Source organism: Podarcis raffonei, chromosome 6 (genome assembly GCF_027172205.1).
Source record: "Podarcis raffonei isolate rPodRaf1 chromosome 6, rPodRaf1.pri, whole genome shotgun sequence".
Classification (NCBI taxonomy): Eukaryota; Metazoa; Chordata; class Lepidosauria; order Squamata; family Lacertidae; genus Podarcis; species Podarcis raffonei.
Genome location: NC_070607.1, coordinates 81,196,023 through 81,317,918, shown reverse-complemented (window position 1 = coordinate 81,317,918; position 121,896 = coordinate 81,196,023). Strand labels below are relative to the sequence as shown.

Below are 121,896 nucleotides of genomic sequence, written 5' to 3'. Positions count from 1 at the left end.
TAAAGGAGCTCTAAGAATTATTTTAAACTCTTCTTGTTCCATTTTGTACAGAAAGCGTATTCTTTTCACATGGCAGGTCTAGAGTGAAGTTGCATTTTACATTCCAAATTATGATACCGATGCTTAAGAACACTGGTCCTTTCCAAAACAATTTTGCAAATGCTAGTGGATATATTTTGGTTGTATTTTCCTTCCCCTCTCCCTAAAGGACAGGGAGAAAGAGAGAAAGAGAAAGTGTGTGTGAGAGAGAGATATGGGATGGTGCTATGCAATGGGGATAATAAGGAGTGCGACAGAAGACTTGCGTTTGGTGTTGGTGGTGAGTGGGAGATTTTGTCTTAAAGGAAGAAGAAAAGAGTAGCGTTTGACCTGCTGGGATGCCCTGAGCAACAGCAGATGCCCGTTACAACTGCGCTGAAAGCAAGAATCTATTTAAGATAAAATCTATCCATGTTACCTGCACTGCCAGAAAACCCCACACTTCAGGGTGAAATTCAACTTGCAGGGGCATGTATTATGTAATCTCCATTCATTTACTGGGGCTCCTGAGCTGCAGCCAATTTAAGCAACAGAACTTACAAAAAAGTGGTTTTTAGAGAGTCCTCAGTCTTGAAAAGGCATGCAGTAAAGAGTTCTCCCCTCTCAAATAAAAATAAAAATAAAAAGTTGTACATTCTTCAGGGGTGTGTGCATGTGTAGGTGATTTAAGGAACCCAATAGTGGTGATTTAAGGAACCCAATCATGTATTTGGTTACAAACACTTGGAGAATACAAGCAATTTTTCACTTGCTTCCCCCCCCCTGAAAAACAACAACCAAAAGAACGAAAACTGGCTTTAAAAGACTTCTAAAAAACAATGTTCTTGTAAACTCTTATTATTCCATTTTAAAAAATAAGGAAAACATAATGAAAGGAAAAGAAAACCCCACAAGACTTATTTGGCATATTCTCTGCTTACTCCTGAATATCTTAAGGCCCTGAGATTAGAATATTATGTTCTTGGGACCATAGGGCTAATATTAAACCCTAGTGCATCAATTTTCTCTTTAAGCCCTAACCAAAGTTCCAGCATCTAAAACTTTAAGATATACTTCCACTGGGGCAAAGGCTTGGATGCCCCCCCGCTTTAGCTTTCTTTTATTGTAACAAAGTTAAAACGCCGGCGAAGATACTGGCGTTCTCGATACCATCGCTGGCATGTCTATCAATGGAAACATACCCTGTAGCAGAGGTATGCTCCTGCGGTCAGAACAGTGAACATGCAAATGTTGACCAGAAATGGTTTCCAAGTTGACATCATGTTCTCATCGTCTTCTTCTTCCGACTTGACCATCTCTTCACTCTGTGGCGAGGCATCGACAGTTCTCTTCCTAAGCTCAGTGTCTTGACTAGTGCTGAGGAACAAGAGAAAGCGTATACATTCAACATTTGTTTTTATTTGATTTTTCAAAGGTCTTAACAAACTGACTTCACATCTATTTTTCTTTGTGACTTCCCGCCCTGATGTTTTCCATCCTTATCCTTAATTGCTGCGTTCTACTTGTTCCTAAACCCCCTAACTCCATCTTGTCTCCCGCCCCCTGCCGCCGCTCATATCTCAAATCCTGCTCGTGATTTCTTATCACTAAGATACTTCGATAGTGTAAAAGAAAAAAAGGCCTCTGGTTCTCCATAGTACAGCCTAGGACCCTCGTACCTACGGGACTGCCTCTCCTGGTATGTCCCATGGAGGATCTTACGGTCTTCAAATAAAAACATCTTGGAGATCCCGGGCCACAGGGAGGTTAGACTGGCCTCGACCAGAGCCAGGGCTTTTTCGGCCGTGGCCCCACTCTGGTGGAACGCTCTGTCACAAGAGAATAGGGCCCTGCGGGACTTGACATCTTTCTGCAGGGCCTGCAAGACTGAGCTGTTCCAACAGGCCTTTGGCCAAGGCACAGTCTGACTCCCTTTCTCCTTCTGTAGTCCTCATAGAACTCTGGCTCAATGGTTGCCATTAATTTGATTCTGAATTGATTCTAGAATGTATTTTTATTAATTGACTGCGATTTTATGTGCACTGTGCTATTTTTACCTGTTGTTAGCCGCTGTGAGCCTGGCTTTGGCCGGGGAGGGCGGGATACAAATTTATTATTATTATTATTATTATTATTATTATTATTATTAGTTCATCATTTTGATCTCTTGGTTTTACAGTCAATTTTGCCATTTCAGCTATTTCGCCATTTATTTTAAAGCTATTCTTCTTTGGTTGGAATCTTTTCCTCTTTCCATTTTGGCGCATATAAGGTTCTGGCTGAGGCTGCAGCATATCATAGAATCATAGAACCATAGAGTTGGAAGAGACCACAAGGGCCATCGAGTCCAACCCCCTGCCAAGCAGGAAATATAAATATATAAAAAGCTTCTTTGAACCTCCGTCCCAGGAAGAGCGTATCCATTCAAAACCATCAGGAGCCACATCCAACATTGCAGCTTTGCTGGCTCCCATGTCGGGGCAGAGTTTCCTCTTCTGTCTCCTCCAGCCACTAGCACACCCTCAACATCAGTTCTGAAGGGTTGGGACTTGGGAGACCCCCCTGGGGCATATTTATTTGGGGTGGGGGGAGACCCACAGGAGGAGAGGAAGCAGAAGTCCAGTTTTGCTACCAGACTCCTTCCGGCACAGCACAGGCTACAACTCAAGAGTTCCTTGCCCCCTGAGAAAAGGAACTGCAAAAGTGTTTTGCAGATGCTTATTTTGTGGAAGGCTGATCGCCGAAAAATTGATGCTTTTGAATTATGGTGTTGGAGGAGACTCTTGGAGAGTCCCATGGACTGCAAGAAGATCAAACCTCTCCATTTTTAAGGAAATCAGCCATGAGTGCTCACTGGAAGGACAGATCGTAAAGATGCGGCTCCAATACTTTGGTCTCCTCATGAGAAGAGAAGACTCCCTGGAAAAGACCCTGATGTTGGGAAAGAGAAGGGGACGACAGAGATGGTTGGATAGTGTTCTCCAAGCTACCAGAATGAGTTTGACCAAAGTGCGGGAGGCAGTGGAAGACAGGAGTGCCTGATGTGCTCTGGTCCATGGGGTCACGAAGAGTCGGACACGACTAAATGACTAAACAACAACATTTTGTGGAGGAGAGCAATGGGACAGGAAAGGAGCATCAATGCTTCGGGCATGGTGGAAAGCGACGGAGCCAGGTTTTATATATCACAAAACTGCAGAGTTGGGTTATTGAGTCCAACACTCCCTGCAACGCAGGAATCTTTGGGCCAATGTGGGGCTCGGACTGAGTTATTGGGAGATGGGAACAAATTGAGCACTGAGAGAAAAAAGAGGACCGAGAGAATAATATGAATGTACTTGTAGCTACTGCTACAAAACTGGCAAAAATGGGAGGTTGCTTTTCAGCACACCTGCAGGGGAACTTGAAGCGGGTTAAATAGGTTTTGGCTCAGTTCTAGATAAAAATGGCCAAGTCAGACTCCAGTATTGCTGAACCAGGAAAAGGAAATCTCCTGACATTATTGCACATGGAGCAGTGGTGACACCTAGTGTTCAAGTGGTGCATTTTCCCTCTCTCTCCCAGCTTTTGATAACTTTTGCTGGCTGTTTCTAGAGTTTTTCATTTCAGCTGTCTGGAATGACAGGTGAGCAAGCCACTTACTGAAAAGATAAAAACTCAGATTTTAAGCTTCTTCTAGGAAAAACTTCGACCATCTCTTAATTCTTTTTAAACCGTCTGATATTTCGCAACAGCCTTTAAGCTATATTTTGGTTAGATCCATAATTAAGTCGAAACAATTTTCTTTCTCTAAAAAAATGGAAGTTGGGTTCCACCCCGACAATGTTTTAGTTCCAATGGAAATACTTCAGTCCTACTGAGAAATGGGGAATTTGCTAAATAAGTGACCTCATTCATTCTTATCTAGTGCAAAGACTTAAAAGGCTCTTTAGCAGAAGCAGACTGCAGACAAACCACCTTGTGCCCCTGCAACGTCTTATTTGAACTGACCTAGTTTCTCAAGAAATTCCGAACGTTTATGCTTTTCAGAAGATTTTGAAAGCATGCAAAATCAGTGCAGCTGCTTTCAGAACTACCCCCTTTTGCTTCTTTTAATAAATTCACAAAACGATTACACTATAAAGAATACTTCCTGCTATATTTAAGTAACAAAGCTCAGCTGTATCTTTGGTTTACTAAGAAGCCTGTGTACAGCTTGGAAATGACCACATTTCATTCTCCACCACAAATTATTTTACTTGTTTATTCTAGAGACAGATTCCCCTCTCTCCTGGCAATTTTTTCTTCCTTATAGTAGAGGAGCAAGGAGTTAAGAGGAGTAAGGAAAAAAATACATCAAAAGGGAACTTCCTCAAATGCTTTTGTTCCTTTCCCCTCAATCTCTGCCTCTCCATCCCTACTTTCTACACGAACGGATAAAATGTTATCGGGTCCTCGCTCTGCTTTAGTAAAAACACTGGGGAACAAAAGAGACAGGCGGCTTGCTGGCTGCAAGGCTGATGGCAATCTGATGCAAGTGTTACCCCAAAGAAATCCTGGCCAACATTACCTCTCCATGTCTAGATGTTCAGAGGGGTGATCTCTGCCATCAGGAACCTTCGCCACCAGAGCGCTCACGGCACACGCGACTTCCTCCTCCGTCACCCGATGTTTTGAAGAATTTTCCATGTGGTCGTGCACCCTTCCGTTATTCATTTCTGAGGTTCGTTTGGGTGGTCTTGGGGGTGGGGGAATATGTTCCGGCGGGGGGTCCAAGTCTTCTTTAGAGAGTTCTTTCCATTGCTCCTTCAACAGAAGCAGGAGACTCATTAAACCTTCTTAAAAAAACGGCAAGGAAAATGAACAAACACGCTTTTTCTGTACATGCCCAGGATGCACCATTAAGGTGTTCCCATTTTTAAAAAAGAAATGTTACTGTGCAGTTTGTTGTACCTATTGTCAGTGGGAAAATCTGAAGTGCAGGAGCTCATCCTGACAGCCCCTATAGCCATGAGATTGTGCATTCCCTTAGGCTCCTAGCTAGACCAAAGACAAAATAACAAGATTTACTATTCCTTGTGATGTAACTGTACAGTGGTACCTCTGGTTGCGAACGGGATCCGTTCCGGAGGCCCGTTCGCAACATGAAAAGCCCGCAACCTGAAGCGCCGTATCTGCGCAGCTGTACGGTGTGACACGTGACCCGGAAGTGTCTTCAGACAGTGCTGGCTCCCGGCCTCTTAAGTGAGATGAGCACGCAACCCCAGAGTCGGACACGACTGGCCCGTATGGGCAGGGGTACCTTTACCTTTACGGTGTGATTTGGCGATTGTGTGCATGTGCGAAGCGCGATTTAGTGCTATTGCGCATGCGCGAGCAGCAAAACCCGGAAGTAACCCTTTCCGGTACTTCCGTGTTGCTGCGGGACACAACCTGAAAAAACGTAACATGAAGCAAACATAACATGAGGTATGACAGTAATCCTTTGCGCAGTCACCTGGGAGTAAACTCCACGGAACTCAGTGGTACTTACTTTTGACTTGGCTGCATAGGTTCAAGTTGTGAAACGCATTGGAAGGGCACAATTCAGCTGACCAGTCCCAACAGAGGAATGTCTGCATCATCATCATTTTATTATTTACCGTATTTTTCGCTCCATAAGACGCACTTCCCCTCCTAAAAAGTAAGGGGAAATGTGTGTGCGTCTTATGGAGTGAATGCAGGGGGGAGGCAGGCAGGAAAAGCCCCCAAGAGCCACACACAAGCTCCGCGCGGCTCTTGCGGGCTTTTCCCCCAGGAGGGAGAAGGGACTGACGCGGGCAGTCAGTCCCTTCTCCCTCCTCGTAGAAAAGCCCGCAGGAGTCGCGCGCTCCTTAAAGGGTGCACGGCTCCTGTGGGCTTCTGTGGGAGGTGGGGATATTGCCATAGCCGCAGTCGGCCTCTCCCGGCTGGAGAGGTTGTGCACGGTTAAAGAGAAAGCCAAGGCAGCCAAGATTTTTTTTCTTGATTTCCCCCTCTAAAAACTAGGTGCGTCTTATGGTCCGGTGCGCCTTATGGAGCGAAAAATACGGTATATCCTGCCCATCTGACTGGGTTGCCCCAGCCACTAAAGGCAGCTTCCAGCAAAGATTTCTGCTTGCACTCTGGGGGGCTTCCCTCCGGCCCACCCCCTTCCACTCCCTGAAAATGGGTTTTGGGTGAGTGTGTCAGGAGAGCTCCCAGAATAGCACAATGGAGGGGGAAATAGGTCCAGCTGTCAAGTAGCAACGCTTGCACAGACAGAACGATGTTGAACAAAATGTACTCCGAGTCACTTTGAAACACCTCACTGGAAACAATTCATAAATGGAAATACTGATAATAATATTCAAGGACCCCATCAAAAGAGGGGGAGGGATCTAGCCTCTGCTTAATTCCCTTCCTCATTCTCTGACTTCCTCTTTGCAGTCTTGTTATCACCTCATTCCCTTTCCGGAGCAAGGAGAGTTCACCAACCATCCGGGTGCTTGGGCACACGAAACCATCACCCTGCTCTGAATTTTTCTTTTCTTCCCAGAGCTGCAGTCCCCCCTCAACTATTCCACCGCCTATTCAAATAACGTGTAAGTGACAATGGCATGATGCGTCTTAAGCAACAACCCTCAGCTCCGCGGATACCCTGGTCTTGCTAGAGTCTTCACATCTACAAGAGATAGGAAGACATGGGTTGGATAATGAACTACAGTACTGCAATGCCAGGGCAGAACCTGCTATTCCCCAGAACTGTAAAGCAGTAAGAATCACCTATTGCAATGGCAACAACACATGCCAACATCCTATAACCTGGTTTATACACAAGTGTGTGTGTGTGTGTCTGTGTAAGTATATATGTGTGTCAAAGGTGCATTTGTGAACCACTTTGTTTTAGCACATCTGATTGCCACTCGATTCTATGCACTGCTGTTCCATAAAAATCTTGGCCCATTCACACACAGCTTTAAAAAAATGAAGACAACCTATGCCAGTCAAATTCTGCTACTGCTGCTCACCTGCACAGATGAGTCTCCCATAATGAATTTTGATCCTTCTAGAACAGCCAAATATGAGAAGCGAAGCTGGTCTGCAGTCTGTATAAGCCCCATGCGGTATTTTCTCATTTCTAAAAGAACCTGCTTAATGTCGACGGAAGAAGGGTCTTTTCTTTTGTCCATCTAAACAGAGAAAGGTGAAATTCAGATCGTTTTTTGAATTACCTCCGAAGCAACAGTACAGCTTCTCATTTGTGGAATATCTGGAAGACGTCTTTATCAAGGTTGCAGTCCTAACCCACGTCTACTCAGGCCTTACAGAATGATGCCCAATGAAAATTCACCAGATCCAGTATTTTTTAAGAGCCCCAGACAACAAGCTATTATTGGGCCCTCCCCCTTCATCTCACTAAAACTGGTGACCCCAACAATATGACTTGTCGAAGACACAGATATTTTGACACTGAACTTAAGTAAACTCCCATGAATGCAATGGGCATTCATAAGATTTTGTTGAGAGGCTGTTCTCTGCACATTTATTCAAAAGCAGCAGGACTCATTTCCAACACATGCTTAGGACTGGAATGCCAGAGGAAGGAGAACAGAAATGGGATTCTCCCCAGCTTCTCCAGCTGCAGTGCCAAGGATCATGTCAACAAGGATCATGTCAACATACTCAAAAATCATGGCGATAAATGTGAAAATTAAGGCAACAAGTTTTCAGAATGAAGTGGATAGAACATAGCGTTTTCGTAGTTTTCCTGTCAAAAGCACATTTACTGAAACTAGACACAGCAAGGGTGTGGAAAGAGAGGGTGTTACCAACTGGCTAACCGAAGGCAGGCCTCACTGAAAGCTAGGCTTGATTTTAAACTTTGAAGTGGAAATAGATTACTCTAGGATGGGAGTTGTCTGTAGGAATTTCTCTCCCCCCAAAACCCTTTTCTTTTTCAGGGTGAAGATTCAGAAGTATCAGGTTCTCCTATGTATGGGCCTCTATACCATGCCACAGTTTAACTGTGCACTGGTGGTACTGAGAGGTGTGCGCCGGTTCCTCCATGACATAAAGTTCAGTGCCAGCCCAGCACAAGTCTGAAACGGAATTAGGTTAGAGCGGAATACAGACAGATGTCCCACACAGTCACTGCTACAAAGGGTTTGCCAAAGTTTATGAAGCCTATTTCGCTCCGCTCTGCTTAGCATCATAGACTTGTGGAGTTGAAAGGCACTAAACAAAATGGCAGCCAACACTCCCTTCCACCTTACAAGCAAACTTATCTTACCAAAAGGAGACAAGTGTCAACCAAGCAGAAAGTTCCTGATCTTCCAATCCCTGCACTGCAGTGTACTACAATGGGTCCATGTTCGGGGCTCAGTGACCCCGACTCTCTCACTTTGACCAGGAAGTTGAGGAACGAAGCTGGAGACTCGGGGACTCCAAAGTCAGGCCACGTTGTATAATGAAAGTGCAGGATTTCTCGAGTTTCATGTGTCTGCAAAAGCCAAAAAATCATTTTCACCCAAGGTTTCAAGAAAATGAAAGTACGCAGTGATACTCGTTATGGCCTGCAACAACGCTTCAGTGATTAGGAAACTGACATTCAGTTTATTTTCATATTTCTTCTAAAAAAAAAAAATTACACGTGCATGGAACATAACACCCGATAACTCCCCACACCTGCCCTGGCCAAACTTCAGAAAGTTGATTTCAAGGCTGCATTTGAACAGGCATTGACTTCATGAGGTGCCACAAAAATTTTACTCAAGTGTAAAAAGATTCACAGAGTATCTCAAATTCCACTGTAGGGACACTGCAATTCATGATATTCTAGGGCAAGGCTGTGGATTCTCCAGCCCAGGGGCCTCATCACACTGGCTAGGCCTCAAATCTGGCATGCGAGACCATTTTGGCCAGGCCAAGTCCACCTGCCCTGTGGGACAGGTAAAGATGCAGTTTCCTGCTGAAAGTGGGCTTTGCAGGCACTGCTGATGATCAGCACTTGCAAAGCCCTCTTCGATTTCAAACCGCACAGGCAAAGGAAAATTCATCAACAGATGTCATGGTGCCATTAGGTGATTGGGGATTGCGGTCTAGCTCACCTGTCAAAATCGTTGCGGGAAAGAGATGAACCTCAGTGTCACTTCCAACTCTACAATTCTATGGTTTTGTGCACTTGGGTACCAAAGCATCTCTTCTGCTGGCTGGGAACTGTTCCCCATATCTGCTCTAAGATCCTATATGATTATTACATGGTAGCTGTTTACTACTAGAACCGCTAAACAGGGTTTGCCTCTTGATTCAAATGCAGCCTGATTCTGCGGTTTGCCATCAGCTATTGGCACAAGATCTAGGAGAAAGTTCATGGGAACCTGCTCAGTTGAAGGAGAGTTTGCAAAGCCCCGTGCAAAGCGATCCACGAGGCCTGGATATCACTTGATCCTTTGCAAGACAGCTTTTTTTTACATGGCAAGGGACTTGGCAAAAGGGTCTGACTGAGACCCTTGGAAAACGCTATCTTGTTGAGTGTTTTCCAAGGGTCTCAGCAAGACTCAGCTATCAGCTGATTGTTGGGTCCCTTGCAAAGCGTTTTGCAAAACCCATGCTGGCGAAAAAGGCTCACCAAGCATAACTGTGTCAGGTGCGGGAGGTAGAAATCTGCCCCACTAGACCAATACAGTCCTCCACACTTGTTCTAGGAAGTACTTTACTATGGGACATGACCTAATTGCTCTTCTCATTAAAAAAGCTAAAAAAAGAGAAATGGGGAAATATGGAAAACATACTGCTTTCCCCACTTCTATTTCCACACAACTGCCAAGAATGTAGAGACAGGAAACTCTGAGAATTCCTGCGGTGTTTCTAGCCCCCATGGCTGCAAAGATGTTTGAAGGTACGATGGCAAAAAAAACCCCTGATGTCCTTATCTGTGTTTAATGTGCTGCCCATACCTAGGAACTAGAATCCGAAGAGCCAGTGCAGCAACTTCTCAAATGTTAGAACAAAATACCTTCAATGCAACAGAGATTCTGCTACATCAGCATTAAGCAGATCTTGAAGCTCTCGCAAAGAGTTGTCAAGTATCCATCTTCTTAATGCAGGGGACTAATATAGCAAAATACGGTTTGTAAAAAGTGTGTGTATGTGTGAGAGAGAAATAGTTAATGCTGAGCTTCCCCATACTTACTGTGAGGTTTTCCAATTCTAACTGTCGTACTGTATAGTAGGATTTTATATCTTCTGATATCAAGGTTAACGTCAAGTTTGTATCCTCAAAGAGCATCACTTTCTCCTCTTTTTGCGGCCAGTACTGTGCACATTTTATCTAGAGGGGGAAAATAAGCAAGACTCGTGTTCAAGCTGCTTAACAAGGAGTCGCAAGCATTATTTACAAATCATCAGCATGCATGGCACTTATAGACAGCCCCTTCGCATTATCTGTGTACATGTGGCACACAGACGTAGTTTACTGAATATCTAAAAGCAGACTTGCAGAAATGAAAAGGGGGGGGCTGTCGTTTCCCACAGGCTTCCAGTCAATAAGAAGAGGAAGGAAATTGCACAGGGAAGGACTTGAGCAAAGAGGCGAGTCTTTAAAATCAGTGGTTGTGAACCTGTGTTTGGCTTCCGCCGTAACTGACTACTGGTCATTCTGGCTGTGGCTGATGGGAAGTCGACACCTGGAAGGTCACAGGACCCCTAACCCTCCTTTAAATGCTCCTTGAAGGTGCCGGATGAAGCATGGGTGATGCTGGAAGAGATCACTTGCAGTGCGCATCAGTTTTGGGGTTGGAAGTGTGCCAGTGGTGTAGCACATGAGTTTGCATGCAGGTCTCAGTTTGGCACTGAAAGGTGGCAGGATGTGGAAAGACCTTTGCCTTGGATACCGGCTGGAGTGGAGTGTACTCTAGATAGGCCGCAGCTTCCAGCTTCCAGTGCCTGTGTGTGTTCATCCACCCCTAAGAATTTACGCTGAAAGTCTCAACCGCTAACAACAGGAGAAACCCCTGTGATTACCCCTTAAACCACGGAAACCACTGAGCGAACAAAACATATTTTCAAGTGCCACGGACTGGCGCTAGGCACTGGGTTTCTGGAACTGATCTGGGATTACAGAACATGGCAGCTAGGGAAAACCTCATTCGGGCAAAACTGACAACTGCAACGAGCCAACAAAATTGCCTTAACGATTTATGGGACTCTATTCAGGAGAACAGCTAGAAGTATACATGCACACAACTGTAGCTTTTAATTAGGAATCAAGAGACGCAGATGCAATTGAGCTGTTCAGTTCAGTTCAACCCCTTTCTCCCAAATCCCAATCTTATGAGATCATTTTGATGCCATATGGGATAGTTTAAAGGTTACAGCGGTTTGTTCTCACTGAAAATGGAGTCTGGGCATTTCAATTACCTAAGTTCTTGACTGATCATAGTAATTTTCTCAATAATAATTTCCCAGGAAATCCAAGATTTGCATCGCTAGAATGTTTATATGCCATGAAGCTGATGGTGTCCAGTGGTTGAGACAACTATCAAACCTACAATTGTAGACACCAAGAACTTGGGTTCATGGAGAACGCTGTCCTGCAGAATTCAATACATCTTCAATGACATTTGACGAGGGAAATGTTTACTGTTCTTTGATTTTTAGTGTTCCATTTTCAGTGCTTTTTCTACCATATGACAAAGAGATGGATAATTATGCTATTTAATTACTGATCAAAAATAGTCCAACATAGGATGGTAATACTGGAGACCTTTTATAGAACGGAAACTGGTACAATCCACTAGGGAGTATTACACAAAAGAAGTGTTTGAGGCAATAGTTTACCAACCCACAAAATGTTTTATCCAGAGGGGGGAAAATGAAGGAATTCTGTGTTGGATAGCGCATCATAGAAGGCACCAACGTCTTTTTCCATTTAACTCCTGAACAATACGACTTGGTTGGAGACAGAAAGAATTTTTAATCTTCTACAAATTTATTTTTAATCGCAGCTTGCAAGAGAATCTGCTCCATGTAACATTTTTTTTTTGCACTAAATGGTTTGGCAAATAATGTTTTTGCCAAGTTCCCATTGAGTATCCCCCCTCAACCGTTTGTCGAGAAGCATTAGCAGCCTTCCCTCAGGGGATCTCAATAATTCTGTGCTTTGTTCAAGCTTACTGGCAGTGGAGAAAGAATGAGTGGGGGGTGAGTGGGAGAGGAAGGAATGGTTGAGTCTGTGGTTACTGTACTTCTCGTTTTAGATTTGTTTCACTACGCATATTACTGGGGAACTGGAAACCTCCACTCAACAAGACAGTGATTACTGCAGACGACTTCTCCATAAATCTTTCCTACATCCTATAAGGAATACAATTCGCTCTTCACTCCAAGGACTTTTGAAAAACGCCTGTGAGGTTATTTATGGCAAGTGGTTGACTGACTGTTGTTTGGAAAGAGAAGCATGGGCAGGCGAGCTTGGCTATTCAAGGCCAGAGACTTGAAGGAAGACAAGAGAGCTTGTTACACAGGAATAGTCAACGTGGTGCCATTCAGATGTTCTTGAACTCCAACTCACATCATCCCAGAGGCTGATAGGAGTTGGAGTCTCCAACAACAATCTGGAAGGCACCATGTTGACAACTCCTTTCATCACACGTTACTTAACAGTTGGGTGAGCTTCACAAATGAAATGAGAGGCATGGATGATGGCTCAGCTGTCAATCTCTCTCGCACACAGGCCATGTGGCACATGGGACACCCATGTGTTCACCACTTTAACTTAAAGGGAATGATTTGGATGTCTGCAATGATAAATTCAGAAGTCAACTAACCAGCTCCATGAACCATTTCCAGATTAACCTGTGTAAGTGATGGAGCCACTGCCTGTTTTTTTGCCTAAGGTGGGGAACCTCAAACCCAGGGGCTGAATGCTCCCCAGTCTTCTCTTATCTAATCCTCAGGTTCTCTGCAGCCACCTCAGATGCTTTTGCTCGAATGGGGATGTGTCCTTGAACTGCCCTTGAATAGTACCTCTTGCATGCATGGATGGTTGTTGGACAACTGCATTTGGGGGTAGGGGTGGTTGCACATGGCCACGTGAAGAGTTACATCCATTGTACTGTCCACTTTTGTCTTTGGCCCCGAAATGCGGTTCCTGGGACGTTCCCCACGAAGTAAGACGGTCCTTGGGGTTAGAACAGTACCCCACCTCTGCCCTAAGGTAAACCTAGGTATGAATTTCCTAACTATTTAAAGGTAAAGGGACCCCTGACCATTAGGTCCAGTCGCAGACGACTCTGGGATTGCAGTGCTCATCTCGCTTTATTGGCCTAGGGAGCCAGCTTTCAGGTCATGTGGCCAGTATGACTAAGCCGCTTCTGGCGAACCAGAGCAGCGCACGGAAACGCCGTTTACCTTCCCGCTGGAGCGGTACCTATTTATTTACTTGCACTTTGACGTGCTTTTGAACTGCTAGGTTGGCAGGAGCAGGGACCAAGCAACAGGAGCTCACCCCGTTGTGGGGATTCTAACTGCCGACCTTCTGATCTGTAAGCCCTAGACTCTGTGGTTTAGACCACAGAGCCACCTGCGTCCCTTCCTAACTACTTATAAAAGTGATTTATTCATCAGTGAGTGCACCATCTGCTTTACAGCACCCACACACAGGGCTGTTTGTGATGCGACCCAAAAATGCATTATGCAAAAACCCCGAAGCAAGAAAAATATGCATATCAAATGTGCTTACTAAAGCATTTGAAGAGCTTTCAAAAACACACACACACAGCAGCAGTATGGTTTCGGGAGTAGTAAGAGAATGTGAAGACCAGAGGGGGAGCAGGAGGAGAAGAAAGTAAAAGGAAAACAGCGAGGAAAGGGGGTATCATTGTAGCTATGGCAGCCACAGAAGTCCCTGGATTGCCTGAGAACCACATGGACACTGGCTTGGGTTCCACAACAGAATGAAGGACATACACAACTGAAAACAAGTAAAATGGTGGCATAGTGTGGTTCTTCTTTGGACATGTGCAAAGGGTTGAAAAAGCAACAGCAATGTCAGCTGAAAGTTTAGGTTACTAAAAGGTCTGATCTGGAGGGCTTCTAACAGCTAGGAGCTGACACAGCTGTTATTTGCTGTACTAAGTTTTCAAGATGTTCAATTTTCAGTATGAAAGTTGCTGTTTTAAAGGGTACAAAAATGTCTCCAAAGTCTCCCTGCTTTAAACACTTACATGCATTTTTTCATACCTGTTTGCAGTCATCAGTCATCAATACACGGCTGCTTCAGAGCCACTTTTAAAATCCTGAACGGACTTCCTCACTGTGTGATCCCAGCCATTCAGGGATCACATGGTGAAAGCAATTATATCACTGACCCTGGTTAACTACATGATGAGGGCTCTGCTGATGCACAAAAACACCTGAATTGAAAATAGTAATAACTGAGGAATGTCCCAAGAATTTTTCACACCTTTCCACATGGCCCCACAATAAAGGAATCACCAAAAAATTGGGATACGGAATAAAAAGTCCATGCAACTCATTCTCCTGGTGAAGCTCAGTGATAGCTTCTGTACTTGACACTGGCTACCACATCTTTATGAACTAACTTGGGACTGAGAGAGAAATGAAATACAAATAAATAAAAATGCTCAGCCCCTTCATTACACCCAAATGCCGATACTGCAAAGGAGCAAAGTAAAAAAGTTCATTGCACTGGGTTGCAGGCTGGTCATATATTGCACTCATAGTGCACAATTGGTTCTGAACATAATAGATTCCATTATATTTCTACGTTGTCTAACCAATACTTATTTTTCTTCACTTCTGGCACGTGCATTATTGCTTTCCCCCCCTACAGGACCATTTTCATCAGGTTTTTAAACTGCGCATGCACCATGTGCTCAGGATCCCAAAACAAACATTGTGTGTGTGTGTGTGTGTGTGTGTGTGTGTGATTTCGTTACTTACTGATCCCTTTTCCATCACTCTGTTAAGCATGACAACGCCACGGCTTTTCTGTTCCCAAATCATCTCCCAAAAGTGACCACAAGTATTTGGCAGAGGCCCCTGCAAAGATACAAAGCCTTAATGTGGTACAAGTTCAGAGAACAGCAGCCTAGCAACAATTCTCTATTTCTAAACCCAAAACGGGGAGTGGCTCCTCTTTTCAGATACATAAAATGTGAAGTTTTAAGTGATTTCCACCCCCCTTCATATTGTGAAGTTGCCAAATACTAATCTTTAAGGATGCAGAACTTGAAAGTTTTATAGACAGAGAACCATGTCCTTATTTCATTGTTTGCTAGATAGGAATGGTAAAGAACAGTTCTAAGAAAGCTTGTTGAGAAAAAAATGAAAATGCCACTCCGCATGATAAATTTAAGACGTTTGTTCAATCAATGGAACTTGCAATTCACAGAAACGAGAGACAATAAAAGCCAACTGCTAGGAAATTCAGCCATCTTTATCATTTCATGAAAAGTCTTGGCATAGCATTGACACGCAAGGTCAGGAAGAGTTTACTATTCCTGCTAGATGTTTACCCGATCCACTTTCAAAGTAACCTCTCTTCTAGGTCAAAGGTTCTTCCTTTCCCACCAGTCCCTCACATATCAACCCATGAGGTCCAATGTATTAAAATGTATCTACAAAAGACTTACTAAGGATATTCGGCTGGCCAAAATGGGAACCCTGCACTCACCAAGCTTGCAAGTGCAGCGAACTAGCCCCTTGGAAAAGAAAGTGACTGATGGCCAAGTGGCTAAAAGTCAATTCCATTAGCCCACAACTGGCATTTAATATCACCCGAATGCATGCTATATCCTGTTGCTATTCAAGTAACTAATCCAGAATAGATATTGCTAGGAATTGGGAGCAATTACCCAGTCTATCCAAGTTTAGGATGTCAGGAACAAAGGCTTCCTAGTCCCTTAACTTCTGATTAGCTGCACATGGGTACATGCTTGAGCCTTATGTCCAGTGGTACCTCTGGTTGCAAACGGGATCCATTCCGGAGCCCCGTTAGAAACCTGAGCAGAACGCAACCCGTGTCTGCGGGTCGCGATTCGCTGCTTCTGCGCATGCGCGTGATGTCATTTTGAGAGTCTGCGCATGGTACTTCCGGGTCGCCGCGGGATGCAACCTGAAAACGCTTAACCTGAAGCAAATGCAGCACGAGGTATGACTGTATTACAAAGCTTATGGGGAGATGCTCAGAGCAAACGAAGGGCTGCTTCACCACTATGAATGTGATTACACCAAATTTAACTTCTCATCCTTGCATTTCCTCTGTCTCATGTACATCTTTGTCCACCCACAGCGTTTTGCCTCTGATGTACCCTCAACAATGCATCCTTGAACCCAGACTCTGACTTGTACCCTTGAGCAGATGTTGCCTGTTTACTTGACTCCGCAATACTGTATTCGCCCCGGCTCAATAGGGAGACTGGTTGCTCAGGAGCAGTTTATGCAAATATTTGTTAAATTTAGATGTCACTTTGCCACCTCATTTACTAAAGAAACCACACTTGAATATTGTGTTTGTTGGATAACCGCTTTGGTACAACCCAGGGCCGGATTTAGGTTTGATGAGGCCCTAAGCTACTGAAGGTAATGGGGCCCTTTATATGTCCAGTTGTTCTTTGTCAACAACAAATTCTCACTGTTTTTTGTGTTGAATATATGCTATATGGTAATTTATGGATCTAATAGTATCTAAAGCCATTTGCCACTGTTGCTGCATGTAGGTTTTATTTTATTTGTTTTTTATCTTATATTTTGGAAATGTACATCCAATTTTTTCCCCTTTACATTTTTTGGGGCCCCCCAAGAGAGTGGGGTCCCAAGCTATACCTTGTTTAGCTTATACGTAAATCCGGCACTGGTACAAGACCTTGAGCCTTGTAGGTCTCATTTCACATGATTGTTTTTCTATATGGGTGAGACTTTGCTCTCAATTTTCCATGCTGTGGAGTAGGGTGAATGCACCCTATGTAATATAATCATTATTTAGGACACCTACACATGGAAGAAAAGGGATGCGGGTGGCGCTGTGGGTTAAACCACAGAGCCTAGGGCTTGCCGATCGGAAGGTTGGCTGTTCGAATCCCTGCGACGGGGTGAGCTCCCATTGCTAGGTCCCTGCTCCTGCCAACCTAGCAGTTCGAAAGCACGTCAAAGTGCAAGTAGATAAACAGGTACCGCTCCAGCGGGAAGGTAAACGGCGTTTCTGTGCGCTGCTCTGGTTTGCCAGAAGCGGCTTAGTTATGCTCGCCACATGATCCAGAAAGCTGTCTGTGAACAAACGCCTTTACCTTTACCTATGGAAAGCCCAAAGTAAATTGAAAAGACATTCTCGGTGCACAACACAGGCACCTGGAGACTTGATACTTTACTGATTCTGTCAGATCAGCCACATTATCATCACTATTCATGGAGTATGCATAGTGTTAGAAACTGAGATATGAAAGCCAGGAGCTAAATGGTACCTCAGACCTAGGTTATGGGTGTAACAACGGAATGTATAGGTGCACTTTTTTTATAACAAGAATAAAAAGCTGAAAATGAAGGAACTGCAGCTAAAATCTTGTGTTCATTTTTCACATGGTCTAGTCCTTCCCCTACCTGCCCCCCTAATATTCTTATGAGGGTCTCTTCTCCAGTCTTCAGAGAGTAGCTGGAAGTGGAGAGGCAGGAAAAGGTCCTCCTTTCCTTCTACTCTGTGGTTTTAAATTGAAATCTTGGGTGCAGTACTGCACCCAGAGCTCCCTGTCGCAAAATGCGCCTAGAACAATGGGAGTTTCGAACATTTAGTGTGCATTATTAATTTGTGTAATTTTTGAATAGAGGTTACTTTTCCTTACAGATGTTCCTAGTCGACTGCCACCACCCTTTGCTTTAATAAGATTTAAAGCTAAAGAAAGGCTCTTCAAGTTGTCCATAGGGACTTCCTCGAGTCATCATTGGCGTTTCGCATGACTCCTCATACAAAACTGAGACAAACAGACACGAGAAACCAAGACGGATCGGGCCCAAACAAATCAATGGAAAAGGCTCGGAGTAATTTAAAGTGCCTGGGCCAATGAGAGAGGGAGGAGGCAGAGTGAAGATTCTATCAAAGGAAACAGCTTCAGAAAGAGAAAAGGACACGACTGATCACAAAACCGACCATCAACAGGAAGGGGACTGGGTGCACAGCTTCCTGCACTCTGCTCTGGGGGAGCAAATGATCCTGGTTCAGTAACAACAAAGACATAAAGCTGGGAGGAGCCAAGGAGGGATGCAAAGCTCTGCTGGAAATTACTCATGCCTCCTCTCTAAGGAGGTCTATTTTTGAGAGTCAAAGAAGAAGAAGAAGAAGAGAAGCTCCATGGCCTTTTACATGCTAGGAGGAGGGAGGACTTGACTAGGCAGCATCAAAGTTACTTAGATCACAAAAGCATGGATATACTATGCGGTAAGAGATGCTGAAGGAGCAATCCCTTGTTTAACTTGAATGGATTTCAGAATGCTTAAATCATATTTTGCAATTCATAATTCTGGGCATACAAATGACAAAAAGAAAAATCCTTTGTGTAAAAGAATTTATATGCTTTTTTCATTCTTATTCCATGTAATGAAGCCGTGTAATACAAACAGAAGCAGGCCTTATAAACACATTCTTCCAAAGGGGCTCCCAGGTCTTTGGAAGTCATATTTCATGACAGTAAGTACTTCAGGGTCCAGCATTATCAAAACATTGGCAGGCCCTCTTTTCTAGATTGTCACTCTATTGACTTTCCCCAGTTCTCATATGTGAAGAAAGCAATTCTTCACACGATGCATAGTTACACTATAGAACAGGCATGGGCAAACTTGGCCCTCCAGATGTTTTGGGACTACAATTCCCATCATCCCTGACCACTGGTCCTGTTAGCTAGGGATGATGGGAGCTGTAGTCCCAAAATACCCGGAGGACTGCGTCTGCCTATGCCTACTATAGAAGAGGCAGGGGTGGCCATCAACTCTTGATGGCTTTAAAATAGGATTAGATTAATTCATGAAGGAAACGGCTATCTATGGCAAACTTCTATTTTGGGCATTTCTACAGCAGTGAAATGTTGCACAACAGGGAAAACGAATGCCTTTAACCAATTCTCTCTCATGCCACACATGAGCTATGCATTTATAAGATTCAAAGACCGAATGAGAGGTAGGGAAGACTATGAAATGGGTTCTCCATCCTTCCTCCTCTCTCAAGCACTTACCTGTGTGAGGATGTAGCTCCTGTTTGCCTCTTCCACTTTTATCAAACTGGCATTGATATAGTCATTATCATCCTGCTGCAGCTTAATTCGACTGTGGTCAACTGTAGAATGCACAGTAAGAAAACCACTGTGTTATTCATTTTATGTGAAGAAGCTTATTCAAAAAGAAGGGCTAACATCTTTCAATTCAAAATAATGAAGTATGGGACAGCACCCATTATATACGATTCTCAAGAACTCTTCTGAAAAGAGTGTGTGACTGATGCTTAATAAGATGTGTTACTAACAACAACTTCGTTTGCACGTCATGTTAACCCCTAGTTAAAATAAGCTATGGTTTAATGTGAACAAGCATAGGCTCATGCTGGTGTACACTGCTGATATTGTGGGTGCTTTGACCTTTCCCACTCCTGCTGTGCTGGAGGGGAGACAAGCCACAGTTTGACTTGTAACATGCAAACCTGGGCTTGAGGTAAGAATAAACCTTGGCTTCAGCTTGTGGTTTGTTTGGAGAAACAAACCATGAATCCAGCTTGGGATGTAACAAGAAGCCAGACTACAACTTGTCTACTTTCTGGTATAGTTCATACTGATGAAATCATGGGCGTCCATGATTTCATCAGAATGAACCAGCATGCTGATCAGACACATAAAACCATAGTTCACTTTAACTATGGTCTAATGTGGTGTGCAAGCTGGATTAAAAGAGATGTTATGTTCGCATTTTCACTTTCAATCAAAATAGATATAAGTAGACCTATACCAGGCTGAAGTTGTATGCTTATGTCACATATTTTCAGAAGAGATCGGAATATCAATAATTCCAAAACATAATCCTTCACCTACACTGTTGCGTATCTTTTATTCAATTAATGTTTCACCCAGCTATTATCAATAGTCAAACCACTTTGACAGTATCTGCACTTCGTTTCAAAAGATCTGAAGTTTGCTCTATTTAGCCTACCCAGATATAGAAGAATCCCTACATTTTACAGGAAAACCAAACTGACTGGAAGCCGTTTCATCTAAAACAAACAAAAATCAATGGTGGTTACCACAAAAAGAACCCCTAAAACTGATCAGTAAGCAAAATTATGTGCAACATTATAGCTTCTATTGAGTTTTCCTGGAAGACTCAGCTGATTTTTAGTCTATTAAGTGATGGTAGAGATTTTCCAGTACATGGCGATACCGTATCTTCAACATTAATGTAGATAGGAGATCTGTGACTGAATGCACATGACTTTTTTTTAAAAAATCCTCATGAGATGCAGGTGGTCATTATGACACACTTGGGAATTGAACAGCTAGAAAAGTTCACCACAGCTTGTTTGAGAGCCAGTGCAGTCAACGTGGAGACAATCCTGGATTTGAACCAGGGAGACTTAATTGCAAATCCCCACTCATCCACCTCTTAGCCAAACAGGCCTCATAGGATTGTTGCAATGATAAATTGAGATAACTCAATGCACATGGTCCTGAGCTTTCTGGAGAAGAGGTGGGTAACAAATGGAATTCACTGCTACGAATTGTGGCAACAGCCACTAGCTTAGATGGCTCTAAAGCCAATTAGACAAATTCACGTAGGACAAGGCTATTCATGGTTACATGGTACAGCCAGGTCTAGATGCAAGATTCCTCTTAAGATCAGTTGGTGGGGTAGAAAAGCAAGATGGTGCTTCTGTATGCGTCCAGTGCTTGTGGGCATCCTGCAGGCACTGGTTAGTTACTCTGTGAAACAGAATGCTGGACGAGAAGGCAAAGCGTTTTTACGTGATTAAACAGGAAACCACCCAGCTTTTAAACTAGACATTAAAAATGAAAGAGACTGAGCAACGGCAGTTCTTCTCTTAACTTCTAAAAAGCCAAGTGTCTGTGCTCATTGCTTGTCTCGGAACCCAAACCCACCAGTCCATTCTGGAAGCCCTTGCTTAGTGCATGGAAACAGGCTGAGCTTACTCAACGAGGAAAAGAAAACACAACCTTCACAAGCTCACAGACACTTCTCTTTCACCACTGCAGACATTCCAGGACGAAGGTCTGATACTGGAAAATGCCATTCCAAGGTTGAACCCTTGCAAAGTTTATCACCGGATGTAGAGAATGCTGGGGGGGGGGGGAGATGAGCAAGGTGGACATACTGCAAGTTCTCTACAGCTTTGGGACAAACTGGACTCCATCTCTGCTTGCCCCAGCTGCGAATTTCTCTGCTTTGCATGTCTGTGCCCAATTACAATGCTGGAGGACCAGCGGTAATATTTTGGTATATTATCAAAATAGCACAGAGCAACCTATTTTGAATTTGTTATTTAAAGCAACAGCAGGGTGTTGTTGTTTTAAAGTTGCACGCACATTGGAAACAATACAGTTTTACCTTGAATTGTTTGGCATTGCATCTGCACTACTCCACCCTTTTGTAAAGACTCCTTGAACGTATTGAGAGGGATACAGTACTTACATGGGCTGACATCTCTGTATCTGTTGCGATTTTTGTTTCTGGGAAGTTTGGCCACTTTACATGGAAAGTCACTGGCTTCATGCCTTATGTCCTAGAAGGAAATAAATTAAGAAATTTAGCTGTGCTGTAAATCTACATGGCGGTCTCAGTTCGTTCACTGTACATTATTATTATTATTATTATTATTATTATTATTATTATTATTGCTTTCTTTTGGTTGGTTCAGGAATAAAAAACACTGAAAGCTGATGGCTTATCACAGTGCTTGATTCTGTTTTGTGGAGTCTGCAAAGAAACCATTAAAACCATTGTTTCCAGTTTTTAGTTTGAATCACCCAAGGAGAATCCTTGCCATGTTCAATCTTACATTAGAGGCTGAGCAATATATATATATATATATATATATATATATATATATATATATACACACATACATACATACGACGTCACCGAAAAATGATTTTGCACAGTAAGGATTTTAGGATAGAGACCATGTTATTTGCCAGATTTCATTTGTGTGACATACAGGAGAAAGCACAATTTCACTTCCAGACCACGATTACCAGTAGTGGGTCTTGTATTACTTGCAAAATAAGTAGATAGGCAAGGATATCTCTGCCAGAACACATTTGTCCTTTGGTATCCTACATGCCACCATTTCGTAAATACGTATTAATAGCGAAGGGCTGCACATGTCTGGTTAAGATAAGAACCCAAGTTTTCTTGAGTCATCAGCGCCACGGGCTGGAGCCATAGATTTCAAAAGAATCCTTTGTATGTAGTGTGTTCTGTGCACCAAGTCAGCAGTATAGTTTAGAAGCAACGAACTTGAAAGATTTTTCTGCTGCCTTATTATAAAACCAAACCAGTCTGAAATTGGATTCCACTATGTAGAAATGAAGTGTGGATTAAAAATATTAAGTAAATCAACCATTTTTAAAAAATGACAGGGACTTGGTATAGGAATCACACAGCATTAGAAAAATACAGAAGACCTGGTATAGATTCAGAAACTGAAATGCAAATTGCTGGGTTTTAACCTGAAGCAGTATGAAAAAGCAAGCTGGAACAAGAAAACTTAAGAAGTTCCAGGAGAGGGATCTTCCTTGCATATGCAAAATGAACAGTAAAGCTCAGCTTAAATGGTCATCCAAGAAAATTAAACAAATTTGGCTGGGCCAAATGCATCATTTTTGACTAGGCTTGGAGCGAAGCCATTTTTTATATTTATTTTGTTAACTAAATAAATATAAGACTTACATGAACACCATGCAAGTTCACTTTGTTTTTTGTACTCAATTTAGACATAATAGAGAGTTAGTGCCAGATCCTAGTGATTTTTTTCCCCAGGCACACACACACACACACACCCCACTGGCAGAATATACACAGTTCTGCCAAGTACTAAACCTGCAAGTGGCCTCGTAAACCCTCTTACATTCCAAGTGTATTCTGACTTTTTATAACATTTCCCAGCACACGGTAGAATAAGTCCTCCAGTGTTAGAACTATTGCTGAACTAAAGAGACTACGGTGTAATTGCTTCTGAAGAAACTTTCCTTGGGCCCAGAAGATGTGAACAGATGTCCAATGAAGGCTAACATTCCCTTCCTGGATGCAGAGTAGCCAGTCAACTTCTAGACTTTCTAGATTTATTTTTGGAAGAAAAACTCCTTTGTCCACTCCTATAGATGACATGGGGTGTACAACACTGTTGATGCCCCTGGACCTCTTTGTGGCTTTTTATGCCATCAGCTATAGTATGTTTTTAGAGAGGCTGATCATGTTGGGTCTTGGTGGATCCTGCATTTCGGCTGCTCCACTCATACTTGGATGTCTGACTCAAGAAGATGGCATTTCCTCAACATTTATACTCTGGGATCCCACAGCACTCTACAGTCGTACCTTGAAAGCCAAACGCCTTGGCACTCGTACGTTTTGGCTCCTGAACTTTTTTAAAAAACAGGGTAGCCTATAAATACTGCAAAATGAAACAAAAACCAGAGCATGGAATTTCCAATTCCCCAGCCATAACGAACGCCTATGGAGCCACACCTGTCTTTGCCCCCAACCACAATAGTCTACTTCTGCATCAACTTCTGCAATAAAACACTTCATCTTGGTACTGTTGGTACAGATGCTTTGAGAGGTGAAACTACTGCTGTTCCTCTTGAGAAGGACATCTAGCTACACCCTTTGTGACAGGCAGGGGAACCAAAACCGTACGTTGAGTTTTCTGTTCTTATGAGACGTCTCAATGGCACTGAGCTCATTAAGCAAAGTTCTAGTCACAAGTGGCCAACTTCTGCACCCTTGGGGAACTGGAAACATCCCCCCCCCACGTGGTAAGACTGAAAGAAAGCCCGTGCATGTACTCTGACATCAGTGAAAGGGGAGGAGGCTGTGGAATGAATGTGTTTTCCGAGAGATCTCAAGAGACAGATTGGCATCAACTCACTTCCTTCCAAGAATGAGCATGACCGACATTTATACAGAGCGTGCAGGATGATTCATTGCTTCTTCTAGATACACTTTCACTGTGATAAAAAACCCAAAACCTTCTTGATTCAAGTATGGAGAAAGCCCTGCTCCAGGTGCCCCCATCAGGTGAAATAAGGCGGGTGGTCACTACAGAAAATGCCATCTTGGTGCAGGTACCAACCTGGCTGTGGAATTCCCTCCCCAGAGATTCTTGCCTGGTACCTTCTTTATGGTTGTCCTGGAACCTGGCAAAGACTCTCTTTTTCTCCCAACAACATCTGGAGGGCAACCACATTGCCTACCCATTTGAACTGCATTTTATCATTTATATGTCTTGCTCAGAAGACAAGGTTAAGACTGTGGTGGCCTAGTGGTTATAGTGCCAGGCTAGGACCCAGGAGAGAGGGGGCACATTCTAGTAGTGGGTATGGCGAGAGACAGAAATATGTGTAGCAATAGGCACAAATATTAGCTCTGTACAGTGGACACACACCTGCACACACTTAACCTCCATCCAGAGAAGCAAGATGTATTATAGCCCGAAAAGAAAATGGTGAGGATTGTGGCCTGGGAAGAGACAGTGTTGCTGAGGAGTGAGGGTGGCCTATAGGGAGAGTCCTGAAAGCCAGATTGAGAAGGGTATTCTCTCTCTCTCTCCCTCTCCCTCTCCCTCTCCCTCTCTCTCTCTCTCTCTCTCTGTGTGTGTGTGTGTGTACGTGTACACATTTGGCTCCCAGTCTGAGATTCCCCACTCCTGTTGTGCAGTATATCAAGGACAAAACTTACACTAGAGCAATAATAATAACACTAAATACGACAACAGGATTTGGGTTACTGTGGTGCAAATGTTTTAGTGCAGAGTGTAGACACTTGTTCACTGTCCGATATCCCTCCCTGTTTAGAATACTTCTTCAGCCCTACTGTAAAAGTTGCAGTGGTCAAACATCACAGAATCGTGCTGTTAAGAGAGATCTGAGATAAGCAGACACTGATGTAACTAAATGCAGATGACGTGAAGAGAACAAAAATAGAGCTAAGGGCTCGCTGAAGTGGCAAACTTTTGTCTGGGTAGTACCACTCCCAAGTCTTCAGGTGGGAGGGGTCTCACATGATTGAGTGCTCCTTCATAGAGGAATGAATATATATATACACTGGGTATACATAATCAATAATAACATATTCAAATCAACCATACGTACAATTCTATATACCTTAACACTCCTCCCTCCACAAGGTTTATTTAACTTTTAACATTTTAATTGCCCCAAATTGTTCAAACCTGACCAAATAATTCAGTATCTTCTCAAACCAATCCTCTTCCTTCTCATTGACCTTAAAAAGGTAAAGGGACACCTGACCACTAAGTCTAGTCGTGACCGACTCTGGGGTTGCTCGCTTTATTGGCTGAGGGAGCCGCCGTTTGTCCGCAGACAGCTTCTGGGTCATGTGGCCAGCATGACCAAGCTGCTTCTGGCAAACCAGAGCAGTGCACGGAAACACTGTTTACCTTCCCATCGGAGCGATACCTATTTATCTACTTGCACTTTGATGTGCTTTCGAACTGCTAGGTTGGCAGGAGGAGGGACCGACCAACGGGAGCTCACCCCGTCACGGGGATTCGAACCGCCAACCTTCTGATCGGCAAGTCCTAGGCTCTGTGGTTTAACCCACAGCGCCACCCGCGTCCCTCATTGACCTTAAACCCTTTCATTTTATGTATCTTCACAGTTAGATATTTTAAGATTATAATATTTTTCCGTTTTCCCCTCCATTGGTTCAATGGGAGAGGAATATATACATCTATATCTATCTATCTATCTATCTATCTATCTATCTATCTATCATCTCAGTCACGTTGAAAACTGGATGCCAGGGGAAACCTAGCCTAGTTCCGCCCCCCGCAGATGGATTTTTCATTTTGATTTCCGTACAGAGGAGCACTGAAACGCTACAAGCCCCCACTTGCAACCTGAAGCAGCCCAGACGCAGGTTCACCACTTACTCCCACTGGAAACAGCCCCATCATTCCAAGAAATAGGTGGCATTTCGAGTAAACCCCAAGTAGAAAGAAGAAGAAGAAGAAAACCTCGAGAGGAAGAACCTCACCAACACAAGATTTCCAATGTTAAATACTTAATGTGCTTTAAGCATGAGTCACAATAATCTCATGTGCTTGAATCGTTCAGGGGGAAAAACAGACATGGCAGCAAAGTGCAGCTTGTGAATGGGGGGGGGGAAGGAGGTGACAGATCACTATCCCCCACCTTTCCAGAAAATCTCAACTGAATAGCTTCCCGTTTCTTTCATGAATAAGAAGCCTGATTAAAGCTGCACGAGGGTGAAGATTCATCCCTGGTCTACATGAACCTAAGGGGAACAGGCACGGCTTTGTCTTGCTAGAGTCGCTATACCAAATCCTCATCAAATGATTAGGTATTGTACAAAGTATATTGGTGCTAAAATGGGATGCTCTGTATGGAAACTGCTCCTCCCACGGCGCCCTGCGGTGCTCACTTCCATCTCCTCTGTTCTTTTGCATTAGGCCACTGAAAGGATTGCTGTATTTTTCGCTCTGTAAGATGCACCTGACCATAAGACGCACATAGTTTTTAGACGAAACAGTGGATGTATTATTTTTGTGGTTCATGCTGTGGCCACACACATGTGATTTGACAGTCAGTTTGGGGTAGCCCAATGCAAAAATCCTGAGGATCCATGTGGATCCGTGCTTTGTAACCACGTTTTTGCACCATTGCTGCCCCACGAAACAGTGGGTGCGTGATTTTTTGGTGCAGGCTAGAGCCATGGACATGCTATGTGATATGATGATGAATTTGGGGTGACCCAATGCAAAAATCCTGAGGATCCACGTGCTTTTACTTCCCCCCTCCCAGGCAGCCTCCTTTATCATTACTGTTCCTTATCTCCCTCCCGATCGCTTGCTGATCAGCTGATCAGTGGCTTTGTTTCAACACCCCCTTCCCTTTTTCTAAAAAAAAAAGCATGATCTGCTTTTCGCCCCAGGCAATTCGGCTCCAGGGACCACACATCCACTTTGTAAGACGCACAGACATTTCCCCTTACTTTTTAGGAGGGAAAAAGTGCGTCTTATGGAGCAAAAAATACGGTATGTGGAAGATGAGCAGACTCAGTCGTTTGCATCTATCAGAATCTGGGAGATTCAGTGTTCAAATCCCCACTGGGCCATGAAGCTGGATGGTTGACCCTGGGGCCAGTCCGTCTCTCAGTCCAAACTACCTCACAGGGTTGTCGTGAGGGTGAAATGGAGGGGAGTGGGGAGGACCACACACGCCCCGTTGAGCTCCTGGGGGAAATGGTGGGATATAAATGTCTTTTCTATTTATGGAGGAGACTTAAAAGTAGTCTTTAGAAGTATAAACACCTCTCCAAATATGATAAACATAATCAAAGCGTTTTGAGTGAAAACATTTAAACACAGTTACCAAGATTCATGATTAAACCCCCCCAGAAAGAACAATAAATCTATTTCATTTCAAGCCAACCATCCTCATTGTAAGATCTAAAACCCTAACCTACAACCAGTGCAAACAACACACAGGAACGAAAATGTCCACCTACACTCTTTAATTAATAGCAGACTGATATAAAAACTTATTCAGGGCCCCCCCGCCCGAGATGAAATCGGTGAGTGAGCTAATTGTACCTCTCAGAAAAGGGAGTTCCTTAGATATGGGGACACCACCGAAAAGACTCTGCCTCTTGTGCCTGCCATACTAATCAGCCATATTGGAAGGCACACAAACAGGGACCCTGTAGTGTTTTGGTAGCCATGGCCTCCTGTATAAAAGGGAACACTAATTGTAAATGAACTCCAACAAGATGTAATTCTTGACAGTTTGGGTTTTATAAAATGATTATATTTCTCTGGCAGTTGAGGTGGCAATGCTCCTGGATCCAGCAATGATGTTAGAGCCTTTATTTTATTTTATTTTGTTGGCCAGACACCCTTTTTATTAAGTCCATCTGATCATGAGACGCCAACTATTTCCAGACCACAGGATTGACAATATCCTATACCTATATAGGTATAGATATATTGAGAGCCAGTGTGGTGCAGTGGTTAAGAGCGGTAGTCTTGTAATCTGGGGAACCGGGTTCGTGTCTCCACTCCTGCACATGCAGCTGCTGGGTGACCTTGGGCCAGTCACACTTCTTTGAAGTCTCTCAGCCCCACTCACCTCACAGTGTGTTTGTTGTGGGGGAGGAAGGGAAAGGTGATTGTTAGCCGCTTTGAGACTCCTGAAGGGGAGTGAAAGGCGGGATATCAAATCCAAACTCTTCTTCTTCTCTTCTATATAGCTGTAAAGATTGTCTATTTCATTCATGCAGAGCTGACCATGAATGCTCGTGCATTATTAACACAGCCACCCACCTCCTGGCAGGGCGAGGGGCGGGGAGGTGAAAAAGAGGGAAGCAGTATACAGCATCATCATTGACTGGAGCGGACACAAGTAGGTGCTCAAAACTTGCAAGGTGGCCGAGAGAAGCAACTGCAACACCAAAGTAAAGAGGTGAGTGCCAGGACTCTCTGCACCATGGGTAGGCAAACTAAGACTCAGGGGCCGGATCCGGCCCAATCCCCTTCTAAATCTGGCCTGCGGACGGTCCGGGAATCAGCGTGATTTTACATGAGTAGAATGTGTCCTTTTATTTAAAATGCACCTCTGGGTTATTTGTGGGGCAAAGGAATTCGTTCTTCCCCCCAAAAAAATATAGTCTGGCCCCCCACAAGGTCTGAGGGACAGTGGGCCGGCCCCCTGCTGAAAAAGTTTGTTGACCCCTGCTCTGCACCAACGCAGCAATTTTGCAGGATTGCAGCACTCAGGCAACGTTATCCATGGGCTGCATGTTGCAGAGTTCTTTAAAACTGAAAAGAGACCTTTGTTTCTAACTCATTGTGGAATTTAAATCCCTTTAAAATAAAAAGCTCTGCAGAGGAAAAGTAGAAACAATGTTGCTTGCTAATTAAACTAGATCTGTGAAAGAATATACAGTGGTACTTCGGGTTAAGTACTTAATTCGTTCCAGAGGTCCGTTCTAATGGGGCCTCCAGCTGCTGCCGCACCGCTGGAGCACGATTTCTGTTCTCATCCTGAAGAAAAGTTCTTAACCTGAAGCACTATTTCTGGGTTAGCGGAGTTGGTAACCTGAAGCGTATGTAACCTGAAGCGTATGTAACCTGAAGCGTATGTAACCCGAGGTACCACTGTACAGAACAAGGAAAGCCATTATTTGGAATATTCTGCTACAGCTTTGTTGCACCTTCTACTTGGGAACAAATATTTCCCAATATGAAGCTATCTTTAAAAGTTTTCTTTATACAAAAAAGCCCAGTTTGCATACAACACTAAGTCATGATGAGCAAACCCAGTCCTGCAGATTAACCATGGTTTGCTTTCTGCCAACAGACCACAACTTGAGGCCACCTTTTGCTGTTAGCTTATGAACCATGACTTGGTTTTCTGTCCAAACAGAAAGCCTTGCTTGGCAAGGCAACCCTAGGCGCTACATGACTGGAAAGCAAATGAAGCTTTGCAGAAACAAGCCATGGCTTGTCTTTGGGATAACTAATGGTTTGTCGGACAAACCATGGTTTGGTGCTAACTGTTAATGCAGGCAGTACCAGCCACTCATATTAGCGGAGCTGTCAAAGGTTTCACATTTATGCTGGCTGACTATGTTGTCACAAACTTTTTGCCTCAACGTGGCAAAGGGAGAGGACATCAATCATAAACCACCGGAAGGTAGTGAAGTCAAGCTTATTTCATGTACACCTTTTCTGCAATTACTGCACTCAAAGTGGGGTTGCAACAGATAACAGATGTTGCAACTTAATGATTCCGTTCATTACAAAAACTGATAAATCAAAAGCAAAGGCAAGTATCAACACAGCACTTAATTCAAAATAATCCATTGTACTAAAATTACTGAGACTAACTGTGACACAAAGTCACAATTCATTTAACCAATCTAGCAAAAAACCTGAACAAACTCAGCAGCAACAAAAATATAAATGAATTAAGGTACTGAAATGGCAGCAATAAGGGCACATATTCAGGTAAAATTACTATCTAAAGTGGTGAAATTGCAGCCAGGGGAGGGGAGGGGGGCCTGAAATCACACAATAACCTTTAACCCCAGTAAGTAGTCAGAATGAAATAATTATTTGGCAAGCAGGAGACGGAGCTAACTCTTCCTTTGCACACCAACAAACATCCACGCAAACACATGATTAGCAAGACTGCCGATCAGATAAAGTTTTGTGTGAAGTTCTTAGGAGAGAAAGAGATAAACTCTTACAATGAACAATGGATACCGAGAGTTTTGATTCTTGCAATTATTTTATCACACTGCTTCGCATTTGCTTGACTACACAGCTCTACTTGCTAACATGGCAGGGAAAGTAAACAAGCAACTGTGACCTTACCCCTACAACCGCACCCTTGCAATGTGGTATTCCTAGAAAGCCCCTTGCTGCTTCAAGTCCTAGAGAAGTAATTTGACGCACGCATGTGAATTAATGTGAGCAGCCATTCAGGGACCACATTCAGCAGGCCTAAGTGCTGAAACACACAAGCCTCAGTATGCAAACTAGGTAGAACCATTAAATCATGTCAGCACTTGGAAAGAGGTTAATGCAGAAGCCTTTGCTCCTTTCCTAGTCATCACACCATGTTGAAACCGGAGAAGTCACTGCTCCTCCTCAAGTCTGCCATCTTTGCCAGCTTATGACGGTAAGGGCACACAGACGGGCTGTCAGCACCCCTGCCCTTCTTATTGTGAAATGGCCCAGTGCTGGGAACTTTCCAAAGCCACATGAGCATTGCCTGGAAGCTTTGCAAATCTTATTTTAGGCAGCTTCAGGAAGCTGGAGATAAGGTGCATACGACTGCCGAGTTTTAATAAAATAATACGGCGTTACAAGCATCCTGTTCGTTTGAAATGGTAATATACTGTTCTTCATTGCCCAACTTTTGGGATGCAAACAAAAGATACTTCAATCAATCAATCAATCAATCAATCAATCAGATTTCAAATATTCTGACCAACCCTTGTAAATGCAAGTTAATGCACACAATAAACAAGCCCAGGCAAAGGAACCATTCCAAACATTTGTGTGAATATGCAATTCAACTGTCTTCTGTAATACACAGGACTGTATCTCTGAATAAGATACTACTAGTTTTAGTCATACAGGAGTTTCGTAGCTTGCTCTAGTGGTGTAGAGCTTGCTGTTTTAAATATGTTTTATTGCTTTTATGGTATGGTGTTACAGCGGACGCTCAGGTTGTGAATGTGATCCATGCGGGATGCACGTTTGCAACCCGCAGCATCCGCAACCCGCGGCAGCGTGTCTGCGCATGCACGGGTTGCGATTCGGTGCTTCTGCGCATGCGCGACTGCCGAAACCTGGAAGTAACCAGTTCCGGTACTTCTGGGTTTCGGCGGTCCGCAACCCGGAAAAACGCAACCTGAAGCGTCTGTAACCCGAGGCATGACTGTACTGGTATTTTTATGGTTGCACCCCATATTGGGATCATTATGATGAAGAGCAGCCTACACGTTATTTCAGATAAATAAACTAAAATGTGCCTACTCGGCTTGTTAGTGGCATTATTCCCACAAGTAGCATATGTTCTTTCGGCTGACATGGAAGACTGCCCCCAAATACCAAGGTAATCACAACAGATTCTCTACTGCGCAAACACAGAGAAACAAAAGGACACAAAAGCTGGTCAGAGCACAGAGACATGAAGTAATCAGCTAGAACAAAAGCTATCGTGCTTCCTAATTCCGGCTGCAAGCTGAAGAGAAGAAATCTACCCCAGCAAACAATGCCCATTGTTCAACGAAAAGCCCATGCTTCGCTTGGTCCCTGGCATCTTCAGCTTGAAAGGATCTCATGTGAAGGGGCTGAGAGAGAGACCTTGGAGATCAAGACAAATAGTAATGGCAATATGAACTGGCTCTGTGCAACATACACTGTGAGGTAGGTTAGGATGAGAGGCAGTGAATGGTGGCTGAGTGGGGATATGAACCCTGATCTTCATGGTGGCTGAGTGGGGATTTGAACCCTGATCTCCTAGGGCCTAGTCTAAAACTCTAACCACTACACCACCACTCCCTTTTCCAACGCAGACTTAGAATCAAACCATGCACAGCAATAATCATGCAACTTGCTGGGATAGCTCAGTTGGTAGAGCATGAGATTCTGAAGCCTAGGGCCATAGGTTTGAGCCCCACCTTGCGCACAAGTTTCCTGCATTGCAGGGGGTTGGACTAAATGACCCTTGGGTTCCCTTTCCAACTCTACAATTCTATGATTCTATGACTGGCCATGGTGTGTTTATTTAAACACACACAGCAGTAGTGGGAATGGGCTCTATCACGGCCCACCTGCCGCTGCAGTTACTAATTATGTAATTATTGTCCTATTTGTTCTGACCCTCAGGAACAAAAGATAACCCAGTTTAGTGTGGAGGGACATATCTGGGCTTCCTCTAGAGGGGTTACTAGATTAATGAAATGCAAGTTTTCTGTATAACAGAAAGGTGTGGGATTTTTTTGGGAGGGGGAGATCCCTATGTCAAATCTGTGTGGGGCGGTGGATGCTAACTGAAGTTTAGTTCTGTTCTCTTAGGAAAGCTCACCACAGTTGCCTCTAAGTTAAGAGTTAAGAAAAGTTGATAGGTGAATGGAAGAGAGAATATTAGCTTGCTCAAGTTGGTTTACAGATCTCTAAACATGTTCACTGCTACACTTTAACCAAATTTCGCCCAATGAATCATCATCTACAACGGCGCATACCACTGCGATTAGCTATGAACGAATGCCACAAAATAATCAAAACACGATCCACCATTAGGTGTTTGTTGTCTACCATGGTAATACGTACAATTCAAATGACAGAAAAGGCATCTAAATGTGTGAATTGCTCCCAGACCCAAACCACCCTGACAACAGCTATTATTTCTGTTCAGGGGCGCCATTACAAAAACTCCTCAATGTGCATTTGTTGGTAAAGGGCCAGGGCTTTATTTAAACAGAAACACATACCGTATTTTTGGCTCTATAAGACTCACTTTTCCCCTCCTAATAAGTAAGGGGAAATGTGTGTGCGTCTTATGGAGCGAATGCAGGCTGCGCAGCTATCACAGTAGCCAGAACAGCAAGAGGGATTGCTGCTTTCACTGCGCAGCTGTTCTTGCTGTTCTGGCTTCTGAGATTCAGAATATGTTTTTTCTTGTTTTCCTCCTCCAAAAACTAGGTGCGTCTTGTGGTCTGGTGCGTCTTATAGAGCGAAAAATACGGTATATTCTGGCTCATTCGGCTTTACGTGTACCTTTTTGAAAACACAAAACGGTTCGGATCTTACATCTTTTGTTACGACAACCTTACATTTCAAGGGATTTCTCAACTTCAGCTGAATGGGGAAGGGTAAGGACGGCGGTGGTCTTGAAAGAACAAGAACGAACGCTTCGTTAGGACATTCCAAAATACCCAGGGGTGATGAAAGAAAAGTGAAGAAACAACATCTGACGCTCAACCCCACCAGTCCTTCTAAGCGCTTACAAGTCAGATGTGAGCAGACAGGAAGAGCGGCAGAGGGGGGAAACTGGCAACACTAAGTCCATGTTTGGACAATCAACTCTTGGCTTAACCAGTGAGAGATTAACAAACTCTCTTGCACATTCATGCAGCTGCTTCTGCTATTCTGTTGGATCAGGCCACTGCCCCATCGAGTCCAGCATCCTGTTCTCAGAGAGGCTAACCAGATGCCTGTGGAAAAGCCCAGCTCAACAGCACTCTCCGCTCCCATTGGGTCGCAGCAACTAGGATTGAGAAGCCTTACTCCTCCGACTATGGGCTTACCCTTCGCCCAAGCAGAGAAACAGCATTGTAGCCAGTGTCTGGAATTAGCCAGGCACCAGGAGTATTTTTGTACCTGGCTATCGGCCACTTGTGACCCGGTAAAGATGCCTGAGTGCCAGAATAGCACCATCTGGAGGTACATGCCTGGGGAATCCTTGGACCTTGACTGTTTTCGCACCCCAAAACAACAACAACAAACCTATGGTTACGTGAAACATACTCAATCAACACACAAGAGAAAAATAACTACCAAACTTTTAGAAGACACCTGAAGGCAGCACTATTTAGGGAAGCTTTTAATGTTTAACAGGTTATTGTATTTTAGTGTTTTGTTGGAAGCCGCCCAGAGTGGCTGGGGAAACACAGCAAGATGGGCGGGGTATAAATAATAAATAATAATAGTAATAATAATAATAATAATTACAAGACCTAACTGGCTGTACTTTTGAATAAATAAGGTATACTATTCATTGTATCAAGTTGTAGATTTCAACAGAAGTCTCATAAAGTTCAACGAAAAAAGCAGAAGACCCAGTGGATCAGTTCATTCTCTAGTCAGTTCATGCATAAGGTCCATACACGTATAAGTGTCTATTCCACCTGTCTATTCATAAGAGTCCAATAAGCCACATGAAGGGTTGCTACAGTTCCACAGAATCCTTTCAAAGAGTCTTAAGACAAGGATTTCTGGAATATTAGCCTTGTTTCGCCATCCTAGGCTTCATCAGTAGAACAGGCATATGTAATAGGATAGTGGATCTTATAGCATAGTAGTGGTTGACTGTTTTCACACCCCGGCAACAAATCCTGTAGAGTTCTATCTGTTATATTTTATCCGCACAACCAGAATGGATTTCAGGAACCATAAAGTCGTAGGGGGAAAGTAGGGGGCTGCCTGGCCCCCCAAATGCCTATGCATTCTGTTCTGGCGACTGTAACCCTGGTTTAAGGAGTCATTTGGTGCCTAGCTTATATATCTGAGCTTCTAACACTGCCATCAGTCCCAGACAGCATGGGCCAATGGAATTGATGGAAGTTGAAGTCCAACAACATATGGAAAACCACAAATTGCTCATCTCTGCCTTGTAACATTCCTGAGTTTACACAATCAGATTATTTGCACCATTCTCCAATTATGAGGGAGGGGGAACTGTCACTGAACAATGTGCTTGTTAGAATCTATTTTGTGCAAGTTTCACTTGTCTGTATTTAATTAATTCCCATTAAAACCCTTTCCTTTTAAAAACAGAGAGGGCTTTTTCTTAAATAAAAAAAAATGCTAACACACCCCATTGATTTTTATCTGCCTTAACTCCACACCCCAGCCCTTCCCCAGAACAGAACTCAGAAAGTATGCGATGGAGGTGGAGAGGAGAACACAGGATATCTCTAAGTCAATGTAACTAAAATTCCCAAGTCACTCACACAAAAAGGACCAAAATATTTTTTTGCAAATGAAAACTGCATGTGTTGCTATTTGCAACATCAAGCAGAAACCCGTGCCAGAAAAAAACAAACTATCAGCTCATTATAGCATCAAGATTAAATAACTAATTCAACTATTCAGTTCAGCTCCAGATAGACTAATGAAGTCCAGAACCAGAGCTGAAACTGCCTGTTCAAATTTATGTCTATACGGTTGCAGCCCAGCTCTAGCGTGTATCTGAGAACCTCTGGCTCCATTTGGCTCCTCAAGTCTCAGGAAATATATCCTCAGGCAAGTCTGCCTGAATTCAGATAGCCTCAGGCAAGTCTGCACAAGTTCAACTTTTGAGACTGAAGAGCCAGGGAAAGGGGAGGCGAAACCAGTGTGGCTGAAATATAGCCTATGGTACGAAGGTGAACATCACATCTGTTTGCTGGGAGCGGCCACTGAGACCACATAACACCGGTCTTGACAGATCTACATTGGCTCTCAGTACGTTTCCGAGCACAATTCAAAGTGTTGGTGCTGACCTTTAAAGCCCTAAATGGCCTTGGTCCTGTATACCTGAAGGAGTGTCTCCACCCCCATCGTTCAGCCCGGACACTGAGGTCCAGCACCGAGGGCCTTCTGGCGGCTCCCTCACTGCGAGAAGCCAAGTTACAGGGAACCAGGCAGAGGGCCTTCTTGGTAGTGGCGCCCTCCCTGTGGAACGCCCACCCACCAGATGTCAAAGAGAACAACAACTACCAGACTTTTAGAAGACATCTGAAGGCAGCCCTGTTTAGGGAAGCTTTTAATGTTTGATGTATTACAGTATTTTAATATTTTTTTTGGAAGCCGCCCAGAGTGGCTGGGGAAGCCCGGCCCGATGGGCGGGGTATAAATAATAAATTATTATTATTATTGTTCTGCTCGCTTTGGCATCTGGCCTCCAACCCCATCCCGGCTGACAGCATGTGGCCCCTGGAAAGCTGCCCATGAGAAAATGTGGCCCTCTGGGTGAGGAGGGTCCCCCTCCCCTGGTTTAAGGGTTTCTCCTTCCAGAATCAAGTCGCCTACACACAATATATTTAAAGCATATGGTTTCCCCTAAAGAATACCGGGAACAGTAGTTTTAAAGGTTGCTGGGAATTATAGCTCTTGGAGTAGCAAACTACGGTTCCTAGGATACTTTGGGAGAAGTGACACAACCTAAATATATGGTGTCGATGTGACATAGGTCTAAAGCAGGGTTTCCCAAACTTGGGGCTTCACTGGGGGGTTTTTAGACTACAACTCCCATCATCCCTAGCTAAATGGTCAGGGATGATGGGAATTGTAGTCCAAAAACAGCTGGAGACCCAAGTTTCGGAAACCCTGCTCTAGAGCTATGTCACATCCACACTTGGGTCTCCAGCTGTTTTTGGACTGCAATTCCCATCATCCCTGACCACTTGTCCAGCTAGCTTGGGATGATGGGAGTTGTAGTCTAAAAAAAACACAGGTGAAGATCCAAGTTTGGGAAAACCTGCTCTAGAGTTTCTCCTTCTCCACTAACAAATTCCTAGGAGGCAGCAGTGTTATTCTGCTGCAGAAAACGTAACCACAGATAGTATTATGACGCCTTCAGGACTAATAGACTTAAAGACTAATCCTATGGCGATATCCGCTGGGATGAGCAGCTTAGGATCTCTGCAGATCTCTGGTTCAGCTGGCTGATTAAGTGCCCTATGCCAGCTCAGTCAAGGTTTTGGTTTTTTTGTTTGTTTTTAATTAGTTTTTATTAAACATTTTCTTGTGAAACAACAACAAAACCAAAGAAAAGTACATATAGTGTGTCCACTTTCAATCCGTTTACATTCGGCATGAAACACTGTGGTCATAGACATTATGTGGTGGGGGAGAAGAGAGATTGGGGGGGGGGAGAAAACAATCCTTTGTTCCATTGCACAGTGTTTGTGCTGGGCTTTTGTGTCAGCGTCAGGCAGGTGTGTGTGTGTGTGTGTGTGTGTGTGTGTGTGTATATATATATATATATATATATATATATATATATATATGTGTGTGTGTGTGTGTGTATATATAGGGGGCACTGAGAGAGACTAGGGGACCCAGAGCTTGGTTGGTTGTTCGGTTGGTTGCACTGTGGTTTCTCTGTGTGCAGGGTGTGTATGTTGTTGAGTCAGATAAACATACAGTGGTACCTCGGGTTAAGTACTTAATTCATTCTGGAGGTCCGTTCTTAACCTGAAACTGTTCTTAACCTGAAGCACCACTTTAGCTAATGGGGTCTCCCACTGCCGCCGCGCCGCTGGAGCACGATTTCTGTTTTCATCCTGAAGCAAAGTTCTTAACCCGAGGTACTATTTCTGGGTTAGCGGAGTCTGTAACCCGAAGCGTATGTAACCCGAGGTACCACTGTATTGATTTGTATGCTGGTTGGGTTTCTTTTTTTGGAGGGGGGGTCCTCCTTTGCTCAGTCAAAGTTAAGCCGGCACAAATTCTCTGTACTGGCTCAGCTGACACTCGCGGTGCCAAGAGTGGGGCAAGTTCTCCAAAAGCGGTATTACGGGGGCAGGACTAAGGGTGAGATTTAGGCTGAATCCTAAACCCATCTAGCTCAGTCATGTGAGCTGGCAACCCAGCACTGGACACCATTTTTAAGGCTTGCTTTCCCACTGCCAGGGCTTAGGCAGAGCAGCAACCCCACTGCTGAACAGGGGGTGGATCTGGTGTAAATTTACACTAGCTTAACTTACACCGGGTTGCTCTACGCCGGGGGTTGGACTAGATGACCCTTGGGATCCCTTCCAACTCTTGTGATTCTATGACAGCGTCTTGCGAATAGGATTGCTCACTAAGTGCAGATAACGGTACTATAGAATCTAGAAGGGAACGAGAGTCAAGTTCCCAAAAACTGATGCAGATTCTTGCATTCCGTTCTATGCACACGATTATATATGCAGATAAACTGAAAGCCGAGAGGAAAGAAGTATCCAAGGATTCTGAAAGTTGGCTACGTCCTAATAAGAAAAGCTTGATTTTAAAAATGTATAAAACTGCTGTCCAAGAAAGAACACAGCATTTGACAGGGGAGTGGGAGGGGTAATAAAAGAGAGGGATAACAAGGAATTGCTTCAACATTTTATTTATGCAATTTGTGCCATAAAAGCTATTAAAATTTCTGGATGCAGAGATCTGTAGCCGTTTTAGACTTGCATACCTACAAATAATCATTCTCTTGTGACACACACTGTACACTTGCACGGTGCTAAAAACCCTTCCAATACAAAGCCATATGCAACAGTTTCAGCGGACAACTGCGGCAGAACACTGAAGAAAATCCACTGACTATTTTTTAAAAAAAATATATTTTATTTTATTATTATTTTAGTAACAATAAAAGCTTCCCATTGCATCCCAATGAAGTCAACAATTTGGTAATGCACCGAAGGCATCAATAGGAAAGAACAGAGGCATGTTTCCATAGAACTTTTGGGTTATATTACATGACTGTTAATATAGGTCTTGTGTGGTCAGGTATAATTCGGCCACATAATTGTATTTATAACTCCACTCTTAAGCTGAGAAGCCTTACAGACTTGCCCTAAGGCTTACAATCCAAGAGACACAGCACAATATGAAAAAAGGAGGAGGAGGAGGAATGAGGGCAAACAAGGAAACTCATGAACCAATTGTTAAAAGTTAAAGTCACTGTACGGATGGAAACAGCTTCGTAAGAGGAAGAGCCAAAACAGTCAAACCATTATCAGGACTGGAAGGGAGCAATGGAGGCAGGGGGAGAGAAACACCATGTATTTGATGCTGTGACTGGTTAATTTCAAGTGGTTGCCATCATGTTATTAAAGAAGGAAATCAGAATATTTACACACAAACACAATTTTCTGGCAAGTATCTAGTATTAGCATCCTAATCAAAGCCAACATGGGTAGCCTGTGTGGCCTATGACCTTAAACATGCTTCTTGGCATGCGCAGAGGCAGAATATAACAGTAGTACTTTAGCTCAATGCAGCTTTTTCCACAATCACCATTAAGGTCACAGCTCAGGGGTAGAGCCCATGCTTTGTCTGCAGAAGAACAAAGCTTTAACCCTTAGCATTGCTAGGTAGGGCTGGAGAAAACTCCTCTCTGAAATCTGCCTCTCACTGTAGGTACCGTATTTTTTGCACCATGACACTCACTTTTTTCCTCCTAGAAAGTAAGGGGAAATGTCTGTGAGTGTTATGGAGCGAATGCCTGCGGGTGGCGGGGGGGATCTGCTGCAGTTGTGAGCAGAGGATCCATGGTTCCCCTTCCTTCCCTCCTCCGTGGCTCGCTTTGAAACAGGAAAGTGGGAGAAGAGCCGCTGAGTGGGGAGGAGAGAGGGACAGAGAGCCTGCTTGCTTTAAAGGAGCCAAGTGGGAGAGGAGAGGAGTAACTTACACAAGTGTAAGCGGCTCCTGTCCGGTTGGCTCCTTTAAAGCAAGCAGGCTCTCTGTCCCTCTCTCCTCCCCACTCAGCTCGCTAAATAGCAGCAAAGTTTTTCAGCGAGCCGGGGAGGAGGGAGAGAAGCAGAGCCTGCTTGCTTTAAAGGAGCAAAGCGGGAGAGGAGAGGAGCCTTCTCCTCTTATACCCCTCTTCTGCATTATTAACAGCATCCTTCTCCACCCACCCCACGCATGTTCCTTGTCCCTTGAGTGCTTTTCCTTCCCTCCCCACTTAAAACGTGGTTACAAAGCATGGATCCACATGGATCCTCAGGATTTTTGCACTGGGTCACCCCAAATTCACCATCAGATCACATGTTTGTGGCCACAGCATGAACCACAAAAATCATACATCCACTGTTTCATTTAGAATATTTTTTTTCTTGTTTTCCTCCTCTAAAAACTATGTGCGTGTTATGGCTGGGTGCGTGTTATAGAGCGAAAAATATGGTAATTCTAAACTTCATTTAGCTTGTACCTTTGAGCTGGAATTATTTGAAGCACTGCTGAAGTTTTCAGACAACTACTCTGAGCAGCATCATGAAATGCGGGGCACGTCAAACGGAGATTAATGTATGTCTGTAGAAGCGAAGGCAGCTGGACTGCAACTGTCTATTAACAAAGGAGTCTGTGAAACTGTTAAGATGAGAGCAGGACAATTGTCTCTTTCACAGATCATATTCTTCCACACGCCAGTATAAGCTTCTGCAACGAAGAGTATCTGAGTACGAGGAATGCTGCCTGTTTCGCACCAAGAACAGCTGACGCTTTTCATACTTATCGCTGGACAGATGAAATATATATAGATCAAATGAAAACTAAAGTTCACTAAATCATATTTCTGTAACGAAAACACTCCAGGCAGTGCATAATAACTGCAAAAGCAAAATAAAACAGGCAGCTAGCTGGAGGGGTACAGCCCTCATGTCACCTATTGGGCTAATTTTAATTTTACCCAAGTAAATAAAAACACTGTAAGGTGCACAAGTAAGGTCTGAGAAGCTCAACATCAAAAAAATCAAGGTCATGGCCACTGGGCCCATCACCTCCTGGCAAACAGAAGGGGATGAAATGGAGGCAGTGAGAGATTTTACTTTCTTGGGCTCCATGATCACGGCAGATGGTGACAGCAGTCATGAAATTAAAAGACGCCTGCTTCTTGGAAGAAAAGCAATGACAAACCTAGACAGCATCTTTAAAAGCAGATACATCACCTTGCCAACAAAGGTCCGTATAGTTAAAGCTATGGTTTTCCCAGTAGTGATGTATGGAAGTGAGAGCTGGACCATCAAGAAGGCTGATCACCGAAGAATTGATGCTTTTGAATTATGGTGCTGGAGGAGACTCTTGAGAGTCCCATGGACTGCAAGAAGATCAAACCTATCCATTCTGAAGGAAATCAGCCCTGAGTGCTCACTGGAAGGACAGATCCTGAAGCTAAGGCTCCAATACTTTGGCCACCTCATGAGAAGAGAAGACTCCCTGGAAAAGACCCTGATGTTGGGAAAGATTGAGGGCATAAGGAGAAGGGGACGACATGGTTGGACGGTGTTCTCGAGGCTACCAGCATGAGTTTGACCAAGCTGCGGGAGGCAGTGGAGGACAAGGGTGCCTGGCATGCTCTGATCCATGGGGTCACAAAGAGTCGGACATGACTAAACAACAACAAGGTGCACAAGTAATGGAGTGTCCATCAAACCAGTCTTCCTTCAGAAGCCATTCCAGAAAAAGAGCAGCACCAAGAAAGTCCTAATCAGCTGGCAGAAAACCCTTCACAGGAACAAGGAGAAAAGAGCTTCCATGCTGCAAGAGATTAATGCACTTATTATTCAATGGAGTACGACCTCCTCTCAAACAGCATGCCCTTGGAAGCAAGCTCCCTTCAGTTCAGTAGAACTAGCTTCCCATCGTGCATGTTCAGGGTGCCCCTTTTCTTCTCCAGCCTCTGAGAAGAATTATATTTCCTTTTGCATGTTTTCACCATAAACCTTTATGCCTCAGCGGCTGTGGTCTCTGCTCATGCCTAATTCATACACTTGCTGTCAAAAACCCTGTATATAAAAAAAATAACGACGTGCTATAAATTTACCAATAACAGGCACGCTACTTAAGTGACTTTGCAACATCTGGACAGGCTAGGAAATAATCCGCAAGGCTGGAGCAGAGAGTTTCGTAAGGATACACTAGCACCACACTCTACTAAGTGTGGCCTCAACATGCCAGTCAGGAGATGGGGAACCTCCAGGTCACAGAATAAATAAGGCCTACCAGGAGCCCTATTTTGGCCTGTGAGGATGCCAGGCATGGCACAGGTAAAGGTGCAGATCAAAATGGATAACCAAGGTCCTTGAAGTGTTCTTCTGGAAGCAGGAGTTGCACCCAGTCTCTTCATTTGACACCAGGCGCAACTCAGGTTCAACTCAGGCACTCTCAGGCGGGGCCAATCCTGCTGAAAGTGAGGTCCGCAGTACTCACTGATTCAGCCCCAGTTGCAAAATCCTGATGGGGGCTGGAACGCCCAAGGGGAGCCAATTCCTGCAGAAAGGAGGGCTTCCAATTGGCGTACCAAGAGCAATCCCTGCCTTCACAGTCACAGGGTGGCAAAGTACGAAAATAATCTGATATTAGATTACTGTGGGAAGCCCTGAACATTTGCCAGACGTGATCTGCAGAAGTTGGGTCAGATCCTTATCTGGCTTGCCAGATCCAGCCCTGCCCCACCCCCATCCCTTTGGTTACCATTACGGGTTTGCAATATGAACTGTAACTGCAACCCACACATTCCCAAGTGACAAAACTCAGATTTCTCTCCATTGATTTATTCTAACCGGAATAGCCCATCAGGGACAATCAGGGGGAATTTAACCCACAAAACATCTGCACAAAAGCTCATGCGACAGAGAACTACCACTGTTATTTGGATGCAAGGTGTGTGTGTGGGGGAAGCATCTTGTTTACACAGCACATTTGTGGCAGAAACAAACCACGATAACGTCTAGCAAGATGTTGTTGTTCCCCTGTTGTATTCATAATGTTATGTTCAAACCTCCTATAGGTCTGCAGGTTTGTCTGTGTTCATCAACATTATATCAACACTGTGGGTAATCATTGCTATCAACAACACTTAAGAGTATTCAAAGCATTTTGCATAAATTATCTTGTTATAAGCCTTGCAATAACCCTCAACAGTAGATCAGTATCACCTCCACACGGCAGATGCAAGCAGTCTGTAGCAAGCTGAGTGCTCTGAGTACATGTTTGCATGCTGTAAAAATGAGAATCCCATTGATCCCAAATCCTCTTTCCATCTCTACATAAGCATGAACGATTTTTCTTTGTTCATGTTTTAATGATTACTACGGGTGGCATTTGAGGCATTGAAATCAATGTACTTAAGTTATTCATGACTCTACCAATCCACAGTTTAACAAGTTGTGAAGAGAAGGAGGAGAAAAAGCAGGTGCTTGATAAAGCCTTGTCACTGACTGTACAAAAACAAAATTTAAAAAGTGCAAATCTGGTCACATTGTTAAAAGCTGCAAGGTTCATCGCTTAACCGTCCGTTAAGAGTTTGGGTGTAATCTTCGACACCTCCCTTTCCATGGAGGCGCAGATTGCAGCTATAACAAAGGCGGCATTTTTCCATCTCCGCCAAGCTAAGCAGTTGGCTCCTTACCTCTCTCGCCCTGACCTAGCCACTGTGATCCACGCGACGGTCACCTCCAGACTGGATTATTGTAACTCGCTCTACGTGGGGCTGCCCTTAAGACTGACCCAGAAACTCCAGTGGGTGCAGAATGCTGCAGCGAGACTCCTTACGGGGTCTTCGCTGCGAGATCACATTCATCCGGTGCTATATCAACTGCACTGGCTCCCGGTGGAGTACAGGATCAGGTTTAAGGTGCTGGTTTTAACCTTTAAAGCCCTATACGGCCTAGGACCCTCGTACCTACGGGACCGCCTCTCCTGGTATGCCCCACAGAGAAACTTACGGTCTTCAAATAAAAATATCTTGAAGGTCCCAGGCCACAGAGAAGTTAGGCTGGCCTCAACTAGAGCCAGGGCTTTTTCGGCTGTGGCTCCGACCTGGTGGAACACTCTGTCACAAGAGACTAGGGCCCTGCGGGACTTGACATCTTTCCGCAGGGCCTGCAAGACAGAGCTGTTCCGCCAGGCCTTTGGCCAGGGCACAGCCTGACTCCCTCCCTCGGCAATCTTCGCGGAGCTCTGGCCCAATAGTGGACAGTGGCTTGAATTTAATTAATTTTATAATGAATGATTTTAGAGTGTTGTTTGTGTTGTACTTTTGTATTGTTTTATTGTTGTTAGCCGCCCTGAGCCCAGCTTCGGCTGGGGAGGGCGGGATATAAATAAAATTTTTTATTATTATTATTATTATTATTATTATTATTATTATTATTATTAAAAGAATCAAGATTCACAAAATAAATTAAGGCTGAACTTCATAATTGATTTCCAGCAGAAAACCAATAGAATAAGAGGCACTGAATCACGTTTGTTCTTGTAAATAAATCTGGAAACCTCAGAACAGAGTGACAGGTGGTAAGTTCAGGCTCCAGTTTTGTATGTATGCTTACCTGAGATCAATGGGGCTTACTTCTGAGTAAACTTGCACAGGACTAAAGCTGTTATCACAACAGCTTGCAGAGGGCACTTGCGATTGCCATAGCAAACACAACAAGCTGTCTTATGACACCTTGAAGATTTAACAGATACCTCTGAGGAGTAGAAAGCTATTTTTTTCAGATGGAACTGATGAGAAGTAGATTCGAGTCTACAAAAACTTGTGTTGCAATGCACGTGCTACGTCTAAGGTGTCACAAGGCTTTTGTTGTGAACAGCATAAACCAGGCATAGGCAGACTCAGCCCTCAAGATGTTTTGGGACTACAACTCCCATCACCCCTGACCACTGGTCCTGTTATCTAGGGATGATGGGAGTTGTAGTCCCAAAACATCTGGAGGGTCGAGTTTGCCTATGCCTGGCATAAACTAACACAAGCATATGGTGCGCTTCTGGATTGCACAGTCAAGAGAAACAGTTTTTCAGTCATTCTTTCCCCCTTCATAAACAGTTTTACATATTCAGGGGTTGCTGATATGGCACCCACCGGTCTCAGTAGGCCTTGAAGTACCACCTACAACACCCATGAGAGGTATCAGTAAGCATACAGTACCATCAAACACTCACAATGCCTCAGAGTCTGTTGCTCTGTTCAGTTCCTCTGCAATGGCTTGGCCTCTCTTGCATTGAACACACATCCTAAGACATGCCCACATTTACTTGGATGCCAGGACTGGACACCAATCCTTTTTTCTGATCTGCACGTGAGAGAGGTGCAAAGATCTTCTCTCTGTGAGCAATCCTAGTGGTGGCTGAGATGTGCCTTTCCTCCCACTGATATGAGGGGGGGTTACAGTGCTTGCACCAGTTTGCAGGCCTTCTCTCTCCTCCCCTACCCCGCCACTCTTGCAGCAGCCATTTTGTGTCAGGCCACGCGTCCCACGGCAGCCATTTTGTGCCAGTGCTGACAGTGTGCTCCTCTCAAGATTCCAGATGTGCTCACCAGCACAGAACCTTTAGTGACCCCCTGATGTATGTGACCACCTACGGTACAGCATCTAGGGTAGAGCAAAAAAAGTGTGGCGCTTCGTTAGTCACCGATTTGAAGATTTTTCATTTCTCTTGATCTCGTGAGGAATTATATATCGTTAAATTTTCCACCTTCCCTGTAGAGATTAGGCATTTGGGGTAGCTTGGTTTGTGAAGGTTCAATTAGCATGTTCTTTATTTCCCTTTTATAGCAACATACTGTGATGGGAGTGCACAGCTGCTGATCATTCAGAAATGTTCTGAAACCTTACTGCACTCCTCCAGCTTCGTTCTTCCTTTCAAAGCTATGAACTTATTTAGGGTACAACATTCTGTTCTTTCTGGAAAGTTAATAGAACTAGCTCTCCAGTTTTTTGTTCAAAAAATATCTTTGAAGATCTTTAAATGATCACTTTCCCAAATGATGGAAACGGTCCCATTAATCCAATAATGTCCAGCTTATTAGAGGGGGTGAGCTCTTCATAGAAGATCTGTATCGCTGTACAACTTAGAAACATGGGTATTGTAAGCAAAAAAGAAGGGCACAGAACACAGGAAACCACCTTACGCAGAGTCAGGCCATTAGTCCATCCAGCTCAGTAAAGTCTACACTGACTGGAAGTGGCTCACTATAGTTTCAAGCAAAGTACTCTCCTTGCCGTACCTGGATATGTTGGGGACTGATCTTGAAACCTTCTACATGCAAAGCAGATCTCTAGCACTGAGCTATAGCGTTTCTGCAGACAGACTAAGGACATGCTTCTGGGTCACGGTGCAATTCTGTAGAGCCTGGTCAAAAAATCCAGGGCGTGAAGCTTGGGTTACAGTAATGCATTCTATTTAGGGCTGCTCTTGAGAACTGAATGGGAACTTGAGATAGTCCAAAATGTGACCGCTCAATTACTGGAGTAGATCATCCAGTCGAAACCATATTTCAACAGTTCTCGGGGGCTTGTACTGGCTGCCAGCTTGTTTCTAGTTATTGTGAATGACCTACAAAGCCATGAAAGTCATGTGACCTAAACACTTGGGAGTGCCTCTCCCTACACAGTCCTGCCCATATGCTACTATCTGATGGTGAGGCTCTTCTCAGTGTCCCACCAGGGTTTTCTACAGTGATATACATAACAGGGCCTTCTCTGTAGTGGCACCCCAATTAGGGAAATCTCTAATGTCCGAAATCTGGCCGGTACCTACTATGGTACCCAGCTAAAAACCTGATTTCTCAAGCTTTCGACTGTTCAGCTGAAGCCTTTAGATATTATGAAGTTTATGATTGTTTCAATTTTACATCAGTGCCATCTGTTTCTTTTGCAAATGGATTATGCATAATATATACTTTTATTATTCTGTGTCCTAAAATCTTAGGATAAAGGGCAGGCTCTAATTATTTTAAATAAATGAAAATTAATTTCTGACAGGTGTCCCATACAGAGTGACAGCCCTATTAAGAGTTCTCTAGGGCATTTATGAAGGGGACGGCAACTAGTCAGAAACAGAATGCGGCCAGTTTTGTACATCTGCTCTTGATACCACCAGAGCTCCTGTGGCAGGCTCACTTTTCACTGTGTGAAGAACAAGAGCCAGGAATTGGATGGTACCTGAAGAATAGGATGAGCTGGTCATACCTGCGGGCTGAGAGTTAGCCATCATTGTATTAACCCCCACAAGCACATTATACTAAGGTGCTCAAGAAAGTTTAAAAAATGCTAGCTGCATTTAGGAGCTTCTCATGTAATATTTGCCTTTACTATTATCAACACTCACTTTGTTGGGCATTAAGGTGCCACAGTTGTAGTTTTGGGTTATGTGCTCTTTGCATAACCAGTAAATTTCAAGCTAGCCTACATATTAAACTTGGCCTGCTTAGCCTTTCCTCCTTTTGGAATTGCAATTTACAGCTGCTTAAAGTTAAATCAAGCCAGGGGAAAGAATACAAGATGAAGCACAAAAATAATAAAAGATGAGGCAGCTTCCCTGTTTCAAATCTTCACGCATTTTTGCCATCCCATCCCTCTGTAGCCACGAGGAATAAACTGATTTTAAAAAGAGAGTTCACTGTATGAATGAAACAGTTCCAGGTAACACACGTTGCCCACGTTAACAGAATATATAGGAGGACTTCTGGTTCTAAAGTGGGCCTGAGGAACCTGCTGTGAAGCTCTTCAAAGGTTGTTAGTTGCCAGGATTAAAAATACACCCCCCCCAAAAGTTTTAAACAGCTGAAGACCCTTGAGACTCCAGCCACTAGAGACTGCCAAAACCAGGCTGGAAAAGAGAGAGCTCGATTTTGGGCCAAAGCAAGACTGCCAAGGAGCATCACTTCACTTCCCCCATCAAATTTGGATGTGGCAGAATGGCTCTATATAGATGTTCAAAAGCTTCCCAATTGAACAGGCATGTTCCTTCCTTAGCTTGTAACTGCAAGTCGTATGCCAAGTATAGAGAGTTTCCACGGATGAATATTTCCATCAAACTCATTCACCAGTGCTTTAAAGGAAACGGGCAGCTTCAATGCTCTTTTAACAAGTGGCAGATGTAACACGGACCTTCGAATACCATGCAAAGAGGAGAAACCAAAACTGAAGTGTCCAAAGGCATTCAGATACGTCAAGTCCACAGGAGTCCTATGTTCTTCTGCCTTGAAAATTGTGCTCTTTGAAAGCATGTAAACTTAGAATTAGATAATTGCACTGTTTCGCTGCTTTTCCAAGGCAAACAGCAAACAGCTCACACTTTTACACTGGAGAATTTGCTTTGAGTTCAGAAAACCTCAAATGAAATTTGTTTGTGGGATGTGTGATCTTCCACCTACGGCCTATAAAGTTCATTTGGCTTTTAAACAACAAGTAGCAATGCCACGTAAAAGCCAAAATCTGAAGATATTTCACTCAAGCACAACCTACACAAGAAATACATCAACCCAACCTTCAAAAAAGTACTTCCAGACCTTTATAAAACCAAAGCAAAAAGCAGATCTCTAGTGTTTGGACAGCTTGCATTCAGTAAGGGAACATTCAGAGTTTTGAGTTGGAACGGCACCACATAAATGCAAACCCATTTGGTATTGAGATCACTGCAGAAACCTTTCAAACCAAAACAAGAGAGCTTTGTCCAATTGCATTATTCTCCCAGCTACAATACTATATGTATAAATATTGGGGTGGGAGGTGAGGAAGGAGAAGGGAATTACAAGAAGGAAATGCTGATAGCAACTTTGACAGATAGATTGCATGACAGGCAAACGTTTTTGGCTAAATTCCAATCCATGTGCAAACATTCAACTGCCACATCCACGCCCCAGGCAATTTCTTTGCCCTCCCTAGCCCAAGGCTATGCGAAACATTTTCCTTCAACCTCCCTTCTCTCCATGGCCATCAAACCTTATTGCTGCTGGTGTTCCTCTTTCCCCCAAGAGATATTTCCCTTTGTTTTCTCAAAGGAAAAATGGAATTCAATTCATGCACACAGGGTCCATCACTAACAGCAGTAGCAGCCACAGCCACCTGCCAGGACTATAAACAAAATGGTGCCCTGCATAGGTCTTCATTTATGCTGTGGTTTACTGGGGAGACGGACGGGACTGAGATCTGTTTTCAGTAATGAGGAGACCATTTGCAACACGTCAAGCATGATGGACAATATACAAATGTAATAAATAATGATGATGACTGTCAAGCATGGCTTCCCCGGCAGATCCTTCTTTTTAGAAATTAAAAAATGACCATACCTATTTGTCAGCACAAAGCGCAGAGAATCGAGGCCTGGGTTCGCAAAAATCTACCCTAAGTTTTCCTCCCAACCTTTCCTCACCCACCCACGCCAATTCTTTGCCATCGCCACCCCAGGACAATTCTCCATTCTTTGCTTCCAAAATCAGGGCTACACTGTGCCAGGGCTCCATCCAGGAATCTGTTTTTAATCTCAGGGCCCCAATGGACATCTTCCCCCACCCGGATCCACATGCCCCCACCTTCCTCCCAGACCGCGTGCTGTCTCCTTACTCCACCCCCGTCAAGAGCGATGCTGTTCCTGCCCAGGTTTCACTGACACAAGTGCATTACAATGCGAGCGACAATGAGGCTTCTGTAGTTTGGAAATCCGGTTTTAGGCATATAGCATCAGCCCCAGTTGGAAGTCGTGAGAACAAGACACAAGGTCAAAACCTGAGGAATGCAGTGAGTGGGCTAGAGCTAGTGGAAACACAGGAAGCACATAAACAATTCGTGAATGATTTAGGAACAGGGATTTGGAAGAATGAGCCAAGTGTCCTTGCAGAGGTGTGAGCAAGCCCTACCTCGTTTGATCATCTGCCAGAGCACTGCCTGGGAAAGAGCAATTTTTTGCAAACGAAATCCCATCCCTCCCCTGTCTCCTTCATTTTTGGGAAGGATTCACTGAGGAAGTTTGAAAACTCTTATAATTGGGTGGTAATGGAATGGCGGGAGTGGGGAAGAGTGAAGAGGTAGCTTGCCAGGTTTTAGGTACCAGTATGCAGAGAGGCAAAGGGACACGGGTCTTGCCTAGGACTTGTTGATCAGAAGGTCAGCGGTTCAAATCCCCGCGACGGGGTGAGCTCCCGTTGCTCAGTCCCAGCTCCTGCCAACCTAGCAGTTCGAAAGCATGTCAAAGTGCAAGTAGATAAATAGGTATCGCTCCGGCGGGAAGGTAAATGGCATTTCCATGCGCTACTCTGGTTCACCAGAAGCGGCTTAGTCATGCTGGCCACATGACCCGGAAGCTCCCTCGGCCAATAAAGCGAGATGAGCGCCGCAACCCCAGAGTTGCTCACGACTGGACCTAATGGTCAGGGGTCCCTTTACCTTTTATGCAGAGGCAAGAGCCAATTGGGAAATTAACAGCCTTCCAGAACAGGGGAGATCCATCTCAGGTGCTATCAAGGGTGAAACATCAACACAGACAACAATTCAAACCCTGGCTAGCAGAGTCAGCGACAGGCAAGAAGTAACATCATTCTGTATCAAGGAGCACAGTTTATGGGAAATTGAGAGCCTGGCTGCAGGTCAAAATCCTATGTCCCCGTTATGCTGGCTGCTGCACCACAAGGACTTAAAACATTGCTAGAGCAATGTTTTGGAAACCAAGAGCAGAGTCAAAAGGGAACAGCTGCCAATACAACAACTTGCCAACACCAACCAACACTCCCACAGTGTCACCAGAAACCACAGTGCACTGAGAAACCACACCCCCATGGGCCACCACACACCCTTCCCTCCCCCTCTATCCCAAACATCACATCCAGGGACCCTAGAGACCGTATGGAGCGCTGTATCTCAGTGAAAAAGCACAGGCTTAGGCTTTGTGACATCCCAAGTTCAATCTGGGTAGATTGCCAGAAAAAAGGGAAGGAAAGACAGACCCACAGAACGTGATAGCCAGAGCCAAGGTCATAGGGAAGATGCAGGTTCTCAGTATTGATGGGGTAAGATGGTAGAAAATCTACTGGTCCACCATGAAGCCATCCAGGATGAGTAACATGGACCAAGGACAAGGTCATGGAGAAGATGGAGACTCTCAACCCTGATGGGGTTTGTTGGTAGAAAACCCACTGCCCTATCATGAAGCCATCCAGGATGAATAACTAAGAGTAGTTTTGAGAACAGACACACAGATGAAATAGTCACAACTTTTATTGAGCAGCATCCGTTGCCAAAGGAGTTCTGAAGTCAACTCAGATGAGCAGGGCTGCCCACTCTTTGGTTTATGCAGACCTGCTGTGCCTTCGAAACCCACAGAAAATCAGCAGGGGACAGCTGTTTCCATTATCCACATCACGCTGTCTGTCCAGCATCCTGGAAAGGCACAGGAGCCCTGCTTGATGGAAAAGGTGGCAATCCCAAAGAAGAATAGCTGGCTTCCCTCCTGCTAAATGCTGTTGTTGTTTTAGGCCTCTCAGGCATCTGCATGGCTCGGGGAATGGGATGGTAGGAAAACACTTTGCCTTGATGCATGTTAAATGGTTGCCTGAGGGGAGATGAGACAGATATGGGGAGATAATGAGAAGCAGCTGCAGCAAATAAGACAACTAAATGTTTATTGTGGATTGGTGAGAAAGTGTGTTATTATTCAGGAGCCATTCCACTGCCAGTTGACTAGTTTTGCATCTTCCAAGTGCAAATCATTAGCCCCTGACATCTATGCCTGGGGGTTCACTATGGGGAGATAATGTAGTCATCATAACAATACCCACCTATCCAACGCAGAGTACTGCACTAGAACATTGCATGCAGCTTAACACTTGCCCTGTTCCATGTGCTTCAGCTCATAACCTGTAAAGAAAAACAAGTCCTGAATTATACCATCAATGATTGGAGTTCTCCCAACAAAGGTGGTTATGCCTTCATTGGTGTATTGTAGGATCGTGCATACATTTGGGAGTTTAGGGCCCCAAGAAACTCTTTCTGTATAGTGTACACACCCATTCATAAACAACCCCACCCACCATTACGCCAGCTCATACCATTACCCCAAACTACATGGGGTCTTGCGGCGGGGGGAGACCCTTTGTGACCTAGGAGTAAAGACAGATGGCCTCTCTGTTTGCTTACCCTTTGTGCATGCCTTGTCCTTGAAGACCCAGTTTCAATCGTGGAGTTGAGGTTCTGGTTGGCATTTGCCCCAAGGCAAGGTATCTGTAAGGGTTCTGAGAAGATAACATTACTCACTTGTTCTTTCCTCTCCCTGGCTGCTGGGTACACAAACAACTAAATGCTGCTTCTGCACCATCTGTGCGTTCTCTAGGCATGGGAACAAAGGGATATGGCCTTGTGTCGCACAACTCGATATATGCAATCCGGGATCCTAGAACTGCACCCAACTAAGTCACTGAATGGAGTAGAATGATTTTTATTTGTGAAGTGGGACCTCCCTTCCCTCTGTGCACCCCTTGCACTCCCCCCAAATTTGCTCAGAGGAGGTCATGACTTAGTTGGATGCAACCCCTTGCCTCCATGCGTGTCAATGGGAGCAGTTGTTTTGGGCACTATATTTACTTGTTGGAAGCATTTGAACTTGCATACGCACTCTTCTGCAAAGATAATGTCCTGGAAGTGCAACTAGCCAATGGACAACCACCCGATTCCAAGTAAACTCTCACTTCTGCCTCAACAAGTTCCAAACTCCACTCGGCCTTCCTCATACCCCTTACTTTTGCAATGTACCATCAGTGCATGGCTTCCTCCAGCGATAGGTACTGCCAGCATAATGGACTGATATTTCTTATGTATATAGGAAGAACAGGGAAATCCTACTCAAAGGAGTCTGCCTTCTGCAATATTGTCAAAAGACAGGGTGGTGGCCAACACAATAACTGAGATCCACAAGCCAGCACTTATGCTATTTTTATTCATGCTTTTTAATAGCTGGTTGCTGATTTATGTAGAATGATAGCTCTTTGGCTTTAAACTATACCCAAAGCCCCGTGTTCGTTGAGCTTTACTGTTTTATGACGCTGTTATAGTTTTAATTTCCAGTTTTGCAATCCACTTTCAGAATGCAGACAGAAAAGTCTGCTCTAAAAGGTATAAACAAAAAGGATAAAGATTTTAATTTTCGATAGAGAAGAAGAGTGCTTATTTATTTCAATGTAATTTTAGCCAGAAGAAACAGCTCATAAAGGAGAAAATGTGTAAAATGTTCATGCCTCGGTATCAGCTAATGGAAGCCAGACATGTTTCATTATGCACGTCCTATAAATTTGTTTATCTATACTAGTGCTTTCAGACAATGTTGACTTCCGAAGTTCACTGCTTCATTCGACAAAAATGTTATTCAGGAGAACCGCAGGCTTAAACTTGTCTGACCAAAACTGTATCTAGATGGGACCATTTCTTTTGTATACAATTCGTTGTTGTTTTCAGGCCAAGAGAAGATGTTCTGTATATATAGACTTAAAACTAAGACACTAAACTGTAGAGCTAAATTAATAATAAATAGTAATGCACATATTGGATAGTGTTTTCGAGGTTACCAGCATGAATTTGACCAAACTGCGGGAGGTAGTGGAGGACAGAGGTGCCTGGCGTGCTCTGGTCCATGGGGTCACGAAGAGTCGGACACGACTAAACGACTAAACAACAACAACAACAACAATGCACATATAGCATATTCCTTTATTTTGTATCATCATCATCATCATCATCATGATGGCACCGTGTATTGACAGCACAATTTACCATATTTTCCTTAATCAAAGACAGACTGCAAGACTATGATTGGACTGCACACTTAAATGTCTCAAGATTATTATTTTTAAAGCAATGTTCTGCAGCCTCTGCCACATTAATCTGAGAGTTTCTTTTTGCCAATATTTTCCCCTCTCCTGGACAATACCCCTTGGACAGATCTGTAGTGAGCCTTGGATTCACATGTTCCATCTCTCCACGATGACTGGGAAAGGAATGAGCAAGTCCAAGGAAGCTTCCTAATATTTATCTAGGTATAATCCTGGTTAGGAAAAGACACCGGGCAGATCCATCATTCCAAAAGATACTGAAACAGTAATGTCCTCAAAGGTATGTGGATACGAAGGGTAGACGTAAACCCAATATAAAAGGAACTATCAGAACACCAGCACAGAGCTGGTGATTCCCAAAAAATAAGTTATAGAGTAGTAGCTGCAAAGCCAAACATTCACCTTAAAACTATTTAAATTATTAAAGGGAGGGATTAATAACCCAACTAATTTCAGAGTTTCATGAAGAATCAGACCTATGGTCTCCAGCTGAAGAGGAAACTTGGCTATTAGCAACTCTAGCTTGCAATTTGTTGTGTTAATTATTGTTGCCAGTTTATTATTGCTGTCCGAGTGATTAAATGGTTGTGTCCTTCAACTGAGCAGAACAGTTGCAAAACACTTTGTGTCACCCCAAAATTTATTTGTCTTCAGTAGCTGCCCAGAGTGGCTGGGGCAACCCAGTCAGGTGAGCAGGGTATGAGAAATAAATTATCAGTCTTTTCAAGAAAATCGTGTAGGAAAGCTGTATGCTTACATTTACATTTTCCTGACCATTAAAAGTTAAACAGGATTATTTGACATTGTGGCTTTACTCCAAATCAACAAATAAAAGGATGTCTGGGAATCAGAACTGGGAAGTACTGCATTTCCTTTTAAGTTCTCTTTTTGGCAAGAAGAAGAACCGAAAAATGATCTATCGTTCCAGTAAAGAGTGTTCTTTACTGACCTTATATCAGGATCCAAAGTTTCTATTCTAAGCCTAGAGAGAGCAATCCTGTTTCTGCTATGGGGTGTCAATATTACTTTGAATGAAGGTAAAGGTACCCCTGCCCGTACGGGCCAGTCTTGACAGACTCTGGGGTTGTGCGCCCATCTCACTCAAGAGGCCGGGGGCCAGCGCTGTCCGGAGACACTTCTGGGTCACGTGGCCAGCGTGACAAAGCTGCATCTGGCGAGCCAGCGCAGCACACGGAAACGCCGTTTACCTTCCCGCCAGTAAGCGGTCCCTATTTATCTACTTGCACCCGGAGGTGCTTTCGAACTGCTAGGTTGGCAGGCGCTGGGACCGAGCAGCGGGAGCGCACCCCGCCATGGGGATTCGAACCGCCGACCTTTCGATCGGCAAGCCCTAGGCGCTGAGGCTTTTACCCACAGCGCCACCCGCGTCCCGTTTGAATGAAGGTACAGACATTTAAAATGTAGTGGAAACAATCTGAATGCACACTGCCCTGGTCCGTACACAATGTTAAACCAAGATATATCATCAAGTCTCTGTGAGGCCAAGCAAAGTCTTGAGCTTCAGTGCTCCTCCAGTCAAGAGTAACAAACCACGGTTCGGTTTTACTTTCCCCAATTTCTGACTTGTTGCAGATGAATCAGGAACTGTGGTTTGAAACTAACTCATTGGTTAAACAAACTAGCTTCATAACTCAACGAGTCTATTTCAAATAATGATTCCTGGCTTGCACATACAGACCTTGTTTGTAGGACACAGTAAACCACTGTTAATGGTTTGCTGTGATTGTGCCTTTCTGACCAATAAACTATGGGCTGCACATTAAAAAAGAAGATACAGGAATACTTTTAAAACATCAACAAAAGTTTATTTTTAAAGCTTTTAGTTCATACATTAAGGACGTCTTCGTGCAGAATACATATAATGTAACAAAGCATAGTGTAATATAATCATTTCTAATTACCTAAGCATCCAATATTAATTACACCTAAGTGTAACCTCTTGTAGATGTAATCTTAGCTATACTTTCAAGCTCTTAGCATGCAATTCATTTGAAATTCATGTACTTATCTCCAGATTATATTTCTCTTTCACAGACTCAATGAAATATTCACCCTATATTTAAAATATTTATCCTAAGTTTTAAAATAAGTTTTGCATCTATTGTAAACTCTGTTTTGTTTTTTAATGTTTTGCAACTGAAAATATGCTCAGGTTAATGAAAGAGGGAGAAGCATTCTCGTTTTCGCAAAGCTAGAACATTTCTCATAAGCGTTCTGCAGAAAACAGAACTTGGATAGCTTTTTAGTTTGAGAAATTCAATGAGCCCTGGACTTGGATCTGGCTACTAACAATTTACCTGACCTTTGACAAATAGACAGGGATCTGTTTCACATGATTGTTGGCAATGATGAGGAGATAGAGGAAGTGTATTCCTGGAAACATGAAAATTTTGCCTGCCTTGTAAATGTGTAAATGGGTTACTGACGAACACAAACAAATGGTAAGAGACTTAGTTCAGTGGTAGAACATCTGCTTTGCATGCAGAAGATCCCAGGATCCCAGTATCTCCAGGTAAGGCTACACTAGACCCTGGCTGAAAACTGGGAGAGCTGCTGCTAGTCAATGTACACAACACAGATCTAGATGGAACAATGGCCTGACTACCTAAGTCTTAGGCAATTTCCGAGGCATGAGCTGCTCCTATACTATTTTTCCATAGCAGGTAGGAATACAGCAAAACCAAATGGAGACACAAGCCCCTCATTTGGCAGGATAAGAATGGATGGGAGGTGACCTGCTCTTGATGGGGATTGCCCTCGATGGGGATTGCCCAAGGAAACAGCTTGGAAACTTTACTGTCACTTGAGGCTCAGGTGGTCTCAGTGGTGACTTCCATCAGTTTTGGCTGGTGGTCTTCCATCAGTTTGGGCTGGTGGTCCAGTTGCAGCCCTATCTGGGCAGGGATAGCCTAACTTGTTTTGAACTAAGTGTCTAAGTGTCTCAGGATCACAATACCTCAAGGACTGCCTCTCCCCATATGAACCAACCCAGACCCCGTGATCATCACCTGAGGTCCTTTTTTGTGCGCCCCTTCCGCGAGAGGTCCGGAGGGTGGCAACACAACAACGGGCCTTTTCTGTGGTGGCTCCCTGTTTGTGGCATGCTCTCCCCAGGGAGGCTTACCTGAGGCCTTTGTTGAATCTCCTTAGGGGCCAGGCAAAAACATTTGTTGTGGGGGAGGAAGGGAAAGGAGAATGTTAGCCGCTTTGAGACTCCTTAAAGGGAGTGAAAGGCGGGATATCAAATCCAAACTCTTCTTCTTCTTCTTCTTATCCCAGGCCTTTGGCCAATTAAAGAATCTATGGCCTTTTAAATTGAGTGTGGCGTGTGGGGGTTATTGTTTTGCTAGCCATTGTGTATTTTGGTGCTTTTATACTGTAAACTGCCCTGTGATCCTCAAGTGTAGGGTGGTATATAAATTTAATATAAATAAATAAATTTGAAAGGGTCTGTGCCAACACTTGTTTGGCTTCATTTTCACCGCATTTTCGTTTCCACCAAAGGCTTTGTGCAGCTGAGATTCCTGTAGCACACAAATTTGAATAATCCAATAATAAAACCAGAGTCACACAAAACGGGAAAAGGGTAGGGACTGAGCCATTGGCACATATTTCATTGTTCCCGTGTCAGAGAGTAAGTCTCCTTTGGTGGCATGCTGAGGACAGACAGCGTTTGTGCCATGAAAACTTGAACTGGGACACAATGTTCAAAGTGCATCTCAGTTTACAACATGATGTTTCTCTCTTGTTTTTTTTTTTTTTTTTTGAAGAAACCAAACTATATCTCACTTTTTGTATAAACCACTTGAAGCTTCATGCAAGTAAGGGCTAGTGCCCCCATTGTCTAAGAGGTTCTTTTTCCACCTAGAAAGCTTAAATCTCCGATTAGCAGAAAACCAAGATATGGAAGAACATTTAAATCAATAATTTCACCCCCGTGCATTCTGAAATGGTGCAAAAACATTAGCACCTTCCGCATTTGTACAAGTTCTCTTGATTGCTTTGCCACAGCAGTAGTCCAAAGTACGTATCCATCTTCCTTCTATATAAAGTTATGTTCCACAGAGGAAGTACCAAAATCTACAAGTCAGAAAATTGCAGGAACTTCTAAGAATGAAGCTGTGATCTCTAAACCTCATTTTTCAAAGCTAGGTCAATGTTTCAAGTCTCAATTTGAGGGTGAGGTTACAAAGCACACACATTTATTTGTATAATACAGTTTTCTACTGACTGTATTCTGAAGCAGTCTTTCTAAAATACATTGGCCTTGCTTGCATGTCACAGTAAACTCTGCAGGGACCTATCCTGGCCATGTTGTTTCCCCCTGAGTTCCTCAAGCAGTAATCTGTAGCCAAGGTTTATTCTTGGTTTGTACATCATGGTTTGGGCATAACACTAAGTCAGGGATCATGGTATGTGGGAAGGAGTCAAACACGCCGAAGTACACTATGGTAAACTATAGTTTACTGTGAAATGCAGACTGGACCATCGGCCGTATGATGAGTTTAAATTTGATGCATACGTAGCAACTCATACAAATTAGGGGGCGGGAATCATACAAATACACCCCAATCTTCCTCTGAGGCAAATATGTAGTCGATGGAAGGGGTGAGGAAACTCAACAAGTATGGCTTACATCACAGTTAGCAAACCACAAACCTGTATATACATTTACTTCCCACTGCCAGGTATGTGGAAGGGGAGGTGTGAAATGGCCTTGCATGGTAATGAAAAATCTCAGTCTGCACACCCCTCAAAGCAACTTCAGCAAAATTGCAGCCAAAGAGTTTTATTTAGGGGTAGGTAAGTTGCAAGTTGGGACGCGGGTGGTGCCGTGGGTTAAACCACAGAGCCTAGGGCTTGCTGATCAGAAGGCTGGAGGTTTGAATCCCCATCACGAGGTGAGCTCCCGTTGCTCGGTCCCTGCTCCTGCCAACCTAGCAGTTCGAAAGCATGTCAAGTGCAAGTAGATAAAAAGGTACCGCTCCGAAGGGAAGGTAAACGGCGTTTCCGTGCGCTGCTCTGGTTCGCCAGAAGTGGCTTAGTCATGCTGGCCACATGACCTGGAAGCTGTAGGCCGGCTCCCTTGGCCAATAAAGCGAGATGAGCGCCACAACCCCAGAGTCGTCCGCGACTGGACCTAATGGTCAGGGGTCCCTTTACCTTTAAAGTTGCAAGTTACCCAAGGCCTGAAAGATTCAATGAGGGCTAGAGACAAGTTTGAGAGAAAAAATGCCTTATATGCACATGAACACATTGTCCAACTCAGATAAGAATGACTGCTTACTTAAAGGTGCTATTTATTCTGGATCTCGGTTGCAGATTTCTTACCCAGATGATTCAGAGAGACACCATGTATGTTTTATTAAACTTGCTCCTTGCTTCACAGAAGCATAGTGCGATTCTAGCCTGTTCTCTCCGATGCACATTGCAATCTGCACAATCACACACTGTACTTTTCTCAAATGAGTTATCAGAATAGATCTAAATGGTTCTAAGAAAAACTTTTCTTTTCTTTGGAAGGGAACAAAAGCCGCACAATGGAGTGCTCATTTTTTAAATCTTCAAAACCAGTTTAAGAATCTCAGGTAGCAAATGGCACCAAGAAAAAGTCAGATATGATTAACGAATGATGAGGACTGAATATATCTTATACTGAAGTTAAAAAAAGAGACCTAGAGATTCAGGAAAATAAATGTAAAAGTGCTAGCATATCTGTGAAAAACGTTATACCCAAAAAATGGGGGGGGGGGGAGAGAAAGAAGAACCAGTAGAATTTTAAAAATAGTACAGAGAAGGGGGAATGCAAAAATGTTATAGCCCAGAAATAACAATCTGCTCTTCTGGAGGAGGCGTGGATGGGATAAGTGTCCCTCTGCTTAATTTTTGAGGGGAGTACTGCTGGCTGGGCATAGCTTCCAACCCAATCTTCAAGAAGGAGGAAGATAATCACATTATTAGAGGTAATAAGAAGCACTGCCTACAATTCCAACCCTTTTCAGTTTAAGGTTCGAAAGACAGCTTATGCAGCACGGGCATGCCATGAGAAATAAGGAATTTGTTACTAGGTCCAAAATTCACTTCTCACGAAGCATGCTTGCAAGACTGAAGGTTTTCCAAGGGCTAATTCAGACAAGGCCACCTACCATTAAATCTTCAAGTATTCTTGTTTTTTCCCCCATGGATTCGCCTGCTGCATACTGACTTACAGAGCGAAAATTTGTGCTGCAAAAGCACAAATCTGAAATCCTGGAGAGCCACGGCTAGTCAGTGCAATGATAGAAAGCAGTTTCCTATCATTTACACCCTTTATCTTTGCTGCACAAGCGGCAGAAGAGCAGGCACAGCGATAATCCAAGCAAGTGAGAATCCTTTCAGTTTAGTGACCAAGCAAAGCCATTCCTTCACTGGCGGCCTTGGTGTGTCTTGCAGTAATGCACTGCTGCTGTATCATTTACACCAGGGTTTCCCAAACTTGGGTCTCCAGCTGTTTTTGGACTACAACTCCCATCATCCCTTGCTAGCGGGATGTGTGGTCAGGAATGATGGGAACTGTACAAAAACAGCTGGAGACCCAAGTTTAGGAAACCCTGATTTACACCAATGTGTTAAAGGCTCAAGAACGTTAGGACAAACTGGACCAAAATTCAGAGCGTGCCCCCTCCCCCTTTTCCCCATACTAAGAAAATTAAGACTTGTGGGCAAAACAAGTTAGACAACCCGCAGTTGGTAGGCTTGTGAAATGAGAGTGTGTTTGTTTGCAGAGCTCCAATCCTGTTTGCAGAGCCAAGTACAAGCAACTAGCAAGGACTTGCATCTCTAAATATAGAAGAATCCTCTTTGGAAGATCACACAACTCCCATGACATTCCTCCCTGCAGATTTCACCCTCCAGACCATGTCGACACACCTTTACCACTGTACCCTGCAACTAAGCTTGTTCCCTCCTCGTAATTCACTTTTCATCTGCATGTACCATTATCACTTACTAAATCCCAAAGAATGATTGAAAGATTACCTCAAATCCCTGTTGGCCCTGAAACTTGAGAACACATCTAACCACCAGCATGAAGATTTAATAACCCGGGTGGATAAAGTGAACCGTCCACCTTTCCAACTGCAAAATTGTTAGTCTAGTAGAAGGAAGCAAGTCTACAAGCCTAGGAGGAGAGTATAAAGGCAAACAGAAATATAATTTACATCAATTTATACTTGAAAAGCATGCCGGAGAAACCACTTGCCAAGGTAAGAGGGAAATGCATGGTACGTATATTCATATAGTAAACAGGACTTTTTTTTGATCTTGTAGAATATAGTTTTCATAGTTTTAAGGGAAGGGTAAAGATGCTACTGTTTTGGTAGACACCCCTAGGTCTATTCAATCAGCTAAATACAAAAAAACCTGGCATCTATAGGTGACCCAAACCCAATTTAAAAAGCAAGTTGATATGTGACCACATAACACCATGAAAATATCGTGGCCTCCCACCATACAGGGGACGTAGATACTCATGTGTTCTCACCAGGGCGAGTGTGTGCTGATGGAAGGTGCTCCATGCCACCTGAGCCTCAAGCAATAGCCATGGATCTAGAAGAAGCCCCCAAGCTATGTCCACGCTCCTTCGGAGAGTGTGCAACCCCATCAAGAGCAGGCCATCTCTCTTCCATCCAGTCTAGGAACTGTTCACTAATAACACCTCAGTCTTATCTGGATTGAGCTTCAGCTTGTCGGTTCTCATCCAGTCCACTACCAAGCCAAGACCAGCACATCCATTGCCTCACCTGTAGATGTCAAGGAGAAGCAGGGCTGTGTGTCACCAGCATATTGCTGACAATGTACAGTGCTACCTCAGGTTAAGAACTTAATTTGTTCTGGAGGTCCGTTCTTAACCTGAAACTGTTCTTAACCTGAAGCACCCTTTAGCTAATGGGGCCTCCTGCTGCCCCTGCTGCACGATTTCTGTTCTCATCCTGAAGCAAAGTTCTTAACCCGAGGTAATATTTTTGGGTTTGCGGAGTCTGTAACCTGAAGTGTCTGTAGCCTGAGGTACCACTGTACTCCAATTTGTCAGATGACCCCACTCAGCGGTTTCATGTAGATGTTAACCAGCACAGGGATAAAATCGAACCCCGAGGAACCCCAACCATATATACTCATCCCTCCTCACAGACAAACACTGCTTTTCTCCCACCCCACTCCTTTATTTACCTGTCTTCTGTGGTCACCTCCTGCTCTGAACTCACTTTTCACTGAGCTGTAAAGCCAGGAGGTTGCAGCCAGCTGAATTCTACTCAGAGTAGGACCCACTGAAATTCATAAACCTCAGTTAGTCGTGTCCATTAACTTCAATGGGTCTACTTTGAGTATGACTTGCACTGGGTAGAACCCAAGTGTGTGTGTACGTACACACATGCACATGTCACAAATACAGTGGAATAGAGGCCTTTCAGCAGCGACGCCTGTTCCTTTGACAGAAAACAGGAAGCCAAAAGTCTCTTCTTCAAAGATTCATTTCTAAAATAGATTGCTCATCTTCTACCTCCACCCACAAAAAGGTCATGCTGTTTTTGATGCCTTGGCCTGCAGCTATGGAACTCTACCATGAAGTACAGTCAGGGAGGTTGGGGTTGAAGAATGTTTCTCACATATAGTGTAATTATGCTGTAAACTTGTGTCTTGACCACAGCTCTTCAGCTTTGCAGTTCCTGCTTAAAGTATGGCATGTCCATTAGCTGAGACCCCTATTAATACTGGTGCATCTTGTAAGACCTTGCCTCCCAAATTCCATGTGCTTCTTTCTGTTTGAATGTGGTTTGAACTTGTTGCATCGTTGTTATCTATATAATAGACAGCCCACATTCTTATTCTTACTTTTCAAAAAATATTATTTCTATTGCTGCCCCAAATAGAACATGGGCAGCTCACAAAGCAAAAATTCAGACTACAATGAACATGCACAACTGCTAATATTTAGATAGTTAATACTCAGCATGTCTGTTAGCAACTGTTGAATCCCTCCACTCCCAAATAACGGAACAGATCGCACTTGCCATTTTGGTTTTCCTCCTGACTTTTGAATCCATAGTTCTTTATGTTTCTGACACCGACACATTTAATGCATCACATCAGCAATCGGAGCCAATATAAGACAATGGCTTGTTTCTCTCGCTACTTGAGGACCACAACCCAGGGCCACAACACCCTCAGTGGAGAATTAGGTTACTCTTCCTCCCTTACTTAACCTCTGGAAAGAGAAACCTTTAATCTCCACGGCTATTTGAGCACCTCGGGATCAAAAAATGTCTCTCCTTCGTCTCATAGTGGCTGCAAAGCCGACAGCAGGAGCAGGAGCTGACTCAGCTGATACAGAAACAAGAACGGAAACAGCAGCACAACACCCATGTTACAGATGAAAGGGGCGAGACAGCTGCTGCACACGGCATGCTTTTTCCAGCTCAGCGGATCAGAGGAGCTTACTGGCTAGTCACTTGGCTTCCAACCCGCTTTAAAAAAAGTTCTTCTTCAAGAAGCGATGCTGACGTACGAAGGAGGAGGTGGGGCAACGTAAACAGCGAGAAACCCTCAAAATGGTGGGTCAGAAAAGACTCAATAACATGGGAAGAAGGAAGCAAACTGAACGGTCAAGGTAACGCTTGCTAGGAAATGCTGACTAGCACAGAAGGAGGAATACAGCCTGTATATATGAGGATACATGAATGTTACTGGTATCCAGGCTGCCAATAAAGCCAGCAGCAAAATTTACATCAGATCGGAATGGTCTGGAGACACAAGCCAAATGGTTTGGTTTTTTCACTCCGGTATCTCAACAGCCACTGTTTGAAAAGTTATCTGGCTGGTGACAACAAACTTCTGAACTATTCTTCACTCGAAAGAAGAACAGGCAAACTTCTCAACATCTGCATATCCTCGCTTCCTTTCACCCCCCACTTCTCTCCCCTCTCGTCCTGAAAAATGAAAAGGGGACCTTCAGAAATAAATCTGAAATGGTTCACAAAGAGACTGCTTACATGCATTTCCTGTCCGCTTGCATAAGAAACAGGAATGTCATGGTACCGTAAGTGTATGCTAATAAGCCAATTTGAAATCCTGGAATAAACACTATTATTATTTTTTTTAAGCACCCTCAGCTTGCCCTGTTCCACAAACCTCTCACCTGGTTTTAAAAATATATATTGACATCTTGTGACATGCCATGTGGAACTGTCATTATATTGCACCATGCTAGCTTTTCTTTAGAATTGCAAACAGGAAGGTCTGTGCTTGAAATAATTCTTAAAAGCCAAATAATTTTTTTCCTGATGCTGATGAAAGGAGAGAGCTTAATGAATGATGACAAGCTTGCATTAATATATGCATTTTCTGTTTATGTGACCAATGCAACACAATACAAAAGAAATGGATTAAATACCTATTCAGGGCCAGCTAATGCTATAGTCTGAGCAATCTAATTACATTAAACAGATATATGGGCTTTTAGACTGGAGTGATTAATACGGAAATAAGCTGATGAATCAATTTGGAAGTTTTTACTCATTCCAGTGCCAACACATTTGCCAGTCTAGCCAGCTGAAAGAGGAAAATGCATATTTGTGCACATATTGTTGAGATATTAAGCCCCTCGGCCATGATTTGCCAATCTGGTTCTTAGTGTGAACTCCCCAATCCAAACCACATCATGCTCAACTGTATTCCAATACCAGTGTCCGAAACTCACCTTGTTCTAGGTGCGTTTTGCAACAGGGAATTTCATTAATGTGAGCAGTTTCTGAGCTCTGCGCCTAAGATTTCAGATTAAAACTGCTGAGTAGAAGGAAAAGATGACCTTTTTCTGCCTCCCCACTTCTAGCTACTCTCTGAAGACTAGAGAAGAATACTATTATTATTAAGAATATTAGGGGGGCGGGCAGGTGAAGTACGGCCTTGTTTTTTAGCAGTCTTCAGATGAGGACTAGACCATGTGAAAAATGAACATCAGATTTTAGCTACAGTTCATTCATTTTCAGCTTTGTATTCTTGTTATTAAAAAAGCATCCCTAGACGCTCCATTGCGGCACCTCTGACCTAGGTTGAAGGTGCCATTTAGCTCCTAGCTTTCATATCTCGGTTTCTAATACTGGCCAATACATAAGCAAAGGACTCCCAAATAGCCTCCGGGATGAACAGCAACAGAAACTTCTGCAGAGTACTCTGTAAGCTCTAAGAAACAGGGAAAGGGCTCAGCCCCACTCCTCAATGTGGACAGTAGGAGCCTTTCCTTTTAGTCGCATCAGCTAATAGCTCCAATCCTTAAGCCAAGACACCAGAAACTTATGCCTAAGCACAGATCAGTGGAGAAAGACAGAGTCAGACGGTCAGCAGTGACCCTTCATCTCCTCCTCAACTGAAATAATCAGTTGCTAACCAGGTGCTTCTTATTACTTTCTGTTCCAATATGCCTGCCAAGCTCCAGTCCTAGGCCAAGAGAAAAATAGCTTTAGCTCCTTGTGCTGCACTGCCCCACACTTGCATTGCACAGCAACACCTAGGGAGCGTTTACACATAATCATCAACACAGCACAAAAGATTAAAGCGTTCCAGACAAAAATCTAGTAATGCCAGTAAGATGTGTTGCTAAGACCAGGTAACATTCCGAAAGCCCATGTCAAATAAAAGAACTCACTTGGCACTAAGCCTTGGAAACTGAATCCCAAATATGGGGCAGCATTACCTAGTACAGGAGTAACTAAGGTGGTGACCTCTGAAGGCTGTGGACTACAATTCCCACGAGCCCAGGCAATCATGGCCAATGAACATTGCTGATGGGAGTTTAGTCCAACCACCCTGGAGCAGGGGACCAACTCTCATCCGCCCTGACCATTGCCCATGCTAGCTGGGGTCGATGCAAGTTTTAGTTCAAGGTCTGAAGGGCACCTGATAATTCAGTTTAGGTCCCAGTCTCATGACACAATGGCCGGATGAAGCTGATCATCAACAGATCAGTGCCAAGTGCCCTTTCCAGCATACTGAATTGCTCCTTAGCATTGTGGAGAATGAAATTAGTTGGGCAACGGCTGGAGCTCAAATGACACAGAACTTACTGTGAAGATGATGAAACGAAGAGCACACAGGCATGCCTACCACACAGGAGTGAGGACTGCATTGACCATGTTCATCCTGAAGGATGCCCTTAGCCGAGAAAGGGACAGGGTGTGTGCAATCTTTCTGCTCTTAGTCAATCCGTCACTTCTAAATACTGTTTTACAGTCCTTAAAAGTAAGAAGAACAGTGACTTATATCTCACAAGGTTCAGAGGGGTAGCCATGTAAGCCACTTGCAGCAAACACCATAAGGTGACTTGGGGCATCCTGAACACCAATTAATTGTACATATTAAAATTCTTCAAGGTGCCGGACAAGACGAGTCGCTGTGTCTGCTGCAACAAACCAACATGGCAACCCCTCTGGAAATTGTTAGTTGCCAAGATGGCGCTGTTAGCCTCACTTTGAAAGATGAGGGAAGCACAGCCCTGATTCAGAGGCAGGGACACAGATCATGGGGTCCAGCTTACTCAGCAATGTCCAAGATGACTGGCATTAGCTCTCCACGATTTCAAGGAGGGGACATTCCCAGCTCTGCATGGAGATGTGGGGATCAAACCTGTGGCCTTCTGCAAACAAAGGAAGTGCTCAACCATTGAGCTCTTTGCAATGTGGGTGAAGAGCAGACATTTTCACTTCTCCTAGCATGAACTGTGCTTGCCAACAAGGCAACTGGCCACTACATTCCCCCCACCCCACCCCAAAGGCAAGAACAGATTTATTCAGCACTGGTTTCATCTTCTAATCTCGGTAAGTGATTTCCACCCCCTCCTTGCAAACGTTTAGGCTAATTACTCGGCATTCCTGTAAGTGATGGATGACATTATACTGCACTTCTCATCATTTATATGAAGAGTGGGTGCAAAGTATTTGAAAAATAATCAAGTTTTTTTCTCTTTTCTTTTATACAATCAAGTAAAGCAGAATGTTTTTCAGAACCAGCATGAAGGAGGAGGTGCCAGGAGGTTTTTTAAAGCAGGCGTTGGGCATGTATGCTTCTCAGTGACTGAAATGCACCAAATGAATATTTTAACGAAAAAATGTTTTAGCTTAAACGACATTGGGCAGAAAATGGGTTTCCAGACCAAATGATATTTGCTTCGTTTGCTCATGAGGAGTCATAAACTCGCTGGATAGCCGTGTGCAAGTTCATTCCCTCTCTCATCTACATCCGTCATGAGAGCAGTCTAAGCATAGTAAGCAATGCAGAAAGCACACATACACATATAAAGACTGCACAGCTGTACCTTGTGTAGTACATCGCGAAAGGATATATATAATTATATATTATTTGCACTGAAGTACTTATCAATTTCAAGCTCCAAGGCAAGTGTGTTCCCATAATTTTACCTCCAACACAATAGTTATGCCACCTTTATATGCACAGTTCACTGAAAGTTCTTTTGCAAAGCCAGTTCGAAGTCACCAGAGCAAAGGAGGACGGGCGCTTAATATGGTTCTACCACAAGTTCAGTGCAATATTCGGCTTCATTAACATTACTCATAAGTGCTTTATGTATTGCTTGTTTTCAGATTGCTGTAGTAAAGTTCACTAGCCGTGATGATGCAGTAATACTTTGATAGACTTGCAGGGGAAATAAATTAGAGGAAATCATTAATGTATTTTCCCCTGCAATACTAGCAAAATATGACTTTAATTTTTTTCCCATGCAAGAGATTAAGCATCACTAAGCTTCTGCATCGTAATTTATGTTATAATCTCCATAAAGTAATTACTGGTTATAATCTCCATTTCAGATGTATGGGAATTAAGACGGTAAGGCCACCAATTCTGTAAACCTCCACAGGTCCACTCTAAAACAAGAAGTAAGCCACATGAACTAATTTCTGCCTATAACCCAGAGTTACGTTTATTAATAATAATTATTATTACTGTTATTATTATTCTATATCACCCTTCACACGAAGATCACAGGGTAGTTTACAATATAAAAACACAAAAATGCGTAACATTTTTATAATATATTTATACATTTATGTATAATATAATTGTACATTTTATAATAACAAACAGGAGCAATACCTTCCTCCTCCTCCCCCCCATTTAAAAGTCCACAAATTATTTAATTAGCTAAAGGCCTGGGAGAAGAGGAACGTTTTTGCCTGGCGCCTAACAATATGTAGCAAAGGCACGAGGAGAGCATTCCACAAGTGGGGAACCCTTCCACCAAAAACAAAGAAATCAGCATAGGGGCAAATTAAGAAGCACAAATGAGTAGGAAATATTAACTGCAAGTCTACTAAGCTAACATGCGATCAGGTTCACATACCATTTTAAAGCACAGTTGAATTTAAGTATGGTTTAAAGGTAAACACACAGTATGGTGGCACACAAGGCTAAAAGAACAGCCCAATCCTGCTAAACTATGGTTTTGCTCTCCAAACAAACCATAAGTTGTAACAAAGCTTTGATGTTGGATTACCACTTGTCATTTGTTCATGGGAAACCAAACAATGACCTCTAAGAATCATAGAGTTGAAAGGGACCTGGAGGGTCATCTAGTTCAGGCTTCCTCAACCTTGGCCCTCCAGCTGTTTTTGGCCTACAACTCCCATGATCCCTAGCTAGCAGGACCAGTGGTCAGGGATGATGGGAATTGTACTCTCAAATCATCTGGAGGGCCGAGGTTGAGGAAGCCTGATCTAGTTCAACCCCCTGCAATGCATTACAGTGGTACCTCTGGTTACATACCTAATTTGTTCCGGAGGTCCGTTCTTAACCTGAAATTGTTCTTAACCTGAAGCACCACTTTAGCTAATAGGGCCTCCTGCTGCTGCTGCGCTGCCAGAGCATGATTTCTGTTTTCACCCTGAAGCAAAGTTCTTAACCCAAGGCAGTATTTCTGGGTTAGCGGAGTCTGTAACCTGAACGTATGTAACCTGAAGCATATGTAACCTGAGGTACCACTGTATATCATATTTGGATGAAATGGCCAAGGCAAACCATGGCTTGGCTCTCGGAGGTGCAGCAGCAGGCAAGGAGCAAGATATTAGTCCTGTGCGCTAGCAACACTGCACATCCACCTTTAAAACAAAGCTATGCTTTAAAATAAAGCTATAGCTTTAAAACAAAACTATGCTTTTCTTGGGAGAAAAGCGATGACAAACCTAGACAGCATATTAAAAAGCAGAGACATCACCTTGCCAACAAAGATCCGTATAGTTAAAGCTATGGTTTTCCCAGTAGTGATCTATGGAAGTGAGAGCTGGACCATAAAGAAGGCTGAAGAATTGATGCTTTTGAATTATGGTGCTGGAGGAGACTCTTGAGAGTCCCATGGACTGCAAGAAGATCAAACCTATCCATTCTGAAGGAAATCAGCCCTGAGTGCTCACTGGAAGGACAGATCCTGAAGCTGAGGCTCCAATACTTTGGCCACCTCATGAGAAGACTCCCTGGAAAAGACCCTGATGTTGGGAAAGATGGAGGGCACAAGGAGAAGGGGACGACAGAGGACGAGATAGTTGGACAGTGTTCTCGAAGCTACTAACATGAGTTTGACCAAACTGCGGGAGGCAGTGGAAGACAGGAGTGCCTGGAGTGCTCTGGTCCATGGGGTCACAAAGAGTCAGACACAACTAAACAACATGCTTGATTGTGGTTCACAGCAATAGGTACACCAAAGCAAGGAGGAAAAAGCATAGAAAACCAAACTGGACAATTACCTGCAACCTCTCAATATTTCTTTACCAGCTTTTCAAACCATTTACAGCAATATAGCTTTGTGCATCTTTAAATAGGGGTAGGAGCCGGGATCAGTTTTCCTTATTTTTATACGCATTAGAGTGCACCTGTTGTATATATCCTACCTCTAAATCCTCGTGTATTTTAATCACGGCCACAAATGCTGGACAACTGTTTTGAAGCAGAAGGGCTGGTGAGACAAAGCATAGCTCAAGAGAAGTGAAGGGCTTTACATAGCCATGGCTGCTTATACAGAGTGCTGGGCAGAGGAGGGGATCAAAATCCTGTGTTGGCACTCCACGTGTGCCCAGAGAATAATAATTATGCCAAGATGTACAGATTACGCACATTAAAGACAGTCTACATATATTAAGCAAAAAATAAACAGAATAAAAATACATGGGTGTATTTTTTTTTTAAAAAAGGAAAGAATGGAGATTAATAAATAGATCAATCGGTCAAAAGGAGGTTGAATACTCTTGGAGCATATTCTTCCCTAATATATAATTTCTCCTATAAAGTAAGCATTATAAATCAGTATGATTTACCTCTAATGCATATATTAAAACAATACGAGCAGGAGCAGAGCCCTAGGACTGCAATTTCTTTTAAACTGTTCTTAATACTGCATTTTTAAATTGCTGTAAGGATGGGTACGAAACTGACCATATAACAACAAAAACAGCAACACAACTAGAACAGTTGCAAAATACCTAACATATACCTGAGATCTGAAATCAACATATTAAAAAAATAATCATCAAGAAGCAACAGGTTTTTACCACGTTCGGTAAAGAAGATCCACTTTATTATAAACTTAACCTGTCATCACCTCCCCCTCACTATCTCTCTCTCTCACTCATTCTAATGCGATGTATTCCTTTGGCAAATTATCACATTTTCTCCTATCCACCCTTTTACAAATGGCAATGGTTTAATCTCCCCCCACCCCACTTTTTTTTTGGCCAGCAAAACGCTTGCTGTTATGACCACACACGAAACTAATTCTTTATGCTACACGTTTAACGGAGCCATCTATAAAATTCAACAGAAAAAATACCAGATCCTGTGGGGTCTCATATTCTATAACCGGTGTGATAATTTATACACCCTTTTTAGTCTCAGAACAACAATATGGCCTAGTCCGAGAGTGTGTGACTGGTCCAGTCTTACGCCAAGAGCTTTGTAGCTTTGTTTACAAAGCTATTGTACTACCAACCTTAACTATATGCTTGTGAAACATGGACCACTTACAAACGCCATCTCCAACTCCTCGAAAGATTCCATCAATGGTGTCTCCGAAAATTTTTACACATCCCTTGGGAAGACAGGCGAACTAGTATCAGTGTATTGGAAGAAGCAAAGGTCACCAGTGTTGAAGCAATGATTCTTCAACATCAGCTTCATTGGACTGGTCATGCTGTGCGGATGTCTGATGATTGTCTTCCAAAGCAACTACTCTATTCTGAACTTAAAAATGGAAAGCGTAATGCCAATGGATGACAAGAGAGGTTTAAAGATGCTCTCAAGGCAAATCTTTTAAAATGTAGTATAAATACTGACAAATGGGAAACACTGGCCTGTGAGCACTCCAGTTGGAGAACAGCCTTTACCAAAGGTGTCATCGGCTTTGAAGACACTCAGACTCAGGACGCAAGGGAGAAATGTGCTAAGAGGAAGGCACGCTTGGCAAATCCACACTGTGATCAACTCCTGCCCAGAAATCAATGTCCCCACTGTGGAAGGATGTGTGGATCCAAAATTGGCCTCCACAGTCACTTATGGACTCATTGTTAAAACCGTGTTTATAGAAGACAATCTTACTTGGCTACGAGTGATCGCCAAAGAAAAAGACGACCCCAAGAGCGTCAAAGGTGCAAGGGGATTTGAACAGACTTATTCCTGCTCCAGTCCAATGTATTCTGTCCATGGTGTTACCCTGGCTGCTGATCAAAGACAAGGGCAGCCTGTTCAGACAGACCGCTGCTGTCTGAGATGTTATTAGATATTACCCACATACCGTATTTTTCGTCCCATAGGACGCTCCGTCCCATAGGACGCACCTAGTTTTTTTGGGGGGAAATAAAGGAAATTTCCCCCCCTTTATTCCCCCCCCCCCAAAAGCAGGTCGGAGAAACCGAACCAGGTCGAGGAACAGCGGGATGGCGGCGCTGCGCCTCCCTGCTGTCCCCCGAGCTTGTGGGGCTGGCCGATGTCTGCCCAGCGCGAGGGGCGCTCTGATTCAGGGTGCCCCGCCCGCCGGGCGGCAGGCTGCTATCCGCAGCGTGGGGAGCCCTGCGGGGAACTCCTGCAGGGCTCCCCACGCTGCGGATGTATGCCCGGCGCGAGGGGTGCTCTGCTTCAGGGTGCCCCGCGCGCTGGGCGGCAGGCTGCTATCCGCAGCGTGGGGAGCCCTGCGGGGAACTCCTGCAGGGCTCCCCACGCTGCGGATGTGTTCCCGAAGCGCCGGGCGCCCTGAAAGCAGAGCGCCCGACGCTCCGAGAAGCAGGCTGCTATCCGCAGCCTAGACATCCCTGCGGGACCTCCCACAGGGCTGCCTAGGCTGCGGATGTCTTCCTGAAGCCTGGAGAGTGAGAGGGGTCGGTGCGCACCGACCCCTCTCGCTCTCCAAGCTTCAGCGGAAGCCTGCATTCGCCCCATAGGACGCACCCAGATTTCCCCTTCATTTTTGGAGGGGAAAAAGTGTGTCCTATAGGGCAAAAAGTACGGTACATGCAGACCCATCTTGGAAGCCTTCAGATCTATTACTTGCTTTTGAAAACAAATAAATAAAACCGGAGATTTCTAAACTGATTGGCACTCAGATATCTTTCAGGCCATTATGTTCCTTCCCCTGCATGCTCCATTCAGTACACGAAGCCTTGCTCTAGATTCCTTGGTTGTTGGCTGCAAAGTAGAGAACCCACCACAGGGATATGCCTGGCAGGCAAGATCCTTCAAGCACTGTGTGCTTTTAAGATGCTTGGAAGCAAAGCCGGCTATTCAAGAAGGCTTTAGCCGAGTACTTGCCCTTTTTGTGCTATGTTCATGCCGTTCTCCTTGTAAGCTAATTGGCTGGTTCACATGCAACAGTAAACCACAGTGTAGTGCCACATGGACAAGTCCCAAGCACTCGCCCTCCCTGCATGGCCAGAAGGAAGATGACATCTGTGGAGTTTGCCTTTGGTTTCAAAGAACCTTGGCTTAACATTACATGAGAAACAGGAATCCTGGTTTAAAACAACAGTCGCGGTACAAGCAAACATCAACCCATGGCTTATAAAACTGGCTTGTTTAAGTCTTCCTCCAGTGGGACAAGGGAGGACACGAGGACAAAGCTTTGCTCAGGGCCATCCATGTAGCTCTAAGCTGAGCCAGGGATTACAGTGCCATGGGCACAGTGGCACTCTTGAGGACCTCCCTTGGTGCCTACAAAGCCCCTGGCCTGGATCTACCAATGCCCAATCACTGTCTCTTTGCCATGAGGTGGCAAGGGTAGTTATACTGATCCCCTTTACAAAGCATAAAGAGCTGACGGGGAAGTTGGAAGAGGTACACTCTCTCTCACTTCCTCTTTCATCTCTATGTGCTTTTCAGATTGTACCTAAGCAGCTGAACAGAAAGTGGAGCAGATGAATGGGAAAGAGGTAGTGATCTGGGACACCAGTGGAAGGAAAATGGAAAAGATGTGCTTACATATCAGATTTCATAAAATGGCTCCTCTGGAAATTGTATAATTCACCCCCCCCCCAAAAAAAAAGAACCATAAAATCACACACCACCTCTGTCTCCATTGACTGTAAAGACTCATGGATTCTCTTCAGTGCAGCCATGGAACAAAAGTGTGCATCTGAGGCATGGATTGTTATGGGTAGTCAAATTTCATAAACTTTTTTTTTTTGTAACAAGGGCACCCCCTTAAAACTGCCATCAAATCACAGGTTACCTCTATGTCCACATATATATTCTGCAAGTCAAACAGCCAATAAATAATTTCAGGATGCTGAGTTTTGTCCTCATGTGATTCTGTGCTTGCTGGCAAACAGAGAGAACACATACAGCTCTGAAAGTAGTCACCTTCTGGTTGGCACTTAAATTATTATTTTTTTAAAAAAAATATTTATTGAGATTTTACAAAAACATAGGTTTGGAAAATACAAAGAAAAACATAGTAAAAGAAAGAGGTAAAAAAATAAAATAAAAAAGACAACCAAAAACATCATATAAAATAAAAAATAAAAATAAAAATACAAAAAAGACAGATGAATAAAAAAGAATTAAAAACAAATCCATTTTTTATAACTTTAAGTTCATTAGCTTGTTTCCTTGACCTCCTCACACCTCCCCTTTTTGTATTCCCAGTTAAAGTAATCAAGTCAGCAAATACTTACCCTCTTTCATTTATCTTAACTCTATATCTTAACATATTGTACCTCTATATTTTCATCCTTTATCAATTCATTTTTGCATATTCTCATAACTTTGTTGCTAAATGCCACTTATTTCCAATCCAACATCATTTTTAACATTCATTAATTTTACAGTGTTTCTGAAGATAGCCTTTAAATTTCTTCCAGTCTTCTTCCACCAACTCTTCTCCCAGGTCTCGGATTCTGCCAGTCATTTCCGCTAGTTCCATACAGGTTGGCACTTAAATTATTGTCCCATTTGTATCTTACTTGGAACACCTAAAGTTAGTTTTGAAATCTCAAACCATTTCAGCCTAGGTGCTGTGTCCATCACAGCCCTTTGTGACAACTCTAAGCCACCTAATACCGCACAAGATAGCAACAGATTATCACCAACAACATTTAGTCATGTGAATGATCCTCATTCCATTCACAGCGTACAATCTAACCACAGGCAGCTATTAATGCCCTATGAAGGGGTAACCTGTTTCAACAGACGGTAATCACAGTTACACGGTAGTTTTGCTTCTGTAAGAAGTTACCTCCGCTGGCAATATGCTAGCAGAAGTATTGGTTATGCATAGCTTGGGATATTCCTGGGTTCAGGAGCAGTTTTTGTTAAAGGGTAGTTTCTCTGCCTTTCAGGCCTACTGCAGAAAACAGAACCAATACACAACATATAATAACCGACTGATCACAGAAAAGGGTGGCAAGTCCATGAATGAGATGAGTTTTACAATTGAGCAGTAAGTGAAAAGAATAGGCTGTAAGAACAAAAACTTCGCTCCACCCTCTCCTAAGTCCAGTCCAAGATTAACAATAGTAAAAGGAAGGCTTCTGATAATTCTTCCTGCCATATCTTTGGTGGGACAGCAACAAAACAAGTCTCTGTGCATATCAAACCAGGCACTAAATCAAGGTGACAACAGCCAGCAACTTTCAGCTTATCCAGTGCCAAAACAGTGAGCCCCAGATAAAATCAAAACACATGCATAGATGACACTGGGAAACATCCTCCTCCCAATCTGGTAAAAACATGGTCAATGGTGGGAATTGTAGTCCATCATCTAGGTTGGAGACCCCAACCCTCAAGTGTCTGTTCTGTTGTACTAGCTGGTTGATCCTAGCTGGTAAAGCTGTCACTTGTTTCCTTAAGAAACAGACTAATTTTTGTCATCCCAAAAGAACTGACTGAAGTACTGGGTTAATTTCCGTTTTCCACATTTTGTAATATTTAGGAACAAATTTGCATGTGGCATTTTAGTCTGGAGAGGATGAGTCACCCGAGCTTTGAAAATGATGAGTTCATTTTAAAAGTAAGAACCCATTAAAATTAACACACTGGAAAAGTTGCAGACAGATTAGAGGGTTGGCTTTCAAAATTAATAGGTCCCAAACCACCTCCTCCTCCTCCTCCACTAGATTTTTACAAAGATTTCGAGATGCAAGTTTCCAAAGAACATGGTCTGTAAAATGCTGGCTTCCAGCTGAAAAATATATCCATCCCAGCGCCCAACGCTCTAGGCAAGTAGAAAATTGTGACCACGAGAAAGAAGATTACAGTAGTACAATTTGTAGGCCTTTAATCTTCTGCTGAATCCAACCTTATTTTCAAAAAAGCCCAATTTCTACCATTACAGAACTTTCTGTGCCTGAATAACTCGTGTAGATTAGGATGGCGTGCCCAAACTATATCCACAGAAGTAACGTTATGCTCTCTGACGCTGCTGTAGAGTTCACTATCAGAGTTTTGGATGTTTCTTACAAACTGTTTAGGATTTGATTATACCAGAGACCAATATTACTTAACTGAAAACCTCATGGCATTTCAAATAAAATAAAATGCTGTTTTAATTCAACATTAGCTTAAAGGCATGAGGCCTTAGAAGTGCTCAAGATTTTAAGAGACCAAACTCTACAGAAGAGTATTGCAGGTTGAATGTAGACCACAAGCTGCTCCCTTGCATCTATTTTCAATTCTTAGGAACTTCAGTAATATTAATTGCTACTTTAGCAGGAAATTCTCTTCAGATACCACCCTCTTGCTTATAAAGAAATTGCCAAAACTTGCTTCCCTTGGCTGCCAGCTATTGCTCAATATCCTTCACATTGAGAGTAAATACGCCAGAGATATCCATGTACTAAATGACATGTTCTGAAAGGCACACCATTAGCTTTGTCAGAAAGATTATCACCTACTTAGAAGCAGTGTTAGAAACTGAGATATTAAAGCTAGGAGCTGAATGGCACTTTAAACCTAGGTTATGGGTGCAACAACAGAATGTCTAGGCGCACTTTTTTATAACAAGAATACAAAGCTGAAAATGAATGAACTGCAGTTAAAATCTTATGTTCATTTTTCACATGGTCTAGTCCAGGGGGAGGCAACCTAAGGCCTGTAGGCCGGATGCAGCCCAATTGCCTTCTCAATCCGGCCCGCAGATGGTCCAGGAATCAGCATGTTTTTACATGAGTAGAATGTGTCCTTTTATTTAAAATGCATCTCTGGGTTATTTGTGGGGCATAGGAATTCATTCATTCCCCCCCCCCCCAAAAAAAAATACAGTCTGGCCCACAACATGCTCTGAGGGACGGTGGACTAGCCCACGGCTGAAAAAGGTTGCTGACCCCTGGTCTAGTCCTTCCCCTGCCCACCCCCCTAATATTCTTAAGAGGGTCTCTTCTCCAGTCTTCAGAGAGTAGCTGGAAGTGGGGAGGCAGAAAAAGGCCCTCCTTTCCTTCCAATCTGCAGTTTTAATCTGAAATCTTAGGCACAGTACTGTGTCCAGAGCTCAGAAACTGCTCACACTAATGAAATCCCCTGTCGCAAAATGCACCTAGAACAACAGGAGTTTCAAACACTGCTTAGAATATGGTTACCAGATTTTTTTCAATGAATCCGGGGACCCTTTTTTTTTTTTTTTGAGAAGCTGAGTAGCAACAGGGAGTCAGTAGTGGGGATGGTGAGGCAAAAAACCCTGGGCCCAAGCACACATGCATATTGTAGAAAGGTGCAAAGCCCTTCTTTCGCACCCTGTGAAGCATAAATGCACAGAGTTTTTAAAAAACTGGGCAACGGCATGTCGCCCACCCGTGACTCCTGAGCCTACCCCCTTTGTTTTGACGGATCGGGGGTGGCTCGGGAGTCATGGGCAGGCGGCCATTGCCCAGGAGGGGTCAGCCTGTTAGTGCAGTTGGCTCTGGCTGGCTTCAGGAGATGCTCGCTGCTGTGGCGCAGGAAAAATGGCAGGCGTCATGGCAGCGAGCAGTGCTACCAGGCTGGTTCTGGGCTGCTGAGGCTGCTGCTGCCACGTTTCCCGGGGACAGATTTGCAAATCTGGGGAAATTCCGGGGATGGAATTTGTCCGGGGACAGATTTGCAAATCCGGGGACTGTCCCCGGGAATGTCTGGTAACCCTAGCTTCAAAGTACCCTTTAATCTGGCTTTTGCCATTGTCACTAAACTGGGCCTGGCCACCATGCTGCTCAGGAGATATTAATGGACTACAAGTTCCACCAAGTTCAGGTGGCATTGTCAATGGCCAGGGATGGTGCTAGTTGTAGTGCAACAACATCTAGCTGGTGCCACGCAGGCCACCCCTGCTCTTTCTCTGATACACAGTGTAAGCCTTGGCATGCTTGTTTGCATGAAAGTCCCACAGCTTTCAATGGGCTTACAGCTTGGTTTAGCATTGCAGCTGGCTGTTTCTTTCAGCCTGCGAGCTACTTATGCCACAATTATATGAACATAAAGACACCTTGCTGAATCAGGCCAGTGGTCCACCTCATCCAGTAACCTGTTCTCACAGTAGCCAACCAGAGGCCTGTGGGAAACCAACAACCAAGATGTAAGAGAAAAAGGACTCTGCCTTGCAGTTTCCAGCAACTGGTATTCAGAAACATTACTGCCTCCAACTTAGAAGGAAGCACAATAGCCTCCCTCGTGGCTAGTAGCCATGAATGGTCTCATTCCCCATGTTAACATCACCCCATATCCTAAAGTCTAGTTCTCTCATCAGGTGATAAATATGCGTCTAGACTGCGCCACTTAAGGAGGAGACTCAAGACCAAAGTAGATGTGGCAATAATTGCATGGGTGCAATTAACTTGCATGTTTTTTTGCTACACATGTAGCAGCCTCAGGGGATCCTCCGACAGATCCAGATCACAGAGGCTGGGAGAGAAGAGTTGTAACCCTTTTCCACGAAGTTCCTCTTTGCTTAAGAAGAGAGAAACCTCCCTTGGTGCCAGTGCAGGCTTCTTCCCTGGTGTAAATAGAAGCCATTGATTGAATGATTGATTGATTGATTTTATACACCACCCTATACCCAGAGGTCTCAAGATAAAATCAAAATATAAAACCACAAAATACATAATCACAATAAAAACAGCAACCCAATAACCCCCCCATTAGGGGCACCTTTCGTTGGGGTCACAGGAAACGGTAAGATTAAACTCTTATTATTATTTTTATTATTTAAAAATTTAAATCCCACTTTTCCTCCCAAGGGCAGCTCCTTAGCACCATCCTCTGCACTCATGGTGCTTCACAGACTCCTATTTATGTTTTGTTTTAAACATGCACATTTCTAGCATTCATGCAGTTAAATCACAGAGACTTCAGTCCAAACGTAAGATAGCATTCAATTAAAGTGTGTCTCAACATACGAAGCGGAGATGGATAACCTGAGCCCAATGGCCATGGTTGATAAACACTGTCGTCCCACCACATGTGGAATTCAGCGAATTCATCAAGCCCTGGCCCAAAGTCCAAAGTACACCTGAAGTCCGTTCGACCACATCAGGTCTGGTCTGTGCATACAGCAGAATGAGATGGGTTTGGTTTTCGTATGATGGAATTCTCCCCCATAGGAATTCTCAAACACAGAAAACTGGATGTCAAAGAGGGTGGTTTTAGCATCATTCTCTCTACACATCATTCTCTTTATGCGTAGAATTTCCTCTCCCCAAAGGTAGGTATTTGCACGGGGAAATGCTCATCTGCACTCTGAAGGGATACGACCAAGATGTAAGTTTACTGCCTCATCAGCTGCTTCCCAGAACGAGACCACTGTTGCTTCAAGAAAAGTAGCGAGCTATTTTGAGTATTTTCTGAGACATTGGTACAGGCTGGAAAACAGATTGGATTCTTTGCCTTTGTCCTGGGCATCCTTCCCAAACTCTTATGCCCTGAAGAATTTGTGGCAAACCATCTGGCACAAAAATGCCAAAGTACTTTGAGTGAGAACCCTGTGTCATATTCATTCATGTCAGATTGTGTAATATATGAACAGGGAACTGATATTTTATTCTTTCTCAGAAAGAAATGTCTCCCCTCTCCCTTTGGTTTCTCTCTCTCTCTTTCTTTCTTTCTTTCTGTTCCTTCTCAAAATGCTCACATTTCATTGTTTAATATGGATTATCACTGCTATTGGTCAAATGTACTTCACCCCATGGGAACAGGGAGAAGATACAACCTCAAAAATTATAAGTGATGCCAGAAATAACATGAAGAGGGGTATAAATACAGCCAAGTTAATAAAAGTATGTATTATTATATGATACTGCATGAAACATTCTCATTTCTGCCAGAAGGCTCACCTCTAGGCTGGAGTTACATGTCAGAGACTGATTATCCCCAACGTGTTTTAAGGATCAGCTCCTTCTATGTGTTCCTTCTATGTGCATTATAGTGTTGCTTTGCTTTTCCCCCCAAACAAAAAGTGTGACAGGTAAGTACATGGCTTTTCAGTTTTATTATGCAATGACTTCCCAGAAAAACCCATCAAGCTCTTTAAATTCAGGGATGGTCCTTTAAAAAAAACAAAACCCCACACCAAAAAATTGGAATTTTTTCCAATGCCCTAAATAGCAATTAGGCTCCGATTGGTATTAGTCCACTAAAACAAGTATGTTGTGTTAATTTTTCATGCAACATAAATCCATCAAAAGGTTTTTTCCCCCATTAGCCAAAAGTAGTTGAACTGAAATATTTGATTAGGGAGGAAAAATCAATAAAGCACATTCAATAAATCACGGAAGCTGCCTACTTGCAATTTTTCCTGGTTTCTCCCTCCTGTTGAAGCCCCTACTCAACATCCCAGACTCTTCCAGTGCCACCCAAGCTATACATATACATAAATATATATATAGCCAGACACTTCCATAGATTATTACAGCTGGCCTTTAGTGCTGGCATGAAAATAGTCGCTCAGCTAGTAACTTTTGGCAAATCAGCACAACCACCAGGCAGAAAAGCTTCTGGAAGAGGAACAGATTGTGCTGTAATTTATCTGCATGCAAGAATTTGTTTTCACACAGGTATGCATGGGAAGTAAACATTTGTGTAAGCTTGACATGTCTGTGGACTTACTTGCTAGTGTTCAGCACACATTTACTTTTATGTAAAGCCACAGATGTGGTGTACATAGACCACCATTTCACTGCACAACTCAAGGCAAGGCCTAGAACTCCACCATAGGCAGCTGTTCAACAATGATTTTAATTCTTCCTAGACCTTGGGATTGTAGTGATTAGTTATTTCCAATGGAGGAGCGCAAAAGGATAATCAGAAAATGTAACACTCAACATATAGTCTGGAGTTTAATGCATACTACATGCTTCTAAAGACAGCATACTCTTTTATTAAAAGTTCATGTATAATAAATAATAATAATAATAAACAACTTTTATTTGTATCCCGCCCTCCCCGGCAGAGACCGGGCTCAGGGCGGCTAAGATCAAATATAAACATTGATATAAAATCAAACAATAATTAAATAACCTCTTAAAAACAAATCAGGATAGAATTAAAATCTGAATTAGATGGCTTTCTGCAGGATTTGGGTTGGGAGCAGTAAATGCTCATCAGGTCCACTGTGTACACTGATTTATATGATCCTGTGAGAATGCTGGGAGGCCTCTTTCGTACTAGTTCTTATACCAAAGGGGAAGGGGAGTCAGGCTGAGCCCTGACCAAAGGCCTCTAAAGGCACTCTAAAGGCAAGTAGCCTATAAAACCGCCTATAAAACTATAAATTGTTTTATTCCAGTCTTATGACCAAGGTAAGGAAAGACGTAACAACCCCAGGCCCCTTGAGCCCCACATAAATATTGGATAACGAGTTTACCGCAGGCAGGGACCATTTCAAAGGCATCTGATATGGGGGAACAGGGCAGTGGGGGGAATGGGGTGTTTGCAGGCTGTTTTCAATGATGTTTCAAATATATACAATTCCACTTAAACACACAGTGCCGTGAAAGGTAACTCCTGGGTAAATTGGGAGTTGCCTGTACTACATTATTAATATTGATTTAGTGCCAGCCTGGGTTCGAAATGAGCAGGATGCCAGGCACATTTTACGCCTAAAGATTCTCCATTTGCGAGCACCTCCCGAAGTCTGGGTGCCATTTTTCCCCCGTGGCTGGCACTCAAGGATTACTGAAATGTATGTGCTTTGAAGCCTCAAAGTACCGTGTTGGCCCGAATATAAGCCGCACCCGAATATAAGCCGCACCTTTAAAATTGGGGAGCGGGGGGAGAAAAAAACAGAATACCCGGATATAAGCTGCTCCATTCCTCGCTGCTCCTGGCTGCACACTGGGCGGGGTGGGGGGAGCCGCGCTGCGTTGCCCCTTCTTTGCTCTCTCCCTTCCCAGCCTTGGGGGAGAGGACTGGGGAATACGCGTGGGGCAGTCGCCGCTTTGCCACGCTCCTGGCGCTGTTTGCCCTGTGCTCCTGGCTGCATACTGTAATGTCGCGAATATAAGCCACACTTTAACTTTTCACAGTCAGAATTGGGGGGGGGGAGGGAGGGAGGCTTATATACAGTATATGTTAAGGATCGACAATATGTTTCACAATAAAGAGTTGAGGGTTTTGAAAACTGAAGCACGGTGCCAATATTTTTATTGTAAATACCAAATTAAACATGTATTTACAATTTCTGCTAAAAATGTGACATTAACACTGCGTCACTTATGTGAATTGCGTATTAGTTTGTGCTGATCGAAATAATAAATAAAAAGTGTTGCCCCCCCCAAAATGGCGACTAGACGTTCTGTTTTGGCACCCACAATCCAGGTCCCAGAAACCATTTGGCTCCTATCCCAGTTTCTAACACTCGGACTGCCCGCAGCAAACTGGATTCTAAACCCAAAAGCAACTGATGAAGCTGTTTCTCAGACAAAGGACCTGCGGCTCTCCCAATGTTTTGGATTCCAGTTCCAGTGCCAACCAGAATGGCCAAAAGTCAGGGAGGACGGGAGTTGATGGCTACGCTCTACCTCCACGACTGGAGGCAGTATGTCTCTGAATACCAGCTGCTGGGAGCCATAAGAGGGAAGACTGCTGCTGCGCTCATGTTCACTTGCAGACTTCCGATAGGGATGCTAGAATGGATGGGACACTGGCTTGATCTAGCAGCCTGTGGAGGGCCACAGGTGCTTTGTTCCTGCCTTCTAGGATGAACAGTATCTTATTCCAACAGCATCTTTTTCCAAGGTTAGCTGCGAACCTTATTGCTAAACCAGAAGTGGAGAGGAAGGAGTACAGTGATTCCTCTGGTTGCAGACAGGATCCGTTCCGGAGCTCCAGTCGGATACTGAGGTTTCTGCAAGTGGAGGGACCACTTCTGCGCATGCGGCCGGAGAGCGCTTCTGCGCATGCGGCGAAACCCGGAAAAATACTTCCAGGTTTGCCTCGTACGTATCCCGAAGGATACGTAACCGGAGATGAACGTAAGTAGAGGTACCACTGTACAGCTGTGGGGCAAGGTGCCATCCCACTGATTTGTAATTTGCTTCTGCCACATGGACTATACCACAGGTCTGTTTGTTTTATGGGTGTTACACACACACCTGGAAGCCCACCTAGAAGCCCCCAAAGGCCAGCAGCACAGAGATGAAGCGAATGCATTTGGCCAGGTAAGAAATAGTGAAGGGAAGACCACTGTGGCAAAGGTTGTTTTGCGGGTGCGGGGAGGACAGATGAACATGCGACTGAGGAAAGTCTTTGAAAACGAAGGAGTTTATTGAGAACAATTTACTGCAAAGGCAAGCTGGCTTGATAAAAGAACGTGGCAATGATCCCACATGCAGCATGTACCTTTGTGTCAAAACTGAGCAACCCACCCACATTTCCACTGAAGGACTTGGTGAACCTAAATATTTCAAACTGCTGTGAAGTTTGCTGGTTTATTCAGGAACTGGATGACTCTGTGTAAGACTGAAGCGGGGGTGGGATGGGGGAGGTTAGGCAGTTCAGCTTCATGGTCTATTCAGTACCTGACAGCTCTACTGACCCCAGCACAGGTGAGAATTTAAGTGTTCTTCAGTGACAAGTGCACTAGAGAAAACATTTAGACGCATTTCTCCAAGGCCAAAAGATGCCAGTGTTTATTTCTGACCTGAACTGAACTTGAAGCTGCGATCGTGGAACAAGTGTAGACATTTTTCTAAGAATTAGCAGTTAAGTTTTGCAGCACTCTCTTAAATGTGCCTACTGTGCTTTTAGCAGCAAAGTGCTCACAAATGCTGTGAAGTGCTACCACATTAAGGAGTGATTTTATGCAAAGCACATGGTGTAAGACTAGAGAGAGAGTGGAGCAGCCACCTTGACCTAATTTCCTTACTTTGGCTGACATAATTTACCATCCAAGTGATACTATACAACAAAGCTACGAGGAAAGGACAAAATTAGATTAAAGCAAGAGTAAAAGCTACACTGGTCTAATGCATTTTGCAAAGTCCTTTCTGAGTGTTGTCCCTTCACGGTATCTTCTGTTCCAAGGACATTTGGGTGGGGGGGTAACAAAATTCTCACTTTCATAACACACTGAAGAACATAAATGCCACAAGAAGAATCACGGAATTGTAGAATTGAAAGGGACACCCCAAGGATCATCTAGCCCAACCCCCTGCAATGCAGGAAAAAGAGCAACCCCCTACCCCAAGGCATGCACAAACCTAAACCAATTGTGTATCCCAATCCTACTTGCAGCTAGGTGTGTTGAAACCGGCTGAAATCAATGGGCTTAACTCTGCAAAGGCCTACAGTCTTGATTTCTAGTTCAGTGGTGCAAACATCATTGCTCACCTTCCAAGTTATGCAAAATATTTCCCTCAATCCTTCATAACATAACCGGAAGGAAAGGAATTGATTTTGCAACCTTTCCATTCTCCAAAAGCCCCAGGGCAAGGTATAAATACATTCACCTCCCCTGCAAAGGAGTAGTAGCAAAGCCCAATCTCTCATATTGATTTAGCCTGGCAGCATATGAACTAAAACCCCATCAATATCCATTAAAACACATCTTACAAACGCCATGCCAAAACAGATGCTCATTAAAGAATTGGGGAGAAAGCCCTCCTCTCAACCACACCATTGATTCACCCCAAACCCCGAGGCAGCAAAATATTTGTACAAGTATTTGTGCACGGTTATTAAAAGATATACGATCATTTTTTATAATAATGACAACTGATTTCAGTGACTATTCTTGCCTGCTACTTCCTACCTAATGCAACTTACTCGAGGAGAGAATTGTTCCAAAAAACTTGTTAAATATATGAGCATGACTCCAATCTTCAGACCACTGTTATGCAATAGTGTTAGGGAACATTTTCAAAATTAAAGTCAGCATTATAAAGACTGACCAAAAAAAGGATTAAAAAAACCAGTTTCAAGCTAATACATACACATGTATCACAAAATATCCACACACAAAAAGATATTCAGGTTTTTCAGGTTCCAGGTAGGCTACCCTTATTAGTACAGGAATATATAGGAATATAGGACAATAAAGCAAAATATGCTTGTGGAATTGAGACGCAAACAACTCTTAATGTCCTTAGCCAGGGAAGGATGTAAAAAAGGTTATTTAATTCTAAACCTAGACTACTGGAAAGACAAGTAGAGTAACACTCTTCTTCACAAGGGGAAAAGGGATTACTAGAATTATTTCTTGGCGGGGCAATACGATGGGCTCGACTTTTCCTGTTGTAGGAAGCTGTTAATTAGGGAAGAACAAACGGAGAAAAGAGTTATCCTAAGCAGATTGCGCACAGACATGTCTGGGAGGGCATGCCAAGAGTCAGCCCCCCCCCCAGCCCCCAAGAAACCTTGTACAAGGGGGCAGAGATGCTGGAGGGGTTTGGAAAGAAAGAGGGGTAGAACAAGGATAAAAACAACGGAACCTCTCTCACGCTTCCCAAAGCAGAGGTGTTAGAAATGAGATAAAAATGAAACACACCAACGAGACCCACAATTGTAGCAGCATAATCTCTAAAGGGCTCGACAGAACATGACAGGGAGATGCCTCAAAAGGGAAGCTGACCAGAACCGGAGAGCGCACACAATGCGCTCCCTTCTATGTCTTCTATGCTAGCCAAGCAACAAGGGAAAGGGGGTCAGAAAGTAGGGCAGGAGGAAGGGGGGCTCTCCATACACACACACAACCCAAAATTAAGGCTGAGGAGAAATGCAGTTTTTTTAAAGTAACACAAAACTCTATTATGAGTGAGAGGAAGGAGCCGGGGCAAGGAGCCCGAGGCAAGGGGCGAGTCTCTAGGGCAGCAGAAAAAGGAGTTGGGGGTGGAGAGGTGGGGAAGGGCGGACAATGGGGCGGCGGCGGAGGACGGAGGAGCCCAAGCTCGCTCGGTCGCGCTCCCGGGCGCCGGCGCTGCCCGCCTGGCTTCTTCTCCGCGCCCGGCCCCGGCTCACCTGGTAGATGGCGGCCCAGCTGTCGGCCTGGTCGAGCCGGCGGAACTCCTTCTCGATCTCCATGGCGTAGGGGGCCCGGGCCCGGCCGGGCTCCTCCGCCTCTTCCTCCTCCGGCTCCTCCACGGCGTCTCCCGCTGCCCTGGGCTGCTCCAGCTCCGGCTGCTCCCCGGAGCGCCGCGGCGGCTCTTGCTGCCTGCTCTGCATGGGCAGCGCCTCCCCTTCCCTCCGCTTCTCCCCTTCCCTTCGCCAGCCCACGGGAAGCGACGCAAGCGGCCCGGCCCCCGAGCCTTCCGGGACGGCCTCCTCCTCGCCGCTCGCCGCCTCCCCCAGAGGCGAGGCCGAGGAAGGAGGGCGCAAGGAGGGGAGAGGGCAGGGCGCGCAGGGCGGAGTCTGCCCGGGGTGGAGCAAAGAGCTCGGCTGAGCTGGGCCACCCAGGGCAAAGGGGCGGGGGAAAGAAGCCAAGAGAGCCTCTGAGCGTGTGCAGAGCACCCTCCAATAGCTCGCTTCCTGGGATGGCCGGGGAGGGGGAAGTTGCGCAAGACGGAGGCGTCGGCTCGCTCGTGCATGTTGCGCTTGAGCTCTGCGGCGTTTCTCGTTTTGGAAAAGGGTTGGGCTCCAGTGCAGGAGATTCCCGTGTTGGTCCAGGCTCCTCCTTGCAAAAGAGAGAGAGAGAGAATTGCAAAGGGATCCCCCCGCCTCCACACCGCCCGCTCCTTTTATTGTAAGAGGTGGGCGATTTTTGTTGCGTTTACTTTCGCAGGTTTCCCCCCGCGACCCCTTTACTGCCGGCGCTCCCGGGCAGGAGCTGGCTGCTCCCGTTCTGGGAAAGCAGAGGATCTAGATTCCCCCCCCCCCGCCAAAGACAATATTTGTGGGTCTAGTGGCACCTTCGAGACTTCATAAGCAGCGGCGTAGCCAATGTGGTGCCGTCCAATATTGTGGACTACAGCTCCCATCAGCCCCGTCCATAATGCTCTGGCATTATGGGAGTTGTAGTCCCAACTTTTTTTTTGTGAAGGGTTCTTCACGTTGGGTACCCGGGGAGACGAGAGACCACTTCATCAGATGAACGCCATATTAAAACCTATTTCTTTTATGGTTTCTAGTGGCATGAGCATGTTAATCTGTTGCAATAACAATTACGAAAGAGTTGTGAACCTTAAAGAATAACCAATTTAGTATGGCATAAGCTTTCATGGGCTACATCCCACTTTGTCCCACGTTGCAGGTGCATATACATATAACTGGGGGGAAGGGAATTGTAAATAGTCGGGTCACAATGAGACAAAAGTGTAGAAAATACAAAATGTGATGGTTATATTAACCTGGACCATTCACACACGAAAACATCTACTTTGCATCCATGCTCAAGGACTGCTGTATGCAACTCATTACTCTCTCTGGCCTGGTTCACAAACTTATTATTATTTGAATTTGTCATTTGCTTTTTCTTGCCCAGGCAACTCCAAGCAATTCACAACCGAGCCAATAGACGGAACTACCCACATTGATATACATTAAATCCAAGAGGGGGAAAAAGAAATAAATTAGAAACATCCCACCCACTTCTAAAAGGCCACAGATAGTTCAAGGTCAAAGGCCTGGTTATAGAAGAATGTTTTTTGCCTGGTGCCTAAATATATATAACAATGGTACTCTCAGAAGAGCAATCCACAAGAGGGGAGTCACTGCACAAAATGCCTGTTCTTGTGTTGCTACCCCCCCCCCAGCCTCTTGTGGAGGGGCCACACGAAAAAGGGCCTTGAATTACCGTATGATTGCCAGGCCCAATGCTTTATTATACAGTACTATGGTTTATTAAACCATGGCTTATGGATGAACCCAGATGAGCACCTGGACTACGACTTATTAACTATGGTTAAAGTTTTCTCATTAACCGAGATTTGGTGTACAAACCTCCTGGAACGTTAACCATAGCTTACCATTATGTGCAAACTCAAACCTCCTTCTTAATCGTGATTAATGAGCCATCTCTGACCAAAAGCTACGGAGCCACGAGTGAAGAGTAGCAAAAGAATTCCAACAGCTCTCTAGGCTTGGCTGCTCTGTGGCATAAGGTTTAGGTGGTCTTCTGCCAGGCACCACAGCTTCAACTATGGTTAACATTAACTATGGCTTAGTGTTATGTGTGAACTAGGCCAATGGCTCCCTTTGCTCTCCATGGGTTGCTTTCCCACTAGTACGGCATCCATCCCACATCCTGCTACATGCAAACCATGACTAGGTCTTGCCCCATAAGCAGTAACAGTGATGCTGCTAAGAGCAGCTGCTCCTCTAGCCTGGCTGTTAAGCTACTTGCTCCAGGTGCAAGTTTCATGACAGACAGTTGTGCAACAGGTGAAGGTGTCTGTAGCATGGAGTGTGTGTCATAAACAACCCTGCACCTGCTATTCTGCTGTCAAGCCGTTCTCAAGAGCTTTACTGGAGCGACCCCATACACAACCCTTTTTATATTAGATTAGAGTTTACCTTGTTTTTATTTTATAAATGTATTGCTTGCCTTTTGTGAATTTTCTCGTAAGGCAGTGAACAATTGAACAAACACATAGTTATCTACAGCACAGTAGGTTACATACGCTTCAGGTTACACACTCTGCTAACCCAGAAATAGTGCTTCAGGTTAAGAACTTTGCTTCAGGATTAGAACAGAAATTGTGCTCCGGCGGCGCGGCAGCAGCAGGAGGCCCCATTAGCTAAAGTGGTGCTTCAGGTTAAGAACAGTTTCAGGTTAAGAACAGACCTCTGGAATGAATTAAGTACTTAACCTGAGGTGCCACTGTACTTTTTTCTGGGGGGGACGCATACCCCTAAACATTTTGTGCATCTAAGTTTGGCCTCATTGAGGGGCAGTATTTCAATATGAGTAGGAAAATGAGAGTACCCCTAAACATTTTTTTAGAAAAAAAAGCACTGGTTATCTATAATATGTTACAGTAAAGCGCTTGCATACAAATAAAACAAAACTGTATCTTTCCTGTTCAAGATCCACTCTCTCCTGGATGCAAGATCAATCACTGTTTCTGTGTTGCTAGGGAGTGGAAGATTGGGATTATCATTATTATTCTTTATTAAATTTGTATCTCACCCTTCATCTGAAGATCACAGGGTGGTTCACAACACAAAAATACAAAATCAAAACACAAAACACCTAACAAAAATAAAAACAAAAGGAAAACAAACCAATACCCCCCCCCAGATACATTTTAATATTAATCATGCTCTTTCCCAAAGTCTAGCTTAAGCCGGCACCATAAGGTCTGCGGGGAGGACGTCAAATGTTGGTCTTGCACAGTCCCTGAGGACTGGAGTGGTCATTGAGTCCTGATAGGTTTTTACTCGGCCGGCTTGACCTATCAAGCGACATAAAGGGTGTCACATGGGTTGCAGGGAAGAGAGGAGGGACAAAAGAGTTGGTTGACTCAGGCTATTGGTCCAGTATGTAATGCTCCTCTTAGTTGGTACAGATGTTCCAGGGCCAAGTAGAGCTGTCTCTACTCCTGTCGTGACATGAATACAGGATTATTCTGCTTATGTCTTATCCAGCGTATAGTTATAAACTTAAGTAGGGATTATGAGTATTAATTTCCTGCAAAAATGTCATCATAAATTTTTAAGGCTTAGCTGGGTTTTTTAAAAAAATGATGTGCCAATTATGAAGCAGTCATTAAAAACTCACATTTGCAATTATTATATAGACTATGGTGCACAACACACATTTGCAAATTGTAGAATAGAAGGACCCTACAGACCTACCAATTTTGAAACCTGTGGAATGGGGCTTTGAGTTTCATTTTTCAGCTAAGCCAAAGCATTTCACCTGTAATCAGTGTATTCCGGATTTGAAGATGAGCTACAGTGACATCATTTTCCTGCTCAGTTCTTGTAAGATCTATCTGTAAACAAGATCCACAGTGTCCCTGCACTCTGGCGTTGTGAATACAACTCTGTAATTGCGTTTGGCTAACAAGCAGCAGTTCCAGTAGACTGGTTCTCCATTTACAAATGGGGAGGTTAGTTGTCATTCTCATTCAGCTCGCCTCCTGCTATCAGATTCTACATAATTGCTCCATTATTCCACATTAACATCTCTGTTTTATTTAACAGGAAGATGGTCTTGTATTAAACAAGGCTGATACTTTCTGGCAGCTGTTGGAATGCCTTTTGGGTATTGAGAGCCGCAAGTATGTTCCTTATTTCCTTTCTTGCTGTTGATGGTAATTTAAGTTTTCAGAATGTTTTGTATCAGGAGCCAACATGATTCAGTCATTCATTCAGCAACACTATAATTTCCAAGAAAAGCTTTTGGAGCCAATGTATTACAATAAGCAAGGACCATCTTAGTATTTCCCAAAATTCTCATAGCTGAGGTGCACTACATATGAATTAAAATGGGAAGAATGAGCATGCTGCATGCTTATATTACAGAAAATTTAGGGGCCCCCCTCACCCCATCATGTTCCTGGAAAAGTCAGTTACCCCAGACAGTCCTCTGTTCGAAGGGCTGCGCAGGATAAAAAATGGTTTCACCTTCCAGTAAAACAGGATGTTTGGGTAGTGGTGGGTTTCTTTCTCACTGGATGAGAAGCCAGTGGTCTTTCAGGTGTTGCTGGTCATGCTGGCTGGGACCGATGCGTGACGTCACACGTGTGACGGAGCCCAGTGTGGCACGGCTTCCCCGCTCGCGCTCAGGAGGAGCCAACCACCAAACTGCTCCGCCCCCTCCACATGGAGAGGGCCAGAAGATTTTGAGGGGGCTGAAGGCACCTCTGCCCCTAGGATTTTGGTGTGCTTGATACTGCTTTAAATATATCAGGCAGATGGAGCCCACGGGTGGGCCTCATCCATAGCTGTCAACTTTTCCCTTTTTTAAAGGGAAATCCCCTTATTCCGAATAGGATTCCTCGCAAGAAAAGGGAAAAGTTGACAGCTATGGCCTCATCCAAGGAAGTGGACTAGGACTTCATGGAGACCTCCAGCACCACTGTGGATCCTGTTTCAGGAGAGCAGCCCAAGTTGGAGGAACTTCTCTATGAGGAAAGATTGCAGCATTTGCGCCTTTTTTTTAGTTTAGATAAAAGTCAATTAAGAGGCAACATGACAGAAATGTATAAAATTATGCATGGCATACAGAAAATGGCTAGAGAAAAAAAATTCTTCCAATTTTATAATTCCAGAACCTGTGGCTATTTCTGAAGTGCGAATTGAGTAGGCTCATGTTTTAAATGCAAATTGAAATGGATTTTCCCACTATCCATCTCATCCTTTGAGCTCCAGCTTTGATTTTCCTGCTCTCCATTATGGGGAACTGACAACAGACCATCTCATCAGGCCTTCTGAGACTACATCTCTCATTGTAGCACATCAGTTGTATAAAATCATGGTTTTGTTTTATTATGTTTAGCAGAAGAAATATTTAACATGATATATTGGTTTACTTTAATACTTTATTTTTTAAAAAATACCTTGCTAAGTTAACTTATTCCAAACCATTACTATAAACAGACTTGTATATATTCACGTTAGAAACTCACTCATCGCATGAGTGCTGTAGAAAAATTCTAGTTCCTCCCTTGTCCAAATTTTCTGTTGTCCTTGCTCTTCCCGAACTAAAGAAAGATAAACAGACAAATGCCAGGAAGTGGGCAGAACTCTAAAATAAACTCTCTCTCTCTCACACACACACACACACACACACTTCTCTACACACAGAAAGCAAACAATGAATCTACAAACAACCATCAACGGAATTCGGCAAAAATGCAGCCATTCTACGTTCATTGGTTGGAAAGAAGCGCTCATCATCACCCTGTTTTGCCTGATTCCACCAAATTCCTGGAAACCAATGCAAGCGTGGCTGGCAAAGTTGGGGGTGGGGGGAGGAGAAAATTAACACAACATTTCATTCGAAAAATCAGAAGGCAGCCGTGTATTCAGATCACCATCACTTCAATCCAAATTATTTAATAGCTGTCATCAGTCATCAACATTTGCTGGAGGACAGTATTCTGAAACAGGTCCCTATTTGTTTTGTATAAGGGGTGTCCTCTCTTTGAAGGCCAAATTGTTCAAATCTGGTAATAAACCTTAAGAAGGGAAAGGAGGGGCCTTCAACAAGTTGCCCAACAAGAGTGAGCCCCTGGACAGGAGGCAAGTGTGAAATGGACCACAGTCATGAGACATGGTTATGGATGGAGTAGGAGTCAGGCAAACAAGGAGTGCATTGCAGAACAAACTACTGCCCTTGGAAAATGTCTCTGATCTAAACCTCCACTGCCTGGAGGAAAAATCTGAGGCATGGCTAAGGAAGGTTAATATAAAGTTTACAACATGCTGTGCATTAAAGGAAAAGTACATGAAAATGATGTACAGTGGTACCTCTGAATGCGAACGGGATCCGTTCCGGAGCCCTGTTCGCATCCTGAAAGGAACGTAAGACGCGACTGCATGTCTGCGCGTGTGCAGGTCGTGTTTCGCCGCTTCCGCTCATGCACGTGATGTCATTTTGAGCGTCTGCGCATGCGCGAGTGGCGAAACCCGGAAGTAACGTGTTCCGTTACTTCCAGGTTGCCGCAGAGCGCAACCCGAAAACGTTCAACATGAAGCGTATTCATCCCGAGGTATGACTGTATAGATGGTGTTTAATTCCAGTAAAACTTGCAAAAATGTACAACAAAAAATGTTGAATATGTGTTGGAAATGCAAAGATAATGAGGGTACATTTTTCCATATGTGGTGGACCTATAAATCAGCAAAAGCATATTGGGAAATGATATATAATGAATTAAAGAAAATGTTTAAAATGACTTTTAGTTAAAAAAACCCCAGAGGCTTTTTTATTAGGTATAATAGGAGAAGAAATCCCAAAAGAGAAAAAAGCCCTGTTCATGTATGCGACAACAACGGTGAGAATGTTATATGCCCAGGGATGGAAGGAAGAAAGAACCCCATCGAAAGAAGAATGGATAGCGAAATTGATGGACTATACCGAAATGGTGAAAATGACAGGGAAGATCAGACACCAAGAAGACAAAAGATTTTAAAAAGAGTGGATTAATTTTGTGGAATACCTGAAGGAGCACTGCAAACACTTAAAAACATTAGCAGGCTTAGAATAGCACCTGTGATATAATTAGGGTAAATTTTGAAACAAGGGAGATGAATAAATTAGATAAAGATATAAAGACGCAGAAAAGATGGTGGGAAACCGGGGAGGAGGGTGGGCGGAAGCCCAGGGGTTGAGAACCCCCAAAACACAAATGTTTTGTTGTGCTGATATTAATGTAAAAATGTAAGCCAAAAATAAAATATTTAAATAAATAAATAAATAAATAGAAAAATCTACCTGCTGCCTTGCAGGATATCTTCAGGAGGAGAAAAGGCTACATACACAAATCCAGAGTGGAGTCCCTAAGACGATTGGATGGCGTTTTGTATGCCTCCTTCCGGCAACTCCTGCAGCCAAGCTGGTGTCAAATGTATTGCTCTGCTCTGCTTTGGACCACGTCAGCAAGGCTGGGGGGGGGCGGGGTCTTCTTCTCTGAGCAGCCCAGGATCTGCAAACACACTGCCCCAGGCATGAGCCCCAGGGAGATCACTTCAAAGCTGCTAATGCAGCAAAAAAACAAAAACCATGGGAGACAGCAGTTATGAATTACGATATCTGCAGCCACAGCAGCTGCTGTGATTCTCCAGCGCTTTGACTCCATCCCCGGAGGTGCACTCTGTTGTCTCTCAAGACAAATGGATGTCAACTTGTAAATATCAGTTTCTGGGAATCACAGGTGAGCAGAATGCTGTTGCGACCATGTCCAGCTCACAGGCTTCTCATAAGCATCTGGTTGGCTACCATTCGAGAAGGACGCTGGACGTAAGTACTTAAAACAACAAAGCCATAAATTTCCAACATACTGTACATAAAGTACGGACAACAGCAAACCAAGACAGAATCAAATTAACAAAACCCCTTTGCGGGACTTTGCAGCAGGAACAATAAAGCTAGCAACTTTTTCCACGATGATTTGGCTTGTATGAGCCACTAAGCATGCCAAATGCCATTCAAAAATCCTGGTCTAGTCCTGCGAACTGAAAGGGTAAGCAAATTGCTTTAGTCGGCACCCACAGTTACAGATCTGGAATTCCATCGCTCCTGCCACATAATTTTGGTTTAGCTGATGCTTCTGTGGTTACACTGTGTTGTTCGTGCCCATGGATCATTTCAGCACCTAGTGAACATTTGGGGGTTGGAAGCAAAGCTTTGGGATCCCACAAAATGACTCTCAGTGCTTAGGCTTTTTTTTAAAAAATGGATATTAAATTTGATCGTCTATAACTGCTTCCTGGCTTTCCCTAAATTATGGTATGATTTCAACCGCTTTTCAGAACCTAGCAATTTAACTTGGCATTAAAGGGGAGAAACATTTGTAACGGATAAATGCAACTGGATGGTGCAGGGTAAAAACAGGGCAAAACTGGAGACATTCCCTTGATGTCAGTCTTTGAAAGCCATTGAAGCAGTAGAGCATATAGAATGGAATAATGATATCATTCAAAAATAAATCTATTAGAGTTCATATATACAATATAACAGACTAGTGGCACAGAACGTCAAGCCATGTGTTCAAGATAGGTGTCAAAGGTCAGTCTCACAATGGTTATTCAAAGGTTTCAACAGAAGACGTCTCAAAAGTCTAAAAAGTAAAGTTTTCTCAATAGTTTTTTGAAATGTTTCAACAGAAGACGTCCCAAAAGTCCCAAAGACAGTGTTTCCGGAATGATACTACTGTTTCGTAATAGACTTCATCAGCTGAAAATACAATACAAAGCATACAACCATTGACATTCGGACACAGATTTATTATTTACAGTATTATGGGTAAATCAAAATAAATTTGGTATTAGGCAAGATTTTGAACGGCGGTTACGTTAACAAGAAACCCGTTTCATTTTTCTGTTTAAATCTATTCAGGGGGGAGGGGCTAAATTCTGAACTTGATTTTAATTGCTTTGTTTAAATATTGCTGTACGCATTATTGTTATATGTTTGTCCTGTGTAACTGCTTCTTATGGGTCTACTTTGTATTCATATGCTGTACTTGCTATACTGTCTCTTTAAGCATATCGTCATTAGAAACACTTGCGGTTTACTTGTTTACTTGAGATATCCTATGCAATTGAGTTGCAAGTACCAGCAGCTACACTACTGGTGAATATTGATCCGTAGCATAAATCTTACTTACATATTATTGTGAAAAATATTGGGTACGTACCTTTCTTTATACACTTTGTTTTGTATATTCTGTTTTATTATACAATGTGTATGCAGGTAGCTCAATTCTGTTATCATTCATTAGTTGTTGCTCTAACAGTTATTAGCCTATGTGTTGTGTCTATATTTCTGTGATTGGTTCTCATTGCAACACAGAGGTTTGTTTTTGGCACATTGAAGCAGTATAAACAGTATGGCTTTGTTTTGGATCATTCTTGCTTCCCACCCTCCTTTCCCGCATTGCTTCCACTAGCCTTCAAACTATTGTACACAAACACGGTGCCGGGGGGGGTATCCCTAAATTGCACAAAACCCACAGACAAAGCCAATGGGATGTGCAAACATTATAAGGAGTAATCAGTGGCAACAGCTGTTTACCACTTCCTAATTTTGGGAATTGATTCTAGTATTGAAGCAATATGGGGAACAATAAAAAGGTAAAGATACCCCTGCCCGTACGGGCCAGTCGTGTCCGACTCTAGGGTTGTGCGCCCATCTCACTCAAGAGGCCGGGGGCCAGCGCTGTCCGGAGACACTTCCGGGTCATGTGGCCAGCGTGACGAAGCTGCTCTGGCGAGCCAGCACCAGCGCAGCACACGGAAACACCGTTTACCTTCCCGCTATAAAGCGGTACCTATTTATCTACTTGCACTTTTAAGGGTGCTTTCGAACTGCTAGGTGGGCAGGAGCTGGGACCGAACGACGGGAGCTCACCCCGCTGCGGGGATTCAAACCGCCGACCTTACGGTCAGCAAGTCCTAGGTAATGAGGTTTTACCCACAGCGCCACCCGCTTCCCAATAACCCCCCCCCCCATTTGGGGAAAGCTGGTTACATTACTTTGGATTATTTACATCAGATCATTCTTTTTTTAAAGAGATGCATAAGAGGCTAGAAGGTGATTTTCAGCTGCCATCCGTGAAAACTATCTAAGTTGATTTTAATGAAGCAATGAAGTGAGATACTGTCCAGAGATCTCATCAGCAACAATGCTGCAATACATTCTGTGTAGGTTCAGCTTCACAGAGAATTTTACATTTTCAGTTTATTTGGTTTTTTGGCTACAATGCGAATCTGTTTCACTAAATGTTACGCTACGAGACTGCATATTTTCTTATGTACTGTTGCGGGAGTCCATTGTACTGCCATATCTTTCAATTACATTGATTTCTTCTTTGTATTATTTCTTTTATCAAGCAGATGTGTGAACCACTTCATAGCCAACGCAGACAGAATGAGATAGGAAATACAAAAGATGCCATTCTAAAAAGCAATAAAACAGTTACTACAGTTGTGCAAATAGTATTCCGTAAAATGACGGGGTCACAGTTCAGGGGAAGCCTACATAAACAAAAATGTCTCTCTTTTTATGGGTCCCAGATTATTCCATCTGCCAGCTTTGCTCTTCTCGGATCTGGGCAGCTTTCGGCCTCAAGTTAGAGTTTATAATAAAAAATACACATAAGGATCTCCTCTGATTTTCATAAGGCTCCTGTACATGGGAATAGGAAGTTTAACCCCTCCCTCGTCAATCACAATTCTGATAAAAGTCACACCCACCCTCCGATTTGCAACATTGGTATTAGCTTTAAGAAAAAAGAGCCCAGTGGAACCAATAGAATACAGTGGTACCTCAGGTTACATACGCTTCAGGTTACATACTCTGCTAACCCAGAAATAGTGCTTCAGGTTAAGAACTTTGCTTCAGGATGAGAACAGAAATCGTTCTCCGGCGGCACAGTGGCAGCAGGAGGCCCCATTAGCTAAAGTGGTGCTTCAGGTTAAGAACAGTTTCAGGTTAAGAACGGACCTCCAGAGCGAATTAAGTACTTAACCCGAGGTACCACTGTATCTATTGTATTAAGGCTAATGGCAGTGCACAGGGATGGGTTGAAAGGCATGCGTAGTTTGGTCCTTAACCAGTTGACCTAGGAACAGATAATGATTTTCCCAGCCCTGGAGAAAAGATAAATATTACTGCAAAACTCAAGATTGTTGCTAGACGTCACTGTATAAGTATCTAAGCAATCACTTGTCTCTTCCCACTCCCTGCTTTTTTGTGTTTTTTTCTATGTAGTGTTCATTACTTTATTTAAAAAATGCTGGTATTAGGGGTTTAAAAATATGTGTCACTCTTGGAAGTAACGCATGTGGTGTACACAACAAAGAAGGGTGACTGTTCCCTCTGCCCTCCCTAAATGGTACCTCTGATTTTTATTTCTTTTCTGGAAATGGATTGTGCAGCATGTATCCTTGTCTAAATGTAGCTGATAGTTTGGTATTTATGGGGTGCTGCAGAGCTGTGATACAATACCTTGCCAGTAGGTGTCACTGCAGTCCATGTAACCACTGTATTATTCAGTTCACTTAAAGGCTTTTGCTCTCCTGCTCCGTTTTAATTCTAGGTAACCTGAGATAATGTCACATTGGATGGGGATATTCCCTGGTACAACTTGTACTGTCAATAGGATGCTGGAAATAGTTGAAGAAAAATTAGAGGATGAGCCGTGATGGTGTGTGTGTGTGTGTGTGTGTGTGTGGTGTGTCTTTTCTCAACACCTGATTTTGCAGATACAAAATATTTCATTCTAACATAAGCGTCACGCCAACATTCTTAGCTATGGAATATGGATTAAAGGTCTACCTGTTATGTATGGGCATGCTCCAGCTTGCTTTGGGGAAACAGAGATTTACACCCAGTGTGACTTTTGCATCCCACCTGTGCATCCCATTAGGGACGCGGGTGGCGCCGTGGGTTAAACCACAGAGGGCTTGCTGATCAAAAGGTCAGTGGTTCGAATCCCAATTACGGGATGAGCTCCCATTGCTTGGTCCCTGCTCCTGCCAGCCTAGCAGTTCGAAAGCACATCAAAGTGCAAGTAGATAAATAGGTACCGCTCCGGTGGAAAGGTAAACGGTGTTTCCGTGCGCTGCTCTGGTTTGCCAGAAGTGGCTTAGTCATGCTGGCCACATGACCCAGAAGCTGTACACCGGCTCCCTTGGCCAATAAAGTGCGATGAGCACCGCAACCCCAGAGTCGTCCGCGACTGGATGCAATTGTCAAGGGTCTCTTTACCTTTATGCATCCATTGTGTCCAGATGTTGGCTGAATTCCACCAACGGACTATGAAATCTTATTGATGGAGGTGCTTTGTGCTTCCCTTTCTTCGACGTCCATCTCTTTCCATTTTGTTGTGATGGAGTCCTTCTGCCTCTATAGGATGACTTGGGCTCCGAGATAAGCAGGGAGGGCCCTGCTCGTCTTGCCAACAGGCTGAGACCCAAGTTTGGGAAACCCTGCTTTATTGTACACTTCCTGCAACATATAATAGACCAGGCATCACCTACCTGTGGCCCTCCAGATTTTTTGGCCTACAACTCCCATGATCCCTAGCTAACATGACCAGAGTCAGGGATGATGGGAATTGTAGTCCAAAACATCTGGAGGGCTGAAGGTTGGGGATGCCTGTAATAGAGGGAAGAGCAGCATTGGTGAGATGGTCTGAAGACTGCAGCAATTGTTACTCGTCACTTTTGTGTTGTTGTTTTTTTACTGTAGTGACTTTATCCTGAGGTCACCGTGAAAGAAGAAGCCAACCTAAATTCTGCCCAGGGCCTTGAAAGCCAAACAATAAATTTCAGAGGAAGGTCATGGAGGATTGTGGGTGGTAGGAGGACATGCTACTAGCGAGAGGTTGGGTATGAGCTGGTAGGAGGACTATGTCCTTTTGCTCCACCTAGGCTTGCAAGCAGCAACAGAGCCATTGGCTGATGATGAAACGTGTGGTGTGGTGACACTAGAAGTGAGGGAACTTCAGGCCAAATGGCAAAAATGCTTCGGGGTCCAGGTAGGTGAGCCCTCCAGCAGCTGATATCATCAGTTTCATATGTCAGAAAGAGAGTTGCAAATCAGATGTTGCCTCATTGGCTCATCCACCAGTGCAACCTGTGGAGAGGGCAGAGTCTGTATATCTGGGCATGAATGCAAGGAGTTGCATCACCTTTTCACCCAGTCAACACACACACACACACACACACACACACACACACAATATTTGGTGGTGGAGGGGAAGTGGGTAGGGTGGATTTTGTCAACTGCTTCATCTTGAAGAGAGACGGTGTGGTGTACTTGGTTAGCGTGATGAGCTATGGCCAGGGGAGAGCAGAGTTTGAATCCTCACTCTGCCATGTCACTCACTGGGTGAACTGGGGCCAATCACCATCTCTTAGCCCAACCTACCTTGCAAGGTTGGTTGTGAAGGCTAAATGGGGTTGGAGAGGGCCATATATATTGCCCCGAGCTCTTTGGATGAAAGGCTGGATAATAATGTAATAAACAATTAATTTTACGAATTCTTTTCCTGGCTGCTGCCATTTTTCACCTGCTGCATCCTGTGTACCTTGCTCAGGGCAACCTCAACTTAGCCCCAAACACTTGAATGTGTGGGTGGGGATGGGGGAGAAAATCCATTCATCTTGCATTTACAGGTGATCCTGTTTAATTCACACTTTCCAAAACAAGTGAACAAACAAACCATGGTTAGAACATGGTGCTGATAATGTCAAGGCTGCATATTCCTGCATTGAAAGGGTTGGATTAGATGATTCTCAGGGTCCTTTCCAACTCTACAATTCTACAAGTCAATGATTCTAAACCGAAATCCAGACAACCTTCGAAATTTGCACTTATCTGAATTGTGCAATGTGGTTCTTCAGCTGAGTAATATGTACAAAAACACACATATATGCATATAAAGCATGCATAGAGATGCGTCCAATGGTGAAAATAACACACAAACATCCAGTATGTATATTGGGCATTAAAAATTGCATTAAAAATATGTTTATTAGGAGAAATTTGCACTAACTTTGTCAGTGAATTATCGTGTGTGTGTGTGTGTGTGTGTGTGTGTGTGTGTATACACTGATATGTATACACTGATATGGAAATGTGTAGTCTGGAAAAGTTTGGAAACTGCAAAAAACTAAAATGGATGGATATGCCCATCCTAAGCCCTCGCTGGGATCTGCAGCAGAAGCCACATCACCCTCTCACTCATAATGATCAAGATCCTGGGCTCTTTTGTTGTTATGTCACCAAAGGTGATTGGACAGGTTGAGGCAGAACGTCATTTTCCAGTTAATAACAGCGCTTACCTCTTGGTTGTGGTACCCACACACACCCATTAAAAAAACAGTTTCAGACATGTTTTTCCCCAGAGATGGTTGTTGTGGCATGCTCTATGGTGTTTGACGTGCCTAATCGATGAGCTCTCCGCAATTTGAAAGCCTGCAGTCTCTGTGTCCTAACACGCACAGAAGTCCGTCTAACGAAAGATATGGCCTTATCTGCTTGCGTCCCTTAACTCCCTCACAAGGCCAGACTTGGACGCACGATCCGTGCAAAGTTCAGACCGTGTCATCTGTGATATCACACAAACAGGAGACTGAGGTTTCCAAGGGGTTTCTACCTCACAAAGTGTTCTCGTTTCACACCACAGGCTTCTTTGCCATTGAATTCAGCACCTCTCTCCATCTTGGGTGGAGAGGCTATTGGCCACCTAGGGATTCATTTATCTTTCAGGGACGGCAGTGCCGTTTATCTCCTTTGCTTAGAGCATTTGTGTCAGCCTGGACAGCTCAATCGCTTAGAGCACGGTGCTGATAACACCAAGGTTGCAGGTTCGATCCTCGTGTGGGACAGCTGCTTATTCACGTGGACTGGATATTATTATTATTATTATTATTATTATTATTATTATTTTATTTATATCCCGCCCTCCCCGGCCAGAGCCGGGCACAGGGCGGCTAACACTAAGAAAATAAAATCACAGTAAAAACATAATAGGGGGGAAAGAGAGGGAAGAAAAAAACAACAATTTAAAATACAGGTTAAAATGCAATTTAAAATGCAGCCTCATTTTAAAATAGCTGATAAATCAAGACCATAAGGGGAGGGAAACATAAGGGTCAGACCGAGCCCAAACCAAAGGCCAGGCAGAACAGTTCTGTCTTGCAGGCTCTGCGGAAAGATATCAAGTCCCGCAGGGCCCTAGTCTCTTATGACAGAGCGTTCCACCATGTCGGGGCCAGTGCTGAAAAGGCCCTGCCCCTAGTTGAAACCAATCTAACCTCCTTGAGGCTCAGGTCCTCCAAAGTGTTGTTATTTGTGGACCTTAAGGTCCTCCGCGGGGCATACTAGGAGAGGCGGTCCCGTAGGTACATGGGCCCTAGGCAGCATAAGGCTTTAAAGGTCAAAACCAGAACCTTAAACCTGACCCTGTACTCCACCGGGAGCCAGTGCAGTTGGTAAAGCACTGGATGAATGTGATGCCATGGCAATGACCCCTTAAGGAGCCTCACCACGGCATTCTGCACCCGCTGGAGTTTCTGAGTCAGCTTCAAGGCCAGCCCCACATATGGATGATCCCCAGGGTCCATTCTGACTGCAACAATTCTATGATTCTCTGCTCCTCAGCCAAAAAGGCTCCCAGAGCAGCTTACATACAATCAAAACACGACTATCCCTACCTGCAGACTTACAATCGAAAACAACAACAAAAGATACACACAGGAAAAGGGAAGAGGAAAGCAGGCAAGTGTATTATGGGTGTGCAGGAGACCCAAGGCATCCGTCCCTAATTCAGATATTTAACTTCCAGAGACTCTGGAGTGGCAGCCAAAATCTGAAGGTTTGAAAGGTATCCCCGAAAATGGATCCCCGACACTTAAAAAACAAACAAACTAGGACTTGTGTAATAAAATCAGAGCTGGCTGTAGTATAAAGGTATTATAGGAGTGTGGGTCTGTGTGCATGCCATACATTTGAGATGCCTTTCCCCTGCTCTTCCCTTCCCAAGAACCATGGGAACTGAGCTGCTATTCTCAGCACCCTGGACAAGTTCCCAGTTCCCAGAATTCTTTTAACACGTACTTTAAATGGACGGCATGTGTGCAGGTGGGGATAAATTACAAGATCAGAAAGAGGGAAAGGAGGAAAGAGAGCATGGAAGGGGAAAGAAAGAAAGAAAGAAAGAGCAGAAGAAAGTTTAGTCATATTGATCTGCTTGGATTGCTGAAAATGTCATGTGATCCAAATAAAATCCCTGACAAAATTCTGACATGGTTAATTCCTATGGGAGTGCTGTGCCAGACACAAGCAGGGGTACAGGATGGTTAAAATTATTTTTATTTATTTATTAAATTTTTATACTTACCTTCATCCTAGGATCACAGGGCAGTTTACAATATGAAAACACAAAAATACATAACATAGTAAAAAACCAAAACCAATAATCCTCAGCCCCTAGATAGCATGTGGGCCCTTATTTACACAAGTAGCCTTTGCTCAGGTGAGATAACAGTTTGTCCAAATGGCATTATGAATGTATTTCAGTCTCTACTCCTTTAATTCTGAACGTGAGAGTATGTTCAGCGCACCTGGCCAAGGTAGAAAACCCCGCCCTGACATTTCCTAGGTATGCTTCATGCATTTCCCTTTACAGGACCATTACTGCCACCTCGTGGCTCTTCCTAGACTGTTCCTAGACTTCCTAGACCTCTTCCTAGACTGTTTCCAATAACATACGCAACTTTCACTCATGAATGAGATTACGACAGAGTACGTGCTTTAGACATCACGGTAGTGATGGGCATCTAAAGGCATTAATCTGTAACCTGGGCTGTGGCATGCAATCTCATCGCTTCAGGTACCTATGGAGCAATCTTTCCTTTCTCTCTGGAAGTTCTTCAGTTCACATGATCTGGTGGCTATGTGTTAACCTGTTTGTGTTCATAAATACGTTCTTAGTGATACACACTTGTGACCTGTTAGTCAATGTGATATAGTTGTATTGTCCCCAGTGGAATCACACAAGTTTACTGAGGTGTTGGTTGGCACCCATCTGTTGCAGGAGACAATGGAGAAGTGTGCCTTTGAGGGCGAAGTCAAACTGTTGGAGAGTTACAGCGCCTGCTGTGGCTGTAGAGACTGGATACGGAAGAGACATGTTTCGTTGCAGCTGGGGCAATTGGAGGCAGTGCCGGATTTATGTATATATCTAAACAAGCTATAGCTTAGGGCCCCACTCTCTTGCCCCCCCCAAAAAAAATTAAAGGAAAAAAACTGGATGTACATTTCCAAAATATAAGATAAAAAACAAAGAAGAAGAAGAAGAAGAGTTTGGATTTGATATCCCACTTTATCACTACCCAAAGGAGTCTCAAAGTGGCTAACATTCTCCTTTCCCTTCCTCCCCACAACAAACACTCTGTGAGGCTGAGAGACTTCAAAGAAGTGTGACTGGCCAAAGGTCACCCAGCAGCTGCATGTGGAGGAGCGGAGACACGAACCCGGTTCCCCAGATTATGAGTCCAGCGCTCTTAACCACTACACCTCACTGGCTCTAAAATAAAACCTACATACAACAACAGTGTTTTGTGTTGTCTAGGCTCCTATGATGTAAGTAATGGGCCCTACCTGCTAGCCTGCTCCCTAAAATATCACTGGTTTGCTCATTGCCTTATATAGGGGGGCCTACATTCTGCATGGACTGGTTGCATGGAAATATGTAGCATGCACAGTTGCAGACTGCAGTGCAGCACAGTTGAATGTAGCTCAAGCTGTTGTACCTGTTATCTAATATTAAAGAGTGCTTGGAGACTGATGATCAGGCAGTATAGACTAAGAGTATGAGCAGGGCCGTCTTAGGCATATGCAGTGCTGGGGTGCAGAGATCCACCCGGCGTGCCCCCCCCCGGTTGCCCAGAGTTGTCGGCCTTTTTTTTTAGGTAGCTGACACCACGCTCATCTTTGCTCAGGAAAATAAAACAGGAAACATAAGGAGCCCAGCGCAACAAACCAGCCCAAGGCATTGGCATTGGCGACTGAATAAAGCCAGGTGCCCCATGATGTAAGCCTCTTCATGGCCCTACACTAATCCCAGGCACACAGGAGGGTGGAGCTGGCCAGCTGGCCAGCCGGCCGCCTCAGCGCCTCGCTGGCTCACTCACCCCCGAACTTGCGGGGCAGAGCTGTCTGCAGCAGAAGAGCCTGCTGTGGCGCTCCGAACGACGGGCGGGCTCTTCCCCGGACTCCAACTCTCGGCCCTGGACTCTTGGCCTGGCACCCCTGAGAGCCCGGCGCCCGGGTGCCCTGCACCCCTGGTGCCTATGGTTAAGATGGCCCTGCATATGAGCATATATTCAACACACAAAACAGTGACAATTTGTTGTCAACAAAGGACAGCTGGACATATAAAGGGCCCCATTACCTTCAGTAGCTTAGGGCCTCATCAAACCTAAATCCGGCCCTTCTTGGAGGTGTGTGGTATTGCTGGTGGAGATGCACCATGGCCTTTCTTCTCTCTGCATTCCTCTCAGCAGTCATTCCTCCTCTGGTCACGGCTATGGATGCACAACCTGTCTGTCTGTCTCCAGGCAGTCTGCAATGGATTATCTGCAATCGTCTCCAGGTTGTCTGCAATGGATTCCCACAGAACGAGGTTAACGCCACCAGCCTTCATGCACCATTTGCAGACATCTTTGTAACGCTGAGTTGGTCGGCCAATGGGCCTGGTGCCTGAAGCCAGCTGTCAATAGAGCACGTTCTTGGGGATCCTGCCACCTTCCATGGAACTGACCGAGCCAGCGTAGGGGTAAACTCTTGGTTACAGATTGTGCTTGGGATGGGTGAGTAACACTTGGCATTCACTTTACGAATGTAACTGCTACTGGATAGCAACACCTTACAAAAGCAAAATGGCCATGAATTCTGCTGAGCGCTGAACTGCCGCCGAACATAATAACTCATAACAGCAACAACAGTGAGTCTGTTCTATCATTTTTATCCTTTGCAGCATCTGCGGCAAACACTCAGAATGCAATGTGTGGTGCTGTGGGTTAAACCACTGAGCCTAGGACTTGCCGATCAGAAGGTTGGCAGTTCAAATCCCCGCGACGGGGTGAGCTCCTGTTGCTGGGTCCCTGCTCTTGCCAACCTAGCAGTTTGAAAGCACATCAAAGTGCAAGTAGATAAATAGGTACCGCTCCAGCGGGAAAGTAAACAGCGTTTCCGTGCGCTGCTCTGGTTCGCCAGAAGCGGCTTAGTCATGCTGGCCACATGACCTGGAAGCTGTACGCCGGCTCCCTCGGCCAATAAAGTGAGATGAGTGCCGCAACCCCAGAGTTGGTCACGACTGGACCATTAGGTCAGGGGTTCCTTTACCTTACTGTTGCTGTTATGGCTGCCATTATATTTCAAGGCAGGTTGGTTATTGAGGACTGGGGAAAGAGAATGGGTGGTAGGTTCTGTGATGGACACCACCTGCCCTGTAGGAAGGAAGAAGGGAGGATGGGGTGGTGGTGGAGGAGAAGACAGTATCAGGGCCTGTTCACACAATGCCTCCAGAGCTGCTTCCAGAAAGTAGATATGGAAGGCAACTGTTTGGCACTGTTCTGCAGTGCTCTACAAGGTTCATTTCCCATGCTCTTTAACATCTATATGAAGCTGCAGGAAGCTGTCATCAAGCAACATGAAGTGGATGACACCCAGCTCTATCTCTCTGTTCCATCTGAATTGGAAGAGGTGGTGGAGATACTCCAGTAAATCAGTTTCTTGGAGGCGTTGATAGCCTGGAATCCTGAAAAGATAAGAGATGTTAACATGCACTGTGTTCTCAAGTATAGGAGATGGGGAGATGGCCTGAGCTGGCCCACAGCCTATGGATGCAAGGCTCAAGCGCTCTTGGTGGCTAGGAATGCCCTTTTCCAGCCCTGACTGGTTTGCTGGCTATGACCCCTTTTGGCCCAAAATGAGTTGGCCATAGTATTCCATGCTCTGCTAACTTCCTGATTGGATTATTGCAATACACTCTACACGGGAGCACCCTTGAAGGAGACCTGGAAACTTCCATTGGTCCAAAAGGCAGCTCCCAGATTACTGGCTTGGGTTCCATTTAGATCTCATATTATCCCTGTTTTAAAACAGATGCATCGGTTGCTAGTTTGTTCCCAGTTTGAAGTTCACAAACATAACAGCAGAGGTAGCAGCTGCTGTGTTTTTGACTTCAAGGCCACATCCTTGCAGGAGTTGTCATTGATGTCAACTGCTCAGTAGTTCTCGTGGTTGGTATTCATGTTAGAGATTTAGGCCCCAAATGTCTGAAAGATACAGGCCCTCTTGGGAGTTAAGATGAGCAGAGGGAGCCTTCCTGGTAGTTCTGCTGCCCACAGAAAGTTGGGGGAGTGTGGCGGCCCAATAGACTAGAGGGAATTCTCTGTGACATCCACTAAGTTGTGGAATCCCAACCCCCATAGATGTACGTCTAGCATCTTTATTATACATTTTTCAGTGAATGCTGAAGATGCACCTCTCTTTATCCAGGCCTTTGACACCTGAGATGCATATTTTAAAGACCAATTGCAATTGTAAGTTGCTTTTCATTGCTTTTAACATTGTATTTTAAGTTGTTGTAACCTGCCCTGGCTATGTGTGTGTGATGAATGAAAGCACTATTATTAATAATAATACCACATCTGGATGCAGATGTAGTTTGGTCCCCTCACCATCCATTCACTGTATGAACCTGCAATACAACATGAGTGAAAGTAATCCATTAACCTTGATTGGGTAAGCTCAAATCAGCACTGACCTAGTGATTTAAATCTATATGCTGCTCAACCCTCTAAAACAAAGGATCAAAAACAATTCTTGGAAATCTGGGTGAGGTTGAAAGATGCACATGAAGATAAAGCCAAATCAAACTTAACATCAGGCATGTATGCAGATTTTAGTATCTAGGACTGAAAAATAGAGAACTGAACCATTGACACTGAAAAGGGCACTTCATAGTTTTTAGCAAGACATGTTTTCTTTACTGGTGGCTGTTCTCAGCTCCACAGTTCTCTCCCTCTTGAACTTCCTTAAAGCCTGAAGATCTTCCCACAGCTAGGCAGATTTCTCTTTCTATGCAAGCATTTTAAGGAAGCTGGGAACGAGAAGGGTGTGACTGGAGAAAGTTTGTTTGCAGTACATACAACTCCCCATTTGTGTAGGGGTTGCATTTTGGGTCATCACCTGTGTAGCCCACACCACCCCATTCTGCCCCCTTCTAGGTCCAAAAATGGCGCACACGGGGGCATTTGTGCCCCAATTGAATGTGTGCAAAATGGTTCCCACCTGTGTGGGTAGAGTATGAGTAGTACCCACATCGGGCTCCTTCTGGGATAGCTTGTCCACCTTTGGTCTCACCTGTGGCTCCTAGATGTCAGCATGTGACCAGCGGCCTACACAAACCCTACACAAATCCAGAGTGGAGTCCCTAAGGAAGCTGGATGGTGTTTCATAAGCCTCCTTCCAGCAATTCCTGTAGTCCAGCTGGTGCCAAATGTATTGCTCTGCTTTCCTTTGGATCACCTCATAAAGTATGAAAGGGAAGTCTTGTTGTCTGGGCCGCCCAGGACCTCCACACACACTGCTGAGGCTTGCACCACACAAAGGTCACTTCGGTGCTGTTAGCACAGCGGTTTGAGTTCACGCCTGGAGGCACACATTGTCTCCTGAGACAGACGAACAACAACAACAACAACAACAACAACATGGTTTTTCTAATGGCTATTTTTATGTACAATACTCCTGTTTCATAAAGGATGTCACCTGGCCTAACCCTAATCCCAAGTAGTTTGGGACAGTGCTGGTTGACTGGGGAGATAGACAATGCTTTTATGCATGTGTGTGTGTGTGTGTGCCCCCAGATCTCTGGTGCCTCCTGATTTTAGGTAGCTGCTGCAGACTGCCCAAAAGGACATGTTTGATGGAGACCAGTTCACTATGTAGAAGGTTGTAAGAAGACAGCCCTCTGTTTGAAGGAGTTTTCTGTTTGAAGGGCAGTCTGGTCCAAGTCCTGTTTAAAGGTGATGGTCAGGATTCAACCATATGGGAGACAGTGGATCTACTGGTGCAATTGTACAAGCTCAACCTTGCTTCTGCTTTGCCCCAGCCTTCTCCATGTAAAATAACAATAACACTGGAGTCTGGAAATGACTCCATGACTGCCCCACCACGCTCACTGCTGGGACTGGGCATGCTCAGAGCATGGACTGCTATCTAACTGTTGGAGGGAGATGGTGAAAAACTGGAGCTGGGGCTGAAATGGAATGACTGGACTCCTGCACTGCAACATTCTGTTGCAGGGCCTCCCTTTTCTCATTCATCTCCTGTACTAGATTTCCAAGTGAATTTTTATACAAGAAGCGTTTAATATTTAACTCCAAGAAGGAGCGTTTACTACGCTACTCAAAGCAAGCAACCCTCTTGGCATATTTGCTTTCGACGTTTTGTATTGATTTATTGAAAAGAGCTTTCTTTTAACAGCTTGGTAAACATAATGAGTACCAGAGGGGAGGGGAGGAAAGAGGACCAGCAAAAGCTATTTAAGTCAGCGCTGCTATTCTTTTGTCTGTTCGTCCTGCCGTTCCAGCTATACTACTTAATCAAAAGCACAATGGTTTCTGAGCATGTATGAATTTCCTAAGTGATAATAATAATAATAGTAATAATTTATTATTTGTACCCTGCCCATCTGGTAAGGGAAAAAAAAGAAGAAGCAAAAATTGGGGGGGGGGAATTATGGTACATACTATATTTGCATCATTTTCAGTTTGCCCCCTCTCGATGAATGTCTACTGTATGTTTCAACTTGCTGCTATGTCGGCCTGCCCTCCCCCCTTCACCACTTCGTAGTAAACTCTTGTCCCATAGCCAGTACATTAAGTTCTTGGTTAGATCCATGACGTCAAATGGTATCTGGCTCCCAGCCATGGAATGATGCTGGGAAGGAATGCATGAATGAACTGGGTTCTCAGTTCACATGGTTCGTTCTCTCTCTCTCTCTCTGTGTTATAAGGCAGAGAATCTCCGTCTTTTAAACATTTAGCCATTGGGTGGGGGGAGAGGGGCTGGAATGGTGCCCTGTGGCATATGCACTCCAAGCAGAAATCACACAAGAAAGTTTTCCTTCTCTTGAAAGGTGTGAACGAAGAGATGTCGCTCCAAACTAGCGTTTCGACAGGAAAATGCAAATCCATGATGCAACTCATGCTAGAACAAGTTTTTTTAAAAAAGGCTGTTTTTTAAAAAACAAACTTTAATCATCCCCAAGTCTAGTTACAGCTCAAGACATAGGGATTTATTTTATTTGGGGGGGAGGGGGTTTAGGGAAAGAAGAAAAAAAAGAAAATTGACAGAGGACTGAAGACTTCAATAATTTATAAACGGAGTGGCAAGAATAAACAGAAGCTAATCTTTCTGCAAACATGGAATTGCTGCAATTCCATGGGAGATGAACAGGGAGTAAGCTGCACTGAGTTCAGTGGGACTTACTTCATGCCCTCCAACATTTCTCCGATGAAAATAAGGACGTCCCATTCCATCATGATAATTTTACTATTTATACCCCACACATCTTACTGGGTTGCCCTAGCCACTCTGGGCAGCTTCCAACATATATAAAAACATAATAAATTATTAAACATGAAAAAACCTTGCCTATGGAGGATTGCCTTCAGACAGCTCCAGGGCTGGATAACTCCATACCCTCCAACATTTCTCCAATGAAAACAGGGACATCCTAAGGAAAAGTGGGACATTCCAGGATAAAATCAGAAAACTGGGATGGCTTCTCTAAATCAGGGACGTCCCTAGAAAATAGGGACCCTTGGAGGGTCTGTTAAAGGTAAAGGTAAAGGGACCCCTGAACATTAGGTCCAGTCGTGGCCGACTCTGGGGTTGCGGCACTCATCTCGCTTTATTGGCTGAGGGAGCCGGCGTACAGCTTCCGGGTCATGTGGCCAGCATGACTAAGCCGCTTCTGGTGAACCAGAGCAGTGCACGGAAATTCCGTTTATCTTCCCGCCGGAGCAGTCCCTATTTATCTACTTGCACTTTGACGTGCTTTCGAACTGCTAGGTTGGCAGGAGCAGGGACCGAGCAATGGGAGCTCACCCCGTCATGGGGATTCGAACCGCCGTCCTTCTGATTGGCAAGCCCTAGGCTCTGTGGTTTAACCCACAGCGCCACCCGCATCTGTTACATTACAGTAAACATGTTTAGCATTGCATTGCACAGCTTGGAGAATCCATCCAGTTGGTGTGGATGGTCAAAATGAGCAGAAAATGAAGCCTTTCTGCATGCAACAGAAAATTTGTGGCAATTATCAAATTGTGAAGCTCAGTTTAAAGATGATGCTTGGCATGCTGTAGTGTAGTCATCGCTGCCAATACTGTTGCAGCAAGTGGGCGATGCATTCCTTGGTGGCCGGGTCTGCTATTCTAATGGATCTTGCCACCCGAGACAGTTGCTTCACCTTGCCTCATGTGTGGGCCGGCCCCAATTCCTGCATTTGGTAACATATTAAATCAGGCCACAGCATGTTTAGCAATAGCATCGTCAGAGGCCTGTAGTAAACCAGTTTATATGGTCACATGGAACTCACCCAAAATTATACTTAAATTAGGCCATCATTTTAAAATGATGATCCAGTGATGGTTACTAGTTATAAAAGCAAAAAGAATAAAAATAAACACAGTATTGATATTTAGACATAATCTAGCTCTGATTGCCAGATGGTGAGGACGAGGAGTAGGGAATAATTATCTGCATCAGGACTTGCTGGTGAATATCTTAGTTATTTGGCTGTCCACTGTCAGAGGCAGCATGCTGGATTAGAATGGACCTTTTCTCTGACCTTTTCTTAATGAAAGCAGTGTTCAAACACACAAGTTCACACTTATCCAAACTTCACAATGCAAACAGTGTTTGCAAAAAATGCATATATTGTGCCCAACATGAAGATATTAGTGAAAACAATACACAAAACGCATTACATTGAGGAAAACTGCTTGCAAAAATGTGTACATTATTCAAGACTGCATACAAAATTGTGTTTGCTGGGAGAAATTAACACAAAGATGCATATGAATATTCACGAGAATTAAAAAATAAAAATAATCGCAGATTGCTGCAACATGTGGAGAACTGAATTTAAGATTGGAAAAACAAAAAATGGAGAGACCCCCAAACTGATAGATTCTTTCATCTGAAGCTGTGACTATTGGTCATGCTGGCTGGGGCTGGTGGGAGCTGGATTCCAACAGTATCTTAGAGAGGAGAGAGGACATTTAACCACTGCCCTTTCCTGAACCTGCAGCAGGGACTAAAAGTTCAGTCTCCGATTTACCTTATTTCACCTGCTAGGGGATTACAACGTGGTTCAGGCCAGGTGATTGGGCTGGGTTGTAGGGGACATTCTAGGATAAATTGTTCTCTCCGCTGCTACCCTGAGTGTGATTCATAGACAGCGTTTGCTGCTTAAAACCTAAGATGACCTGGCATTGACATGCAGGAAACAGAGCAGTTGGGTTCTCTCATTAAACTAGCTGTCACAGAAGCTGGAGAAGAAACTGCTAGAAAACAAGAAAATATACTTTATCTCCGACTCTCTTTTAAGATAAATAACAAAGGCGCTGACTGACGAGTTCTGAAAATTCATCAATCAAGGGTGGCTTGGTTTTTTGTTCTTTGTTTTTAAAAGAAGGCCTTTTATTCATTTACGTAAATGGCTCTGATTTCATTTGATGGAGGGCAGTATAAAAACAGGCACAAGCCACACACCCCTCCCCAGGCCACACACACCACTGTAAGATGTGTGGAGAGGATGGTGTCCAAAGTACTTCATTCAGAACAAATTCAAACACACCTTGTTGTTGTTGTTTAGTTGTTTAGTTGTGTCCGACTCTTCGTGACCCCATGGACCAGAGCACTCCTGTCTTCCACTGCCTCCCGCAGTTTGGTCAAACTCATGCTGGTAGCTTCGAGAACACTGTCCAACCATCTCGTCCTCTGTCGTCCCCTTCTCCTTGTGCCCTCCATCTTTCCCAACATCAGGGTCTTTTCCATGGAGCCTTATCTTCTCATGAGGTGGCCAAAGTATTGGAGCATCAGCTTCACGATCTGTCCTTCCAGTGAGCACTCAGGGCTGATTTCCTTCAGAATGGAGAGGTTTGATCTTCTTGCAGTCCATGGGACTCTCCAGCACCATAATTCAGAAGCATCAATTCTTCGACGATCAGCCTTCTTTATGGTTCAGCTCTCACTTCCATACATCACTACTGGGAATCACTTCCATACATTACTACTGGGAAAACCATGGCTTTAACCATACGGACCTTTGTTGGCAAGGTGATGTCTCTGCTTTTTAAGATGTCTCTGCTTTTTAAAAAACACACCTTAGGGATAGTGAAACCATGGAGTTAGGAGTCAGTGATGGCCACCAACTTGGATGGCTTTAAAAGAGAAAAGCACTTTTGCTTTGCTGGAATGTGTCCTTGAGTTAGGATAATGCTTCTGTTTTTCCTGAATGGAGATATGCCTGTGTGGGATTGTGGGTAGAGAAATTTGACTGCAGGCAGCTATACAATGGGAAGAGACCCATATGAGGAAATGGTCCTGTTCGATATAAGGCAGTTTCATTGATACATCCATAAAACAGACAACTCTCCCCACTTGGGGGTCCTGCTATTTCAGGGCCATTTGTCTATGGAGATAACTCTGGCACAGTGGAACAAGACCTGTGGTTTCACGGCCGGGGTACCAGAGCTTTCAAGCCTTCTCTTAGAACAGCTGACCAAAGGAAAGAAGAGATTTGGGTTGCCAATCTGCAAAGCTAAGCAAGAAATGTGTCATGGGAGTTTTCATTGCATTGGCATGTTTTCTTTTAGCCCATGCCAGACGTTTAAATATGTAGAGTGGGAAGAAGATAATGGACAGAAATTAAGCGGACCTCCCTAAAGGTCCCTCTGTTGTGCTGTGTTTTGTTTTTGTGTGGGCAAAGGTTCAGAGAGGCTCTTGGTTCAGCTTCAGCCACTTTGCTTGTTTCTAAGTGAAACCAGCTGCGGACATGATCCAATGTACATAGCCTCCAGCGCTGCAAAACATTTGCATGAAAAGGTCTTTTTCTTTGCCTTATTTACTGCCTTGAAGCAAAAAAGAAAAAAGAAAAAATAGGGTAAAATGTCAAAATTCTGTTCCAGAACAAATTGCGCATCTCCATCTACTCTTGGCTAAGCTGATTGTCCTTCACCTTTTTGTGGGGAAAATCTGGATGAAAATGGGAATATAATGGGTACAACCAAGAACAGTGGAACTGCTTCTCTCTCTCTCTCTCTCTCTCTCTCTCTCTCTCTCTCTCTCTCTCTCTCTCTCTCTCTCTGTGTGTGTGTGTCTGTGTCTGTGTCTGTGTCTGTGTCTGTGTGAGAGAAGGGTGTGATTTTATTAAAGGCAAAATGTGTTGTGTGTTTGTGACACACAAGTGAGCAAAGTTCCTTATTATTGGTATATGGAGAAATACAACAAAAAAATATGAATGAACAGCCGTAGCAATTTCACATAGCCAATGAGCTAACCTAAATAGTATTGGTCCAAGCACCACTCAAACAGCAAAACTACCATAAGTTTGAAGTATCACTTCTCAAGACAATTAGAAGAGCCAAGAAGATTGTTAAATCTTTGAAGGTGACGCGGAAACTACAACTAATCCAGAATGCGGCAGCTAGACTAGTGACTGGGAGCGGCTGCCGAGACCATATAACACTGGTCCTGAAAGACCTACATTGGCTCCCAGTACGTTTCCGAGCACAATTCAAAGTGTTGGTGCTGACCTTTAAAGCCCTAAATGGCCTCGGCCCAGTATACCTGAAGGAGCGTCTCCACTCCCATCATCCAGGCCGGACACTGAGGTCCAGCACCGAGGGCCTTCTGGTGGTTCCCTCACTGAGAGAAGTGAGGTTACAGAGAACCAGGCAGAGGGCCTTCTCGGTGGTGGTGCCTGCCCTGTGGAACATCCTCCCTACAGATGTCAAGGAAATAAACAACTACCTGACTTTTAGAAGACATCTGAAGGCAGCCCTGTTTAGGGAAGTTTTTAATGTTTGATGTTGTTGCTTTTTTATTCTTGTTATTGGTGTTCTGTTGGGAGCCGCCCAGAGTGGCTGGGGAAACCCAGGCAGATGGGCGGGGTATAAATAATAATTATTATTACTATTACTATTATTATTCAGAGTCACCCTGCGCTCACCCTGGGAGAATAATTGGGTGTCACAGCACTGGCAGGCATGGAATGTGCAGAGTGAGGAATCAGCTCTTTATTGTCAAAAGTACACTTATAAGTTAAGAAAAGGGATGTCCATCAGTTCCGCATTTCTCAGCTGCCCCTAGGTGTGCATCTCATGAGGCAGTTGCTCCAACCTTGGCTTATGTATCCCACCCCCACCGAGCTGTGGGCAAGCAGGCGAAGACTACACCTTTGTGCATCCTGTTTCTGCTTCTCCCTCTTCACTCCTCTTCTGGTCCTGGGAGACAGTGGAGCAGGAGAGGTACAGGCAGGAGGCAAGCAAAAGGTTCCAGGTTCAATTCCTGGCATCTCCAGGGAGGGCAGGGAAAATTTCCTGTCTGAAACCCTGGAGAGATGCTACCTCTCAGTGTTGACAGGACAAAATCAGAACTACCCTAATTTTCATGTAAACTGCTTAGAGGTGTTGATGATTAAGAGGTATATAGGTCCTGTTAAGGCAGGGGTCAGCATACTTTTTCAGCAGGGGGCCAGGCCACTGCCCCTCATACCTTGGGGGATGATGACTATATTGGGGGGGGTGAATGAATTCCTATGCCCCACAAATAACCCAGAGATGCATTTTAAATAAAAGGACACATTCTACTCAGGTAAAAACAAGCTGATTCCCGGACTGTCCACAGGCCGGATTTAGAAGGCGATTGGACCAGATCCGGCCCCCTGGGCCTTAGTTTGCCTAAGGTAAAGGGTAAAGGGGACCCCTGACCATTAGGTCCAGTCGTGACCGACTCTGGGGTTGTGGCGCTCATCTCGCTTTATTGGCCGAGGGAGCCGGCGTACAGCTTCCGGGTCAGGTGGCCAGCATGACTAAGCCGCTTCTGGCGAACCAGAGGAGCTCACGGAAACGCTGTTTACCTTCCCGCCAGAGCGGTACCTATTTATCTACTTGCACTGTGATGTGCTTTCGAACTGCTAGGTTGGCAGAAGCAGGGGCCGAGCAACGGGAGCTCACCCCATTGCGGGGATTCGAACTGCTGACCTTCTGATCAGCAAGTCCTAGGCTCTGTGGTTTAACCCGCAGCGCCACCCGCGTCCCTTAATTTGCCTACTCATGTGTTAAAGAAATAAATTTCACGGGCACACGGTCTGATTTGTTATAAGGCAAAAGGCAATTTCCTATGGCTGCTCCCAACCCCAGACTTCTCCTCAGTTGAATGATGAGACATTTGCGCTGAATGCAGAAGCTGCTGCTGAGACATAAGGGGAAGCTCAAGGAATTATGATGACTAGACAAGATAATCCACTCAGGTGCTTCACAAATATTTGGCGTATGGTCCAAGTGTGTTGTTTTTGTCAACAGGCACGTCCAATTGAAGAACTACCTGGCACCATGGAAGATGCCGTACATTCTGTACTCCAGACCCTCCTGACATGCTAAGGCTGCCTGCTTGTCTCAGAGCACCGTGCAGGTGTGTGGTCTGCAGCTTGCAGTGAAGTAAAATGTTGGCAGAGAGGAAGAGCTGAACACAGGACAGAGAATATTTAACAAGCAGGGATGATTAAAAGCCTAAAATTGGGTTAGGCAGATGTGAACGAACAATAGGAGCGAGCTGATTGCAAAGTGCATACTAATCTAGTTATTCAATCACCATGGAGATGATTTGTGTCATGAAAATGACTCCAGTGATGCTCTGGAACATTTTCCTCGTGTGCATGAGCTGCAATCAGGAGTTAACCTTCTGCTTAAATGTGGACTCAGCACCCACCATGAAATCAGCAGCAAAGACTGTATTGCTGTACGCTACCTCCAGTCTCTAAGCATTGCAAGATTCTGGGGTTCCTAACTACCAGGCAGTTGAAGTAGGGGTTGTTGTTGTTGTTTAGTCGTTTAGTCGTGTCCGACTCTTTGTGACCCCATAGACCAGAGCACACCAGGCACTCCTGTCTTTCACTGCCTCCTGCAGTTTGGTCAAACTCATGCTGGTAGCTTCAAGAACACTATCCAACCATCTCGTCCTCTGTCGTCCCGTTCTCCTTGTGCCCTCAATCTTTCCCAACATCAGGGTCTTTTCCAGGGAGTCTTCTCTTCTCATGAGGTGGCCAAAGTATTGGAGTCTCAGCTTCAGGATCTGTCCTTCCAGTGAAGTAGGGGTACCCACCCATAAGTACTCCGGCACAAAGCCACTTCCTTTGTTACTTAGAGAGCCATTACCTCAACAGGAAGCTAGCCTGGCTATTCCAGGAATTGAATCCACGCTGGATTAATTAATTTCACAATTGTTCATAATCCAATAAAAACTATGTAGTTTAATTAATTCAATAACATTGATGCACTTGATCCAGAGATGCCAGCTTTTCAAAGCCTGACAGTCGTTTGCACCTCCAGCACCCTACAGCTTCCCCCTTGACTCTTCGCACCCACCTACATAATTCCCCCTCCCCAGGAGTTATACCATTCACTTTGGGAACTGCTTGGGACATAGAAATCTGCCTTATACTATTGGTCCATCTCTGTCTACTGCAGCCAATCTCCAGGATTTAAATCTCAATGTCTCTCCCAGCCCTTCCCGAAGACGCCAGTGACTGAACTTGGAACCTTCTTCATGCAAAGCAGATTTTCTACTGCTGAGCCGCAGCCCATCCCTAAAGGGCTATATTGGCATGAATCATTATTTCGGATTGAGTGTGTTAATTCTGTGCTAATATGTTTAATTGCAAATGTAGTATGTTGCGCATAACCGGGAGAACACAGAGCTTCACTGGCGTACTGCTGATTTGTGAAAGTAACGTATTTGATCCTGAGGCTACCGCTTGGCAATGTGGCAGTCGTTTCAGCTTTTTCTAAATGCAAACACAGTTCCTGATTATGATTCACCTGTTTGATTAAAAATAATTACACAAGGGAGATATGGAGCCCTCTGAGAACTTGGAAGGAGTTGGAGAAGCAGTACCAGATCGTTTTAATGTTAGTCATTTGATAAGTGGAGACTAATTTTCTCTTCCGCCTGGAACTGTTGAGTAAAGTTTTGCTTAGATGGTATCACCAAGAGGAAATAGAATTATTATATTGAAATGCTTCTGGAATCTGCAGAGTATTCACAAATATAAACATGATGAAGAGTGTTGCATGGGAAACCCCAGATCAATCCCAGCTGTACTTGCCAGCTACTAGATCAAGCAGCCTCTTATGTAAGAGTCACCTTATTATGATTTTAGTATGATAAATATCACTAATTAAACTGAATGTTCATTACCTTTCTCCTTCTCCTTCTCCTTCTCCTTCTCCTTCTCCTTCTCCTTCTCCTTCTCCTTCTCCTTCTCCTTCTCCCCATTAAGATGGTTTTGACCCCTGTGCATGCATTATTTCACTCCCCACAATAACCCCATACAGAGTAGGTCACTATTCTTATATCACTATTTATATTATAGATGAGGGACGTGGATGGCGTTGTGGTCTAAACCACTGAGCCTCTTGGGCTTGCTGATCAGAAGCTCAGTGGTTCAAATCTGCGCAACAGGTTGAGCTCCCCTTGTTCTGTCCCAGCCTCTGACAACCTAGCAGTTCGAAAGCATTCCAGTGCAAGTAGATAAATACGTACCACTGTGGCAGGAAGGTAAACAGTGTTTCCATGCGCTCTGGTTTCCATCAGGGTGTCCCATTGTGCCAGAAGCAGTTTAGTCATGCTGGCGACATGACCCAGAAAGCTGTCTGTGGACAAACACCGGCTCCCTTGGCCTGAAAGCGAGATGAGTGCCACAACCCCATAGTCGCCTTTGACTGAACTTAACCTTCCAGGGGTCCTTTACCTTTTACCTTACCTATAGATGAGCAAACCATCCATGGCTGGTAGGGCTGCTTGGTCTAAAGTTTATGGGTTGTATCCAACAAAATTCTTCTGCTAGTACAAGGATTTGTGCATGCGCAACAAAATGTACCTTCCCTCTCCCCACATATCCCCCAATCTGCTCCAAAGGGGTGGTGGAACTTCCCCAGAATAGATTTAGGGGGGTGCAGGAAGAGGAGAGGAAAGGGAAGTGTCAGGATGCTGGCAGCAGCTCCTAGCTGGTTGCCTGGAAAAGTATAAAGACGAGGGAAGGTTTCTTACCATCCTTTTTTATTCAATAATTACAGAGAGAGGCTATAGAACCCAGCCTCTTGGATAATGGTGTTGTCCTGAGTAAATCTCCACCCCGCTGTCTCTCTCATTTCCTCATTCATCACTTCTACGGGAGCTGCTACGTGCCCTCTGTCTTTGAGCTCTTTGCTCTCCTACTTTCAAGGCTCGCTGGGTTCTGGGGGGTGGGGGAGTCTGGAATGCTTTCTAAAGAGACATGTCATGGTCCTGTTCACAGGTGATCGAAGTCCTGGCTGGGGACTTCGGGACCAGAGGCAAGATGGTGGGGTGGGAGCAGGAACGGAAGTCCAGAAGCCAGGAGTCAGAAAGCCAAAGGTCCAAGGGCCAGGAAGCAAGGAGTCACAAAGTCAGGGGTCCAAGGATCAAGAAGCAAGGAGTCACAAAGTCAGGGGTCCAAGGATCAAGAAGCAAGGAGTCACAAAGTCAGGGGTCCAAGGATCAAGAAGCAAAGAGTCACAAAGTCAGGGGTCCGAGGATCAAGAAGCAAGGAGTCACAAAGTCAGGGGTCTGAGGATCAAGAAGCAAGGAGTCACAAAGTCAGGGGTATGAGGATCAAGAAGCAAGGAGTCAAGGAGTCAAGGGTCCGAGGATCAAGAAGCAAGGAGTCACAAAGTCAGGGGTATGAGGATCAAGAAGCAAGGAGTCACAAAGTCAGGGGTCCGAGGATCAAGAAGCAAGGAGTCAAGGAGTCAAGGGTCCGAGGATCAAGAAGCAAGGAGTCACAAAGTCAGGGGTCTGAGGATCAAGAAGCAAGGAGTCACAAAGTCAGGGGTCCGAGGATCAAGAAGCAAGGAGTCACAAAGTCAGGGGTCTGAGGATCAAGAAGCAAGGAGTCACAAAGTCAGGGGTCCGAGGATCAAGAAGCAAGGAGTCACAAAGTCAGGGGTATGAGGATCAAGAAGCAAGGAGTCACAAAGTCAGGGGTATGAGGATCAAGAAGCAAGGAGTCACAAAGTCAGGGGTCCGAGGATCAAGAAGCAAGGAGTCACAAAGTCAGGGGTCCGAGGATCAAGAAGCAAGGAGTCACAAAGTCAGGGGTATGAGGATCAAGAAGCAAGGAGTCACAAAGTCAGGGGTATGAGGATCAAGAAGCAAGGAGTCACAAAGTCAGGGGTCCGAGGATCAAGAAGCAAGGAGTCAAGGAGTCAAGGGTCCGAGGATCAAGAAGCAAGGAGTCACAAAGTCAGGGGTCCAAGGATCAAGAAGCAAAGAGTCACAAAGTCAGGGGTCCAAGGATCAAGAAGCAAAGAGTCACAAAGTCAGGGGTCCGAGGATCAAGAAGCAAGGAGTCAAGGAGTCAAGGAGTCAAGGGTCCGAGGATCAAGAAGCAAGGAGTCACAAAGTCAGGGGTCTGAGGATCAAGAAGCAAGGAGTCACAAAGTCAGGGGTATGAGGATCAAGAAGCAAGGAGTCAAGGAGTCAAGGGTCCGAGGATCAAGAAGCAAGGAGTCACAAAGTCAGGGGTATGAGGATCAAGAAGCAAGGAGTCACAAAGTCAGGGGTCCGAGGATCAAGAAGCAAGGAGTCAAGGAGTCAAGGGTCCGAGGATCAAGAAGCAAGGAGTCACAAAGTCAGGGGTCTGAGGATCAAGAAGCAAGGAGTCACAAAGTCAGGGGTCCGAGGATCAAGAAGCAAGGAGTCACAAAGTCAGGGGTCTGAGGATCAAGAAGCAAGGAGTCACAAAGTCAGGGGTCCGAGGATCAAGAAGCAAGGAGTCACAAAGTCAGGGGTATGAGGATCAAGAAGCAAGGAGTCACAAAGTCAGGGGTATGAGGATCAAGAAGCAAGGAGTCACAAAGTCAGGGGTCCGAGGATCAAGAAGCAAGGAGTCACAAAGTCAGGGGTCCGAGGATCAAGAAGCAAGGAGTCACAAAGTCAGGGGTATGAGGATCAAGAAGCAAGGAGTCACAAAGTCAGGGGTCCGAGGATCAAGAAGCAAGGAGTCAAGGAGTCAAGGGTCCGAGGATCAAGAAGCAAGGAGTCACAAAGTCAGGGGTCTGAGGATCAAGAAGCAAGGAGTCACAAAGTCAGGGGTCCGAGGATCAAGAAGCAAGGAGTCACAAAGTCAGGGGTATGAGGATCAAGAAGCAAGGAGTCAAGGAGTCAGGGGTCTGAGGATCAAGAAGCAAGGAGTCACGAAGTCAGGGGTCACGAAGTCAAACTCAGCAAGGTAAGGAACGTGTTGCTGTGGCAAAGAGCCGAGGGGAAAATGCTGACCTTATATCCCTTCCCGGCTCTGGCCACCAGGTGCTGTGAGTTACCAGTCGGCCTCACCTGTGCAGCTGCACCTTGCCTCTTCAGAACAAACTTAGGAAGGCCCCAGTTCTGCAGAGTCCTATTGGTCACAGGGCCTGGCTCCTGCATGCACACCTGACAACACTGTGTCCATCAGCTGTCGCCCTGCTTCCTCCTCCTCCTCCTCTCTCCCATGAACTCCCAACTTTCCCCCTTATCTGCCTCTGAGCTGTGACCTCCCGCAAACCCCTTTGTAAATCTAAACTGTCTTCTTCTTCCTCCTCGCTGGAAGGTTCAGGCTGGGGAGGTGGTCTCCACCATTCCTCCTCTGCCCAATCCCTGACAGGAAGTTCCATTGCACATCCACCTCTAACTGGAGATTGTGGGGATTGAACATGGGACCTACTTCAGTCAAGGCAGATGCTCTGCTACTGAGTTACTGCCCTTCCCCTTCAAAAACCTATAGCAGTGGCAGGGATGTGGCTTCATCATGTTTCTTAGTATAGGAATAGGGATGTTCTAAGCATGTGAAATGCTGGAAGGCATGATATGTGCTGTGTTCCTACAAGAAAATGTGTCTTGAGTTTTTTAAGTCACAACAGGAAGGTGGGGTGGGCAGGGCAGAATAAGCATGATGTTACTAAAGGTAAAGGGACCCCTGACCATTAGGTCCAGTCGTGGCCGACTCTGGGGTTGCGGCACTCATCTCGCTTTATTGGCCGAGGGAGCCGGCGTACAGCTTCCGGGTCATGTGGCCAGCATGACTAAGCCGCTTCTGGTGAACCAAAGCAGCGCACGGAAACGCCGTTTACCTTCCCGCTGGACCGGTACCTATTTATCTACTTGCACTTTGATGTGCTTTTGAACTGCTAGGTTGGCAAGAGCAGGGACCGAGCAACGGGAGCTCACCCCGTCATGGGGATTCAAACCGCCGACCTTCTGATCGGCAAGTCCTGGGTTCTGTGGTTTAACCCACAGCGCCACCCGCGTTCCATGATGTTACTAGCTGACACAAAAAACTGCCCTGATGCAGGGCAGAAGGAATATTGACCTTGGTCCTTGCCAGAAGAACAAAATACCGGGGTAACTGTACAAAAGAAATAAAACCGATCTTCTCATGTCAGACTTTTGCAAATAAAGAAATAATAATCAAAAAGTCATCTACTTAAGAGAAGAAATAATAAGTCCATTAGAAACCATGTACACTCCAGGCAACAATTCAATACATTGAAAAAGCCATTTGGGCTGAAGATCAATAATTGATATGGGCCTTTAATTAAATTGGAGTTCTAATAATTTCAGAACAGT

At 44.3% G+C, this 121,896-nt stretch overlaps 1 protein-coding gene across 2 annotated transcripts; it reads right to left on the bottom strand.

The window, feature by feature from the left end:
- Positions 1 to 306: 306 nt before the first annotated feature.
- Positions 307 to 86,161, bottom strand: PTPN1 (protein tyrosine phosphatase non-receptor type 1). Of its 2 annotated transcripts, none has more exons than XM_053394246.1 (9): positions 85,809 to 86,161; positions 21,697 to 21,787; positions 19,239 to 19,339; positions 14,962 to 15,060; positions 10,190 to 10,327; positions 8,288 to 8,497; positions 7,026 to 7,187; positions 4,568 to 4,800; positions 307 to 1,395 (listed from the first exon to the last, which is right to left on the bottom strand). In XM_053394246.1, the coding sequence occupies exons 1-9, from the start codon at positions 86,010 to 86,012 to the stop codon at positions 1,206 to 1,208; spliced, it is 1,428 nt and encodes a 475-aa protein (XP_053250221.1). In that variant the 5' UTR covers positions 86,013 to 86,161; the 3' UTR covers positions 307 to 1,205. The 2 variants fall into 2 exon arrangements, with proteins under 2 accessions (XP_053250221.1, XP_053250220.1); XM_053394245.1 differs by having other exon boundaries at positions 4,568 to 4,803; positions 85,809 to 86,114.
- Between the last annotated feature and the right edge of the window lie 35,735 nt (positions 86,162 to 121,896).

What these genes read in the sequence shown, in the direction of transcription:
- PTPN1 (XM_053394245.1), bottom strand. Translation starts at nt 86,012, where the DNA reads ATGCAGAGCAGGCAGCAAGAGCCGCCGCGGCGCTCCGGGGAGCAGCCG. An exon ending in ATACAGAGATGTCAGCCCAT is followed by an intron (nt 19,340 to 21,696) that starts GTAAGTACTGTA and finishes TGCATTCTACAG; the next exon opens with TTGACCACAGTCGAATTAAG. An exon ending in TGGGAGACTCATCTGTGCAG is followed by an intron (nt 4,804 to 7,025) that starts GTGAGCAGCAGT and finishes CTTCTGTTGAAG; the next exon opens with GAGCAATGGAAAGAACTCTC.